Source organism: Rattus norvegicus, chromosome 11, assembly GCF_036323735.1.
Source record: "Rattus norvegicus strain BN/NHsdMcwi chromosome 11, GRCr8, whole genome shotgun sequence".
Classification (NCBI taxonomy): Eukaryota; Metazoa; Chordata; class Mammalia; order Rodentia; family Muridae; genus Rattus; species Rattus norvegicus.
This window is the reverse complement of record NC_086029.1, coordinates 58886186-59030364: the sequence shown is the minus strand read 5'-3', so window position 1 is coordinate 59030364 and position 144179 is coordinate 58886186. Positions and strand designations below refer to the sequence as shown.

Genomic DNA, 144179 nt, shown 5'->3' with positions numbered 1-144179 from the left:
GCTGAATATTCCTGATGGACAGGTGATTTCATGAAGACAATCTCATCACCACTATGCAGCCTTAGAGATGGTGTTCGTAAATGGACAAGAACACATCAAACTGAGCATAAATGCCAAAGTTTCCAAGAAATATGATAGTGAAAACACAAAGTATTTATATTAAAATAGTCCTTTAGCTTTAAAATTAAAACCTGGGGAAAATTTCAGTGCAGATACTGATTATAAACAAACTTTTAAACAATAATCTCATTTGCTTCTATGATATGTAGTCTAAAAGAGCTCACTGGGCATTGATGGTCTTTAACAAACTGGAGCTATTGAACCATATTATCTAACTTTTAAGCATGATCAACTATACTCAGCAAAAGCAAAACACTATAAGAAGAAACTATGGCACTGCTTCCATAATCAGCTCATGGTATGTAAATGAATGTATCAGATACATTTTTTTCAGTGTAATGATATATAGGGTGATAATGTGAGTTACACAGACTATGGTTAAAAGTGCCAGCAGGAATAACTATGTAAAGTCCCTAATTCACAGCATTAATCTCTTTAAAACATGTAGCCTTCTGCCTCTATATTTTGGGTTGCCTAATATAAAACCTGCCTAATATAAAAGTCATATATGTGGTGATAATTTTCCTCTTTTGTAGTCTGCATAAGATTCATAAAAGATTGTCCTGTGTTACTGTTTTTTAAACTGGTTAAAATGTATTCTTCACAGTGAGAACATTTGATAGCATTCTATTACACTGCTGGCATTTGTTGAGTATCACTTAAAAAGTTTTCTATGTTTCTTCTTACCTGTGTATGCAAAATATTTTTGAATAATGACTTTTGTATGAATTGTGAGAAATAAACTACTTGGATATTATTTGATTCCTTTTTTAAGAAAAATTTATATACATAAAACAAACATGTTCCCAGTTCCTTTTCTGTTTCTGTTTTGTTTGGATTTGTCTTGTTTTGTTTGGTTTAGTGCTAGAAATTGAAACCACACCCCTGTGTATGCTAAACATGTGTTCTACTACTGAGCTATCTCCCCAGTCATCAACTGGTTTTTATTTGGTTTCAAGAACCAGGACAGTCATGAATCCTTTGTGGTACTGCAGTTAAAATCCACCCTTCTCTGTCCTATTATTGTTATTGTTCCTATGTGAGTACATGTCTTTCTCTCAATATAAATGTCAAGCTTGTTGGAAGGTTGCTGGTGTAAATGTTTCCATGTTTCTAAGCACCGATAGACAAATCTTATTTTGGATGTCTCCAAAGGAATTTTGGAAATGCCTTGAAGGTATTTTTCTTCATGCAAACAATCATGGAAAGCAATTACCACTAAAGTAATTTGTCTTACATTGTTTTCTAAGTAAAAGTCTGCATGTTGGGGCTGGAGAAATGGCTCAGTGGTTAAGAGCACTAACTGCTCTTCCAGAGGTCCTGAGTTCAATTCCCAGCAACTACATGGTGGCTCACAACCATCTGTAATGGGATCCAATGTCCTCTTCTGGTGTGTCTGAAGATAGCTACAGTGTGCTCATATTCATTAAATAAATAAATATTTTTAAAAAAGAAAAAAGTCTGCATGTATTATGTCATGATAACAAAATTATGTCTTCAAAATGAATAGTTCTAATTTTGAAATAGAATTTACAAAATAATGAATGCTAAGATTGAAAACTAGAATTATTATTTTAGCAAAGTTAGTGACTGATAACTACATTCTACGTCTTTATGCTTGAGCTGTGCTATTCCAGAGTTAGTGTGCTTCTGTGAAGATATACTGTAATATGAGACAGTGCTGAGCTGATGTTACTATATGTTAATGCTCACAGATTTACTGAGGCCTCACATTGCTAGAGCGATTAGGGTTGCTATACATAATGACTGGTGTCAACAATGTTGATGTTGTCTCAGAAGCCATTCAAATTAGCATTGCTCATGGCATTTTTTTATACAACAAGATGTTACTCATAATGGCAATATTGAAGAAAATACTTCTATAGGTGTCACACAGCACCCCAAACTGTCAATGAAACAGATTAAGCAAAATGTAAAATCAGCTTCTGGAAAACAAGAGGAAGAAGCATTAGGAGTTATGCAATCATTCACAAATGACTGTTCCAAAATGCTTCTGTTTATATATTCACTGTAATTTCTGGATGTGCTTACATTATGAAGACATAACTCCTGTATATGCCTTTGGGTTTTATAGGGTCTTCTTTCTGACATTTGTATTAGAAATTCAATTTTGAAATAAAAATCATTCTTAAATGAGGTTGATGTTGCTTAATAAAATTAAATTCAACTCCAAAGCCTTCAATGGACTTGATGGTAATTACCCAGAATCAAGTACTAGAATAGTGCATTTTTTAGAAACTAAGATGACAATTCTTTTAAGAGGAGACAGTTTACTTACTACAGATAAAAATCATAAGGCACTTACCCAAGCTACCATCATTTTGAGAGCTTTGTCAACAGTTACCTGTATTCCCACGATAAAAAGAACATTAGCACATTTGAAAGCATTTATCAACAATATTTTTCCTATAACATGTACTCAATCACCTCATCTATAAGACATCTTCCTTCCAAAAGCTCATTGCATTTTATATTGTAATCTAACATAGAAACCAAGCCATCTCTATGACACTGGCAAGTGAAAATAGCATTTCCATTTTCCTAATGAGTAAAAATCATAGATTGATAGACAATCAGACAGACAGAAGTCTTTTCTCTATAGTTCCGCAATGAGGAAAGGCCATGAGAGTCAATCAAAGTTCAGAGCTCAAACATCTAGAATTCCTAAAACACATCACATGACCTTCCTGAGATTTTCTTTCCTTAGATATGTGTAAATAAAATCTCATCCTTTCATAGTACTTAAAGTTCACGAGATTTTAACATGTAATAATGACCATAATCCTCATACTCCTGTGGAGGCGAATATATTTTTTGTCCCACTTAGCTTAAAATGAAAATTGGGAACTATCAACAGGACAAAATGGCAACCTACAAATTGAGAAAAGATCGTTACCAACCCTACATCCAATAGAGGGCTAATACCCAATCTATTCAAAGAACTCTAGAAAACCAAATAACCCCATTAAAAATGGGGTACAGAACTAAACAAAGAACTAAGACAAGAATTCACAATAGAGGAATCTCAAATGGCTGAGAGGCACCTAAATAAATGTTCAAAGTCCTAAGTGATCAGAGAAATGCAAATCAAAATGACCCTGAGATTCCACCTCACACCAGTGAGAATGGCTAAGATCAAAACCTCAGGTGACAACACATGTTGATGAGGATGTGGAGAAAGAGGGACACTCCTCCATTGCTGGTGGGATTGCAAACTAGTACAACCACTCTGGAAATCAATTTGGAGGTTCCTCAGAAAATTGAAAATACTTACCAAAAGACCCAGAAATACTGCTCTTGGGAATATAACCCAAAGATGCCCCACAGGGGCACGTGTTCCACTATGATCATAGTATCCTTATTTGTGATAGCCAGAAGCTGGAAACAACCCAGATGTCCCACAACAGAAGAATGGACACAGAACATGTGGTTCGTTTACAATGGAGTCCTACTCAGCTATTAAGAACAAGGGCATTCTGAGATTTGCAGGCAAACAGATGGAACTAGAAAATGTCATCCTGAGTGAGGTAACTCCAACCAGAAGGACATGGATGGTATGTTCTCACTAATAAGTGGATAAAGACTTCCCCCAAAATGTACAGAATACCCAACATACAGTACCACAGAACTCAAAAAGGTCAACAACCTGAAGTGCCCAAGTGAGGACACCTCAGTTTCATTTGGGAGGAAGAAGGAAGCAACCACAAGGGAGGAGGGAGAAATGGGAAGGAAAGGCAATATGGGTGGGGGAAGAGGGGATCATAATCTGGTATTGGGTGGAGGAAAGGACTGAGGGCCAGCAGAAAGAATGAAAGTGGTCAACCATGGGAGGAAGGAGGTTGGGAAGACCCTCTAGAATGTACCAGAGACCTGGGAAGTGAGAGACTCTCAGGACTCAAAGGGGGGACCCTAGATCAAAGGTCCTACAGTGGGGAGAGGGAACTTATTGACTCCACCTCCAGCAGAAAGACAGGGCATCAAGTGAGGGATGGGGTTGCCATCCCACAGCCAAAGTGCTGACCCATAATTCTTCCTGTCTGAAGGAAATGCAGGGATTGAAATGGAGAAGACCCTGAGGAAAAGAAGGTCCCGTAACAGGCCTAAAGTGGGTTCCAGCTCAAGGGAAGGTCCCAAGACCTGACACCATTACTGAAGCTATGGGGTGTTCACAAAAAGGGACCTACCATGACTACTCTCCAAAAGACCCAATAAGCAACTGAAAGACTCAGATGCAGATATGTGCACCCAACCAATGAACAGAAGCTGCTGACCCCACTGGTTGAAGTAGGGAAAAGTTGGTGGAAGCTAAGGAGAAAGACAACCCTGTAGGAAGACCAGCAGTCTCAATTAACCTGAATCCCTGAGATCTCTTAGACACTGAATCACAAACCACGCAGCATTTACCAGTTGAGATGAGGCCTCCAAAACATATACAGCAGAGGACTCCCAGATCTGGGTTCAGTCAGAGAAGATGCACCTAACACTCAAGAGACTGGAGGCCCCAGGAAGTTTAGAGGCCAGGAGGAGTGGTTGGGGTGGAGACATCCTTGTGGAGACAGGGGGTGGTGGGGTAGATATGGGACATGGAACCTTCAGTGGGTAAACCAGGAGGGGAATAAAATCTGAAGTGTGAAATTAATTAATTAATTAATTAAAAAAGAATTCTCACCTGAAGACTATCAAATGCCCGTGAAGCACCTAAAGAAATGTTCAACATCATTAGTCATCAGGAAAATGCAAATCAAAACGACCCTGAGATTCTATCTCACACCAGTCTGAATAGCTGAGTTCATGCTGGCAAGGATATGGAGAAAGAGAAACACTCCTCCACTGCTGGTGGGATTGCAAGCTGGTACAACCACTCTGGAAATCAGTCTGGAGGTTCCTCAGAAAATTGAACATTGTTCTACCTGAGGATCCAGTTATACCACTCCTGGGCATATACCCAAAAGATGTTCCAACATATAACAAGGACACATGCTCCACTATATTCACAGCAGCAGTCTTTATTATAGCCAGAAGATGGAAAGAACCCAGATGTGCCTCAACTAGGAATAAATGTGGTACATTTACACGATGTAGAACTACTCAACTATTAAAAACAATGACTTTATGAAATTAGCAGACAAATGGATGGAACTAGAAAACATCATCCTGAGCGAGGTAACCCAGTCATAAAATAACACACATGGTATGAACTTACTGATAAGCGGACATTAGCTGAAATCTCAGAATACCCATGATACAACTCACAGACAATATAAAGCTCAAGAAGGAAGACTGAAGTGTGGATGCTTCAGTCCTACTTAGAAAAGGGAACAAAATAATCACAGAAGGTAGAGGGATGGAGGGACCTTGGAGGGAGAAGGAGGAAGAGGGGAAAGGGGATACAGGATCAGGTGTGGGAGGAAATGTGATGCAGGAGAGTACAAAGGGTCAGGAGATCGAACAGAGGTATGTAACAGTTGGGGATGGGGAACTCGGGGTTGCTAATGGAAGAGCCAAATGCCAGGACAGCAAGAAGCTCCCACGACCCAACTGGGATGACATTAGCTGAAATATCCAGCAAAGGAGAGAAGAAGAACTGATAGAGACCATGCCAAGAGGTTGGGTACGACCCCTAGTTGACCCACCCATCTCAAAAAATATTAACACAGAATTGTTCCTGTATAAAGGAAATGCATGGACAAAGAATGGATTAGAGACTGAAGGAAAGGCCATGCAGAGACTTCCTCACCTAGGGACCCATCCCATCTACAGACACTTAACCCAGACACTATTGCTGAAGCCAAGAAGTGCTTGCTGACAGGAGCCTAGTATGGCTGTCCCCTGAGAGGCTCTGCCAGAGCCTGACCAATAAAAGTGTGATGCTCACAGCCAACCATTGAACTCCAATGGAGGAGTTAAAGGACTGGCAGAGCTGAAGGGATTTACAAGCCTCCATAGGATGAACAACAATATCAACCAACCAGATCACCCCCAGAGCTCCCAGGGACTAAACCACCAACCAAAGAGTATGTGTGGAGGGACCCATGGCTCCAGCTGCTTCTGTAGCAGAGGATGGCCTTATCTGGCATCAGTGGGAGGGGAGGCCCTTGGTCTTGTGGAGGTTCAATGCCCCGGTGTAGGGGAATGCTAGGGAGGTGAGGTGGGAGTGGGGTTGTGGGTGGGAGATGAGAGATGGAGTTTTCAAAGAGGAAATCAAGAAGTGGATAACATTTGAAATGTAAATAAGTAAAATAGCCAATTAAAATGGTAATAAAGAGACCTTTCCAAAATCACAGCCCTGAACATTGACAAATGCATCATCTTTCCCTCTACCGCACAACCATTGCTTGATCTTATCTGTTTCTGTCTCTAAAATGCACATTTTTTCTTTAAAGATCTATCTGAATACTGCCAGATACACAGGATCCCTGCTGCCTCAAGTTTTCCCAAGTAACTTAGCTTGCAACTGCAATACAAAGCTTATCTGAATTCCTAGGACAAAGCAGTTAAAAGAAACTTCTGGTGATCCCTGCACAGCAATCATTCAACACAGACTGTAGAAAGATGAATTAGTGAATGAATGCGATAACTAAAGGAAATATTTCACATGTGCATAGATACATGTATATAAACATATTTTCCACACTGAAAATTTGTAATACAGTGTTGGTAACTTTTAAATATTATCTTCCTCTCCAGAGTAGAATAGAAAATCTATACATCTGTTTTGGCCAGATCAAAAGGAATGCTATGTCAGTTGTGATTAAGCACAGGGTTAAAAAGATGTTCAATTACAAGTCAGAGTAATCATGTCCAAGAATCCTGGCAAGGTCTCAAAATTCAGGACGAAGGAAGCAGGCAGAGGTAAAACCTAAATCCTATGAAACCTCATACACTCTAGCCATGGCCCAAACCCAGCTTCCAAGATGTTGTTATGAACCCAGAGACGTTTCTTTCTCTTTAGTTACCCTTCTCACAGCATCGCAGTTCATTCTACAAGTAAACTCCGGTAATGACTCCACCCTCAGCCAGGTAGAAGTTATGATGGAAGAGGGTATTCTGTGTTTGTCAATTCACTAGGTGCTAAGCTCTACAAGAGCCAGATAAGCATCTTCACTGGTATTACACTGTCTCTAGTACAAAGCACAGTGTCAGGTACTTTGTGACTCAACACCTTTTTGTAAAATGACCATCCAGAAAGCAGAGTACTGCAGAGGGGAATGGCTCTCATTAACAGGCCAGTTCGTTCTCTTCCCAAGATGCTTTATAAGTTAATATTAGTTCAAATTTTCCAATGATAGTATCTGGACCTTAGCCTTGAAGAGATATAGTTTTGGATGACAGTGTTGAGAGCATGCTGTCTCTGAGATAGATTCATATAAACTAAACTCACAAACTAGAAAATAAAACCTGTTACAGCTGATTAATTTTAGTGTAAAATCTGCCTGATTTAATTTCCTCAATTCTAGCCAGAACATTTCCTCTCTGAAGACAAAATATATGGGAAATCCAACTATCATCCAAAGGTTTCAGGGTGAGAAACAGCTAAAATTTTGGATACTGTATTGACATTTCCATTGCCCTGTAAAGAGGGTCTTGGCAAAGAGATGCACTGGCTATCATGGTTAACAGGTCTCCTTCATTGACCAAACTATACCAGAATAGGTTAGGTCTCTATTTGCCTCCTTAACTCTGCTTTCATATGTCCTTGAGGCTGTTAATGTTCTTTTAATAGATTCATTTGACTTTTGTTTATAAAAATATCTGTTAACACATTTCATTGAGTTGTTATCAAATCTTGCAGACCTGGGAACAACTCTGCCTCTCTGGAAATTTCCTGCTTATCTCTACTCTGTTTACTGACTTTAAAATATAATTCTCAGAGCAGGTAGGGCAATTAGAATTTCTTCATCTCGAAGTTCCTTGGAGAGGCCCTCCTTTATGACAATGTCATAACAACAATTAGATAATAAAACAATTAATAGAAAGAAGACTGTTTACCCAGAGGACTTGGTTGAATAGCAAGTCAAACTCTCTCAATGTCAAGAGAAGTATAATTGCTCTTGGGTCTTATCTAGGTTCACTCCACTCTCCCGATCCCATGAATGACATCATCACTTACCTGCAATAGTCACCCAGCCCAGCTAGGAATGTGTTCATAGACAAATAGTCAAAAAGCCTTTTTCCCCACTGCCAGGGTTGGCAAATCTAGTGTTCTTGTTCAGCTATACAACAGTGTATAACACAGTGAGTTAGTCTATGGAAATGTTGATAAAGTATCTGACATCTAGTGAGAACTTTATGTCTTATCTCTCATTGTTTCTAGCATTACTACAACAACCATAGCCCAATCCATTCAATGTATATCCTGAGATTCACTTTGAACAATTCTGACAGCTAGATTTAGTCTTACCCAAACCCAAACTGGCTTTCTATCATGAGCCCTAGTTTAATAGTAGTGCCTTTGAGATTCCAAATGCTCAAGACTGACTTGCTGCTTTCTTGCTTCCAAGATTCCACACGACTGGGGTCTACTAAACATTATCATATCTGTGCCTTTACAGATAAACACTGCTTCCTTGACTTAGGCTGGATCTGCAGCAATAAGCTTTCTGTGTGTTTTAATGTTCTTGCTATGCAGGTAATAATAGTGGTAGAGACAGGGTTAAACCCTAGATCTGATATTTTTCCAAACCTATTTTATTATTCTCTGTTGTCTGTGGTCAACGTAATCAAATTCCAAGATATGACAAGGACAAGAGGGTTTTTAATGTCCTAGTTTTATTTAGAACCGTATGCATTACCGTAGCATTTAAGAGTGACATTTAGAGAATGAAAGGATGCACCATTAGGAATTATGGTTCTGTATACAAATGAATACAAATGCAGACAGAAAATGCCTTGGCCATTCCCTATTTCCTTCCTGAGTCTATGGTTTATGGGTGAAAGCTTCATTGGCCACAGAAACCATTTTGGAAGGATCATTACCAATTGCATAAAAGTTCGACAGTCAAAACATATTAGATGATTGTTGGCCATAACTTACAGAAAATACAAGTATAAGTGGAGCAGAGCTGAGATGTGGAAATTATTGCAAGTCTCTGAATATCAACAACATATTTAGATTCAGTAATTCCTGTTGCTAGTTTAGTACGACTTCAAAACCCACTTCAAACTCTACTGCAGGATGAAGTAGTCATTGGATGTGTAAAAGGCTTTTGTTATCTTTTCTAAAAAATTGAGGATATTTATTTTTCTTTTGCCATAAAATCCTACTATTCCTCCTTTGTCCACCTACAGAGTTCCACATTCTCTGTCTCATCTGAGCAGTTAGCAAGTAACTGGAAAGAGGTTTTATCTTTACTCTTAAACTATACCCCCCAAATGAAGCTGAAATACTAATTTGTTTTCTCAAGGACCAAAAGTCTAATAGAAAGCTGAATTGTCACAGCGTTGGACTAGTGTGGCCCTGGGAGACCCTATTACATTAGATTCCTTAAAATAGAGAGTATCCAAGTGGATGTCAATTACAGTTCAGTATTCTGCAATCTCACTTAATTTCTTGTATTGCTAATAGTTTGTTTAGTGTGGTGCACTGGCTATATTTCTTATAGAAAATAAAATTATAGCATTGTAAACAAGAGCACATACATCATAATGTCTATATTAATGGAGACTTGGGAGTACATGATTACAGCCATGTGGTAATTCCTGCCTTACAACTGGCACTTAAATATGACCCTCATATTATGTTGAAGTGGAGGGTGGTCATTGTGACTTGAATTACTGCTATAATTAATATTAAGATTAAATCACTTGAAAACTTAAATTGCTTTATGAAATATTTTACGTATTATGTAAACAAAATGAAGGTATAAAAACTGAGTGCTCAAATCTGGGGGAGTGCAGCTGTTTAAGTCATTTGTCAATATCTTGAATGAACTCTGTGGTCTTTCCATGATCTGTTGATTGGTCACCTGAAACATAGGGTAGGCTACCAGAGTGAGGGCAAAAGAGCTGCTTGGAGTGCTTTTGTACAAACATAGAATCTAGGACTGGGGAAATGATTTCTTGGATGCTTAAACTTGCTTCTCATAAAGCAGTGCACAGTAGTGAGCACTGTGAGATGATGGACCACACACTGGTTCGCTTCAGTGCTAAATAAAAGATCTGAAATGCTCGAGAGTTCTACAGAAGATTTTCAACAGAGTGGCAAAGCAGAAGAAGAAGATGAACTCCAATCTCAGTCTCTCTCTCACATAACATTTCTCATTTTAACAATTATGCACTGAGTTTTGGGGGAACAGTTTTCACACCCTAGTTCCTTTGAGAGCTAAAGAGATGTTCTTCCTTGAAAGTGACATTTGGTTCAATTTCAATAAAAATATAAAGCAAGTGCCAATACTACTTTCATAAATGTGTGAAAGCTGCCTGTTCTTGTTTTTTTTTCTTTCTTCTCTTTCTCAGTAGACATCTTTTTTTTAATGTCATTCATCAAACTTCTAAGATTTTCTACACACAGTCCAATGTTCATAAAAGATATAATGGTTTCAAAGATTCAAAGTTAAGTTCCAGTTCATATATGACATTGATTTGGAGCTCTAACACCTGTGTTTCACTTGAAGCATCATTGTATAAGGACCCCAAACCCAACAATGATATACAAAGCCTATGACATATTGACTAAACTTAAATATCTATTTTATGAATGCTTTATACTGGAGCATGTTTATCTGTCCTGATTGTACCCGTTTCTGAGAACTTAAGTAGAAGGTATAAAGTATTCATGTATGCAATAGGAAAGAGAAAATGGGGGTTTGGCTAAAATGAACCATGCCTTTGAATAATTAGAAACCAGGAAATAGCCCAAGATATAAAAAGCAGTAGAAGCAGATGTAGAGAAAAAATTACACCAAGGAAGTAAAATTGATTTCGAAGGAAATTGTAAGGTTGTTGTTATTGGACCACTGGAGCAGTTTGCAGGCCTAGTGACTTCCAGTTCTCCACAAGACCTGGCTGCACAGCTGCTGGAAGTTCTCAAACACTTCCTGACTGCTCTGAATTCTGATCCAAGCCTCATAGTGCCTGAAGAAAGCTGTGTAGCCAATCATTTAATTTGTGGAACTTGAAACTGAAACACATCAATAAAACCTACTTGTTGGTATCTGATCTAAAATGGACTTCGTTCTGACCCCACAAAAAGCCTAGATAGTTCAGTAATTAGGGGAAACCTAACACAGCAACAGATGCCTTTGTCTATTATGCTTCAAATGTAAGTAAAGCAGTCTCAATGTCTACATGAGACAAGTAGTGGTAAATAGTAATTACCCACTCAATCCATTTTCAACATTTGCTGGAAGAACCGGGATTGGGGCATGATATGATTTTTGTGCGAGTAAACTTTTGTTGATGTTTGTTCATAAGTTCTTGGTATCAGCAGAACAGTTTATTGTACCCTGCCAGAGCATGTGAAAAGGGTTGTGTAAATTACATGACAGGATGCTCACGCTGTCTGCTAAGTGTTGAAGTATTTATCAGTGTGCTAATTAGAGTCCTGTTTATGAGGCTGGAAGAGCTGATGGACAATTTCTCACAGAGCTCCTGTTGGTGGTCAGAGTTTACAGAAAAGAATGGTTACATCTGCTGTGCATGTTGTAGCTTGGCATTGATATTTTATTCATTTTATAGCTAGCAGCAGTGTTTCGGGCAGCAGCTGTCTGAAGCAGTGGATGCAGTACAAATACCAACGTGGCTCTGATCTGTGTGCTCCGTTGCATCAAGTGGCAAACTTAAAAAAGGCAAAACCTTAGTAATTTGAATATCCTTGCAAGCCAAACGTAACGCATCTGTAGGCAAAAGTAAATGAGTGAAATCACAGAAACTAAAGCATCCCCTGCACGCTCCTATTTGATTACCTGGAAGATCAGACCGTTAAGAGAATAAAATCATCTTCACAGGGTCCCTTTAGGAAACCAAGGGACCCAACTGGGAGGCAGGGGCTATTAAAATGTTATACCGAACCTTTGTTCCAGCCATGATTCTGCTTTGATTTAGTATGTCAGTCAGGCAATCAGCCAAGAACAGATGCATTTCATTTGCTCAGCATAATTACTAACTTTAGAATGAATACACTCTATTTTTCCTTCAACCTGTCTACTTTCATGATTAAAGCAAGGTTCAAATAAAGAGGGCTTGAGACTACACTTTTCTCACAGTAAAGATGACTAGTTTCCATTGTTTGATGGTATGTGAGAGTTATCGCCATTAGCTATTAGCAAATTTCATTCATTTATTTTTAATATCAGGTGATTTTGGCTGAGTTTTTTACATTTTTAAAATAGCAAACACTATCCCATTAATTATTTTATGAAAGATTTAACTTCCTTTACAATAGTATTGGGTCTATAGCCATCAATGGTATGATCCCTAAATAGAGCTCTGAACTACACATTTCACAGTAAACTGTTGCTTACAGAAAGAATAGATGAAGAGTCCAAACACCTAAAGTAGACCATGCGACACTACCCAGTTGACAGATGTAGAAAACACCAATGATCATGTTTGTGGGGATGCCGAATGCCAGTCATTTTCTACCTTTATTCTCCAGTGTTCAATGTCTCCCCCATCAAGCAATTTACAGCTAAAGAAAGCCATGGAATATTGAGGGGTAGAAACAGGACTCAAACATGAAGAAAATAGTCATGAAAAAATGTCATTTTTATATTACTCTGAATGCCAAACTATCCAAACCAAGTCAATACAGTGTCCTATCAATGGGAGGGAAAAAAATCAAAGCATCATATGGTGATCCTAAGCCACAGCTGGGTTTGGTAAAGGTTTGATAAAATACTTCAGAAGAAAGACTTGAGTCTACCTTGACGCAGAGAAACTTTGTTTCTCCCTCTGTCTTCACTTAAGAGTTTTATATTAGTGGATTCCGGCTAAATATCAAAAGGATGTACTGGCTAAGAGAAGAATATTTAAAAGACGTGGCAAAGCCAACCTCTGCCCACTTTGGATTTGGGGATACTTTGAAAAATCCACCTGCCCTTTATCTTTTGTTCTTCTATTTCCTTCCTGCAACTCAGTTTTACCAAATTCATTACAGAGAAAGGGAGTATTTTTTCTCCTGCATCATACCTTCTTTGTGAATGGTGCACCACACAGTGCTGGGAAGACTGGAGGAGAAAAAATGACTACCCAGCAGCCATCACCCTCTAAGCCTCTCAGAACTTGTTGACAGGGAGATAATACAAATATGTTTTTTCTTTCTTTTTAAAAATTATTTTATTTTTTAAGTATTCACTTTATATTCTGCTCACTGGCCCCTCCCACTCACCTTCTCTCACAATCCCCTCTTTCTCTATCTCCCATTCCCTTCTCCTCCGAGCAGGTGGGGGTCACCCCAGTATCCTTCCCCCAACCCTGGTACCACAAGTCTCTGCAAAGCCAGGCACTTCCTCTCACATGGATATATTTTTAAGAATAGAATACAGGTTAAAAAAGGAATCTGAGTCTGGGAGGCTTAAGAAAGGTGGATAGAGCACCATAACAAAACAAAATTTAAAATTGAATTATAACAGATAGAAATGGCAGAGACACAGGAGATATGGAAAGTTTCTTAGTCAACATTTACTTACCAAAAAAAAAAAAGGCTAACTACTGCTACAAGGCAGAAAATGCTAGACACCATTTAAATGAGGAGCAGGAGAGCTGGAAGATGGTGAGACACGAAGATAATATAGAAAGACTTCTAAAGACACACAGCATTGTTCATATTTTGAGGGTGAAGAAAGGTTGTTTTGTTTTTTGCAGAAGAGTAATATGAAACAATAACTCTAACAGCTAAGTCTGGCAGTGCTATCTAAGATGGACTGACATTCACAAAGCCTAGAGGTAGAGATGCCAATTAATGACTCAAGTTCTGGTACTTTTTAATGAATGCTATAAATAACTAAATTTTATCAAATTTCTATCTGAAAAAGCATCTCAAACATTTTCTCCTTTGAGTAAGACCTGACTTAATAAGGGATAGATATGATCCTTTAGAGCAGCGGTTCTCAATCTGTGTGTCATGCTTGCTTTGGCTATTAAACCCTTTCTCAGGGATCACATATCAGATATCCTGCCTATCAGGTATTTGGATTATGACTAACAAAAGTTTCAACATGACGGTCATAAAGTAGAAATGAAATAATTTGATACTTGGGGGGTCACCAACATGTGGAACTGTATTGAAGGGTCATGGTATTAGGAAGGTTGAAAACCACTGCCACAGAGAGACTAACTTGAATGGCCTGTTTATTATTAGGTAAGAATAATAAATAATGAGGGATTGGTCAGAAATTTCAGCTTGATCACCAATGGCATACCCAGGATATACTGACAGACTGTGTGCTAGGTCTGTCAAATGACCTCAGCAAATCCTCTCCACAACTTCCATGGCATCTCCTCTGTTGTAGGTGAGAAAGCTGAGTGTGGAAAGATATAAAGAACTTTGTCCATAATCACATGCCCGGTAACTGGCAAAATCAAGACCCGGCTAAATCTGAAGCTGGCAGATATCCTCACATGCAGTGTCTTCTATAACCCCAGTAGGTGATGAGCAGCAAAGCCATCTCTTCATGAATATTGTCATTTGTTTATGTATAGACATGTGTGTCTTTGTTTATTTCTTCACGTTCTAATAGGAAATATGCATATCTTCCAAAAATTTTAATCTGACTGCCTCTAAATTATTCATTATTTAGTTCAAGAGAAGCACTGCTTTTCTTTTAACTACAATCAAGGAGCTGTCAGAATTAATAATAATGTCAGTAAGCCCCACCTAAAAAGACATGAAGGTCTCTGGCCACCTTCTATTTCAATTACTGTGGTGGGCATATACCGAGAAGTCTCTTGTCAAGAGGCTAGAGCATTGAGATAGAGTCATTTTCCCTTTCAGAGACTGTTATGTCAAACTTCCCAAGACCTAATTGACAAAAACCACTGTCCTTTTATTAATCATTCACTTGTGGCAATATTTACAGGAAGATCATTAGATATAGTCAAAGAAAAGGTTTCCAATGCGCCTGACTTTTAACTTTGTTGCATAAACCACCATGGGCTAGTGCTCAGATCATTGGGACCATTTAAAAGGTCACTGTGCACCAAGTGGGACAGTGGTGGCATTAACTAATTACTGAAGTGTCCAAATGGCCTGGTAGCAGTCTGAGAATGAGGGGCTCCTTTGTCCTCTTCTCCACACTGTGCTTTTGTGTGGATACAAGTGTGCATCTTGCCAACAACCTCTGTATCATATCCGTCTGTACTACAACTGAGACTACAGCATAGCTACTGAAGATTCTTTTCTTTTATTTCATTATTATCACTGCCTTTGGTTTCAGAATAATAAGAGTTTCAAGAAAGGATATATCTAGAATGGCTCTAAGAAAATACTGAATGGTCTTCAGTCAAGCTTTTGAGAATGAATGCTCCTAATTCAAATGGAAAGGTCACATAAACACAAACCTTAAACAATGAAGATTTTTTTTGTCTTACAAAATCAGTACCACCATGTTCCTTTTCTCTTGTCTAACCCTTATATGGATGCCACTTTATTTAAATTATTTATCTGTCTAAGAGTTAACAAAGGGACTAAAGGACAGGCCAGTAAAACGGTTTCCCTCCCAAAGAAGCACTAACAGAGGAAATATCTGTTTAAAGCGTATTGTCTCTTTGGTTAAACAAAAAATTAACTTGGTACAAAGGATTGTGGAAGCCCAATCCGATGAAGTTGATGATGATTAAAATCTAATGGTAGAACCCAACCATTTCAATTACAATATAAATTGGTCAAATATGATTGAAAGCACTTGACAACCTCAAAATGGGGCTATGAGAGTTTCACTGTGTGCATGTGGAATGTTTTACTCCTCTCGATTGAAATTAGCCCTGCAGGATGAAATGAAACCATTTCTAAATTTATATGACTTTTCATTAGTAATAAAATGATACTTGTGAAGATGTAAAACTCACAATGTGTAATGATAAAGAAAAACAGGCAGAAAATTAAAAGCTTTAAATAACAAGCAAAGATAATTAGATCTTTTCTCTTTATGAGATTTTGTTATTCCAGATTTTGTTATTATATAGAGCCTAGGAAAAAAGTGTAACTTGGTAATTTAAAAGCTAGTAAGTGACTGTCATCAGCGTGCTTTCTGGTTGTTTGTGGCCCTTCTGGAATTTCTCGTAAGAAATGTCCTCTGTGAAATGTGTGTTGTTGATGAGGGTTATAATAGTAATTCCACAGAGTGTGCAGACTGTATGGGTAAGATCTGGTGAGATAGAGCACCACAAAATGCATTCTTGTGAAGGACCCTAGTTCTTACTGAAGTGTAAGAGCTATTAAGAAGCTTGGCCTGGTAGAAAGTAAGAAGGTTGTGGGATTCCTGTGAAGGACCCTAGGGGCTTTTGCCAGCCTTACACCCACCGCCTTGGGTCAAGGCTAGACCAAGTTCCATTCTCCACCCACAGTTCCTGGGAGGAGCAGGGACATTCTTGAAAAGCCAAAGAATGTACTGACATAGTCACCTGACCCTCTGGTCCCAGACAGAGTTCGAATGCATGTCATATGCTTGCTAGCCAATAGATTCAAAGGTCAATATGCTCAGCCAATAAGTTTAAACTGTGACCTTGCTGACGTAACCTGTACCCCTAAAAAGTATAAAAACTGTTAGAGCCATTTGGGGTCGCCTTCTAGTCACTCGCCACGAGGGACCAAATAAAGGTCAACCCTGATGTGCCAGAAAAATAAACCTCTTGCTTGCATCAAAAAAAAAAAAAAAAAAAAAAAAAAAAGCTAGTAAGTGGTTAGTAAATTACTAAGTTACCTTTCTTGTCTTAGTATAACTTAAGTTCATGTAGGTCAAAATGTAACTCTCAACCCAAGCACAGAAAATTTAGTTACAATATTCATAACCTAGATGTAATTGTACTATTTTATTAAAATTAATATTTTAATATATACTAAAATTGTTTACCAAAATAAGCAGAATAATAATTCATACTTGTACAAAAATTAATAAAGTTCTTAACAAGGTCTCCAGCAGGATTTTGGAAAGATTAAGGCTTGTTAAAGTAAAAGTAGCTGTTTTAACTTTCACTCAATAGTCTTTCTAGTAAATTACTCATTCCAACCATTGAGTACATTATAGAGACCACAAGGTCTTCGATGTCATTGAGGATATGATCCACTAGATATTCCTGTCAACTTCTGTCATGTTCCAGAAGGCCACCCTGATAAGTTTATAGTCCCCATTGTTCAAATAACGTTTATAACTCTGAACCCAGCAATGAATAAACTGCACTGATGGGAGAATAGTTAAAACACCATTAATAAAAGACAAATCCGTGGGGTTTGGTGGTTGAAAGTGTTTTCTGTCTGTTCGGAGAATACAGGTTCTGTTCCTAGCATCACAACTACTTATAACTCCAGCTCCAGTAGAACACACACTACCTCTGGCCTTTGAAGGCAAATTTATGCATGCAAACACACAGGCCCGCGTGTGCACACACACACACACACACACACACACACACACACACACGCTATGCTAAATCTTTGTTCTTTTCTTTATAAAAAAACTATATAAATAAAGATAAATCAAATTTGTATTTTATGTCAACAGCTTTCCTTCTAACTGAAATGATTTACTGAGAATTTTTGAGGAGTTATAATACACTGATATATTGAACACATGCACGCACACACACACACACACACACACACACACACACACACACTCCTTTGAACATCTGTAGTTTCCTAAGGAATTTGATCCTCAGAGAAATGTGTATTCCACTCACATTAAGAGATTCATAATGAGCCAAGGGATGGTGGCACGCATCTTTAATCCCAGCATTCAGGAGGTTGAGGCAGGTGGGTATCTGATTTCCAGGCCACCCTGGTGGACAGAGCAAGTTCCAGGACAGGCAAGAATACACAGAGAAACCCTGTATTTTTGCAAAACAGGAAGGAGGGGGATTCATAATTACAAGAATAATCATTATCCCCCAAAATCTTCACAAGGAAGAAAGGATTGTTAGAAGGAACCCTGTGCTTCTACCCGTCAGCTTCCCTAAAAATTCAGATAAGCAGATGTTCATGAAAGACAACAGATTTATGTATTTTCCCATAGAAGTCATGTTAAATTGAGAGTCCTGTTCTTGACACAAGACTTGGCATAAAAGTAAGCCTAGCTTAGGCCAATGATGCTATAAAAAAAAAAAAACTGTAAAATTCTTCCATATATTTAATAGTAAAATTATGCCTAGAGCCCAATAAAATGAGCATAAATATCTCATACACATGGATTATACAAGAGGGTACTCTGTGCTATAAAGTATACATGCTGCACATAAATAAAGTTGTATTATCCTATAAATTAAACTACTTAAAATTAATATGCTAGCTATAATAAAGATTAAACATTTAATTAACAATATTTTTGCTTGCCCTCTTATACGTTTTATGATTTGAATGGTCAGGGTATCTTAACTTGATGTCTAGAGGAGCTTGAAAGAAAAAAAAAACTCTTTTCAAAAGATTCCCAGTCTCGGTCGTTTAGTTCAAGTAGATAGAAGTTGTGAGCATGTGCATCAGACTGTGTCATAAAGGAAATGGAGATTCAGGCTGTAGAGACCCCCTACACACTGGCGGGATGGTGACACATAAAAAATTTGAAGCCTAACCCTACACAGACTGAGTTGGGAGCTATACTTGCATAAACTCCACGCAAATAGGTGAAAGAGATGACTCAAAGAGCATTGTTGTTACATTAGCGATGTGTTTCACCTGCCCTTCATCATTTCAGCTGGGCAGCGTCTGATAGATACAGAGACGAATGAAAAGGCTAGGCAGGTTGTCATCAAAGTGAATAAACCAGGGGTCAGAAATGAAGCTATGACAGGTGACAGTGAGAATGAGTTCAGCTTGATGGACCAGCAGAGGCCCAGGTAATTCCAAGAGACGCGATGTCAATGGGTCCAGAAAGAGAGCAAGATAAACAAACATAAGCCCCTCTCACTCCCTTTGATAGAGAGAACCCTGAAGCATAATCAAATCTGTTTTCTCACCACTGGCTTTGCAATAACCTTCAGCTAGGCAGCTCAGAGCAGAGGCAGACTGAAAATTGGAGCTCAAATGTCCAAACTTGATGATCAAAACAAGACTGTTATTTTCAGAATCTAGTCTTTATATTAGCTTATTAGGTCTACAGGAACAAAATGAGGCAGTGAGTTGTATATTATATAAACAAAAAGAAATATATGTCTCATTTCTGGAGACTGACCTCAAAGATCTAAGCCCGTGTAGATTCATTGTTGGTGGAGAGCCAATCTGCTTGTCCTTAGCTCTGTCTACCTTAGTTCTCACTGTTGGGAGAGATAAACAAACTCCCTATGAGTATGAAGAACTCATGAGAGAAGATCTTCTGACTTGGAGGCTTGGAATTTAGCTGAGCCATATGCTGCCTGCTAGGAGTGCACAAAGCCCCAGGTTTAATCCTTGGTATAAAACAAAACGAAACAAGACAAAAAGAATCTTCCTGTTCCGGCAACACACTGATAAAGATCAGGGAGTTGCCTCGCAAACCACCTGGTAAAATATTGCCACTCGTATTTAAATTGATTGTTTTTTCTGTTGCTGTGACAGAAACCTTGACAAAACCAAACAAACCCTGTCTCCGGCGCTGTACTTCTTTCTACAAGACTCTACCTCTTAAAGGTCCCAACATCTTCCCGAATAGCATCAGCCTCTGGACACCAACTATTGAAACATAATGAGTCTGGCGGGGGATAGGGGAAGGGGGCGAGGATGGAAACATTGCTCACTCAAACCATAATAATATTAATTTCAAAATTAAACTTCCACACATACGTTTTAAGGGGGACACGAACCTTCAGACCAGAGCAGTCTTGGAGGTTTATAAATGCTCCTTCTAACAAGTAACTTTGGTGATGATTAGCAGCACTTGGAAGTGGCATCTCAAATGTCAGTTTAAGCACTTGAAAACGTTTACACTTTTGTGAGCCTGCTCTTTCCAATTCATCTCCTTGTTTGGGAGGTTATTGTTCTTTCATCTCACCTCACTCCACGAAGAGTGCCAAGGCTGCCAGGCAAACGCAGAAGGCAGAGTGGGTTGCAGATGGGAAGGATGATCCATTCGGCTTCTCTGCAAAGGTGCTGACCGAGCCATCGTGGGTCTGGTTTGAAGCTGGTCACCTCAGCATTTGAAATCATGTTCATTACCTTATCATATTTACTACACCCTAACATAGCCCCTGAAGGAACGATCACCCTACTTTACAGATTAAGAAACTGATTTTGAGCATTTGTAAGTTATAATTGCAAATCTACTTTCAATGAACGAAACAAATGTTTCTTTTCTGTGCCCAAGTTCTCTAACACAGTAGGTCTGCAAAAGTCCTTGTTGAATGAATAAATTATGGGGTGATTTTTTTCCACTAATGAACAGTGTTGTATTAAAATGGCGGCTCACGTCTGGACAGACTACACCAGGCCAGTATAGTTCCACCGGAGAGGTTTATTGTAGGGGGAAAAGGGTAGAGGGGGCACTGGAGATGAAGGGGGAAAGAGAGACGAAGGTCAGGAAGGGTCTGCCTTTCATTTGGGCAGTGACGTAATCTCTCACTGGTAAGGGTGGGAGGTGGGCCTGGTGGATGCTGGAAATGTATGGCGATTGCCATGGCAACAGATGTGCGAGTCCCTGTGGCCTGTGGGTCACATCACTGTCATCACTTGCTTCGGTGGCAACCTGCAACCCGTAAGACCAGTTCCTGATGCCAACAGACAGCGTTAAGGAGCACAAATAAAATAGAGGAGAGAAGTAAAGTAAGAACGGGGTTGAAGAATGAAGCACCAATAGGAACTCGTCTTCATTACACATTTGCAATGTCCGGGTATCTTAATAAATATTACGAAACGTAATATGATACGTAAACGTGTATTACAAAGACCTTGCAAAGTTTAGTAGTCAAAATATTATTGTACCTTTCACTTGGTTTATTCAAGTGAACTATTCAATGTGGCTCAGCGAAAATTTAAACTGCATTAAGCTGACATCACAGGGATAATCTTTGGATTCTTTACAACACCACTAGCATAACATAGTTGACTAAGAGGTGCAATAGTGACACAGAGTGAGTGAAGTAGTAAGAGATCAGGAAGTGTAAGGTTGTTACTGACTGTGTGATAGGTCTTAAATTGAATATCTAGATCATCTTTGGTTTTCATTCTAATCCTAATTGCTGCTATGAAACTTTCATTTCATGATAAGAACATTGATGTTCAAAGAGGAATCAAGACTTCCTCAAGGTTGTATTTTGCTCTCTCTTCTAAGAAGGACTGAAGAATCCACACTTTGGTCTTCCTTCTTCTTGAGCTTCATATGGTCTGTGTATTGTATCTTGGGTATTCTGAGTTTTTAGGCTAATATCCACTTATTAGTGAGTGCATACCATGTGTGTTCTTTTGTGACTGGGTTACCTCACTCAGGATAATATTTTCTAGTTCCATTTGCCTAAGAATTTCATGCAGTCGTTGTTTTTAATAACTGAGCAGTACTCCATTGTGTAAATGTATCACATTTCTGTATCTATTCTTCTGCATAAGGTCACCTGGGTTCTTTCCGGCTTCTGGTTATTATAAATAAGGCTGCTATGAACATAGTGGAACATGTGTCCTTGTTATATGTTAGAGCATCTTTTGCTATATGCCCAGGAGTGGTATAGTGGGGTCCTACAGTAGTACTATGTCCAATTTTCTGAGGAACTGTCAGGCTGATTTCCAGAGTAATTGTACCAGCTTGCAATTCCACCAAAAATGCAAGAATGTTCCTCTTTCTCCACATCCTGGCCAGCATCTGCTGTCACCTGAATTTTTTATCTTAGGCATTCTGTGACTGGTGTGAGGTGAAATCTCAGGGTTGTTTTGATTTGCATTTCCCTGATGACTAAGGATGTTGAACATTTCTTTAGGTGTTTCTCAGCCCTGTTATATTCCTCAGTTGAGAATTCTTTTTTAGCTTTGTACCCCATATTTTTATCTTTATTAACTTGACTATTTCTTATTTACATTTCAATTGTTATTCCCCTTCCTGATTTCCGGGCCAACATCCCCCAACCCCTCCCCCTCTCCTTCTATATAGGCTTCCCCTCCCCATCCTCCCCCCATTACCACCCTCCCCCCAACAATCATGTTCACTGGGAGTTCAGTCTTGGCAGGACCAAGGGCTTTCCCTTCCACTGGTGCTCTTACTAGGCTATTCATTGCTACCTATGAGGTTGGAGCCCAGGGTCAGTCCATGTATAGTCTTTCTGTACCCCATTTTTTTTCTTTTCTTTTTTTCGGAGCTGGGGACCGAACCCAGGGCCTTGTGCTTGCTAGGCAAGTGCCCTACCACTGAGCTAAATCCCCAACCTGTACCCCATTTTTAATAGGGTTATTTGGTTCTCTGGAGTCTAACTTTGTGAGTTCTTTGTATATATTCGATAATACCCCTCTATCAGATGTAGGATTGGTAAAAATCTTTTACCAGTCTGTGAGGTGCCATTTTGTCCTATTGACACAGTGTCCTTTGCCTTATACAAGCTTTGCAACTTTATGAGGTCCTATTTGTTGATTCTTAATCTTAGAGCATAAGCCATTGGTGTTCTGTTCAGAAAAATTTCCTCTGTGCCTATGTGTTCAAGGCTCTTTCCACTTTCTCTTTTATTAGTTCCAGTCAATCTGGTTTTCTGTGGAGGTCTTTGATCCACTTGGACTTGAGCTTTGTACAATGAGATAAGAATGGGTTAATTTGCATTCTTCTACATGCTGACCTCCACTTAAACCAGCACCATTTGTTGAAAATGCTATCTTTTTGTCATTGGATGGTTTTAGCTTCTTTGTCAAAGATCAAGTGACCATAGGTGTATGTGATCATTTCTGGGTCTTCAATTTTATTCCATTGATCTACCTGCCTGTCTCTGTACCAATCCTGATGCAGATTTTATCACTATTGTTCTGTACTACAGCTTAAGGTCAGGGATGGTGATTCCCCCAGAAGTTCTTTTATTGTTGAGGAAAATTTTTGCTATCCTGGGTTTTTTATTATTCCAAATGAATTGCAAATTGCTCTACCTAAGTCTATGAAGACTAAGTTGGAATTTTGATGGGGATTGCATTGAATTTGTATATTGCTTTTGGCAAGATGGCCATTTTTACTATATTAATCCTGCCATTCCATGAACATGAGAGATCCTTAAACAAGTGCTTAATTTCTTGACATCAAGTGTATCAAGGCTCTAGAACTTCCCAAGCATGATTTGTTGAGGCCATGCATTCCATAGTGAGTCCTACATTATTTTTTGGAGCTTAGGAAACACCGATACCAATGTCAATTGAGATGAAAGTTAAGATCAATATTGTTCATAGATTTGTAAATTATACATACATCCTACTAATTTTAAATTCCTGGGGCATATCCTATATAACCAATATAATCTAAGAGTCTTCCCTTCTTCAAGATTACAGAAGTTGTTCATTTACCTGTCAATAATCAGACAGAAATGAAATTTTGCTCATGTTTTGCAAATGGCTTTTTTTAAAAAAATAATAATTTTCATAGCTTCACTGTGAGCTTGAGTCTTTTAAAGCTGTCAGAACTAAGATAGGCAAAGCGATGACTGACTGTTTCACTCTGACAGTTCCTTTGGAACAATTATTTAATGTGAACATTATTTAAATGTGAGAGTCGAATGAATCTGTTCTAGAGTGATTTTTAAATTTTAGTCTCAACATCTTATCCCCCATCTACATTTAAAGCAGCACATCATTCTTTGCTTCCTGCCTTCCATTTAGAGTTAGCACAGAGCTTAGATATTGGGAAAAGTAATTTTGACTAAACAGCCATAGATAAACACATTGCTGTGCTATCCTTGGCTCTGTTATTCTCTTATACCATCAGAAGGGGAAAATGCTGATTTTGAACTGAGGCAAAATGTGATCGATTTTTCGTTCTGTTCAGCTGACAGTTTAGAAAACCATGTTGTCTTCCCAGCTTTACTTTATCCCTGCAGGATATGAATAAAGCTGCTTTCACTAGATGCCATTTTGAGGAAAGATCCCTATCCAAAGAGAACTTAATGAAGAAGCGAATATAATTACCACCTTTCTCTTCAGCTTGGCAAGAATGATGTTTACATTAGTATACAGTGATAGTATAGCTGTGCTTTGCGTGGAGTCCTAGACTGGGTATCTTAGAGAAATGCCTAAGAGGTAGTAGAAAGGATATGGAAAACTGGCAATGCAATTATTATTACTGGTGTGAAGATGAAGTGAGGTGAACTGCATAGGAAATAGTTATGGGTTTACGTCAGGATCTGGATCATGCTGAAGTGAGGTTATATTCTGAAGGATTCTGATATCTTGTTCCTGTGTCATTATTCTCAAAAGACAGTAGGAAATGGTGTTGTATTTTTTCTGGAAATGGCCTTTCATACAAACAATATTCATTACATGTAGCTATTCTCAGCTCTAAAGGATAAAGGGAATAGATTACTTAAAAACAAACAAACAAAAATTACAATCATCTGAATGGATGACGTTGTTGCCTTGTGTGACCATAATGTTGGTGACACAGGGGTAACATGCACAGAGATGAAAAACAGTGAGTCACATAACTCTTACATCTCTGTGCAAAGGAGTCAGAGTTCCCACATCTGTTTAGTATGCTGCCATGCTGTGATCTGAAGCACACTGAAGATCATTTATGTGTTGAGCAAATTACTAAATTGTTCAGGAACGAACAAAGCCATTGAATTTTAACCACCACTCAGAGGAAACAAATGTTCAGAAATTTGATTTCTTGGTTGATACACTTTTTGGTACAAATATTTTGTTTTCTAGTATATAACCCTAAAATGAAGTTAAGAACTGGTATGATTGTGACAATAATGCAGACAGAATACATTTCCCAAGCTTCTAAATTGTATGGCAACTAAACATGGTTTCCAGTTTAAGTGACCTAGATACTTTGTCAAAGAAACATATGAGATGCAGTATTAAAACAATTAATTTTTATTTGATCATAGTTATTTCTATAGGCTTTGTCTTTTTCTATTTGAGCCCATATTGTGCTTATGTCTGTATCCATATATATATATTATATATCTCAGCCTAAGAATTTTCTAGTTTGATTAAAGTCTTCCATAACTAATTTTGTGTTTTTATATTATTATAATATCACATAAAACTGCCATAATTTACTGAAGCTGTAGGTACAGGTAAAAGTTCTGTAGTTGAGAACACATATCATTTCATATTTTTGTTACTAATGCAGTAGCAAACATCATTGCACATAAAGCAGCTTAGCTAACATTTTCAATACACAAGTAAAAGATAGCACATCTAAATTGGGTCCTCTGATAGGCTGGTCCTCTATACAAATTCAATAAGACTACATTTCCCAGATCCCCTTGCTGGTACAATTGACTGCCTGACTAAGTTTGTTCTGTGCATAATGAAAGTGCCCTTCAAGAGCTGCCAAAAACACTTCCTTAAATTATGCAGGCTTCTTTTATTTTAAAACGTTTTTCTGTATTGTATCATAGAACAAGGGCTCTGGACAAAAAGAGGTTCAACCTGAGGGGTATGAAGAGTAGACTGCTGGGCTAGTCCTGGCAGTTACATCATTTTTTTTCTTACTTAACCTACTGTATTTTGTAACTAGTATGTGCAATAGAATGCAATTCTAGACAGTATTAAGTGTACCTGTTATATAACAAAATAAAGCCAGCATAGTCATCCAACACACAGTAGAAGTAGTAGTGCCTAGAAGTAATTATAAGGCCACCACATATGACAGTCAATTTCAGGTAGTTCAATTTGTCATCTATTAATGGTACAATATCTATAAAACCACATTAATCAATAAAATCCCATCCATCTGATCTTTCACAAGTATTGGCATATATAAGAAAGAACATTTGTCCCAAGTCATGAATGAGAATTTGTAAAGGAAATATTTAATCCTTAACTCTGAAAGATGAGTTAACTAGTGAATCAAATCGAGAAGGAAGCGAATCCTTCAAATGTATGCAAATAAAAAAGTACTTTAAATTACTGGCAAACAATATTTGTCATCATTATGAGATACACTATATAGAGGCTTCTGTAAATGATAAATATTCTCTTATGGTTTCTATTCCTCTTTATAACAGATAGGTTTTAAAAAGATGTCACTCATGCAATAGAGAAAGCTAAGTGATTATTTTGTGGTTCATAATTTTCCTAAAATCAAGTATACAAAATGTGAGATCACACTTGCATTTTATGAGGCTATTTCAATGTCATCACCATAGAATACCAAAGATAGTATCCAGGGATTTAGTTTTATTTTTAATTTTATAAACTTTATTGTTAAAAGCTTGAAAATAAATAAAACCTCATATAACAAATTAACCATACATAAACCCTTCCAACTCAATAAATTCTTTACATTTAGAAAGGCATTCAGATCAAAAGCTTATAATTTAATATTAATGTAAAGATTTTATTCTTAGAAAGCATTTTTCAGTTGGAAGATATCTTCTAGTAAGTGTTTAAATTTCAAAATGTTTTTTTGGGCAGGGGTGATCATTTTGTTGTTGTTGTTGTTGTTGTTGTTGTTGTTGTTGTTTGATGTTTTGCTTTGTTTCCAGGCTTCTAAAGACAGGATTGTAACCACCAAGATGAGGCTCTCAAGAACTTAGTGTAACTCATTCACAGTCCCTTTCTCTCTTAAGATCAGAAAGTCATGAGGTTTGAAAATTTCAAGGTAAATGTTTTTTGGCAATCTATAAGAAAGACGACCTAGTTTAAACACCTTATAAATTTTATTTTTCAAGCTGAAAAATGTGGCTAACGTGTAAAACACTACTTTAAGTGCGCATTTGTAAATTTGTTGACAGCCTGGAAACCAGTCAGAATCTCACACTCAGAGTCACCCAAGAGTTACACAATTCAGCTGCTCTTCTGAGAAGGAAAGCAATCTGGACGAGAATGAAGAGATTTTTTCATCACATGATATGGATGTTAGAACTCAAGGCACAAAAGAAATGAGGAAGAATGCACTTTATTTATCCCAATGTAGTAAACAATTATTGATAGGGACAGTCGACAGATTTAAAGAGACTCTTTCTGGGTACCGGATGGAATAATTAGACCAGAAGGGAAAACAAAGTGGACTTGAACTTACACAAAAATACCAGTTTGTACATATTCTATGCAATGAAACCAAAAAATGCATATGTGCTGTTGTAGGATGTTAGATGCTCTTTCTGTAAGTTGACAACTCTTTAAGGAATGTATAAAGGAGCAGCATTGCCTGGGTCGCTCGCTATGCTATGCAGTTAATCTTTGTCCTCCTCTATTTTTCTAACTCAAATTACGTACACATCAAAAACTATACTGACTTTTTTCAACACATTGAATCTTATACAAAGAAAATGGAAACAAGGTTAGGGAGACACCATCTAGACTAGTAGAAATACCAACCTGGAGAGATGAGTCCACAGGTTTAATAGCCATGGGTGGAGTCATGTTTCCTCACAGGCAAAATTGTAAGCGTAACATCAACTGTGTAAACACTGTTTGGGCCAAGGAAAGAATCTTTGCAATGGTTTATTAATTAGATAACCATACCATTCTATACTTAACCATTCTGTTTGTTATCATTTTAAATGAGATTGTGTTAGAACTGTAGAGACAAGAATCATTTATGACAAAATGCAAGTAAGATTAATTTGGAAAATGAAAGAAAGTGTCATATGTATCTATAATACATATCGATAGGCTGCAAACAATTAAAATTTTAAGAACTCTTCAATGAGAGAGAGAGTGTGACTCAAATAACCCCACATTGTGTTCAGAGGCTGAGGCGAGATACCAAAAACCACAGGTTTAATCTCCATAAGCTTTAAACGGGATCAACTTCTTTCAGAAACAACATGCCGTATTATTCTCTGTTTATTACACCTCCATGGTAGCAAATGCTTTTAAATATGTTGATTCCAATTCCAAAGAAGTAAATAATTGCCAAAATTATTTTCCCCAAGGTAACTATTCATGTGAATCAGTTGTTCACACCTTTAAAATCGCAGGTGCAAAGGTACCTGGGAAGGAAGAAATGGCCCCACGACTTACAGGCTCTTGATTCAGAGAAGCAATTGTCAAACCATCATTCTCCAAGAATTTACAGTGTTAAGTTGAATAGCCTAACAAGCAAGTTGACTAAGTAATGAATTCTGTTTTGTGCAAGGCTTTGCCCCTAATGGAATTGAACCCCACTGCTTTTGACGGTAACTAAACGCCACAGCAACACCGCTTTCTTCTTCTCGGAAAATGAAAGGGAAAATTGAGGTAGTTACGTTGCTAATGTAGGTGAAGAAGGGAATATCCAGATTCTGGAAGAAAAGGGGAATTAGAGATAACAATCGTAACTCTCAGTTTCACTTCAGGGGTTTAAAAATGAAGACTGCTGAGTTCTCTGCACCCAAATCCCGTGGGAGGGAGAGCTAAACCTTCAGAGAGGCAGACAAGCCTGGGAAACCAGAAGAGACTGCTCCCTGCACACACATCTCGGACGCCAGAGGAAAAAGCCAAAGACCATCTGGAACCCTGGTGCACTGAAGCTCCCGGAAGGGGCGGCACAGGTCTTCCTGGTTGCTGCCGCTGCAGAGAGCCCCTGGGCAGCACCCCACGAGCGAACCTGAGCCTCGGGACCACAGGTAAGACCAAATTTTCTGCTGCAAGAAAGCTGCCTGGTGAACTCAAGACACAGGCCCACAGGAACAGCTGAAGACCTGTAGAGAGGAAAAACTACACGCCCGAAAGCAGAACACTCTGTCCCCATAACTGACTGAAAGAGAGGAAAACAGGTCTACAGCACTCCTGACACACAGGCTTATAGGACAGTCTAGCCACTGTCAGAAATAGCAGAACAAAGTAACACTACAGATAATCTGATGGCGAGAGGCAAGCGCAGGAACCCAAGCAACAGAAACCAAGACTACATGCCATCATCGGAGCCCAATTCTCCCACCAAAACAAACCTGGAATATTCAAACACACCAGAAAAGCAAGATCTAGTTTCAAAATCATATTTGATCATGATGCTGGAGGACTTCAAGAAAGACATGAACACACTTAGGGAAACACAGGAAAACATTAATAAACAAGTAGAAGCCTACAGAGAGGAATCGCAAAAATCCCTGAAAGAATTCCAGGAAAACACAATCAAACAGTTGAAGGAATTAAAAATGGAAATAGAAGCAATCAAGAAAGAACACATGGAAACAACCCTGGATATAGAAAACCAAAAGAAGAGAGAAGGAGCTGTAGATACAAGCTTCACCAACAGAATACAAGAGATGGAAGAGAGAATCTCAGGAGCAGAAGATTCCATAGAAATCATTGACTCAACTGTCAAAGATAATGTAAAGCGGAAAAAGCTACTGGTCCAAAACATACAGGAAATCCAGGACTCAATGAGAAGATCAAACCTAAGGATAATAGGTATAGAAGAGAGTGAAGACTCCCAGCTCAAAGGACCAGTAAATATCTTCAACAAAATCATAGAAGAAAACTTCCCTAACCTAAAAAAAGAGATACCCATAGAAATACAAGGAGCCTACAGAACTCCAAATAGATTGGACCAGAAAAGAAACACCTCCCGTCACATAATTGTCAAAACACCAAACGCACAAAATAAAGAAAGAATATTAAAAGCAGTAAGGGAAAAAGGTCAAGTAACATATAAAGGGAGACCTATCAGAATCACACCAGACTTCTCGCCAGAAACTATGAAGGCCAGAAGATCCTGGACTGATGTCATACAGACCCTAAGAGAACACAAATGCCAGCCCAGGTTACTGTATCCAGCAAAACTCTCAATTAACATTGATGGAGAAACCAAGATATTCCATGACAAAACCAAATTTACACAATATCTTTCTACAAATACAGCACTACAAAGGATAATAAATGGTAAAGCCCAACATAAGGAGGCAAGCTATACCCTAGAAGAAGCAGGAAACTAATCGTCTTGGCAACAAAACAAAGAGAATGAAAGCACACAAACATAACCTCACATCCAAATATGAATATAAAGGGAAACAATAATCACTATTCCTTAATATCTCTCAATATCAATGGCCTCAACTCCCCAATAAAAAGACATAGATTAACAAACTGGATACGCAACGAGGACCCTGCATTCTGCTGCCTACAGGAAACACACCTCAGAGACAAAGACAGACACTACCTCAGAGTGAAAGGCTGGAAAACAACTTTCCAAGCAAATGGTCAGAAGAAGCAAGCTGGAGTAGCCATTCTAATATCAAATAAAATCAATTTCCAACTAAAAGTCATCAAAAAAGATAAGGAAGGACACTTCATATTCATCAAAGGAAAAATCCACCAAGATGAACTCTCAATCCTAAATATCTATGCCCCAAATACAAGGGCACCTACATACGTAAAAGAAACCTTACTAAAGCTCAAAACACACATTGCACCTCACACAATAATAGTGGGAGATTTCAACACCCCACTCTCATCAATGGACAGATCATGGAAACAGAAATTAAACAGTGATGTCGACAGACTAAGAGAAGTCATGAGCCAAATGGACTTAACAGATATTTATAGAACATTCTATCCTAAAGCAAAAGGATATACCTTCTTTTCAGCTCCTCATGGCACTTTCTCCAAAATTGACCATATAATTGGTCAAAAAACGGGCCTCAACAGGTACAGAAAGATAGAAATAATCCCATGCGTGCTATCGGACCACCACGGCCTAAAACTGGTCTTCAATAACAATAAGGGAAGAATGCCCACATATACGTGGAAATTGAACAATGCTCTACTCAATGATAACCTGGTCAAGGAAGAAATAAAGAAAGAAATTAAAAACTTTTTAGAATTTAATGAAAATGAAGATACAACATACTCAAACTTATGGGACACAATGAAAGCTGTGCTAAGAGGAAAACTCATAGCGCTGAGTGCCTGCAGAAAGAAACAGGAAAGAGCATATGTCAGCAGCTTGACAGCACACCTAAAAGCTCTAGAACAAAAAGAAGCAAATACACCCAGGAGGAGTAGAAGGCAGGAAATAATCAAACTCAGAGCTGAAATCAACCAAGTAGAAACAAAAAGGACCATAGAAAGAATCAACAGAACCAAAAGTTGGTTCTTTGAGAAAATCAACAAGATAGATAAACCCTTAGCCAGACTAACAAGAGGACACAGAGAGTGTGTCCAAATTAACAAAATCAGAAATGAAAAGGGAGACATAACTACAGATTCAGAGGAAATTCAAAAAATCATCAGATCTTACTATAAAAACCTATATTCAACAAAATTTGAAAATCTTCAGGAAATGGACAATTTCCTAGACAGATACCAGGTATCGAAGTTAAATCAGGAACAGATAAACCAGTTAAACAACCCCATAACTCCTAAGGAAATAGAAGCAGTCATTAAAGGTCTCCCAACCAAAAAGAGCCCAGGTCCAGACGGGTTTAGTGCAGAATTCTATCAAACCTTCATAGAAGACCTCGTACCAATATTATCCAAACTATTCCACAAAATTGAAACAGATGGAGCCCTACCGAATTCCTTCTACGAAGCCACAATTACTCTTATACCTAAACCACACAAAGACACAACAAAGAAAGAGAACTTCAGACCAATTTCCCTTATGAATATCGACGCAAAAATACTCAATAAAATTCTGGCAAACCGAATTCAAGAGCACATCAAAACAATCATCCACCATGATCAAGTAGGCTTCATCCCAGGCATGCAGGAATGGTTTAATATACGGAAAACCATCAACGTGATCCATTATATAAACAAACTGAAAGAACAGAACCACATGATCATTTCATTAGATGCTGAGAAAGCATTTGACAAAATTCAACACCCCTTCATGATAAAAGTCCTGGAAAGAATAGGAATTCAAGGCCCATACCTGAACATGGTAAAAGCCATATACAGCAAACCAGTTGCTAACATTAAACTAAATGGAGAGAAACTTGAAGCAATCCCACTAAAATCAGGGACTAGACAAGGCTGCCCACTCTCTCCCTACTTATTCAATATATTTCTTGAAGTTCTAGCCAGAGCAATCAGACAACAAAAGGAGATCAAAGGGATACAGATCGGAAAAGAAGAGGTCAAAATATCACTATTTGCAGATGACATGATAGTATATTTAAGTGATCCCAAAAGTTCCACCAGAGAACTACTAAAGCTGATAAACAACTTCAGCAAAGTGGCTGGGTATAAAATTAACTCAAATAAATCAGTTGCCTTCCTCTATACAAAAGAGAAACAAGCCGAGAAAGAAATTAGGGAAATGACACCCTTCATAATAGACCCAAATAATATAAAGTACCTCGGTGTGACTTTAACCAAGCAAGTAAAAGATCTGTACAATAAGAACTTCAAGACACTGAGGAAGGAAATTGAAGAAGACCTCAGAAGATGGAAAGATCTCCCATGCTCATGGATTGGCAGGATTAATATAGTAAAAATGGCCATTTTACCAAAAGCAATCTACACATTCAATGCAATCCCCATCAAAATACCAATCCAATTCTTCAAAGAGTTAGACAGAACAATTTGCAAATTCATCTGGAATAACAAAAAACCCAGGATAGCTAAAGCTCTCCTCAACAATAAAAGGACTTCAGGGGGAATCACTATCCCTGAACTCAAGCAGTATTACAGAGCAATAGTGATAAAAACTGCATGGTATTGGTACAGAGACAGACAGATAGACCAATGGAATAGAATTGAAGACCCAGAAATGAACCCACACACCTATGGTCACTTGATTTTTGACAAAGGAGCCAAAACCATCCAATGGAAAAAAGATAGCATTTTCAGCAAATGGTGCTGGTTCAACTGGAGGGCAACATGTAGAAGAATGCAGATCGATCCATGCTTATCACCCTGTACAAAGCTTAAGTCCAAGTGGATCAAGGACCTCCACATCAAACCAGACACACTCAAACTAATAGAAGAAAAACTAGGGAAACATCTGGAACACATGGGCACTGGAAAAAATTTCCTGAACAAAACACCAATGGCTTATGCTCTAAGATCAAGAATCGACAAATGGGATCTCATAAAACTGCAAAGCTTCTGTAAGGCAAAGGACACTGTGGTTAGGACAAAACGGCAACCAACAGATTGGGAAAAGATCTTTACCAATCCTACAACAGATAGAGGCCTTATATCCAAAATATACAAAGAACTCAAGAAGTTAGACCGCAGGAAAACAAATAACCCTGTTAAAAAATGGGGTTCAGAGCTAAACAAAGAATTCACAGCTGAGGAATGCCGAATGGCTGAGAAACACCTAAAGAAATGTTCAACATCTTTAGTCATAAGGGAAATGCAAATCAAAACAACCCTGAGATTTCACCTCACTCCAGTGCGATTGGCTAAGATCAAAAACTCAGGTGACAGCAGATGCTGGCGAGGATGTGGAGAAAGAGGAACACTCCTCCATTGTTGGTGGGATTGCAGACTGGTAAAACCATTCTGGAAATCAGTCTGGAGGTTCCTCAGAAATTTGGACATTGAACTGCCTGAGGATCCAGCTATACCTCTCTTGGGCATATACCCAAAAGATGCCTCAACATATAAAAGAGACACGTGCTCCACTATGTTCATCGCAGCCTTATTTATAATAGCCAGAAAATGGAAAGAACCCAGATGCCCTTCAACAGAGGAATGGATACAGAAAATGTGGTACATCTACACAATGGAATATTACTCAGCTATCAAAAACAACGAGTTTATGAAATTCGTAGGCAAATGATTGGAACTGGAAAATATCATCCTGAGTGAGCTAACCCAATCACAGAAAGACATACATGGTATGCACTCATTGATAAGTGGCTATTAGCCCAAATGCTTGAATTACCCTAGATCCCTAGAACAAACGAAACTCAAGACGGATGATCAAAATGTGAATGCTTCACTCCTTCTTTAAATGAGGAAAAAGAATACCCTTGGCAGGGAAGGGAGAGGCAAAGATTAAAACAGAGACTTAAGGAACACCCATTTAGAGCCTGCCCCACATGTGGCCCATACATATACAGCCACCCAATTAGACAAGATGGATGAAGCAAAGAAGTGCAGACCGACAGGAGCCGGATGTAGATTGCTCCTGAGAGACACAGCCAGAATACAGCAAATACAGAGGCAAACCACTGAACTGAGAATAGGTCCCCTATTGAAGGAATCAGAGAAAGAACTGGAAGAGCTTGAAGGGGCTTGAGACCCCAAAAGTACAACAATGCCAAGCTACCAGAGCTTCCAGGGACTAAGCCACTACCTAAAGACTCTACATGGACTGACCCTGGACTCTGACCCCATAGGTAGCAATGAATATCCTAGTAAGAGCACCAGTGGAAGGGGAAGCCCTGGGTCCTGCTAAGACTGAACCCCCAGTGAACTAGTCTATGGGGGGAGGGCGGCAATGGGGGGATGGTTGGGAGGGGAACACCCATAAGGAAGGGGAGGGGGGAGGGGGATGTTTGCCCGGAAACCGGGAAAGGGAATAACACTCGAAATGTATATAAGAAATACTCAAGTTAATAAAAAAAATATGCAAAAAAAAAATGAAGACTGCTTAGCAGAGGTCTCTGTTCTGTCGAATACAAATGAACAAAGCCCTACCCCCTAACCCAAAGCAAGTCTTTCATTGCTGTTTCAGACAAGTGCATGAGTCTAGGCTGTTTTAGTTCTTGTGTGTTGCTTGGAATCGCAGACCAATATGGTTCACACAAAAGCTGTCAGGCAATGCATTCTCACAAACACAAAACACAATGTTTTAACTGGTTGCCCTTCACCCTCAGCCTGTGCAAGAGGGGAGCTGCATCACGTAGCGTAAGGGTAACACCTATCAACTCTTCTAGTTCTGTCTCCTCCAGGAACTGGTTTTGTCTAACACATTGCCTCTCTCCCTTGTTCCCAGTCCTGTTCCGTTACATTTGTCCGCAATTGTGTCTGCTACCATGTATGATGTTCTTTATTGCTCTGACCTACTGCGACCGTGGATGTCATTTCTCTTTTCATACCAGGACTCTTAAAGCCACATGCAACATGGGTCCTGAGTTAATGCTAGGCCATACCTCCTCTATTCTATTTAGCCTCATACCACAGGGATAATGGCATTTTTCACAATTCACCACTGCCCTTCTGGGACAGTCTTCCTTGTATAATTTGATCCATATTAGTCAGTAATCATAAAATGGGATCCTTTGTTTGTAATCCCTTATATGTTGATAATAAATATCTCAAACTAATTTAACAGCACTGTCAAATTTTCTGACATTTTTATGCATCCATTCCCTAATACACCAGACTTAGTAGGGACTTCTGTCAAGCTTTGACATTATTTTTATCTTGCCTTTGACTTGAAGGAAGACATTAGTTCTTCCAGGGTGTGTATTATGCTGTCTGATAGCAGCTATATATACCATCAGTTTCCCCTGAACTCACCTTCCTTACAGCAGGTTTCAGGCTTGTTCAGACTCCACAATCCTGTGAGGCCATTCCTTTTTATGTATTATATTACTTCCCAAAAGATAGATAGATGATAGATAGATAGATAGATAGATAGATAGATAGATAGATAGATAGATAGATAGATAGATGGATAGATAGATGGATAGATAGCATACTACTTTATATTTTCTGTATAAACACTACTCGGGTACATCATTATTTATGTTCCTACATATGCTGGTGGTTTCATATAGAATTCTGAGAAATATTTCAACTTATCCATGCATTTATTTTGTTTAGTAACCAAGTCTTAACGTTTGTTTCCCTGATTATAAAGTGGTGCTATTTGTATTAAAGGTCTCTCCAGTTGCAAATAATTGAATAGTCATGTCATCAAAAGGAATAGGTCTATGTTCAGCTTCCTTTTTTGCTTACAAATACGCAACAGAAATGTGTTCATGGTCTCCATCCTCTCATAATTCTTCAAATGTTTGTTGACAGCAGGTACCATGGACTTCTGCTATAGTCTTGCTTCTAATGTTTGACTGCCTGGGGGTACACAAAGTGATGCTACAGGCTCCGTGGGTCCCCCTCCAAAAACCTCCAGTAAGCTAACTCCCCATACTTGAGGATTCTGTGTCATGCCCAGTAAGACTGCATTCTCACTTAGACCTGAAAAGAAGTTCTTGTCAATGTTGTTTCTTCCCACCTCACCTTCCCTAAGGAGGCAGGATGACATCAGAACCTGTCATATCTGTAACTACACAGAAACCAGCGTCCTTTCCTTTTACTACACCCACCAAAGTATGAAAGTCATCTTAGTCAGAGATCAAGTTCCGAGTAAAGGACCATAAATGAAGACCCCAATCATCCCCATGGCTGGGAAGCTCAGTGTTGCTAGGACAGACTTCATCTGTCTACAGACACAACCCACCTCCCTTGCTGATGTTTACTTTAGAGCATTCATTCTCAGCTTTCCTGAAAAGAATAGGTACATAGAGCAGGAAGAAGAAATACAGTCTTAAATAAACAAGCTAATATTTTCAAAACATTCATTTCAAATTATTTTTTATTAATTTTGTACATGTCATCAGACCTTACCCCTGAAGCACAAAAAAAAACAGTTTGAGGTATTAAAACTGAAAAGACATTTGCACATATTTGTAAGGTCTTCCTACTACAATAACCAAAAAAACTCAGAGTAACTAAAACAGAACCTACAGTTTGAGTATTACAGGGTAAAGCTGACTGAAGCAAACCCGCTTATAGCTTTGCTTCTCTTGCTCATGATAAAAGGGGCAGCCAAAGGACACACTAGGCTTGAGGTGTTTCCAAAATGCTGTATGTTGATTATTTAGTTCTGTGCAATAAAGTGTAGGATTTAATGGACAAAAGAGGAAGCACTAACCATCCAAAGGCGAAGAATTCAAACAGAAAAGTCAGCCTCCGTGATCTACAGTGCTAGTCCCAGAGTTTAAGCTTGAACCACTATTCACCCAAGGAAAACATAGACTTAGATTCGCCACAGTATTTCAGTACTGTCCACATACACAGAGAGTCCTATGGTGTGATGATCAGTTAATCGTGTTACCACAGAAGGAGGTCAGAATGAAAGGGGAGATTGACTTTTTAAGTGGCTTAATTTTTGTTTAATATTGAAGAAATTATCCAGGATTTCTTCCTTCAGGTTCTATTTCACTTCATGCCACCCACCTTGAAATAGAAGAGTTGAGGTAATTAGATAGCTAATTATTGTAATATAAACACTTGCTCCTGAAATATTCAAGCAAATTGGAGAAAGGGTAGTCTTTTAACTTGGTGATTGATTTAATTATTATATTAATTTGCAGTGTACATATTCCACTTGAAGCAGATCTAAAATTGCATATTGATTTACATATGGCATATTAAAATCTGTCCTGAATAGTGGATCACAGTGTCATGACATCAAATTTCTACAGTTAATACAGCACTACCAGGAGCTGCACATACTGAACTTTGGTATACACCATTGGGTTCTTTTACTTGTCCAGTTGTGGAAATAATTTGAATCTATTTTTTTTTTGCTTTTGTGTTGAACATGACTTGTTTAAAAATTGGATTAAATATTATCGTTTTGGAAAGATGATAAAGGATAATTGCTCTCACTGTTTAGTACTGGGTAAATCTATTGTTCATTGTGTAGTGAGTATAGCCTCTAGAAAAATGACATCTTAAAAAAAAGCCCCTTTCAACCATTCATTTCCCCATTTCTCATAAAATGTTTAGGACAAAGGACCATCTTCTTCATGTTGGCTCCTAAAATGTTCTACAAACAACACTTACTCTGCAGTTCCTCTTTGTTCTAGGATATAAAGAATACTGGTCTTCTGGGAAACCCTAATGGGAGCATCATGCTTCTATGGTGCTGTCAGTGTCTGCTTCTCACATAATGACTTGTGAATAACCTTCCCACAGTGGCCTTGATGCTAGATACATGGAAGCTGAATGTTTAACTGCCAGGTGAGTTACCCTGTGCCAATGGTCCCACATGAACCAGGATGAGGCCTCACAGCCATCCCTATTCAAAGAAATAATTTGATAACATACAATGCATCCTTTGGACATTAAAAACCCACTTTTACTATTTGCTATGTGAATAGATTTTTTTCCAAGTGTATTTGTAGTTTTGTTTTTTTTTTAAACAAATGTCATCAGGATTAAACATCAATCCATGACACAAGAGATCAGGAGAAATAGTAGTTAACTCAAAATGTCCCTTTAAAATGTAGCCTTAAGCTGGAATTACCTGGAGTTAAAAAAAACAAAAGGTAACTTTCATTTTTGGACCACATACACAATTTAAAATCACTCATTGGGCTTTACTGCTTGGAAGAAAATGGAACAAATTCTTTTTTTCCTCTGTGGTTAAATTGACCTCTTATACCAACAGTCAACAGAAATTACAAATGAACTGAAAAATGACTGACCTTTTAAGGTCTAAGTCCTGAATATTTTTAGTTATTGTCAATGTGCCCTTTGATGGTAAGAAAATGGGGTTGGCCACTTACATAGGTGGCGTAGCCATACCATCAATAGTCTTTCACTATCTTAGCACTCATGAGCTACAAAAAGAAATCTACCTAACCTAAAAATATCAAGTGTTGCTGTCATTGAACTCAGATGGATGGCTGACCACAGTCGCACAGAGTGATCAGTGACCTTCGTCCTAGAGCAGGAACAGTCACTGTCACTCAAAGACAGGGTTTCTTACACCATTCAAAACCAAGCTGGTGGATCCCTTTCTGTGCAGAAGGGCTAGTGAGCACAGTAGGAGAGAAAAGCACATGACTCCCAGAATGACCATTCCTGATATCAGAGAGCTGGTGACGGCATTCAGCTGAAAGGGAGGCACACTCAAGGAACCTGTAAGAAGCACATATACTGTTATACAGTCTTCAAGATGTACTTTACTCACTGCCTTCCCACTCTGCTCCTATAGAATATCCCTCACCATATTTCACAGCAGCACACTGGAGTATGTTATAAAGTATGACTTACAATTCAACCAAAGACCCAAAATATTGTATAGATCAGAAATTTGATATCCAAAAGACAAAATAAAGCAAAATGAAAGCTAATGGTTTTATAAAAAAATGGATCAACACATGACATATGGGTTTAAAACTCTTCTGTGAACTGTTATTTAAACTTAGCAAATTGGGAGAGCTAGCAAACTGGTCAGCTACAGTTTCACAACAGATCACCAAAACATTTTGAAACATAACACTTTTATTTTATTTATCTTACCAAGCTGTGAATTGTTGGTTGGAGTCTCATCTGAGGAGAGATAACAGAAAAATGGAAGTGAAAATGTCTGTGCAACATTTGTTTTTGTGTATTCTGACTCCATAAGTTCTAAACCCCATCCTTATTAATTTTCTTTACCGATCCCTCTCCTGAGCTCCATGGAGTCATGAATGAGAGTCCATAAACCTTTCTGTTTTCCAGTTTTCTACTCCTCCTGTATGGGATTTCACCCTCAAGTCTACAAATACAGTCGCAAAATATTTTATACTGTATTCTTTCCTGCCAACATTGTCTTGCCATTTTCTCTCTGCCAGATTAGTGAGGGCAGTAATTGTTAACAGCTATTACATTTCTTATGGGCCTATAACCTGCCATTTGTTATTCTGCTACAGAGAAATAGTCATTATTTAGTGTCACTCTATTTTAAGTGTTGTGCGTTTGCCTAACATGATCTCCAAAAACACCATTCTGAGATCCAAGAAGATAAATTCACACTTAATAACTGAACAAAAGGCTAAAAAGACCCCTGAGATTGAGTTGGAGTTCTCTGGGTACCTGCTAAGTGGAAGGTTGGGACTGTTGACTTTCACTTTTCTTTGGTGAACATCTCAGTGGCAATGAGCACATGTACTGATTTCCCCAATCTTACTGCCCAATTTACAATCAGGTTAAAATTAACCTTTCAGCCTGCAACTGGAGTATTGCATGCTCATATCAACATGTACATGTGTGCTTGTTATTGTTACTTAAATCATAAGATATGCATAGTTGATTATTTATGTGTTGAACACTTTTTTTTACAATTAATGCATGTGTAACTATAACATGATTGAGACCATAAAGCGCTATTTCATGTGTTGCCATATTTAGCCCACATGTTAGCTCTGTGGCTTAGATATTATTGCTACAACCATTTTACAGGTGAGGAAATTTCTGCCTGTCATTGCGTCTATGGCAAAGTAAACATATGCGAGCATCATGATTCCAGTTCAGTCTTTATTTTTTCCCTAAAATAACATAAACTGACCAAGTATAGAAAATATTTCATAGTTGGAAATATTAATCTTCATAAACAAAATTATTTTATATATTTGCTCAGGGAATATATTATTTTTGTTCAGACACTTGATTCTCAGCAAAAAAAGTTTAATTATCCCATCCTGAAATACAGATTTTGGCTAATATGTCATTCACTGAGAGAACTCTTTACACTGTGCATGAGCACTCATTTTGGGGATGATTAACCATGTGCACTGGTAACCATTTGGAAGTTGTCTTACAACGTGCACTGCATTATATTAGGACAAAAAAGAAAAATAACACTCACAGGAACATCCCGAACTCCACCTAACATCTCTATATAAAGTTATTTCCTTTCTCATGGAAATAAATGTGATGAATGGACTGTGGTGACTCATCCAAAAGACTTGCACGTCCTGTTTATAGGATACGCTAAAATCCTTTTAATGTGTTCTTTCTGGGCTACATTTAATCCCTTATAGTTTGCTTTGAGTAAATAGCTCCTTCCTATGAAGTGTCCAGAATGAGGCAGAGATGCCTAGACTCCTCCAAAACACACACACACACACACACACACACACACACACACACACACACACAGACACACACACACAGACACACACACAGACACACACACACAGACACACACACACAGACACACACACAGACACACACACAGACACACACACAGACACACACACAGACACAGACACACACACAGACACACACACAGACACAGACACACACACAGACACACACACAGACACACACACACAGACACACACACACAGACACACACACACACAGACACACACACACAGACACACACACAGACACACACACAGACACACACACGACACACACACACACAGACACAGACACACACACACAGACACACACACACACACAGACACACACACAGACACACACACGACACACACACAGACACAGACACACACACACAGACACACACACACAGACACACACACACACAGACACACACACACAGACACACACACACAGAGACACACACACAGACGCACACACAGACACACACACACACAGACACAGACACACACACACAGACACACACACAGACACACACACAGACACACACACAGACACACACACACAGACACAGACACGCACACACACAGACACACACACACACAGACACAGACACGCGCACACACACACACGACACACACACAGACACACACACACAGACACACACACAGACACACACACAGACACACACACAGACACACACACATACACACAGACACACACACAGACACACACACACAGACACACACACAGACACACACACAGACACACACACACACAGACACACACACACAGACACACACACACAGACACACACACAGACACACACACAGACACACACACACAGACACAGACACGCACACACACAGACACACACACACACAGACACAGACACGCGCACACACACACACGACACACACACAGACACACACACACAGACACACACACAGACACACACACAGACACACACACACAGACACACACACACAGACACACACACACAGAGACACACACAGACACACACAGACACACACACACAGACACACACACACAGACACACACACAGACACACACACACAGACACAGACACGCACACACACACACACAGACACAGACACGCGCACACACACACACGACACACACACAGACACACACACAGACACACACACGACACACACACAGACACACACACACAGACACACACACACAGACACAGACACGCACACACACAGACACACACACACAGACACAGACACGCGCACACACACACACGACACACACACAGACACACACACACAGACACACACACAGACACACACACAGACACACACACAGACACACACACAGACACACACACAGACACACACACACAGACACACACACACAGACACACACACAGACACACACACAGACACACACACAGACACACACACACAGACACACATACACACACACACACACACACACACACACATACACACCATTCAGTATTTTCTTCATCCAGAGGCTAAAAGAATATCAAAACTTCTGCATTCACATTACCACCCACTACTGACAAACACAATATCCCGGATACCCCCACTAACACTTTGCACTGGACGAAATGCCCCTGTGTGTTAGGACCAAACCCCTCATGTGAAATGGAAGCACTAGCTCCAGCTTTTAGAGCAGAGAAGATAAAAGCATTGGATCACCATTGCATAGCTGCATTCAAACGATGTACCGTTCCGATGTAGTTTGAAATTTCCTTTGAATAACAGCTTCTGGTAGAGGATTGGTTTCCTGTTTCTTGTTTTTGATATCCTCTAACTTATTGGGTTGTAATAAAAATCATTGTGTAGCCCCAAGGAGGAGGCAGGTATTTTCTGGGAGTGTTAAGTCACCACCCACTTCTGTGTTCCCTCCAGTCCTGTTGGCCTTGCTATGTACACATATGCCAAAAGAAAGGCGTGAAGGCCGAAGGAATTAGTTGAGTTTGAATATTAAACTCAGTGAGATGCACAAAGAATATTCAACTATCGGAGGATTCACAGGGCAGAGGCAATAACAGCAGTACCCCAGCTGTGCAAGCTAGAAATGGCATACACATTGCAATGTGTTCCTTCTCACACCCCATCTAAAAAGCTGTACTAAGTGAAAATATGTAAACAGTACTCACTGGGAAGATATATGCAGAATAAATATTTCCCTTATCTCTGGCAAACTTAAAAAGTGTTTAATTACTTATGTTGACTAATTAGCCCTATATTTTACATTTAGAAAAGCACTAAACTTTAAAAATTTCCCATTGTATAATATGTGTTAATAGTCTAGCTCTGAATTCCACATCCCTTAAGGGGCATCTTCCTGGGTTAGTTTCTAGCAGAGTGCCTGTCCTCTGAAAAGGCTAGTATAAGTGTGCTCTTATAAATTATTAACTACCCCAAAACTTAATGATACTACTTGAAGTTCAAGCTTTGGGTTATTGATAGCAACTTATGTTAGCAAAACAATTAAGTGTTATTGTTTTCCAGAATTTGTACCAGAATTATTCACCACAGCCCATTGTCCACCTCAGAAGCTTTTATAAGAACACCACAGAAATGTAAAATTTAAGAATTTTACATTTCAAAAAATATGGACTTTTTATAAATGAGCTAACAAGTGGGATAATCTTATCATTGGACAAATATAACTAAGACAGATTTGATTTCACTAAAAAAAAAAAAAAAACAAAACAAAAGAGGATTTCTAAGATTTTTTTTCAAGACTTAAGCCAGAAATTTCCCTAGCAAAGATTGGCTTACTTAGTAAATTGAGCAAAACTTCCAAGGATCAGGACTTTGAAGCAGGCAAACCAAGCCTGAAATGAACTTCTCTAAAGAAACCCATCACTGCACCTGGAGGGATAACTTTTAGAAGACTCAAGCAAAACCTTTAGTGAGCCAAGGAAAAAGGATAGCACTGGTCATGAAGCCAAATATTAAGCTTGCATGGGATTTGTCTGAGAGTAGACATGGCTTGACTTCTGGATTCTTGTGGAACCTGAGTGCATGGATCTTGTAGTATTCTAATATTGATAAATTGAACTGTAAGCAATAAGGCCATTGTAAAGATGAACATCATGCTACTAATCAAAAAATAGAGAAATAAAATGAGGTAGAGCAAGACAGAAGGACTCCCAAAATGTCTCAAGGATCTGAAGATGGTCCTTTCAGGCTTTGCCAGTGGAGAAAGCTAAGTTCTCGTGTATCAGATTCTGGACATTCGTGAAGTGGAAACAGTTCACAAAACAAAAAGGAGGAACTCTGAGCACAACAACAGAGGCATTCTGCCAAGTTTCTTGTGCTTCTGGGATATACTTTTATTACTTGGGAGATAGCGTATCAATTAAGAGTCCTTGCTACTCTTCCAGAGTATCTGAGTTCGGTTCCCAGCACTTAAGCCAGGCAGCTCACAACACCTGTGACTCCAAATCCAGTGATATCCATGTCCTCTTCTGGCCTCACACATGTGTGCTACACACAGAAAGATTCTCACTCACAACCAAAACAAGTTTTTTTTTAAAGATGAGCTATTTTAGGGAGCTAAACATGGGACAGCTGAAATCAAGAAATCTGGATAGCTAGCTTCAGTAGAGTTTAAGGGTCTTAATTGTTTTTCTTTTGAAAATTATCTTACACTAACAAAATATTTAAAAAATTTTGAGGAGTCTAGATAAAAAGGAAACAAGGTTACTAATTTATTAAAAGCATCCACTCACAATGGACACACAAGCCTCTTCAAAAGTTCATATCTAATAGGAAATTATTGTATATATATTCCATAAATATAAATGTAGTTTTGTTTTATGTACCCTAAAGCATTGCTAATTTTTGGAAATAGTAGCTCGATTTTCATTCAATGTAATTCCATCAGCATTTTTTTTATGACTAGATAGAGTTAAGACTTGGGCCTTTAACAAACCCCAAAATAGTCATCTTCAAACCATCAGTCAAATCCTCAGAGAGTAGAGACTAGGTTTGAAATTTCACATTTAATAATCTTCTGCGCTGTTTAAAGATCCCGTTGGCTTTTTTCAATAATAGTATGCTTATGCAAACACTAGGAAGTGAATAATTAACTCAATTTCAAGTATTTTTAAGCTAAAAGTATTTTTTAACTTAATTATTTATCTATTTCAGGAAAACTGGGCTTTTTTTCTATTAAATGGGTGACATTGGCAAAAAGGTAAAGACAATTTAATTGAAAGATAATAACAACCTTAAAGCTAATATAAAATTTAGAAAACATTATTAGCATATAAACCAAACCAAAATTATTCTATCTATTTTTAAGGACATTTGCAATACATTATAAAGAATCTTTAAACCTACCTTTAAAAACTCTACATACCAAACACAAAGAATCATATATCTAGAGAAATGCAGTAATTAGTAGTCATGTGGCTTTTTAGAATAAAATCTAGACCTAGAGTAAAGTGTGTGCAGCTTCAGTTTCTACGACATTTACCACATGTCTCTTTTATCCAATCAGTTCTGGAAGCGTCTAGATTCATACAGGATTAAATCCATATCTTTTGTCACACCTGTCTGTTTTTGTACATAAATGTATGAAAAAAATGCTTGTGTCCATACGAATGTATGTGTACTGACAGTGTTCAGATGCTCACATAAACGTGTGCTTGTGACTGCATATCACTTGGCAGAGAAGGAAGCAATGGAGCCAGTGGTCCCAAACCTGGGCAACTCAACCATGTTTAATAGGATGGTTTCCAAGGAGGTAGAGTTCACAAAAGAAAGTACAGTAGATTAGGAAAGGGTTTCCAGAACACAGAGTGTAACTTTAGAAAAAAATGTTGCTTTTGAAAAAATACACACTTTTTATTTGGAAGTGTGTGTGTGTGTGTGTGTGTGTGTGTGTGTGTGTGTGTGTGTGTGTTATGTACACATGTGTGCACAGTAAGTGCTTGTTCCAGCAAAGGATAGAGGTTTCAGATCTCCTGGATCTGAAGTTACAGGAGATGATCAACAACCACCTACATAGAAATTGAGAACCAAACCTGGATCCTCTGTGAGAGCAGCAAGTACTCTCAACTACTGAACCATCTATCTCTTCAGCACCAAGGAAACTATCTTCCAGGAGTAATTTTTACTTCTTTGTGGCTGCCAAGTCTCTGACAGTGCCTCCTCTGGGTCAATGCAAAACCAGATAACAAGGGAACCAGTACACACAGTCCTTAAAGGTGTGCTACAGTGGGAAGAGAATAAGCAGCAAGTGTAGCCTGGAGCCACAGAAGTCATGGAACATTTGGGGTGTGTGTGTGTGTGTGTGTGTGTAACTAGGAAATATACAGAAGATAACACTGTCTCTTGAATAAACACTGGGTAAATGGGAAACTGCTGTGATGTTAAAATTGTTCACGAGTCTCAACGCTAAGTAGTGCTATTTAGAAACATAGCTGCCAAGTAGCCCACCGTTTTTGTCTCCCTCTCTGACTACATACAAAAAGAGGGTCTTCTTACCGCTCCGGGTGATGATCGGTCCCGCAGAGAGGACCGCGTTTCCAGAAGTGCTCTGCGGGGCCCAAGTCGTCCAGCTCTGAGCATCTCTCCTTTTTCTGTTGCCACAAATCTGAGGTGTTAATGAAAACAAATGAAATTCCACCCCAGCATAAAATTGTTTCTTTATGGCCATTTGGAAAGCAGATTCTTTTGGAAGACATACCACATGTTTAATTTTATTCATTTCCTTCTGTGCATTTATTTAATTACTTTGCATATAAATGCTACAGTGTTTCTTCTCCTAGCTTGGACCACATTTCTTATTTCCTCCTCGCTGTAATTGTGCACTGCCTCATTAGTTTACATAGCTCAACGGCTCTCCTGAAAACGAGCTGTGTTTATCAAACTCGGCCACTTTTATTTCTCTCAAGCCTTTAATAAATTCTTCCTTAAAATGTTGGTCAGCACAGACCCAAAATAAAGTGGACTCTGCTTTTGCCTCTATCTGATCCAGTGAGTTAAGACCAAAAAATTCAATGAGTTGAAGAAATAACTTCATATTTGCACATATATTGGGGATAAATATAAACATTAAAGCTAATTTAAATTTGAAAAACTACTCATGTTTGTTCTCTGGTTAATATTAATTTAATTCTGGGGAGCCTGTCTAAATACAAATGTTCTGACTTTCTTAAATTCCCTCCTCACTATATCTGTAGTTTGATGGTGCCTGTATCCCGTTTGATCCAGATCTTTCAGAGACTTTAACTTTTAATTGAAAGTACTCCTGAACCATCTGGCTCTAATTTATCTTCTAGAACCAGCCCAACCCTCCTCATGTTTTCCTAAATCTTCTGCCCCTCCTACCCCATTACATGTGTCTGTAACTTCTGAGCATCCTTGATATGGACTGTCTCTTGATCTTTGCCCTGCTGGGGGTCCATCCATCCTCAAAATCACCAGCCTCTGACTATCCCACCAATTTTCCTCTCCTTTCACTCCTTCTTACTACAATCCACATGCTCATCTGCCTTTGCTACTACTGCTTTTCCTTTGTGTTCTCGATCATTCTTTCATGATCCCGAAAATTAAGCCAACAGAATCCAATTCCATAGTAGTTTCATCACTCCATGTCCAGCTTGGCACAAAATAAACAATTGTAAAATCCTTAATGATTGAACAATCAACTCATCGTTCACCCTGACCTATGACTTCCCTGAGATCTAACAGTCTTTTAGCTTAGATTAATTCAGAGACTTGAAGTAAAATTGCTTATAGACATACCGGCATGAGGAGAGGACAGTCGTCCGCTCTGCAGAGCTTCGTGAGGCAGTGCAGAAAGACAGTGGACATTTTCTGATTCTTGTGTTTCACAAAACGGAAGACTTCAAAGGAAAACCGGCCCCTCTGGCTTCTGCCATTTTCGATGACGGTAGTCTGAGGATCTTTGTCACAGCTATATTTTAGGGGATCAGAAAACAGGGCATCATTGGAAAGGAGTAACTACTTGGGACTTGTGGATTAATTTGAATGGCACGAAGGGTACCCTCATTATGTTTTAATGTGTGGTCACTGATTTTGGTAAGGGCACAAGCAAATCAATGACAAGTGTAAATAGATCGTAAAATGTAAACAGAGCAGTTTCTGACCACAGGGTAATATCAAGTTTAGGAGCACCATACTGTTCCAGGATTCAAAGGACCAAATAATGTAAAACATAAAACAGCCCCTCCCATCACCACACCACACTCACACGTAAACTTTACAGGAAAAAAATTATTGTATATATTTTGTATTATTCCAGGGTATTTTAAAATATCTGATATACGATGTAAGATATATTGATATAAGAAAATGTTATTTTAGTATTTTATATAAACCATGCTTTTATTAAGTTAGTACTTCATTCTACAGATCTTTTTCCATAAATATAACAGAGCCCAATCATTATTTTAAACAACAGTAGAATGCTCCAGTGTACACAAAAGCTAGAATTTATTTAGTCAATTCCTAAAGTACAATTGATTGCTTTGATCATTCATTGTAATAAAAAACTAATGAATATTAAACCTATACAAAATATCATACATATATATTGAAGATAATTTAATACATTTACCACAATACCTATTGCATTATATATACATATATATGTGTGTGTGTATATAATATATGTGTGTATGTGTGTATATATATATATATACATATATAAATATATATTTGGATTGTTTTCTGCTTGATTGACAGTAATAAGAAAATATTCCCATATAATTTTAAGGTATACTGTTCATAATAAAAATGAGTTTGTCTGTCTTTTCATATACACTGTAAACTGTGTACTTCCTTTGTCAAATTCAACTGTGGCCTTCCCCTTTCTGATTCATATAAGATTTTCATGTAGCAGGGGAATTGTTGCTGATTTGCAAAATACGTTGCAAGTGGCCATTGCAAAGTTTTAGAAGTATTTTACATATTTCATTCTGCTACTTCTAAAGCTGAGTTATCTGTATTTTAAATTAATATTCAATTTGGGTTTACTATGCTGTGTTGAGTGAAGTATAGAACTGATATTTTTCTTACAATTATTCATTGTTTAGAGATTTTCTTTTCTTTTCTTTTGAATACCTACTCATCCCCTCTCATTTGGAGCACTGTACTTCCCTGAAATCTCCTGAGATCTAACTTCCCACTCGATACTTTGTTTCTAGTCCACTACCACATCCTTTCCTGACTTTGGAACTATTTCTGTGAGTTCTAATGGACCACGCCTCTGCATCTTACTCTCTACCTCACATTTTGCATTTTCTTTGTATCAGCCAGACATCTTTTCTTTACAACATTAGCCTGTGACTTGCTTTTCAAATAATCTTTCCCCCAATGTATTTTAACTTCTTAGTGTATTTCCTCTTAAACCTAAGTGGTAGTTCTGCATTTTATGAGCATTCAAATGACAAAGACATTCTGTTTATTATTTTATTATGATCTCTATATGTGTGTGTATATAGATATCATATGTACACATGTGTATCTATTTGTGTGTATGTATATGTATGTGCTTGTGTATGTGTGCTTATGTGCTGTGTATGTGTACATATGTGCTTGTGAGTGCATGTACATGTAAGTATGTGTATGGATGTGTGCATGTGCTTATGTGTGTATGTGCTTGCGTGTGCATGCATATGTGTGTAAGTTTGTGTGTGTGTATGTGTTTATGAATATACATGCCCACAGAGTCCAGAGGTTGGGATTAGGTGCCTTCCTCAATCACACTCCAACTTACTATTTGACACATATTCTAATTTTCCAATTTCAGTTAAGTTTCCTGAGGGATAAAATCTCCAACTTTTATTACAATCTTGACTATGTCTTTCTTAGTATTTTCTAGTTTCCACTTTAGGAAACATTAAATTTTATGTAGCTCATATTTTCAGTAAGTCAACGGGATGGTATTTTTTTCAGTTTAGGAAAGTATTCTTAAATCATACTTTTAAACAATGTTCTAATGTTTTAGATTCTTAAGGATGGATTTTGTCATGATATAATTTATATATTTTATATAATATGTACACACAATGAAAATAGACATACACAAATACATGCTTTAATTCATTTACTTACCATTTTGTCTGTCATTTCTTCATCAGTTTCCTCTTTTTTGTCTTTATTCTTGTTTCTTTTTATTTAGATTTTTTATTTTTGTCTTCCATGCTTTGTGTTCTATAACTATATGGCTCTATTCATGTGAATATATTCGAGTCACATCTATTTCCACCTTAAATTTTTTTCCAGTTCCCGTTTCCCATCTTCATTGCTTTTCTATTCTTCTATTTTTATTTTCCCAAGTTCTAATAATTTTTTTTGTTCTTTTTTTCAGAGCTGGGGACCGAACCCAGGGCCTTGCGCTTCCTAGGCAAGCGCTCTACCACTGAGCTAAATCCCCAACCCCGAGTTCTAATAATTTGATCCTTGTTACTGAAGGTTCCTTTTAATAGTTTTAAAATTAGTATTGACATGTTCAATTACAAATGTCTTCTATAATATTTTTGTGATGAATTTATATTTAAAACGATTATTCTGCCATTTTCAATAATTTTTTTTCTTTTAGTGCTTTGCAACATTGCAAAGAAATGGTTTCTTTGAGATGGTTTCTGCCTTAAGTATTGGGATTTAGCTGGACTCGTTACTTTCAGAGGCTTCTAAAGCAAAGTAGAATGGTAAAGACTTTCTTCATGGTTTCTCCAGCTCCAGGGCTCCAGGCTACTGTTTTAGTGACAGAAGTGTTCAACTGCATTGCAATGCTGTAGCTGAATTTCCTCCACCCTGCTGAGCTTTAAGAAATTCAGAGAATTCATTGTCTCTCCTGGACTCCAAGATAAGGAGGGACATTCACTTTTACCTTTTAATGAGTTCCTTTCCTTCCATTTAACAAGATCTACCACTGTGGAGTCTCCAGGAACTCTTGCCAACAACACTTCTCATGTTCTCCAGCCCTGACAACTGTTGGGCCACAGTCCTGCTGCCAGCCTCTCCAATTCAGAGGAGTCTCCTTCTAGCTACATTTCTTAGAGTCACTTCTGTAATTTGCCATCAGCAGCAGCCCTCTTTATCCTCTAAAACTTCCAGTAAGAAACTTGAAAGAATTCGGAAGTTGTCACTATATTTACCCCATAAGTCTCATGACCACATTCCATATGATTAATCTGTGATAATTATAGAAAGGTGGGTAAACCAAGAGCGATCTACAGATTCAACGCAATCCCCATCAAAATACCAATCCAATTCTTCAAAGAGTTAGACAGAACAATTTGCAAATTCATCTGGAATAACAAAAAACCCCGGATAGCTAAAACTATCCTCAACAATAAAAGGACTTCAGAGGGAATCACTATCCCTGAACTCAAGCAGTATTACAGAGCAATAGTGATAAAAACTGCATGGTATTGGTACAGAGACAGACAGATAGACCAATGGAATAGAATTGAAGACCCAGAAATGAACGCACACACCTATGGTCACTTGATTTTTGACAAAGGAGCCAAAACCATCCAATGGAAAAAAGATAGCATTTTCAGCAAATGGTGCTGGTTCAACTGGAGGGCAACATGTAGAAGAATGCAGATCGATCCATGCTTATCACCCTGTACAAAGCTTAAGTCCAAGTGGATCAAGGACCTCCACATCAAACCAGACACACTCAAACTAATAGAAGAAAAACTAGGGAAGCATCTGGAACACATGGGCACTGGAAAAAATTTCCTGAACAAAACACCAATGGCTTATGCTCTAAGATCAAGAATCGACAAATGGGATCTCATAAAACTGCAAAGCTTCTGTAAGGCAAAGGACACTGTGGTTAGGACAAAACAGCAACCAACAGATTGGGAAAAGATCTTTACCAATCCTACAACAGATAGAGGCCTTATTTCCAAAATATACAAAGAACTCAAGAAGTTAGACCACAGGGAGACAAATAACCCTATTAAAAAATGAGGTTCAGACCTAAACAAAGAATTCACAGCTGAGGAATGCCGAATGGCTGAGAAACACCTAAAGAAATGTTCAACATCTTTAGTCATAAGGGAAATGCAAATCAAAACAACCCTGAGATTTCACCTCACACCAGTGCGATTGGCTAAAATCAAAAACTCAGGTGACAGCAAATGCTGGCGAGGATGCGGAGAAAGAGGAACACTCCTCCATTGTTGGTGGGATTGCAGACTGGTAAAACCATTCTGGAAATCAGTCTGGAGGTTCCTCAGAAAATTGGACATTGAACTGCCTGAGGATCCATATACCCAAAAGATGCCCCAACATATAAAAAAGACACGTGCTCCACTATGTTCATCGCAGCGTTATTTATAATAGCCAGAAGCTGGAAAGAACCCAGATGCCCTTCAACAGAGGAATGGATACAGAAAATGTGGTACATCTACACAATGGGATATTACTCAGCTATCAAAAACAATGACTTTATGAAATTCGTAAGCAAATGGTTGGAACTGGAAAATATCATCCTGAGTGAGCTAACCCAATCACAGAAAGACATACATGGTATGCTCTCATTGATAAGTGGCTATTAGCCCAAATGCTTGAATTACCCTAGATGCCTAGAACAAATGAAACTCAAGACGGATGATCAAAATGTGAATGCTTCACTCCTTCTTTAAAAGGGGAACAAGAATACCCTTGGCAGGGAAGAGAGAGGCAAAGATTAAAACAGAGACTGAAGGAACACCCATTCAGAGCCTGCCCCACATGTGGCCCATACATATACAGTCACCCAATTAGACAAGATGGATGAAGCAAAGAAGTGCAGACCGACAGGAGCCGGATGTAGATCGCTCCTGAGAGACACAGCCAGAATACAGCAAATACAGAGGTGAATGCCAGCAGCAAACCACTGAACTGAGAATAGGACCCCCGTTGAAGGAATCAGAGAAAGAACTGGAAGAGCTTGAAGGGGCTCGAGACCCCATATGTACAACAATGCCAAGCAACCAGAGCTTCCAGGGACTAAGCCCCTACCCAAAGACTATACATGGACTGACCCTGGACTCTGACCTCATAGGTAGCAATGAATATCCTAGTAAGAGCACCAGTGGAAGGGGAAGCCCTGGGTCCTGCTAAGGCTGAACCCCCAGTGAACTAGATTGTTGGGGGGAGGGTGGCAAGAGGGGGAGGATGGGGAGGGGAATACCCATAAAGAGGGGGAGGGGGGAGGGGATGTTTGCCTGGAAACCGGGAAAGGGAATAACACTCGAAATGTATATAAGAAATACACAAGTTAATAAAAAAAAAGATTCAATAAAAGTTTGGCTGTAGCAAAAAAAAAAGAAATGTGGGTAAACAAATGTCTGATCAAAATGATACATAATCTTTCCACTTACGAATAACCACAGTGAACCTTTTGGCTTATAGTGGCTTTTGATGTAAGTGAGTCTTACTATATACAAAGTTATGTATGTCAGTTCTTAAGCTTTACTTCTTAATATACTTACATTTTTTAATCTTCAGGAATGAAAGTATCAAGAGGACAAAAGGGCAAAATTATAAAATAATTTCCGTTTAATAACTCACCACACAATAGCTGCACCGATGTGAACTCCTTGACTGACTGATTCTCTGCTATTCACTGGGTCACACTTTTTATTGCTGTGTATGCAATTTTACTCCTGTGCCTTACAATTTTACTAAAACTGAGAGACTACAATATCATAAATACTGAAAAATACACTTCTAAGTTTGGAAGGGTCAAATCAAACAACATGCACTCCTTTAAGTCTTTTCATAGACACTGACATTTTTTTCCTCCAAAACCTAGCTGAGTTTAACATTTCCAACAATCTAATATATTAAAAGTAGTAGTTTGGCCATATCCTCTGAGCACCATCTTAACCTTGATTAGCCAATAAAGCACATTCTTTGGTTTCCCATTATGCTTCAGTCGTCATGTGTCAATAACTGCAGTGATCTGAGCCAAGTGCACTTTGCAAGTGTGATTAGAAGACATTGCTTATCTCTCAGGCCTGTCCTGCTGTCAGATAAAAATGCTGAGAGGAAGCTGGAATGATTGAATGGCTTTATGATCAATGTCTCCTTTCCTTAGACATAGGTTGCATTCACTCTATCACTGTCTATTGGGGAACCAAGTTGAAGTTATTGGTTCTGGTTAAAAAAAGGAGGGAAGTAGCATACTTTCATATTCAATACTGATAAATGAACAAAAGTGCTTTGGGATCTAAATTTTCCAACCATTACTTTAGTTTTACTGTCCTTTTGATGTATGATAAGATGGTATACTGCCAATAAACAATACTGTCCTGTTTCTCTCTTTTATTGAATATGATAATCTTACTGTTTTCAGTACATAAGACCGTGAAATATCCCATATCTCCTAAACATGAATGTAACATTGTTAGTAGATGTAACTTAGTTACAATTCTCCTTCTACAACAGACTTATTTTGTGTTGCAAACTGTTTATAACTTTCATACTGTAGTATACAAGTTCAAATTGTAAAAGTTCCAAGTGAGGTATAAATTGTTTGTCTGACCTTTGTACTACATTTTAATTATCTATAATGGGGTCTTTGGTTTCAGAACAAGACTTAGACACCTACCTAAGGAAGAGATCATAACGAGTCTCATCATTTGGATTCCCAGATGGGGTTGTGTAGCAATAATCCATTAATACATTCCATCTGCAGGCAGAAACAAACATGATCTGATGTCAGAGTCCTCCTAGAGTGTTGGTAATCAATCCAAAGAAAGCATTAGCCAAATTCTTAGCATGTGAATTATATTTTCAATATTTGCTATTTACAAAAGTTTGTTTATTAAACATTTCTCTAAAAACTATGTATTTAGAATTTTGCAACAATTGGCAAGTGGAATGGAGGTGAATGTCTCAAATAACAGGAGAGAAGGCAGGTGGGTGGTCAAAGCAGGAAGGAACAAAACTGCAAAGTGAATTGCACTGCCATACAGCTATGTCTCAGTATAAATCATACTGTTTAAGGAAGTTACCATAAAATTGTAGTCTAATAACATGTAAAATGTGTTTGGTATATGTATTGACTCAGTAGGGATAGCAGTGCGATTTCCTGATAGCATTTTATTAGTAGAATCCATGAGGGTATATAACTGTCTTCCATAGGGTTATAGTAGAGTAAGATTTATGACTTTCATCATCACCAGTGATATATATATATACATATATATATATCCATAGTAAATAAATATAAATGAGAAGAAATTCCTACACTTGGTAAAATGATTGCATGCTACACAACCAATGCTTAGAGGGACAGGAGAATGTGAAGTGACACCACACTCCTACAGTATACAAGTCTCCTGCAGAGTCCCAAATTTAAAACATAGTCTACACCCCCCTCTCAAAAAAAAAAAAACACCATCTGTTTCATAGTTGTAAAGGCTGAAATGGATCTTCAACTTTTAAGTTCTCATGTAAGAGTCATGTTTTGGTTTTTTTTTTTTTTTTGGTTTTTGTTGGTATTTTTTGCTTTGTTTTTGTTTTGTTCTTATTTTAAACAATGTCATGATATGAGAATCCCTTTCAGTTCTGAGAGGTTTCTTTGAGGGTTCTTTTTTTTACTAGAAAGTTAAAGGTGAGTTTTCTAGACAGAATAAAAAATACTGGTGTTGGTTGTTATTTATTTATTTGCAGAGTTCTTTCTGAAAACTGTTTTATATAATTTTAGTACAGATTTCTACCATGACAGTTAAAAAAATCACAGGTGTGTCAAATGTCATTGGACAAGTTAACTTTCGGATGAAGATATATAGAACATTCTGGTATCCCAGTAGACCTCCACATGGCCTCTTTCAGTAACTACTCCTGTGTGTTTATGAGAAGCCTTGCCATTTCCCAATTAAGGACATAAAATGAGTAGGACTCCCTTAGCCCTTATAATTTGTGGTTTATTTTTATCAGTATGACTTAATGGTGTGGCAATGACCATATAGTTCAAGTAAGACTTCAAAACGAATAAGCTAACATTATGACTGGGGAGAGCTAAGAAGTTTAGCTAATCAAGGTAAGAGTGCACAATTACCTGCCATCCAGATTAGTAGCTTGCACAGCTGCAAACACTTTAGTTTTCAAGGGTAATCCTATACTCGGGATAATTAATTGCTCTCTGTAGGTTGAATCCTAATGATGAAATAATAAATAATCCAACATCATTATCTTTCTATCAATAGAAACTTTATTACTTAAACCTGTTAAAGAAACAAAGATCATTCAAATCAACATATATTTACATAATTGACTCCAAAAGGGGTTTATTTCACCCTCATATTGGCAAAAATTCTCCAAATGTAGATGAATACATAAAAGTTGATTTTGGTGCATATATTATCTTGTTTGCAGGACTTAATCACATAGGATGGTTAATTTTCAGTATATGTAAATTATATTCAATAGTTAATGGTTAGTATTAGTTTGTTTAGTATTCAACTACCAATATTGTGTTGATTTAAATTAGGACTCCATTTACTTTTATTGATCTCTAATTAAAATTTTCTCTAATTAGATGTACTTCAACTGAAGCCTTTCACTGCTGGAGTGTCAGGTGCTCATTTTGGGTAATCTTTTATTTATTTAGAATCTCTTCTCATCTGATAATCAAAAGTTACAAAAATTTAACTTAAAGACAGAAGGGGAGAAGAGAGACAGACAGATAGACAGACAGACAGAGATAGAAACACAGAGAGAGAGACAGAAAGACAGAGACAGAGGAAGACCAACATAATCTCTGAATTGTCAAAGTTTCTGTGATAAAAGACTTGTCCAAAATTTCCTTTTCCTCAAAAATTTTATAGCAGTTCTAAACAACATGCCTATCACCCCCCCTCATCACAGTGAAGTTGCAAAGTAGAAATTTAAAAGATGTATCTATAAGCTGATGATAAAGAGAAATAAAGAAAAGTAAAAAATGCCAAAGAAACATTCCTCAAAAATCTAAGTAGCTAAATCATTTAACTTTCAAAACTTTGTTTTCCAAAAATTAATAATTGGCTGTTTTACAGCAAAATCATTTTTCCCATTCACTGTGAAATTTTAGTCTCTAAAGGATATGGAGCATTTATTTGGTTTTGTGGAAACCACATATTTAAATTTTTAACATTACAAAAATAGGGTTTGGATATAGACATTTGAAGGAATTGTATCCATGAGGGCAACATTCCATTTTTGATCCAGATACACGAGAGACTGAATGCCACATTTGGGGAAATGTTAGACCCTTTATTTCTAATTATCATCTACACATATATGATAAATAGTGATGGCTTCTCTAGCCATTGCAGATAGCGAGTATCTTTATTCATATTTCTGGATTTCTCTTTCCGTGTCTTCAAGAAAATTTCAATGCATTACCCATCTTGCTCTCACATCTTATGTTTGCATTGATATTGTCCCAAAGAATCCTGACTCTCTTCACAAGAGAGCTCATAAAACATCTGCAATGACATGCATCCCCTTTGGGGTGTGGTCATGAGTCATCAGATTTTTCTCATCACTGGTCATATGCCCCCATTGGTTCATCCACTCATCAAACACTAATAGTTAGTACTATTTAAATATAAAAGGCATCTTCCTTTCTATGTTACAAGGAAATAAGCAGCTCCTTTTTTTTATTACACAAAGAGAAGGCCACAATTCCAGTTAAAATAAATTTAATGCATAGAAACTTCATCTTCAATAGAAGTTACTTGTTAATTAATATAACTTTTTCAAGTGCATAAACTATGTCCTCTTATACATAAACACGACAGAAGGAAGAAGGCTATATCCAAACAGTGTGCCTATATCCAGACAGTTTCTGTCCTAACATCAAAGCAGAGAAAAGAGTTCAGCATTAGGCATGTAAAATAAGTTGCAAGCATGCCTAGGGAGATATATATATATATATATATATATATATATATATATATATATGAAAAGTATGACTCCTAATGACTGTAAATGACATTAAAATTTAAATACTACAATATAATTACATGTGAATGACTAAATAGTAGTATCCCAAATAAATAATAAATGCGATTTGGAATCAATTAATGAAAGTGTTCCAACATTTACTTTTCTAATATGAATTCCTAATTTTTAATGTATTGTTATATGGCAAAGTAATGTGAGTTTAGATTAATTTGGGGCAATGATATTTACACACGAACACAATTAATGATGTGTGCCCTTCTACGATTTTCTAGATTCGTAAAGCATACAATAATACAGGTGAATTAAATGTAAGGATCACCTTTAGTGTGTGTCTACACTAGGTCATTTTTTAACTAATAAAACACACTAGTAAAAGATATGGTAAGTGATGAAAATGTTTAGGAGGTAGAGATATATGTTGAAATGTTCTCTTTTTTTTAGAGAAAAATTATCTATAAAACTAAATTTGCTCTAAAAAATATTAAGTCTGTTAACTTTAAATAAAATTCAAAACCTTGCCTATGGAGAGGGCTCAGTGGTTCAGTCTTACTGCACAGCATGAGAAACAAGACTCATGCCCTCCAAAGACATAAATGTCAGGTAAACATGGCAGCAGAACTGTAAATTTAGTATTCAAGAAACACAGGCAAGGGATCCCTTGAGCAAGCTAGCTAACCAGACTAACCCCATTGACATACTCTGAGTTTAATTGAGAGATCGTAACTTAGTAAATAAAGTAGAGAAAAAAATGGGGCAAGACTATTGACAATCTGATGATAATGTAGGATTTCCACATTAACTTCTACACACAAAAATGTACCACAAATGAAAAATGAGATGCATATGCTTGCATACACCATACACAGAGACACCCAAAAAGAAAAAGCCCAAATTTTAGAAATGATATAATTTTAAAATGTAATTAGTAAGGGATTTTTTATAGTTTAATTTTTATTTTAATTCAATTATTAATATTTTAGTAAAAAGTAGCAATTAAAATTCAACTTTTGATGGTTTTTCATTTTCAGTATGATAAACATAATTTCCTTCAACTATAGAATTGAAATATGAAGATTATTATTAAATTATTAGCTTTTATTTGGCATCAACAAAAACTCTGTAGGGATATTCCTGGGACATAGGAATGTCATATTATTTCTAGTAATAAAAATATTTTAGAGCAGAAACTGAAGGAATAGCCATTAAGACACTGCCCTATCTGGGGATCCATCCCATATACATACAGCCACCAAACCCAGATATTGCTGATGCCAAGATGTGCAAGCTGACAGAAGTGTCTAATATAGCTGTCCCCTGAGAGGCTCTCCCAGACCATGACAAATACAGAGGCGGATGCTCACAGCCAACCACTGAACTGAGAATGGGGTCCCCAATGGAGGAGTTAGAGAAAGGATTGAAGGAGCTGGAGGGGTTTGCAACCCCATAAGAACAACAATACTAACAAACCAGAGCTTCCAGGGACTAAACTACCATCCAAAGAGTACACATGGACAGACCCATGGCTCCAACTACATATGTAGAAGAGGATGACCTTATTGGGCACCAATGTGAGGAGAAGCCCTTGGTTCTGCCAAGGCTGGAACCACCCTGCCCCCCCCCAGTGTAGGGGAATATTAGGGTAGGGGGGTGGAAAGGGTAGGCAGATGGGTGGGGGAACATCCTCATAGAAGGGGAAGGGGGATGGGATAGGGGGGTTATGGACAGTAAACCAGGAAAGGGGATAATATTTGAAATGTAAATTTTTAAAAAATCCAAGAAAAAAAGAAAAACTATTTTAACATGAAGATTGTCTTCAAATGTTTGATTTTCTGTCTTTCCAATGGAAAAATAGTTTAATTTCACAGAAGAAAAGATATCATTGAGTGGTATATGGATTTTGGTTGGTGGTTGATTGGTTGGTTGATTGGTCAAAGTTTCTCCCTGGCTGACTTGGACTCACTTTGTAGACCAGGCTGGCCTCAAATTTACAGATATTTGCCTCTGCCTCTCTGAGCTGGGATTAAAGGTGTACACCACCACGCCTGACTCATATGGTTGTATTTTTTCATTATGTTAATAATGAAAATCCTCATCTCTGTCTCACTCATTAAGTATTGATGGCTCTAACATGGTCAACCTCAATTCTTCCTCAGAAAATTTACACACAGAACTCAAGAGAGATAATTCTGCCATCCAAAGTTACTGTTCTAAATACTAAACACAAAAATTATAAACATATGGCCAGCTTCTGAATAAAATGTGGGTTCATAGTTACTAAGTATGTAGAACCAAGTTGACTTTCAGGAAAAAAAGTTTACAAATGACAGAAAGGCAATCTTCAGTACCACACATTTTAATGTGTTGTTTAGAACTCTGTGGTGTCAAACTACAAACTTATAAACATGATTTTTTAAATGCCTTTGCAAAATGTCCTACTACAATATTTATAGCTCATTATATTCAATGGATAAAACACTGACTTTTAAATCAGTTGCATGAATTATAACCCAGTGCCATGATGACATGAATAATAATGCAAAAATCAGATTCATAATTTACAAAAATGTTGGTTGATAGATTGAAAAATTGATATTTAAATCAGGCATTTAAAATGTATGAATAAAAATTTTAATCAACATGAAAATATCATTTGGGGGATTAATGTTACACTTATAAATAGAAACCCATGTATTTTTCACGTGTTGCTGCCACTCTCGATATTTACATGACAAAAGTTTAGACAATGCTATGTCATCAGTACAAATTATTTCAGATGTGACAGAACTGTCATCAGCCAGAAACCATGTTTAAAATATTAACACATTCATCACCAATCATGCCTCTGAGAGATGTATCACTTGAGCTGTGTGTATCATTGTATCACAAGCACACTACTCCCCCAAATCGAATGAATACACACACACACAGAGAGAGAAAGAGAGAGAGAGAGAGAGAGAGAGAGAGAGAGAGAGAGAGAGAGAGAGAGAAAGAGAGAGAGAGAGAGAGAGAGAGAGGGAGAGGTGGAAGATGGATTCTTGGAGACTCACATTTATGGTATGAAATTTCAATCACTTATCAACTTTTAGAAAATTTAATGGAGCTTGCAGCACACCTTTATAACTAAGATATATGAAAATGAAAACAAGATGGATAAATGTTACCAAACTGCAGCAGGGATAATGTGACTTTCAGTAGGTTTTTATAGAAATGCCATTCACATAAATGAGTCCTCACAACAGTGAAAGGGAAAAATAATGTCTTTCACCCATCAACTCACGTTATAAAGGAGCAAGTTCAAAGTGCTGACAAATGTCCCATTGTTCTCTCTCACAGAAATAGCAGCTGAGGACCTAAAACCGATTTCAAAGAGGGAAAACCCAAATGAGATTTTAAATTAAAAGTTTTATTTATACCCAGATGTTAGATTTTAGACAATAAACTCGTGAGTTAACTTGACATACTTTTAACTAGGTCTGCACTAGGTATAGTTTTTAAATCATCAATATGGCAAGTTATGGAAAATCCAGGGAAATCAAATAAAGATAGTCTGTCATTTATGATCCCTTTTATTGATAAGGTCATCTTTTTGTCTAGCATTATAGATGTAAGAATTTTTTTGCCAGGAAACAAAGTTCCAAAGAACTTAAATTTGAGGCAAATAGAACTTCATCGATTTTGCAAGTTCAAGGAAGTCAGAGAGTTGCTCAACTTTGTTGGTACTAGAACAAACAGTGTTATGCTAAACAATAGAGGTTTAATAAGCATTGGTTAAATAAGTGAACATATTCCTTAGATATGCCAGGTGAGGATAAAATGAAGAATGGTTCTTCCTACACCTTTATCCTCAAGTCCTTTCCACACTCAAGCTTTGCCTTTGACTGAGGTAGATATGATCAATGTGCTATAAAAAAAAGTCTCTACTTTTAACCCTCAGACAAAAAGTGGTTTCTATATTCTCATGTACTAAGATTAAACAATAACGAGAACCTTCTAATACAGACCATCAAAATAGGGAGGAAAACTTTTCATTCACTTATGACATTTTGTCAAAAATAGTTGACAAATTTAGGTGATTATGTTGTGGACATACTGTATCTTCATGTGTGTATCTTTGGAATTGATAAATAAGGACATGGATATATTCCATAGCTTCAGTCTTTGTCTATAATTCCTTGGGCCTGTGTCTTGCTGTCCTTCTTCTCCCTTCTGCAAAAGTCATAGGAATTCAGAATCTGGAGCTATAGAATCCAACAGTGAAAACAAGTGACAGTTGGGTTAAGCAGGACTCAGCAGTCGGCTGCTCTATGCATTGGAAAGACTACAACACTTCAGAACTACATAAGCACATGGCTTTTGTGCAAAGGAATTAAGAACAATGATAAATAGATCATAAATGCATAGACATATGATTATGATAGATATGATAGATGATACATAGATGATAGATATAGATTGATTGATTTGTTTGTTGATAAATAGAAAATCGATAGAGATAGATAGAGAAATAGAGAGATTATATATTATTTTATAGTGAGATGATAGATAGATAGATAGATAGATGATAAATAGATATAGATATATTGACTGATAGAATATAGATAGGTGCTAAATAGATGATACATAGATAGATAGAGATAGTTTAATGATAGTAGATAGAAGTTAAATAGATGCTAGAGATGATAGACAGTTGAGTCAATGCTGTGCTCCATTGTTTTAGTCTGACTACACGTCCATCAAAAATAAGAAGCAAGCAGAAAGACAACATAAGAAAAAATAAAAATAAACATGGACTCACGAAGCAAGCTGGGTGTTATTAACCAGGTATTCCAATGGATAACTACAACTAAATTTGTAAAGGAGCCCAGGAAGATAACTGATAACTGTTGGCGGGTCTGGAGTATCAATATATCCGGAAATATTTCCTATCTGTACTGAGGTTGCATTTCCAGAAGCACCTACACCAGGAATTGTAGACACCTATTAGAATAAAAGATCAAGTTCAATAATTAAGTATTTATATATGCAAATATATGCACTTTACATGCAAATAACACATTATGACAGCCTATTTCTCATTTTGGTTGTGTTGCAACCTGCTATAGATTTGAAATTATACATATTTTATAAAATATGTAAGTGTCCATGTGTCTTTTAAAGTCAGTGGAACTTTTTGTGTATCGCAGACACTTGACTCCTATTTATTTCACGAGAAAGGAAAAATAACATATACAGAAATTAACAATTCATTTTTAAAGACCTCATTGATAAATTCCAATGTTTTTGTTGACTTAAATGATTTGTTTTGGCTCTGTTTGACACATTAGTTTTGCAGCTCCAGACTTTTTCATGTTGTTGCTGTTGCTATGACTGTTGCTGTTGCTATGACTGTTGCCGTTGCTATGGCTGTTGCTGTTGCTATGGCTGTTGTTGTGTGCATGTGGCATGAAGGCCATGACACTTGTGGGTTCAGGGGACAACCTCATGTAGTTGGATCTTTCCTTCAACCTTTCTGTGGCTCTTTCACTAGATTGAAGATCTCCAGTCTCCACCTGCTGAACCATCTCATCAGCCTGTTTAGACTTCCACACTGGATACAATATGCCTGCACCAAGGCTCTCCTTGCTCAGGCCTTTAAGCATATTCCTTCAGCCCTTTCTCTCTTTTTCACCTCCTCAGTACCTGTTAACAGTTTATAGCATCACATCTTCCTCCCCTAAAAAAAACCCCCAAAACCCCAACTTACTCACATACGTTAATTCTTGCTGTACCACATGGTTGCCCTACTTGCTTTGTATCCCCTCAGCCATCCTCAGAGTGCCTGCTGGACACTCTGGACCCATGTAGGTCTTATCCTTGTATCTTCAATGCAGCACCAAGTTGTGGGTCTTACAAATAATTTTGAACAAGTAAATGTGAGTATCAAATATACTAAGGATTAGACGTTCCAATGTTTTCTTTGGAGGCTCATGGGATTCTCATTCTTAGACAAATTTCTAGGAGACCATGAACTCCCAGAAGTTCTAGGGAAAGTTCCCTACGTTTGTGTTTTCCTAACACTGCTTAGCTTTCCTTGGATTCTCAAGTCCTACTAAAATTGAAAAACCATTATCTTAGGAATAATGTTTATGGTTTCCATGAAACTAAGGACACCATTGTTCTCTCACCATGTCAAATATCACAAAGCACTCGGTGAATATTTTGAGTAGATATGTCTGAGCCCTGTAATATTAGATATTCAGTAATAGGATAAAGTCTATGCATGGGACTAATGGTACACAGGTAGGGCTAAGGCAAATATCTAGCTCATGCATGAGGCAAAATTTGGTAGGAAGAGAACATTTGTTTTAAAAATAACCCAGTGATTCAGTGAAATATTTACTTTCACTCATGTAGGATGTCCTCCAAGGAGGCTCCAAAGCTAGTGACATCCAAAGTAAAATACAAAAATTAAGAAAGTCTTCTCTTCCTTCAACCATTTTTTGACTTACTAGGTGAGGGTGTCAGTTCAGTCACACACACACACACACACACACACACACACACACACATACACACACACACACACACACACGCACATGCACATACACACACACTTTTTTTGTACTAGGTGAGGATGTGGTCTGGGAATTACATACACACACATGTTCACCCATACTTTTCTTACTAGGTTAGGATGTCAGTTCTGTGAAACACACACACACACACACACACACACACACACACACACACACTCAGCTTTTTAATTCTACCAGCTCCCCTCGACCCCCGGGAGTTGAAGACACAACCCAGCGCCTTGGGCTTGCCAGGCAATCACTCTACCAACTGAGCTAAATCCTCAACCCCAACCCACCAGTTTTTTAAATGTGGGAAGCACACATGTGCAGAATAGCATTTCCCCTGCCTTTTCTTCTGGGTTTTAGTCTATCCAGTGAGGCAACAGTGGCTTCAATCTATGAAAGCGAGGCTTTGAAACATGGCAGGAGGAAGGGAGATTCTGCTGGCCCCTACCTGTGCTCTCACCACTAGAAAACAAAACATACAGTAATCAGCTAACCGACTTCTCCCTTAGGCCTGCTTCATAACCTCTGTGAACACAACTCAGAGAGATGAATAAACGTTTTTAATAAAAAGAGTAAACAATACACAGTCTGCAGGCTTAGAAATGGTCATGGGCACAATATTCTAACTGCCCTTTGGGATAAGATAAAGAAGGAGATTCAAATAAATCTCTTTCCTCTCTCCTACCCTCCACCAAACCTTGGAAACCAAGCCCAGAGAATAATCAAACCTTCCTTTTTCATCCACAGAAATAATTTTTAAAGACTGAAAGCCAAGTTTTTCTTCTTTTAATGCATTAAGCAATTGTGTATATTATACCACTTTGGTTAAGATTTATTGATAAGATGATATTTGATCAGCTCAATAAAACATAGTACTAGGTAAAAATTAATATATTTAATGCTCCCACCAGATACTGTTAATTTCAATTAATTTTCATTCCCTTGAGTGTCATTTTTTCTTTACTTCTATTTTTGGTGAGTGAATTCATAAAATGGTGAATGATATTAATTATGAATTCTCGGTCAGAGTAAAAAATGTTCAAAGCACTTCTCTGTTGTCAAAATAACTGCAAAGGGGTACGTCCAGGATGCTATGGGTAAAACTAGGCATACAAAGCATTTTTTTTGTAAATGCAAGGGACAGTTCTGCACCGTGAAGAATTGCACACAAGAAACAGCCTTCCTTTACACAATATCAATGGCAACCAGCCTAGGGTAAGTGTGAAAAAAGAGTTCAGGTTTCCCATTCTATCTTTAATCTTTCTTGCTGAATGAGGTCATAAGATCTAGATCACAGCAAAGGAACAAAAGACATTCTTATGATCTGATGTACCCATAGAAGCATAAAGAATATGGCCCATTGTGAGAAGTGTCCATCAACGTCAATCTAACAGAATGCTGCTTAGAGAACCATAGCCGGCCACACGCATCTCCACAGCCCAGCTCCTCTCAACAGAACCATTATCAGAAGACAGAATTGTGTATTTGGGAGTTCAAACTTCCAACAGGCAAAAGAAAATGATTTGTTTGGCTTTATTGGAATTTTCTTTCCTGAAGATAGATTGGGCTCCTGATTATTTCAGGAAACTGGAGCTTGTTTATTTATGACCTCAAGTATAGCACAGGATTTCATAGTAATCTTACCACTAAATTGTTTCCACAACCCTCCAAGGTGCTGAGATTAATGATGAAAATGACCACTGCTGGAAAGGTGTTGTTATTGATGAAGCCCCTGCAGTGGGAATCCCCATGCCTTCCATTCAGTGCCAGATCTGTTTCAGAATATCCCGAGAAGAGGACCGTGCAAAAATTAATCTTCATCGTAATGGCCTGCACTCCACAGTAGACACTGATGTCTCTTTCAGCTGAAAGAGAAAGCACATAAAAGCAGAAGTAAGTCATAAAAGCACAGTGGAGAGTAGCTGAACGACTTAAGTGTTCTCTTCTTTATTTACCAGCTCCTTTGAGTAACTCATTTCTCGTCTTGATCCAGTGTGCAAGTTATTAAGAGTAGCAATCATTGATTTAGTATGTAACAGGAGAATTTTTGACACATTCTATGTTACCTCTGTTTCCTTGAGCCTGCTGTTCAAAAGATATGCATTCAATGCCAGTCTAGCCCTGCTGAATGACAGGAGAATTGAGTGGGGAAAATCGGGTTACTGAGAAAATTTAGAACTAGAGTAACTGAATTATTCAGATTTCCTGTCTAGAGCCAAGTGGTACAAACGATGTGTTTTCTCAAGAGAAAGGAAGAAGTTAAAACCTGCATTCCACCAAATCATTCAGCACGTTTGGTGTCTCATCCTATCCAGGACGTAGAAATGAAAGCCATCTTGATTAGCATCACTTTACTTAGTGTATAGCAAATCATATTAGAGAAAGAAAATGAAATTGAGTGTGCTGATACTGTGTACAAAATGCATAGCTTGCTTCAAGAAAAAAATGTGCATGCATCAGCTGGGCATAGAAAAACAAAATATGATTTCCAAGGTTCCCCATGCCCCTGTGATTTCTCAGGAAACATTCTAGACATGAGCGTACATATATCAACATACACTTATGCTCATGTGCGCACACGCGCGCATACACACACACACCACACACACACAAAGAGATAGTTTTCATATCTCTAGCCATTTTCCTACAAATAATAACGTGCACAGACAAAGGAGAGTGCTGTGGGTAAGTAACTCCTAGCAGCAGATTTTACTTTTGCTGGGTTGGTTCCCATCCCAGGAAATAATATATATATATGTATAGCAAAGTTCCAACCTCTCTCATGCTCCAGACTTTATTAGAAAATGGGATTGCTACAAATTTAATTAGTTGAGTGACGATGAGGTCACTGCTGTAAAGTGAGCTGCATCTAAAGATGACAGATGCAGTTAGAAGATGGAGGAAGAACATGAGCTGATGGCAGAGTGGACTGGTGAAGAATGCAATGATGCTTCTGGAAGCCACAGCACCCAGACTGTCTGAGCATCATCACCAGGCTAAAGAGGGACTTGAAGAAATGCTCTGCAGACTCCTTACTGGAACCCACCCTGATGTTGAGCCCCTGGCCTTCAGAACTGTGAGATAATCATCCATGGTTTTAATTCATCTTGTGAGACAATATGTGTCCATTGTTTTAAATCATTTTCTGAGCCCTGCTTGGCAATATAAGTACTGGGAAATGAGCACCATACATTCACCACTTTTAACAGAAGACAAAGAATCAAATCAGCCATCAAATTTACAAAATGTAGAAACAAACAAAGCTGATTGTGCCACTTGGATAAATTACCTTGATTTTTTTAAAAAGGAAAAAGTAAGACTAAACAAAATAAAATAGTTGTGACATCTGATAAGGTTCATCAACGAATTATATAAATCTTGTTCAAGATATTTAGCAAGAATTTGCTTGAGTAATTCAATCTTCTTAATAATGTCAATAGCAGATATTATTTGAAATATGATTCTCATTACTAGTAAAATGAACTATATTTTGAGAAGGTGAATAAGCCAATATGGAAGTTTGCATGTTTGATAATAGTTTCAAATTCATTTCGACTTTGTGAAATAACCAAAAAGCTTTATGTGGACAAAAGGAAAATAGTAGGCTAGGTGTATGACAAAATCCTAATAATCCATTCATGGTTGGAAAAATAAAATTAGTGAAGTTATTATGCCTTGCCACCACAGAAGATAATAAACACACTTACATTGGGGAATGGGCTGGAGCAACATCAAACATTTAAATGCAACCATAATTTTTAAATGTTCCTCTTCCTTAGAATAAAATGGTTCATTTTAAAGAAATTTATTAAATATCTATAAACTACTTTTACTCCTCTTCATTTGGTGCACTTTAAATCAACTATACCAACCTCTTATTTTTTCCCTTAAAATGCTGGTTATTTAATTTAGGCCAAAGTTCATATGCCAACTAGGTCTGCAAGATTCTCCATTGTCTTTCACCTCCCTCACTCTGCATTCTCCTCTTGTACCATGCCTGCCCCCCCACATTCATTAAACAAAATGGTGTCCATTTGTTTAAATGGATTATACTGATTGATAGATGCCAGAATGTGTTTACCTCCAAGGACAGAGGTTGCTGTCACAGGAACATAAAGAATGTCTGGAGGAGTTATAATGGGTGATCTAACAGAGTTGTATAAATGTATCCCAGGTCAAAATGCCAAGATCTCAAAGGGCATCCTTAAGACTGGCACATCTTAGTACATATGCTTTAATACTCGACAAGGTACTTTCTTCCCATACCCAAACTTTACTTTACTTGAGTAACCCTGACTCACCCTTCAGATCTCAAATTTATTTCTTTTCTCAACGATTTCCCTGATCCCAAATGAAAAGTATGCCACTTTTCTGTTATACAGCGCTACAATTATGCAGGCATTTGTATATTTGTCCAATAAAATGTATGTCTGAGAAGGCACCAAACCTATTTTATTCACTAAGGCACTCTGGAGAGTATTTAGTTAATTGTTTAAAGCTTTGGAGCAATAGAGTGCATTGAGGCTTTTAAAAGCAGTAGTCCAGTAGTCCTGTTCATATCAATTTATTCAGGAAAGCAGGCATAGTAATGTGACCCACAGAAATATTGGACAGGGTGGGTGAGGGATGACAGAAAGCCAAAGTAACCCAGATGAACCCACTAAGATGGCTTCCTAGAGACAATGGCATTGAGCTTAGTTTTGAAGGAGTTAGCAATGTAAAAGTAAAAGAATGAAACATATAAAGCCAGAGAGATCGTGTGAGTAAAGAAATAAATTCTGAGTATTTGAAATGAGGGCCATTCCATTCTCATCATGATTTTAAAATACAAAGCAAAACAAATATCAGGAAATGAGGCCATATGGTCAACACAATTAAGACCTGGGCAACCTTTACATATAAAATGGTCCATCTCTTTACCACAACAAAATGTCTACCTAGAAGTTAAGTAGAATATTCAACCCTTCATGAGTCCATCCTGAGATTGGTTTGTGCTCAATGCACAAATATGATTACATGACTTTATATAAATAGACTATAAGAAATGCACGTTGATATACGTGTCCCAAGAGGCAGGTTTCCTTTTCCTTGACTTAAGCCAGCCAGAGTCTTCGACTTCAGCACCTCTGTTTGAGGGGATTAATTGCTGCTTAGAATTCACCTTAGCAGATGGAAATGGTGTCTGTGTCCAGATGTAAGCTTGTTTCCATTTTCTGTGCACTGTCAAAGTCTTGTAACCCTGCAGTGGAGCTGAATTCCCGACAAGCTGACTCCACTTCAAGATACGGTAACAAATTAAAGGACTTTTGCAGAGCAAGAAAGGAGATCTGTTCAAATCCATTCTCTCATGGTTTTCTAAAGACTTTCATTGTTCCTCGGAGGAACACATTTTCTCTCCCCCCCCTCCATCTTTTTTTAAAATTCTGATTGTAGATACTAAAGACATCCATTCAGTTCAACTTTACCATCTGGGAAGCTTTGAGACAGGGTTAAAAGGATACTTCAAGTAGCCAAAGGACAGTTGCTATCTAAGGAAAGGTATTTTTCTAGCCAGTGAATAACACTTCAATAACCAAACTCCCTGGAAGCTTTTGCTGCCAGTGACTGGCCTGAATGACATTTATATGCACAATACTTGAATATTAACCCAATGATTGTGAGTTAATGGCAAGAGCAAAACAGTGATTGTCCCTAGGAGATGACTTCCAATGTTTTCTGTTTAAAGATGCCAAGTGCATTTGAGCCACAGACCTGCCTACATAGTCTCTGTGCAGTTGCAGTGTCAACAGGCGACTGTTTTTCATTGAGATCTTAGACAAGCTAAGCTTCTCATTAAAATATTGAACCATATATTAATCAATCACACTAGTAAAAAAACAATGTTGCATATGCTTTTCACCTATTGTGGCCATGCCTTAGCTTCAAACAGATTTATTGAAGTCCTGCAAAGTATGAATGTGTCATCACTCTGCCAACCATCTAACTCCTGTATCCTGATACATCTTATAGACTATACTTACCATATGAATATGGCTGTCCATATCACATTTCTGTCTTTGACAGCTGCCTGAGAATGGCTCTGTCTTTGGTTTCCAGTGAACATCACTTACTTTATTGGGAGCTATTATCTAAATTCACATTGAACAACTTAAATGATATGAAAACAATGGGGTTTTGATATTTGCATGTGTATCATTTATTTTTTAATTTAGTCTTGATAACTTGTTAACTTACCTTCCTTCTAATAATTTTAAAATCATTTTCTTTTCCCATTTGACATATTTGCTGAAACCTGTCATCACTAACAGCAGCTAATGTCAGACAGCCAGTCTTGAAAGGAGATGGCACTCACATGGTGGCTTCCATACATAAAGCCAGAAAGGCCATCATGAGCTCTCTAAGTGTCACCTCTTACACTTTATGGGGGGGGGGGGAAGTACAATATCGTGGAAACTCATTAAAATACAGGTTCTGCTTCATGTAAGTGTAAGTGGGGCCTGCACTTCTCACATCTCTCTCAGGCGCCCAGTGATGCTTATGTGGAGACTCTCAATCAATTCAGTTGCTAAGATACGGCTAATTGTTTTGATTGGGCAGAAGCTCGTAGGATGAATTCATCTGAGAAAACTAAGCATGCCCATGAAACATGTACTGGTAGGATGCACAAGTGTACAAGAGGGAAGATTCAAATATAAAAGGATAACAGGAGTCTCTTCTCTCTCTCTCTCTCTCTCTCTCTCTCTCTCTCTCTCTCTCTCTGTTCTTGTGTATGTGTGTGTGTATTTGTAAAATCCTTTATTATTCTGAAGAAATAGCTCATTTTGAATCTGAATGAAATCAAACAGCAATAACAACCCACATGACAGAATTTTAAAAGGGATCAGTCTCCCTCTCTCAGCTTTATACCTCATTCCACGAAGCACAGCAAAACATCCCACTTCAAAACACGATTGGGCTTAGTGGCGCAGTGTTTTCAAAAGTGATGCTTTTAGCAGAGACGGTGTATTGTGGTCAAGGGATTGAAAAGAAAAGCATCTACTCCCTGCCCACAGGGAACTCTGGGAGGGTTGGAGATGTGCGACAGAGTGGATGGTCAACCGCAAGCAGATAGGGGTACAGTATACTTCAGATGCAAGGATCATATGAACACAATCACGTGTATATTCACAGGCTGGTGTACCTGTGCTAAAAAGAAATATTGCTACAAAGTTGACAGCATAAACAAAAGCCAGTTGCCTGGAGAAAAGGAATATTTTCAGCACAAGGAAGAGTTCATTAAAGTTTTATAGAAAATCTCACCTGGAAATTACAGGCCTCCTGGACTGCAATAACCATTACAATACTAATGTGTGCCATCATCATAGGCTTTAAGAATAATTTATATAATGTTGCTGTTTCTTCTATTCTAAAATAAATGTGGTGGATTTTCATACTCCCCCAGTTTACGAATCCCAGCTCCTTGTCATTACCTAGAGAACAGATGTGTGTTTCTTTAACTCGTTTTTAAAGTTATATTTCCTTTCACAAAGTTTTTATACAAAAATGGGGCTTTGGTACTAAAACAGCAAGAAGTCCTTAAGGGGTATTGATATTTCATCTACGCAAAATACCAGCAGCTGATGAAGAATTTAAAGTGGATTAGGGATTCGAGTTTCCTCTCTATATTGAACAGGTTTCTTGCCACCTTACTTTTTCATGGCAACATCTGTTTCTCGTTAGCAAATACAAGCTGCTGCTTCCTGGCCTTTCAGATATTCATGTGGCGTCTGAGGCAGACTTGAAGACTTATAATCACATTGGCCGCTATACTTTGTAACCAGAGGAGTCTGATAAATGTTTTAAAGAGGAAAGGAGAAAAGGGGGGGGGGGTGATACAAGTTTTAGTTTTACAATGGGAGTGCAATTTTCATGTAGTAAATAATCTTGCTATTGAAGAGGGGTGGGCCCTGAATTATTCAGTTGCTGCTCGTGCTGACTAATTGCTCTCTCCTCCACGATGCTGTATCACTGTCAATTAATAAGAAGGTGACTGGTATCCAATGCCTGGCTCAGTTCTTCAGCCTCATCTGTTTAATAATTATGGTCACAGGTACAAAGCAGGAAGCAGGCACCCTCTTGACATACAGGAGACCAATGCCGTTCCCCAAGCAAGAAAGCAGGAGAATTGGCTTTCTTCATCTTCACAGAGGACCAGATATGGTCCCTGGAAATATGAGTCTACTCCCTAATCCTCAAAAATGGAACATTGCAACAATTAAGCAAAGCCAAACACAAAATGAACTCGCTAATTCTATTCACCAAATAAGTGATTCTCCATTTTATTTCCTGCAGGACACTCGGGTTCATTGAAATATTTGATAGACAGAAAAATGTTTCACTCTCAACCAAATCTTGAAAAGGCTAAACAAATATACACATTAGGTAGCTGTTTTGATTATTTAATGAAGTGACACTATCATGTGTTCTTCATGCTAACATCATCTTTTAAACTTGCTATCAAAAGGTCATGAGCAGCCAGGGGCTTCAACATTTGATGGAGTACCAGCTTTTCTATCACTGTTGACTGTGAACCTGATGTGATGACCCTTTCTGGTTGTCAACTTGACTACACCTGGAATGAACTACAATCCAGAAATGGAGGCCACACCTGTGATCCAGATCTCGAAGCTGAAAGAACACACAGGCTTCTGACCCGGAACTTGACATGGAGATCTTGAGGCATAGTAGCCATGAAAAGCTTAGGCCCAGGCAAGGTAGTATACTCATTTAATCCTAGGAAATTTAAGCAAGCAGATCTCTGGCACAAAGCAAATTACAGGTCCAGGTGTGGTGGTACACACCTTTAATCTTGGCCACACCTTCTGCTGGAGGCCTATATAAGGACATTGGAAAAAGGAAGACTGATTGCATTCACTTACCTCTGTTGGAACCTACTTCTTCAGGATGCCACCTTAGACAGAAGACCGGGTGAAACAACTAGCCTCACGGGACTGAGCAACTATTAGATTTTGGACTTCCAATTCACAGCTGTGCGTTGATGGCTTAGTTGGACCACAGATTGTAAATCAGTACACTAAATTCCCTTAATATATAGAGACATTCCACAAGTCCTATGACTCTAGAGAACCCTAACTAATGTACCTGACAAACATAGACAAAAATCTAATTCTGTTTTTCCACTATTAAATGACATATAAAATTGACTTTACTTGTTTGTTGTGAGAAATAAAAAAGGCATGTACCTAACAATATAGGAAACCTGTTTATTGTTATTAGTGTTATTTTAAATAGAATGTCAAGTTAAGAGTTATGAAGCATCAACTTACCTAGGGTTTAGTTCACCCTATGATAGTGTCAGAGCATAAGTGTTCTAGTCCCCACTGGTCTCTTTGATTATGCCTTTATCATTAAAAACTTCTTCACACGGCTATAAATTTTGTCCAACACTTTCCCTCTACTCTCTTCTCATCAAAGGCTGATTCTGAAAGGTATCCCTCAATCTCCAAGGACTTTGCTTTTATCTGTCTGTAGGCTTAGTCTGTCCAAAAATAGCTTTTAGTATCTAAAAGTCATCTACGAGTTAGTCTGAAAAGTGTGCAAGTGTCATCTCGGTGGCTCATACGTCTGCTAGGGTAGCACAGAGTTCACTACTTTTAAAATTAGGTACTATTCCTTTAAATTTAAACAAATTAAGATCATGGTGGTTATCTCTGCCCAAGAATAAATGCCATGGAAATTAGAGAAAATCACTCCAATGTCCTGAAACACCAGAGGTCAGATAGGGCACGATGATAATTCCCATCTTTATTAACATTGCTTTGCATTTAGATGGTCTCCTCTCTCATCCCAGACTCATTGCCATTCTATCCCAGTGCTTAGGATCAGAGCAGATCCTGGGGCTCCTGATGACCCCAAAAAAGACTCTGATTCAGAAATGAAAGCCAAAGGGCCATGAACAATTAACTTTTAGGCTTTGTTTGCTCACTCCACTCTTTCTGCAAACCGAGAAAAGATATAAAGTAATACTCATAAAAGCCTAAGGCCTCTCTTGAGACGTCTGCTTTATTTGGATTTTAGTAGGTTTTATTCCTTTAATACAAATTTTAAATTTTAACCATGGGTGTGTGTGGATGACTGTATAGAAGTATATACATTTGGAAAGTTCTGGCATCTATCACCCATGACAGTGTTAGCATGACTGAAACAAGAACTTTAATCAGTTCTCTCCGTTGAAAATCTTCCTCCCTCTTTTCAGAGGCTTTACTTTAAATGACTTAGAATCGTATTTTCTGTTCTCCTGGGAAAAAGGAGATAGCATGAGGTTAACCCTTATGACCAGTGATAACTTTATGTAATGAAGGGAGAGAGAGAGAGAGAGAGAGAGAGAGAGAGAGAGAGAGAGAGAGAGAGAGAGAGAGAGCCATCCCTGTCTTCTAGACACTGTGAAAAGAGAGATGTTTACTTTTAGTTCAAAGTTTGCTTCAAATGACAAGGATTCTCCTGTTATAAAAAATATGAGAAGATAAATTTTCCTCTGAATCAACCTTATAAGTTAACACAAGCAGACAATTGCCAGGCAAAGTTAGGATACATGACTAGTGGTACTGTCACAGTCTTATGCAAATGACAGTCATTCTCCTAAAAACATACGCTATGGTTGTTTCACTTGACTAGGTTAAAAGTGCAGAAATTCTTTAGTCTTTGCACTCTGCACGCCTTTGACACGGTACACATGACATGCTGAGATTAACGCTTATTCAATGCCAAAAGTGTTTTCTTCTTTACTATACAGACACATAGGAGTTTTAGACGAGGAGATTCTATTTTCGATAACAATTTCTCAACACATGATTGTCCTTTTAATGGGATAATGGACTCTGGAAGAAAGCAAAATCACGTGGTCAGTTATTCTTAATCATAAACCTACATTAGGTTCATTTGTCTTGCATAAATACAGATTTTGGTGCTTAGGGTGAGGTAATGGCTCTAACCACAACTTGAACTAGTTTTGTTGTCAATTGTCAGTATATGCTATTAACCATTAAGAATGAATGTGTTAACATAGTTCGTCATTTTATAGCATAGAATAAATAAAATCTTTTGCAGTCCTAATTACTTTATGGCCAGTCAACACATTTTATTCCACTTAGATAGAAAGGGTGCAGAGTTGCGTGAGTGGGACTTTGGGAATGATCTGGGAGGAGTTGGGGAAGGAACAACCATGATCAGAATATGATGTATGAATATTACTTCATAAAAAATGAAAAGAGAAAATATATACGCATGGAAGAAGAAATTAGGAGGAGGAGGAGGGAGAGGAAGAACATAGAATTACATCAGTTAGATTAACCCTGCTGAACAATCTATTAAAGAAGTGAGCCTACCCCCTAACCTACCCACATAGGCCTGTCCAGACTACCATACCAAGCCCTCTAGTCTCTTAGGTCTCACAAAGGCTACCTCTCATTGCCTGATTTGGGGAACACAAACTGTGCCTCTCCCCTTCTCTGTTTGTGCCTTTATTTTTCCTTCTCTAATCAATGAATAAATAAAAACAGTTCTTACATTCACAGGATTGCAGCCCCTGTCTGTAACATTCTATATTCTCTTTCCCTGTTGTGTTACCCATTTCCTCCTTAGTATTTCTCTGAGGACTTTTCATTGTGAGAGCTCAGGGCTCAGTATCCAAAAACACTCTTTCTTACATTTCTATCATAGGCTACTCTTCTTTTTCCTTCATCTTAAAGACAATCTTAACAGTAGCCTTAAAAAAAAAAAGCTGTCATATTTATGCTCACCCCCATTTCTTCTTCACACTTGAAGCAAATATTCCGTTATTATATAGCTGCCCACCTTCACTTGTAACTCCCTTCTCAGACCTGGGTCTGAACTTCCTGCTAGGAGACAGACAATGCCACTCCCCATTCTCCAGAAAGTTTCCTAACCCATTATGTCCAAACTGCAACTCTCTTTTCAAATCACACAGTGTTTTTATTTTCCACATTAGTTAACAGTATCAACACCAGTTGCCTGCGGGCAAAACACCATCCAGCCTTCCCTTTCCTTCCCAAATCAAATCAATCTTATGCTCCACTGAGTCCAACACAAACATTTCTCTTAACAAAGATGTCTCCTTCTATTACTCCCACTGCCGGTAGCTTCATAATCTTTCTCTCTGCCCGTAGTCTTTTCTAACTTGACTTTTTCAAACATGTCTTCATGAAACAAAGTAGACCACATTAACACCTATTAAAAAACATATTTAAAAAGATGTAGTGTCCTTTTTCTGCCTACAAAATAAAGTAAGAACATTTCTCTTACATAGTATAACAGAGAACATTCATGCCAAAACAACTGAACATAATTTGCTCAAAGCTGCAGCTTTAATTAGTTCTCAGGGTGTGCAGGAAGAGCATGCTGACAGCACTCTGACTTGCACTCAGCTGAATCCAGAGTGTCAGGATCCTATAGATTCTAAGGTATAGAACAAATGGCCAAATTAGAGGCAGCTTGGCTGGGCATTAAAGCATATCAAGGAATTAATAAGTGTGTTAGTTCTGTGAATGAAGTTTAATGATTTTTAAAGTTATTTCTATTAGCTATGCATACCAGAGCACGAAAAATAAGTTTACTTTTAAATAGTTCAGAAAAGGAGTGGGATAAAAGATGGAGCAAAATTATAAATGTGCAGAGTAAATAAATCTGTATGACCAATTTGAGGATGAATATTTTTTAATTAATCTTACTTATGTGTATGTTTGAAGTGACCCATTCTAAAGGTGATTTTTAAAGGAGAATTTGTTTATGACACTCAATGCTATTAAAGCTTCACCTTCACACACTCTGCAGATTCACCTTTTAGCATTTGCCACAATGATTTTACCTCAGAGAAGAGAAGCCCAGGCAATAGATCTGAGTTTATGAAACCATTTGGCCACACTCCAGTCTTGATTCTGATGCAAAACTACCACTTCAACAAATGAAACCATCTACTGAACGCTCTATTCCAGTTTATTACTCTCATAGCTTCCAAAAATGGGAGTTTGGAAAGTATGAAGAATGCAGAATCTTGCACTTCACATGATGGTCTTGAAAATACATTTTCTGATTCTCTGATCTTAACTTTTTAAATATAGAGTGCAGATCATGCAATTCTAACAAACGGATAATGATACTTGTATTAAGTATAGATTACCTCCTTATTAAGTGCTGGTTTATTAACCTGTGTGATTTAGCCACTAATATGGCTAAAATTTCACAACTGTTATATTGATAGGTTCCTGTGAAATTCTTTCAAAAGTTGACCTGTGCAACTTTGATGGTGACACACATTTCATTGAAACAGTATTTTTGAAGTATCACACTAGATTCCACAATTATTTCATTAAATATGACTCCCACATAAATAAATCCACATGTAAACACAATTTTAAAAGTCTGAATTAATTAAGTTGAAAAAAATAAGTCATCGATTAGGCAAATATTTTGAAAGAAATTAGACTCAAAATCTATTGCCCACTGGCCAATATTGTTTCACCTTTGGGAGCAGTCATTATGATATTATTAACTCTGATGACCATTTTGTATATTGATATATATATAAATTAAAATTCCAGAGAAATATGTTTTGATCTTCCATTTGCTCACTTTCTATATGTATCTAGATGATTGACTATTTGCATATAACTGTCCTTTGCAGAAGTAATTAGACAGAAGACGAAGGTCAGACTCACCAGGAAATCTGCTGTGGAGGTTGGCATCACAGTTGTAACTGTTGAACTGAGCAGACCCTGGAAACACTCTAATTGCTAGAAGGAGAAGCAACCATATTTGTTCCATGGCAACAACCTAAGAAAGAGTAACATTCATGAACACATCAGCAGAATCATTCTTTCTTGCTGAAAAGACTGAGGCAGATCTCAGCCTTTTGTTGGACAAGCAACTTATGGCTGACTATACAGTCAAACCCTGGGGTCCATAAAAAGTCATCACAAAAAGTGAGGACAGATTTTTTGATACAAGATTATTTTATTTTCTTGACCTCAGTTTGATAATGGTAAAATGTTATATCATTGTAATAGGATAACTGATTCTAAGTCATACGAAGCATGAAAAAGAAAATAAGAATGTTGTAAATAGAATTAACTCAACCCAATATCTAACCAGTTCACACAATGCAGCTAAACAAACTGGCAGATTTAGAGGGAGCGGTACATGTGTGATCTCAGTGCACAAACCATCTAGCGTATTCAAGCATTCAGTGCACTACTCAGAGAATATTATCAATGACCAAATAACATCAGAAATTTTCCTTCTTTCAACAAAGCAATTCTAGGCTATGGCATTGTCTCAAGAGTCAATCGTTTGTGTAACACTTTCTTGGGGAAGACAGAAACCAACCAAAGACTAGGAGAGCTGGATGTTTGTAACACTGTAGTTACTCCAATGAATGCCTGCTCCTTAATGGGATATGAAGACTAATAGCTTTGCACAAGAACACTGAAATCCTAGGATAAAGTAAAGGAAGTTGTTCTGTAAGATGCCAATGTGGGTTTGAAAAATAAATGGGCATTGACTGAAAGTTCAATAATGTTTTCTTGGATGAGCTTTTATTGGCCTGATGAAGTTAAAATGGCTTCCAGAAATGTTCAATTTATTCCCACAGTCGAGTTTGTACACTGAAAAGGGTGGGGGTCTGGGGGGAGAAAAAAACATCATTTCAGTTAGTGGTTTGTGACTACACATAAATGGCACGAAAAATAAAAGCATAAATGTTTACTCAATCAAGTGCATTTTAAAAGCTTGGGCTTTAGGGGTAAAAATGATGTTTGAACTGCCTTTAAAGATCTGCCTTGTATGATTTACTAAGTCTTCAATAAAAGGAAGGAAATGTGCCTCTCTTTTGAAATATCATTTTAGAACAAAAAGTTTATGGTGAACAGAGTCACTTTGGTGAGGATGTGGGAAAGGAAGGTATGATTTTATTCTCAAAAATAGACTGAAGAAATAATTCAACAGGAACACCCTTCCTTCCGTGTTACCACGTCTCAGTCACAATGCCTCCTCATGACTTCCCTGAGAACAAGTCTTCTAATTCCTTGCGATACGCCATAAACAAAGGGCTCACAGGAATAGCTACCCCACACCCTGGGTTTTGCTGGCCACACCTACATTACCACAGTCTAGGTTCTCAAGACACCAAAATAGAACAGAACAAGCCTGTTCTTTTATAGGTTCTGGAAGATGGCTACGAAAACGAACAGGGCAGTCTGAGTGGGATGCTGCACTGCCACACCCTTACTAATAGGAATTCTATTAAGCCCCCAAATACTGGAAACTATTAACTCCACAATGTTTTCTATACCACCACCACCACCACCACCACCACCACCACCACCACCACCACCACCACCACCCCCTCAAATAGTGCAGCTGATACGTCCATAACCAGGAGTTGTATCTGGTTAAATTATTTTTATTAGACTGAAACCACATCAACCTTCTGTTTTTCAGAAGCAACACGTAACCTTTCAAGCTTGGCTGATCTGACCTATTCCTTCTCATTCATGTTTCTTTGATGAGTGGGTGAGGTTGGGATCATTACTTTACATATAGAAGAGTAAAATGGAGTCTTGGGGAGTTTAAGTGACATGAAAACCTAGTGAAGAAAATGTAATTCCTATCCCACAGTTCCGTTTCCAGTGTTTTCTGACAGCGAGCCTGCTGCAGGAGCTCCCTAAGTACCAACGAACGGTCACTAAGTGAGTCAGCTGCCATCCTCATTTCCAGTCAGAACCGTTGGCTGTTTCCTTTGTATTTCCAACCTTTGTAATATTTAACATATCTTTTCTTCTGCAAGTAATAAACAAATTTTGTCCTAGTGGCAAATGTTTGAAAACAGATATGGGCTTTTTGAGGGAGGCGCCTACTTCTCATTGTGGAAAAAAAAAAAACTTGAGACCCCCTGTGTTTTCTTTTTTTTTAATTTTCTTTTTCTTGGTTATTTTATGTACTGACATTTCAAATGTTAACCCCTTTCCCCCCTCTCCCATACTCCTTCCTCCCTCCCCCTGCTTCTATGAGGATGCTCCTACTCCTACGAACCCACTCCCACCTCAATACTCTGGCATTCCCCTACAATGGGGAAATGAGTTTTCACAGGACCAAGGGCTTTTCTTCCTATTCCTTCTTAGAATGGAGAACAAAATACTCATGGGAGAAAATACAGAGGCAAAGAATGGAGTGGGGACTGAAGAAAACGTCATTCAGAGACTTCCCCACCTGGGGATCCATTGTCACATATACAGTCACCAAACCCAGACACTATTGGGGATGCCAAGAAGTGCATGCTAACAGGGCTCCTAACAGGCTGTGCCAGAGCCTGACAAATACAAAGGTGGATGCCCACAGCCAACCATTGGACTGAAAAAGGGGACCCCAATGAAGGAGTTAGAGAAAAGATTGGAGGAGCTGGAGGGGTTGCTACACCATTGGAAGAACAACAGTATCAACCAACCAGACCTCACCAAAGCTCCCAGGGACTGACCCACCAACCAAAGAGTATACATGGAGGGACCCATGACTCCTGCCACATATGTAGCAGAGGATGGCATTGTCAGAAAATTGGAAGTAGTACACTACCTCATGACCCAGGTATATGACTCCTGGGAATACACCCAAAAGATGCTCCAACATATAACAAGGACACATGCTCTACTATGTTCGTAGTAGCCAGAAAGTTATTTATGATAGCCAGAAGCTGGAAAGAACCCAGATGTCCTTCAACAGAGGAATGGATACAGAAAATGTAGTACATTTATACAATGGAGTACTACTCTGCTATCGAAAACAATGATTACATGAAATTCTTAAGCAAATCGATGGAACAAGAAAGTATCATCCTGAGTGAGGTAACCCAGTCACAAAAGAACACACATGGTATGCACTCACTGATAAGTGGATATTAGCCCAAAAACTTGGAATACCTAAGAAAAATTTCACAAATCATGTGAAGCCCAAGAAGAAAGCAGACTAAAATGTGAATGTTTCAGTCCTTCTTAGAAGGGAGAACAAAATACTCTGCGGTTTCAAAAATAGATGCAGTTAATTGAACCAGTGTACAGAGGGCAGTAGTAAAATATTTGTCATTTCAAAACCAAGATGGTGATCTTAAGACCTTATGATCCCTAATCTGAACACACAGAGAGCTTTAAGGTTACATTTCAGGGTCATCACACTGCTTATTTTCAGTAGCCAGAAACGGTGGTACTGTACATGTATGATCCTAGAAATCAGGATACTGAAGATCTAAAATTGTCATGAATTCAAGGATGGCCCAGGCCACATAATAAGACTTTGTTTCAAAGAGCCAAGGAAAAGAGAAAGAAGTTGTAACAATCTTACTTAACAAACACACCCTGACATTTGTGACACTACTAATAGGCATTAACAACACAAAGGAAGCCCTATGCCCGGTGAACTGGTTTCCTACATATCAATATTTACCGTATTTCAATTTTCTTTTAAAAAAAAGAAAGTTCTTCATGGGTCTGTTTTCTAATTTGCCAACTTAGGCTTAAATTTGAAATGAAAAATAAAGTAGAATCTTGCTTCTCATTTAACTTTGTATACATTGATACAATTCTTTCATAAACACCATTTTCCAGATTTCATTGCAATACATAGTTTAAAGCTTACTTTTCTTTCAACTTGGTATGTTCTAAACTTAGCGCTGTGCTTAATATTCGACTACTCGTGGAGATTTGATTTTTACCCATGCACGAGACTTTAATTGAGTTATCCAGGGTCACAGACTGAGGAAATGGCAGTTGAGAATTCAGAATTCAGCTTGACCTTTGCGATGTTTACACTACAGTTTGATTTCGTTTGGGCTTGTTCAATAAATATAACTAATGTCCTGCTACTTCACAAAGAGTAAATTATATTAATAATGTATACTTATATATGCCCTGAGCAAAATGAATCTGATGATTGAGGCAAAACATTTCTTAATAATTTCTACATAATTTCCATAACTCTATTTCATTTAGTCAGGGAGAGCATGTAGAATATTATTCTTTTTGCAAATTGACTTAATGAAAGCACAAATGGGATGTAAGGGCAGACTGTGTACCAGAATTCTTTAAGGACTTCATATGTACATTTGGTTTAACCAAATGGGCAATTTATTCTCTTTATTCTGGGGGAAAGAAAATAAAGAATTTGAATTATTATGAAACCAGCTCAGGGCTAAACATCCAGCTTGTAGCAGGATTTATTCTCAAAGACTCTAGAAACTACTGCAGTCCATATGTGACATATTAATCCAAAAGGCGATGCACATGGCACTGAATCAAATGAAAATGTAGTATTCACGAAGGACACTTAATCAGAGACACATTTTTCTTTCATTCATTTATCAAGCAATTATCAAATGTTTTCATGTAACTGGTGCTATAGGAGGAACATCAGACAGCAGTAGGAAAATGCCAGCATAGCACTTATATTTTAGTAAACGAAATAAAAAAAATCAATCTATGAGTACAATATAAAATATGTACATGGGGTTAAAAATAGACGAAGAATGAGGAATGAGGAAGTGGGGAAGGATTGCTGAAAGTGAAGGTGATGTCGTCAGACAAACCATCAATCCACACGAGCAGCTCTGAGTTACAGACAACCAGTTCTTCTAGCTAATACTTCTTTTTCTATTTCAGTAGTACCCAAACTTTAAAAAGAGAAAACTTTTTTAGATCATAAATTATTCTCCAGGAATAACAGACACCTTGAAAAGCTGTATCAGCTTTTTTTAATGAAAATGTGAATACTAAGTAGTGCTGAGAAATATTAATTAATACCATGACCTCTGTGACGTGAGTGGAACAGGTACCACCATGAACACTCCTGACACCTTGAGGAGGTACCATCATCACCATCCCTATGACCTGGTAACTGGAGTAATGGGCAGATGAAGGGATTGAACATGCCTGGAAATACCTTTGTCTACACCTGAGAAATACCTTTGCAGAGACAAGGGGGTACGACAGCTTATCAAAGTCCATGCTTTCTAAATTGTACGGGCTTCATATGTACTAGATTATAATATTGAAAAGTGGAAAATGTAGCTAAACATAATTTCCTCAAATGAATAATCAGTCTAAGTTTGGTGCTTTTACACTAAGCTGGATTTGAGAGTTTGAAATACATACAAACACATACACGCACATGCATACATAAACACACACACACACACACACAAATGATTCACACAATTCTGCAGTGTCTTTTTCAGCACCACTGATGCCCCAGACATTGCTCCTGCCCTACTTTTGAGCTCCACCTTCCCCACACAGGTGCGCAGTCTCCAGCTGGCAGAGGCACCTCCCAAAGTTTCTACAGCATCCAAAAAGGGCTCCTCTGCAGGGAGCATCTTAAACAGCCGAAGCAGCTCTGAGATGGTGGGAAAACAATGTTCCCAGGGAAAGCTAGGAGATGAATGTGTGTATTTCAACTGATGTCAAAGTTTGAGGTGAGGAAATGAAGGGGCTCTCCATTCTCAGAAGAAAGCATCAGTACCTAGGTAAAGAGGCACTGATGCTTTCCAGGGAAGCTACTGTCTCGTTGAGTTATGAATCCTGCTGCTGCAGTCTTCCCACTAGGAAAAAAAATGCCTTGGCTCACTCTCCAAAATCACAGGTTTTAAAGTGCTGGAGTGCTGGGGACCGTAATTTTCTAACAAAGAATGATGGTTTTCTTGACAGAATGTCTAGACTAAAGCTCTGTATTGTTTATTTCTATTATGCTTGGACACTAGAGGCAACATATATATGAAAATGAAAACATAAAACCTTCAACTGAAACATCCATTATCATGCACATATATATCCTTTAACATAAAGTGTCCTTGTCTTGCTAAACAAAGAATAAAACTCGCCATGCAGTTCCAGAATCATGCCTCAAAGAAAAAGGAAAATCTGTGTTGCCATCAAGAGCACATTGCAAAATTTTATGGTTCTGAATCTGCGAATGTATATTCCACAAGGAACTACGAAAGTAAAGGCTACTCCTATGAGACAATCTCTGCCAGTATTCTCCGGCACAGAGCCTCGGGTTCATTTCTTTCCTTTGGCCATCTCTTTCATTTGTCTATCTGCTGAGGGTGTCCTTAAAACATCTAGTGATTAACTGATGCACAGTATTTGCTTTAGAACATTTATTCTGTACCTTAATTCGAGGGGAGTAAGCGAACTGACAGATTGAATTAAATCACTTTAAAAGCTTATTTTTTTTTTAATAATTCATCAAGTTCTTCTGTAGTATATTTGTATATTTTATCATTCTGGATGAGCTTTGAAGCCATGCTAGTACACTGACTTTCTCCCTCTTACATGGAGTATAATCATAACCAACTAATAATAAGATGATAATTTTGGTTTATTAGCATAAATGATCACTTCCCTCTAATTAAAAAATTGACTATTAGTATGACTGCTATAAAACGAAAATATGTCTTTCTTAATAGAGATGATTTAGAAAGTATTTACCAGAGGATACAACAAAGGGGTCAGCCAGTGACAAGGATACTAATATGAGCCATTCCATCTGCCTATAACTAATTTCTCAATAATCAAAAATATATTTATGCCAACAGTTTTAAAAGATTGAAATATAACTACATGCCTTATTCACATATATATTCTTTAACATGAAGTATCCTTGTCTTGCTAAACAAGACTATAAGATTTTTTTTCACTATTTTAAATTTCTATGCCAATCCATTCACTCTTGGTTTATTACAAGTAATTGTTAAACATTTTTGTTTAAGCTTGAGACCCAGAGTTTCTGAGGTCCTATTCGATAAGCAAATAGGCATGGTATATATTCATGGAGTTTATAGACTAAAGAGTGGGTCAATATAATACTAATAATCACACATGTGAGAAGTTGCTTGCAAATACATTTCATAATGCTGGAAAAGAAACACAAAAGATCCTTCAGGAAAGTCTAATGGAATAACGTAGTTTAGCTGGAAACATCAGGAAGGGCTGAGAGTTATTCAGATCAAGACTGGAAGTGCTCACTTTGAAAAAATAACGCGTATCAATGACTGTAATTCTGGAAGTAAATTTAAATTTAAGATCTGGAAGGATAATTTGGAGGATTTATATATTTTCTTAAATATTAATCCTTAAAATTCTCAGAATGTATTTTCTAACACATCAATGTATGCCATGCCTCACACAACATGAATCTTGTTCTGACAAGATGGCTCATCAGGCAAAGTCATTGCCACCAAACTTGACAACCTGAGTTTGATCCCAAGACTACCATGAAATAGAAGGAAACAGAATCTTAAAAAGATTGTCCTCTGACATCGATGTACCTACTGATAGCATGTACATATGTGTACACATGCTCATGTGCATGCATGCACACACGTATACACATAAATAAAAATATTTGTTAAAATTCTATACTAGATGTAATTGTATGTGACACTTACATTGAAATGAAACTCAATAAAAGTGAATCTGCTTGAATTGTGTCTACAGTTACATAGTAATGAACCCAGTACCTAGAATAATAGGAAGACTATGTAGTTTGTGATAATTGTGGTTGAATTTATTGAGGGTAAATGCCAGTATGATGTGACAGGCATTAATGTACACAGTATGTGTTTATGATCTTAAGGAGTTTTAGATCAAAGGGAAAATATTTCAGTTTCACCGTCATGTGTTAATGGTAAAGATTCTAAATATTAACTTAGAGTATATAACCTAGGTGCAATGAGATTCCTTATTTTAAAAAAAAAAGCATCTCACCATCATAAAATGCAGTCTAGGCATCTAATAGCTTTCTCCTAGCTTCCAACAGATATTTCCTGGTACATTATCTATGTCCTAGGATGGGAAAAATATGTTACAATTGCAAAAAAAGTTTTTGTGTAAACCTAACATTGGGTTTGGATTCTACCTCTCTTCTGTACTAATTGTCAGTGTGGTCTAGCAAAGTTACAAGATTAACTTATGTCCATTACCTCAAGTATGATGTATGAGGCTACAGAATGGTGTCGATCTAAATAGAGACTGTAAACCTAGGAAGCTTTAGCAGCTGCAGGAGAAAAATCACCTATGCCCATTGTACAAAGCCAGACTTCACTACATCAGAAGGCTCTGGTAACCTACTTCTTCCTAGCCTGACATTGATGTAGATGGTACATGCAGAAGACTCTATCTGTATGTTTTCATCCTACAACACAGCCTCTCTATAGTGCTAAAGAATGTATTAACACTCTCACTTTGGGACGGTTTGGTTCTTCCTTCCATGTAGTATAGTATAGTATAGTATAGTATAGTATAGTATAGTATAGTATAGTATAGTACAGTATAATATAATATAATGTAACATAACATAACATTATAATATAATATAGTATAATCTGAGTAAAGTTTAAATTATATAAAAAAGTGTATTGCCATTGGCTGCATATGTTTATTTAATATCTCTTTGCTGTGGCAATTTTGGTGTTTTTCCTCAAATGGCTTCAGGAAGCAATATTCACAAAATAAAATAGGCCACTGGTAATTTGTACTAATATTTTATTTTGCCTAAAATGCACATTTAGCCCTATGCTCATTATTGTTCCTGGGTTCTTATATTATTTGTTAAGTTGTTTCAGGGGAAATAATAATAAGTTTTGTGGCCTCCCTTTGAATGATGCCAGCGGGGCAAACAAACCACGTTTACCTGTTAGTCATAGGAATTAATAACAAGTGATTAATGCATGGTTTTATGAGTATTCTGAATAATGAGAAGTAAGAATCAGCTACCAAAGTATTTCTAAAATTCCAAATTGAGTTGTTTGAGGGCAGCACAGTAACACACATGTGATGAAATGATGAGTAGGAAAGAATCTGAGATCCACTGAAGTTAGCTAGTTAGAGCAAGGATCATCTTACACAGAAACTAAAGAGAAGTGTCGAACTCAAAGAGAACTTGAAATTTAATATTTTCATTACATTTATTCAGTGTGTGTGTGTGTGTGTGAGAGAGAGAGAGAGAGAGAGAGAGAGAGAGAGGGAAGAGAGAAACAGAGAGAGAGAAAGACAGAGAGACAGGTGAGGTGGGAATGAGAGTCTTGAGCATATGTTTAAGAGTCAAGCCATATACGGAGGTCAGAGAATAACTTATAGGGGTACATTCTCTCTCACTTCCACATAGGTCTTTGTGATCCAACTCAGGTCATCAAGGTTGACAGTAAGGGCCTTTTCCCACCAAACTTTCTCTCCTGCTCTGCTTAATCTGAGTAAGACCATTTGGTTATATTTTACTATTTTTAAAAATCATTCATTCATGGATGACTAAGGGTGTCAAATCTTTTCTCTAAATTCAATTAAAATTACCATCTCATTACAAAGAAATAATTATTACTTCTGACTTTTAAGTAGCAACTGTGTTTCTATTTTAAGTGGGTCATCAAAAATTAATAGTGTGAATTGTACAAAATATTAACATTAAGTTAGTTCAATGTTACATACCTGACATGCCTCCTATCAAGGCTCAAACGTAAATAATCTCTAAATAACTCACTCTGTAACTTCTCTAGGACATTGCACATTCCTTCATGTCACCCCGTCCATGAAATAAAGACCATATGATTAAGTCAATTAATAGTTTATATAACTATATCACACAAGTTTGCTTAATGGCATTTCATTCATTAACTAGCTGGGTTAGACACAGAGAAAGAAATCAGGCTAACTTATTCACAGGATCAAAGTCAATGCTATCAAGTTTGACATGATAGGTTCTGACAGAGAAGGAAGTATTATAGTATTACAACTTAAGTAATACAAGTTAAAGTGATAGATAGCTTATGAGGTTAGGGTCTGGATGGGATGAATGCAATTCTAATGAACTTACAGTTCAGTAAAAGCCAAAGTTGGGAATATAAAGCATAACTCTAGGCATGACTCAGGGCTCCTGCCCCATTAACAACAGTGACTTTGGAAATCTAAAGGACTGGTCCAGATCTAGATACACCTGTGAACCACAGCATGTGATGGCAAACTCTCTAAACTGAAGAACTCAGCACCAGGCAAAGTGACCATGGAGGACAATGGAAGGAAGTGAGCATGGGACTGAGATCTTTGGCTGTGCATCAAACTACAGATAATGTTGTAATTGTAACTAGGCTACTGGGGCATGAGACAAATTTAAACATAAATTCATACAGACATTGGGATCCCTTCCCCAGGAGGATCAACTTGGCAATATTTTGGGGGATGTTCCACTAAAGACTGTGAAACAAAAGCTCATCATGATGAAAATGTGTCTGTGAGAAGACACGTAAACGATGTCTGGCAATCGGCAATTAGTTGTGAAATAAAGTGCAATGAGTATTTGTTTTACTCCATTCACTGGATGGCTCCCCTCAAAGTTAGCCTACAAGCATGAAAAAGCATAGGGATTGGCTATTAAAATGACTACACCTACTTGCTTCCTGGGTTCATTTGTCTAGAATGCCTTTTTCCATCCTCTTACCCAGAGGCAATGTCTATCTTTGATGGGAAGGTGTTTCTTGGAGATGTGGGTCTGGTTTTCTAATCCAATCTACTAGCCTGTGTTATTTTATTGGGGGATTTAGACCATCAGTTAATATTTTTCACATGGGAGGGAGAAAATACTATGGATAATGTATTAGTCTCTAACCTCTTGAAAATGCAAATTCAGAGAGAAGCGGGGTAGGGAGATGATGTAGCAAGTAAGAGCACTTTCTTTGAAAGAAACAGGCAGGATCCAGAAGCTCAGTGACCAGTCTGTCTATCCAAAATCATAAACTTCAGATTCATTAAGAGGCCCTGTACCAAAAAATAAAGGAGGGGTGGAAGGAGGAGGAGGAGCAGGAGGAGGAGGAGGAAAAGAAGAAGAAGAAGAAGAAGAAGGAGGAGGAGGAGGAGGAGGAGGAGGAGGAGGAGGACGAGGACGAGGACGAGGAGGACGAGGAGGACGAGGAGGACGAGGAGGACGAGGAGGACGAGGAGGACGAGGACGAGGACGAGGACGAGGAGGAGGAGGAGGAGGAGGGGGAGGAAAAGAAGAAGAAGGAGGAGGAGGAGGAGGAGGAGGAGGAAAAGAAGAAGAAGAAGGAGGAGGAGAAGGAGGAGGAGGAGGAGGAAAAGAAGAAGAAGAAGAAGAAGAAGAAGAAGAAGAAGAAGAAGAAGAAGAAGAAGAAGAAGAAGAAGAAGAAGAAGAAGAAGAAGAAGAAGAAGAAGAAGAAGAAGAAGAAAAAGGAGGAGGAGGAGGAGGAGGAGGAGGAGGAGGAAAAGAAGAAGGAGGAGGAGGAGGAGGAGGAGGAAAAGAAGAAGAAGAAGAAACAGGATGGAGGAATGAATGTATTCAGAATGTATTTTATAAATGTAAGAAATTGTTAAAGAATTAACTAGTTAAAAATAAGCTGGAAGGTGATACAAAAACATACTGGACATATGCCTATGGACTCTAAATTTGCATGCTGCATGCACAGGCACACACACACACACACACACACACACCACATTTTTTAAATCCATGGATAATTTTTAGAAATACAGATTTCTGTATCTCTCTCCTAGCAAGCTTCTAGGGTTGAGAACCAATGAAATAGAGGAACAGGTTTCTCTGTAATTGAGATTCTCTTTCTCTATTTTGAATTATTTTAGGGTTTTAAATTTTTCTTTTATTTTATGTATATTAATGTTTTTCCTGTATGTGTGCTGCGTGAGTGCTGATAGGAACTGGGGTTATAGACGACCCTTAACCACCATGTGGGTTCTGGAAAATGAATTCTATAGTTCCGGTTCAGCCTTGCTGCTGGGGGGTGGGAACTCGGAGGAGCTCCCTCAGGGGCTGGGCTTGCAGAAAGCACCAATCAACATTCAGTGGGTAGGTAAACATCTAAAATGTGGGCCTCAGATTGAGTGAGAAATGACATAGGCTGAGGCCGAAGCTGTGGTTCCCTAACTTCCAGGTGTCCGGACAATGCTGGAAACCACATGGAGGAGTTGGGAATGGTGGATGGATGTAGGCCCTGCTAGGACAACCCTGGGGCCAGGGGGAGTAGAAACTCCTGCTTAGCTCATCCACAGTTGTCAGAGAACATGGAGTCTTCTATGGGAGACTCAAGTACCATGGCTCTGTAGACAAAGGCTTCCTCCATGTTCCCCAAGCTGGTTCTTGATAAAAGAGACAGTCCTTGGTTCCAAACTGTTTATTGATTGTTCGTCGTGGAAAATGGGTGCATACAACTTTCTCAGGGTGGGCCAGAGATTCTATACCTTTTGCTGGCAGGAATGTCTAGCAAGGGAAGCTCATTGGCTAAACCCTTAGGGCCCATCTAGATACCTTATTTGCATGGAGAACTCTGTTCTAGGCTATATGACCATTGGTCACATCCCAATGTGGGGAGAGTGGTGATGTGTTCCAGGACAGGAATCTGGTAGGGAGCAGGGAAACTCCTACCATCCTTAGATGGGTATCGGTGTTTCTGAACCTTACAAAGTTTCCTGGCACAGTCCACTACCCAACAGAATACAGGTCCTATGAAAGAGCAGCTCTTAACTGCTGAGTCATCTCTCTAGCCTCTAGTTTTTTTGTTTTGTTTTGTTTCAGTGGTAAATAAGCTTTATTTTTACCCATATAGTTAGACTCTGAAAGCACCAATTTTAAGAAAGGACAGTGCTCTCTATCACCACAACTCCATGGCTCGATCCTGCCAGAATCAGTCAATCAGCAGCAAACACACTAATGAAAATACTAGGAACCAATTTTTATACCTTTGGTGTAATTCTGACAAAAAGTAAAAGCCATTGAAACAAAATCATATTTATAAGGAAACAAGTAGAGAGAATTTTCACCTGGGGTTCGTTTCCAGCATAAATATCAAATGTTTTTGTTTCCTTGAGATCCCCACCAATTCTCACCAAGATTCATAAAACCTATCTATTATTGTCTGCCTGAACAGGTCAAGTCTGTAGCTGACATCCTCCTTTCTAACATTTTTCATAAAAAATAAAATAAAATAAAAACTCCAACTCTGTGATTCTGTGATATGGCTAAATAAGTCGGTTCTTATCTGAGCAAACCCATGTTTCTGTTTCCCCCCACCTATCCTGTCTACTCAAGGATCCTTACTGCTCCCCAAGATAAAAAGTTATTTTGCATATCTTTATCCTGGCTCAGTTTGGTTCTTCTGTATGGAGTATGGAAAACAGATACTACTAGTTCCACCCCACAAGTCTCTCTCTCTCTCTCTCTCTCTCTCTCTCTCTCTCTCTCTCTCTCTCTCTCTCTTCTACTTTTCAAGAGTCTTTTTTTTACAACTAACACTTCTTTCAAGACATTTCTACACCAGTACACCCTCCTCTCATTTCAAAGCTGATCATGTCTTTCTTTGTATTCCTGGCAAAGTTTGCATCCCATTGTATAAGAGTAGTCCTAAAACAACTGTACTGCACTGGACTCAAATCTCCTGAAGTCAATGTTATTGGTAATTCTTTGTTGTGGGATGTTTAACAGAGATGATGGCTTTAAGCTATGGTGAACCAGGTTCACTCCCTTACTCAAGTTGTGACCCTCAAAATCTCTCCAGACATTACCAACCATCTCCTACAGACAGAAGTCACCCTTGTGTGCCAACCTTTGGTTTGACCTCTAATAAATCCATAAGTTCCTTAAGAATAAAAACCTGCTTTCATCTTTTTAGTTAGAATCTAGCAGAGGACAAGATGAGCTATAGACTCCAGAAGAAAAAAAAAGAAAAAGAAAAAACTATGTGTTAATGAATGGTTACCTTTTAACCAAAGAAAATGTGGAAAATTAAATGAATCAACATTTAGTCCTTATCAAGACAGTACTTTAGTGTTTAGTTATTCCATTACTAATGAAATTAAAATTTTCAATTTTGTCTAAACATTAATCAAATTAAAACCCAATCAGCTCACTGGCAACTAGAAATAATTTACATTGGGCTAATATGCCTTTAATACAAAAAAGGAAAGAGAAATAGGATTTGTGGTATGAAAATTGATTTAAAATTATGTCTATTTATGTAAAATTCATGAATTAAAACTACTCAAATTGAGTTGATAAATTAACCTCATTTTAAAAAAATACTCAACTGGTATATTTATGTTCTGTACTTTGATTAATTGATTCACTTAAAAAATTTATTCAACTAGTATTTTTGTCCCTCATAAACAATATCAATATTTATCAGCTGAAAGAACCCTCATATATAAATAGCACAATTCCTGATGAAATCTTTCTTGCTTTTAGTAGTGATGGCATTTATTTTGATGGACTTGATAATCCAAGGATTTCAGAAACTGCAAGCATAATTGCACTGCAATTTCAAAGTTTATTCAAAATGAATTTTTGTTTGGGTTTTTGTGTGTGTGTGTCAGAATTTAAATCCATGAGCACAAATACATGTGAGTTTTAAAGATAAATTTTATAAATGATTTATAAATCCATAAAAGATTAGAATACCTAAAGTTGCAAAATTGTTTTAACTCACCATCTGTAAATTTCCATTACTTGCATTTGAAATAGAAAACTTGGCCATGATTACTTTTGAACACCTTAATATTTTCTATCTAATGAGAGATGATTTATCATGAACGTACATTCTCTGAAGCATAAATATCTCTGTCCTATGGCACACTGACAACGTGCTTAGTTGAGACATGGGAAAGGATATGTCTGGATATGTCTAAGATAAGTACGTTTAACAAACCTTACATCATAAAATAAAATACCATGTGGCAACCATTCTTCTCTGTAAAATGGTGCAATTTTACATTTAATGAGGGTAATGTCAGAGAAAGCTTCATGTCAGCCTTATTTTATAGACTCTTAACTTTGTAAGCAATAAAGCCCCTGATTTTTCTTTTTGCATTTTCTCTCATCTCTCATTTAGAGAAAGCAAAAACAAAATATCTATAAGATACTGAATCTTAGATATTGGAGTCTGGGTAACATTTTACACACATGATGATAGAAATCACTAATCTATCACAGAAATCTAGCATCAGCTTTGGTATCTTTGGGGCTTGGAAGCTTTGGGGTTCTTACATTAGGTTCCATTTTTAGGTGTTATTTTTCTAAACCATTTTGAAGATATCCATGCATAATTTTATATTTTACAATTTATTACATTAGTATATCATTTGTAAGTTCTAGACAATTAATTTTAAGCCAAAGAGTCACTAAACTTTGACCAAAGTTTGCCCTTAATCTACTTTTTCTATGACCTGTGACCTACGTAATTTCCACAGTTTTAAACGTTTCAAAGAAAATAAAACAATAACATTTCATTTTAAAATGTAAAAGCTACATAAAATGCAATGTGTTAAAAAACACACTGTTACTGGAACACAGCTTTCTGCATACACTAGTTTCTATGGCTATTTTTGAGCTACAGTGACTGATAAGAGTAGTAGAAATATGAAACATTTTGTGTGTTTTGGACCTTATGTTTTGGACCTGACTAAGATGATAAAAACAATTAGTATATGACTACAGACACATAAGTTTTAAATTCAGAGTTTAGCATGTAATGCATTTCTAAGAAAATTAATTCAATGAATATATTTTTATTTCTTCGCTATTAATATTTTGAGCCTTGGCGAAAGCCACTGGTCATTAGTCTCGGCATGATTTGCATTCAGCATTTGGAAGAGCCCTGTTGAGCTGGCAGGGTTGACGGGCCACTGCTTAAGGTACCTCTTTTCCTCATCACTGAAGAAATGGAAGTTGGCATGCTATATAATTTCCCACTTGAGATCACCTTAGACAGCTAATAACAATGAAGAATAACCCTAGGTTTGTAAAATTTCAGCTTAAGGCTTTCTTTTGCTGTATCTTGGCAAGGTTACAATAGCTACTTCCCAGCTAAACCATTTTGCAGTCAAAACAAAGCACAACAAACCAATCAACCCTAATTTATAGTTTTGAGCTAGTTTACATCTCAGTTTAAATCCAGAAAAACAATGCATAAATCTGGTAAATTAGCCAACAGCAGGAATTTCTTGCAAGCATTACTTGTGTTTTAGAGATTTCAGATGATAGGAGGTATCATCAGTCTCTCCTAATGCTGTCCAGGCCATTGAAAGAGTTACAGAAACACAAGTCTTCGGAAATTTAAGGTTTGATACCATAACATAATAGATTATAGCCCAAGTGTCATCTGTCCTTGATTCAACTGATTAAAATCTACCTTTAAAATATAAATTTCTAGCGGTAAAATTCAGTTATTACTATCTGATCATAAGCCATCTTTGAGAGGAAAATAATAAGCTTCAAATGTCTTCAAGTGTGTAATTTACTGGAATATCTACTCTCGTCTTGTTACATTATTAGGCAACTATTAAGAATGATGGCTATATTTTAAGGACATTTCTAGAAAACATAATCTCTAAAACAAAGTTACATACAGTATATTTTCAAATTTTTATATTTGCTAAATATTATAATTATAAATAAAAATTACTTAGGGACATGGAAACCTTATACCTAGATACTATGTCTCAAGTAAGAATTTTGAACTATGTCACACTAGGAAAGGCCAGTGGTTGAAAAGAAAATTAATCTGGATTTCCCTGTGTGTATGAAGAGAAATCCTAGAAGTCTAAATAAATTCAACCTCTTCGTTTTCTTTGTAATTAAGAATTGTTTCGCTTTAACCTGTAGACTGAATTATAGGAAACTAATCAAAAGAAGCAAAGAACTAAAAGGATCATCATCAAATATATGGACCCAAAAAGTAAGACCCCACTTTAACCCCAGAAACGAACTAGTTTTGGCAAGTAGAAAATGGAAGGAACCACGGGCAAGGAAGGATCCTCCTAAGAAATGGAAATCAAGGGTCATGGATGGATGGTCATCAGCCATGGATGAGTTCCCACAGGTCATATGAGATTCCAGGTCAATTCTTAACAATGTGAAGCTGGGAGTTAAAATTATTTTTAGCTAGAGGAAAATCAAGTCACAATTATTTTCAATTATCATATCATCTTTGTAACTAGAGAGGATGCCACCCATATCCAGCCAGCTTCTCTGGTGCAATAGAGCCTTGATTAGAAATCTGCAATATAAATTGTCTGTTTGCTTTCACTATCTGATTGTCTCTGGGCTATATCAGGCTGGGAATGAATAGAGACTTGAGTTTATCCCAAAAATATGATAGTACGGAAATCCTACACAACTTAGGACCTCAGGCTTAAAGAAGTTGCTCGAAGAATTGGTCTTTTCTTCAAATCTCATCAAAATAATCACAAAGGACTGCAGTACTCCAAAATCTAATTTTGTATCTATCTTCCTGAAATGAAATGCAGAACAACTTTTTATGTTTCCCAGGCAAACACCTTTACCTATCACCAGAACCAAAAACACTTTCTTGAGTTTTGCAAATGGTTGCCTTGTGCGAGTTACAAAAACATTACTAAATTAAAACAAGTCTTCCAGGCTCACTCTAGGGCAGCCTTAGCAGCTACTTTGAGTGGTTTCAGCGCTGGGCACTTACCCAAGTCCCTGGTTCTGTAGAGTCAGCTGTCCTCCATGTGCCTGGTTCACTGCATGTGACAGTGTTCAAATGCCTACCAAACTTTTTCAGAAAAGAGTCCAACCTTCAAATGAGAGAAGAGTTGCTCATTATGAAAAGTCCTTTCAAAAAAAAAAAAGAAGAAAAAGGCTGGGTTTTTTTTTTTAGACAAGCAAAAATGCTTCCATGGGTCTGAGATTTTGCAAGGCTAATCATCAGCAAATGAAACCTGAGCTTCTTTCAGTGCTCACTTCACTATTTTCCATACCTGCTTTTGATCTTCCATTTTGCGCTGTACAGGAGTCTTGAGTGGTATGTGTGAAGAGAGCTTTGGTCAGCCTGATGAGGGAAAGCCTGCAGGTCTAGAAGGGGGAAAAAATCAGAGTAAGAAGCCTTGGGATTGAATCAGGAACTAATCTGCTCAACTGTCAGTGTCCTGTTGTGCTTTGTGAAAGATGCCTGGTCCTTTCAATGCTACATTTCATGTAGTGATGAAAATGGGATATGGAATATCGTTGTGAAAGCTGGTTTGATGAAGGGTAATAATGACTAAAAGAATGTCAATGCAAACAAATCAAACAGGACCCAATTGTGAAGAAGAAGCCAGACACCCAAGCAGCTGTATAATCTCTGCTTTTGTTTAGGGGCTTCCAACCCCCACAAGCCTTGGGAGCCTTGCACCCGGCTAGAAGTCAAATAAGCAATTCCATTCAAATTGCTCCTATGAGTCGTCATTGGAAAGAAAAGTGGGAAGCTGGGACTCATGATGCCTTGGGTATGCCTTTCAAGGCATTTCAAAGAAGCCACTGCAAAGCTTTACTTTGTGTGCTGTTATTCTTGGGGATAACTGTACAGGAGGAGGCAGCCCATTGTGTTGATTGATAGCATTTCATTTATACTTAGTAATGCCTCTCCTATAAGGCACAGTGTTCAGCCAATCATGCCACTGGCCTATACCTGTATAACACTTCATTTTACTCAATTGACTCAGAGAACATTAGCAACATTTAAGTACTCACTTACCTCCATGTTATGGGCAAGTTGCCTATAGCTATTGTGAATTAGAATTGAAACTCAAGAGTTCAGTCTCTTTAAGATTTCAAGCCAACCCTCGGAATCAAATGCTTTTCCTATATAACAGTAAGTGATTTTTAAATCTAATGTGACCAATGAAAAATAATAGCCCAAGGCTACCCACAATGCCATCTACCTTTTATTTAATATTGAGAGTTTGTTATTTTCCACACCAAGGAAATCCAGGCTCTGTTTTACAAAGGGGTGTCAAATCTCTAAACAAGCTTTATATTCTTCTACATGAGCCAACAAGAGGTATAGAAATCTATTGATTTTTCAAATTCTATTAATATAAACTTCCTTAAAGGGCTGAACATATATCTCAGTTGTAGAGGGCTTGCCTAACACACACCAAGACCTGGGCCCAATGTTTAACACTATATAGCAAACAAATACTACATACATAAGCTTCATTGTAATTTTGTATTTTAGTAAAACCATAGAAATAATAATAGCAGCCCTATTGTATTTGTAATCATATTGACAGGAGACACATCTTTTGTTCATTTTTGAAAGCTCCTGCAGGTCTGTCTGTACAGCGAGGCTTTTGAGTCAGATTCAGGCTTTACTTTGAACCTATACCAGCCATGACCTCTACAATTTTAAGTCTTAAGATGAAAATTCAACAGGTTCAAGTAGCAATTGATAAAAATCCATCATCTCCAGCATGAGAATCGGTTGCTTTAATCCTATGAGAAACAAGCATTTCATAAATATTGAATACTACTACCCACATACTATGCAAGTTGGTTAGCTAAAAAGACAATAATTCCATTAGAGGCTTTCAGCAAGGGAAAGATAAAACAGTTCAGATACAGTAGCTGACATTATTTATTACTTTTTTTCCATTGAAAATGTGGTTCACAACAAATGTCACATATTCTGCAAAACTCTAAGAGAAAAACTTCCAGTTACATATAAACTTTAAGCCATAACTAAAAAAATACCTTGTCCTACAAGTGATATTTTGGGGCTAAATGATTGAGTAATTGTGCTTTCTGATAATATGCATATGCTTCTAGCAGAGAATAATTTTACTCATATCTAATATTCATCAGCATCTGATAGCAATAGAATCAGAAAGCAGTTATTCTGTCCAGAAAAGGACTTAATGATTTATAATCAGAAGGTGTCGGTGCACACCAGTTTTTTCAAGAGGTTGAATTTAGAGCAAGAAGGCGCTCTGGTTAGCAAGACTCTTCAATTAGCTGGCTCTTCTCTAATATTCTTTAAAGGCCATTTAACTACACCCTCAAGGGGTGAGTTACTTCAGCTAGAAAAAGAAAGTGCAAAGCCCTCCCTCCATGGCACAGTCCATGAGAGTAAGCTGGTTATGTAAGTTAGAATTGTGAGGTCATTCTGAGAAGAGATTTGCATCCTTTGTATCATTTAGAACAAATGTCTCTTCAGTATAAAGAATGAGGCTAGATTTTAGCTCTATGATCAACCACTGGATTACAAAGGAAAGTGGCCAACTTGTAGCTTGATTTCTTTGTGCGATGAAATGTTTAGCTTCATGTTCGGAATTCCCCTGTGCTTTAAAATGGGACCAAACTCAATCACATGCAGCAACTTACAAAGACACAAACTTTAGTTTTCATTTAGGATAAAATATTCAGTCCAATAGCCATAAAGTATATTTTTAACTTTATTGCATGTGTTCATTGTTGCATAAGAATATTTTTCATGGCAGTATAGTTTTACATTGAATATACCTTCTACCATTTTTTTGTTTCACTCTCTTCTATTAATCGCCATGATCATCAAAGACCCCACCCCTTCAACCCTTTCAGGTCCAATTCCATTTAATTTTTTATGTTCACCTGGTATACGGATATCTTATGAGCATAACCTAATAGTGTTCCTACTACATGCAGAGTTCAGTACTGTGACGTCTCATGGGTCTCTAAGATACTCACAAAGTTTGTTGTAATGTATGAACTCCTGACTTAGCTCTCATCTCAGGGTTTAGGCTATGCATTATAGACAAATTATAAAGACACATTTAGCTATAGGTTCAATGCACAAAAACCTAAGCATTTCTCAGTTCAACAAACAATCTAAAAATTACTTCTAAATCAAGGAATCCAAAAGCAGAAGTTAGCCTGTATTTGCTGTCTTTGAAGCAGAGTCTCACTATGTAATCCAGGCTAGCCTCGGAACCTGCAGCTATCTCCTGAGTTCTCAGCATACACATGTACCCCTCTCAAACTGCTCTCTCCTTCTAGATCAGCATGAAAGTGCAAACCTGTCAATTAGTTAAGAAGCAAATATGAAACTGAAATCATATTGTATTTACTTTATTCCCAAAGGAGAAAATGTTATCTAAAAACTGCTTAGTTCATAGCTTTAAAGCAGCAGTGGGGAGACTGATGTGTTGTGGCTCTTTGTCGGCATGACACTTCAGCTACTGTTCACTCTTTAGGGCATTTTTAGACACTGCCCTTACATGAATGACTTGATACGTGCTAGACACTTTCTATGAAGAGTCTGTGGTGACTGCAATATTTTCAGTACTATTATTTCTTGGCAGTTTATTTACATGTGGTCAATTCCAGGAACTAGCTTGACTAGGTAACTGATATTGAATAATTTTAAGAAAGCTTTTAAATCACTCTCATATTTGCAAGGCATTTCCTTGTTTCTTGGATTACTTCAGCGTACTTATTTCTGGAAATGCCTGATCAAAACCATTAGACTTAAAAAAAATTGTAAATTGAAGTGCTGATGGCTATTATAAAGCAATTACTGTATCCACTCACCAATATTGCCCTATTTGCCAATAAAAGCACTGGAATTGTGGTTTGTATTTCCAGTGACTCTTTGTTGAAAGCCACAAACTAGATTATGTTAGGAAAAAAATGCTCTAATCACATTTCTGTTGTCATAATAAGGCAACAATATTCCTTTTAAACCAAGGAGTCTAAGCAACTTCTAAGCTTAAAACAGAATCTTATCATATTTTAGTACTTGTGATAGAAGTGTGGACATTTATCCTAAACCTTATAGCCAAACTGGGTGTCATCTCCTCCTTAGAAGAGGAATCATCAAGTACGACAAGGACTGGAAGGTAATGTACATTCTCAAAGTTTGCTACCCAGTTAACCTAGATATGCACCCATCTCAAAGGGAGTAAGAAACATGTCCCAAGGGAGAATGCAGAGTTCCACTAAGGGAAGAAAGCTTGCCTGAGAGCTGCGGTAGCTACACTCACTCCTGCCCAAGGTTTTTATGAAAGAATGCATCGCCCAACATTTCCACAAATCCAATTATCCAAGAAATGTAGCCTTGTGTTGGGAACCATCAGATTTTATACTCCTACCTTGTGATGTTTAGTCATCTGCACGCCGTCAGCCTAGAGGAGGTTTTTGAGTTTCTATTTTCTAAAGTCTGACAAGACCGTATTCTCATCTCACCAGGAAAAAAAAAAAACAGAATCATTTCTTGCTTAAAAAAATGTCTATGTTTTTTTTAGAAGAGTACTACCCTATTAGCTCACTGTGGTTCTCTCTTCAGCTGAAACCTGGATCTTGGTGTCATCTATACAATCATTATTCTGAATATCCATTGGCCCAACATCAAACTTTCATGTACTTCATTGAATCATGTCAAATATGTGACAATTTGAAGAGAAAATAAGTCAAAATATGACATTTTTGATTCAGTTATCTAATGGGTTGGTCATAATATTATAGATTTTTTATACATTTAGAAGAATAGTAAATTGAAACTAGTAGCAGAGTAGACGATAAAAGATAAAGAGCAAAATTAATCAGCTTAGAGTTTCTAGATTTTGAAGCATTATTTGACCTACAGAACATATAGATTGAAATACAAAGTACATGGGAAAGAACTCAATCTCCGACACTTATTTCATGAATGGAATAAAGCATTCAATTGTCTGTCATCTTTTCAATTGTTCTCTTTAGCGCCCTTCCATGAAGTCAGGTTTATAGCAATGAGAGTAATGTTTTTGTGTGTTTGTGTCTATGTATGTGTATTCATATATGAAAATGCTGCTTAATTTTTGTTTTATGTTAGTTATTTATTTAAAACATTTCACAAGACCTTGTAAAAGGCCTTTCTTACAACACGCTTGTTGAAGATATTTTAGCAATGATAAGCCATTATACATCTATAAGTTGCAATGAAGCAATCAAATGTATAAAATGTACCTCAGAACAACAAATTATTATTTTTTTCAAATTGATTTACTTAAAGCGAGAGTCTGAATCATAAGCTTACAAATAAACACATTCAGACATTTTACTGTTAAAAAATGGAAAAACAATGCCTACCTGTCTTTTCATTTCAATTTTGTTGCTTATAGTAAACTCTATATCAAGAATATTCTATTTATTGACTCACTGTTTATTCACTTATCCTTTTACTCTTGCTAAAATCTAAATGTACAGGACAGATATCTTTGCTGTTACTTTAGCAAAAGTCATGCATGTTTCTACTCAACACTATATTACATCCCGTTAGCTAAATAATACTTATTTACATTACCTTCAAATTCTTTAGTTGTAAAAGTCATAGGATCTCTTTGAAAACAAAATTTAATAACAGTATATCCCATCTCGTTATGTCAGTCTCCCCTGAGCATAACCCTGACACACACACACACACACACACACACACACACACACACACACACACACACACATTCTATATGCATGGAATAGTATGATACACTCTATAAATCAACATGGCAAATTAAATACACTCATTGCCCTCATCAGTCCTTCTTATGCTAAGCTCAACTTCTCTTCAGTGTCATTTCACAACTGGTGAGGATATAGTAGACATAGAGTCCAGAGTCAGAGAGTGTCTCTTCTAAAATCATTGTCTCTCTAAGAAGACTTGTAAAACAAGTGTGATGGTTAATTTTAAGTGTTAATTTGGCTAGATTACAAGATTAGAGTTCTTGGCTTTGAATTTCCTGTTCTTCACAGTTGAATGAGCCATTTTTCTTTTAATTCACTGATAGCAGTGAAATATAGATAATAGATAGATTGAATGTACAGTTAGTTATAATATCCTATTGGATCTGTCTTCATAACTATACTTATTGAGCAAGTTAATTTTATAAATGCTGTTACTACCTTCTTGCCTATAATTTTAAAGACAATTTCTAATTTTCAATTTTCTGTGCCCAAAGTGGAGGAATTATTTTATTTGAGACAAATCATTATTTGGGCTAAAAATCTTTGGAATTCTTATACAGTCATCCATAAATTCCCTGTCTGTTTTGCTTCCGCTCCAGGACAGAGCATAAATTCATGCTTGTTTCACAAGGCCCAGTTTAGAAATTAAATCTGGGTAAGTATTCACTTTAGAGCAATAGTCAAATGTGAATGTGGTTAACTGCATTGTCCAAGCATAAATAATTATTTTGAATCATACTAGATAAATTCCAATGCTCAAATTGAATGACACAGTTTATTGTTACACCGTGTATTAAATAATCAGAAGAGGCCAACCTCTTTGAATAAGTAACTCTGGGTCAGTATTAAATTGAGCCTGTGTATTCCAAAGGGAATTAGACCATCTGCTAATCTTGACATGCAAAAGCTTTCTTCTAGATTCCCACAGCTTTGAAGGCATTCAGTGCTATTTGCCTCTAGCCCCCAATTTTTCAGCCTAGAGTTACTTTGTCTACATTAAACAATTGTTATACACTGTTGTTTGGAACTCAAAGTTTTAGTTTTATTTATGGTGGTTATAAACAGAAATGGTAAGTGCTTTGAAAAAGGCTTTGAAAGCATCCAGAAATCTCAGGAACTAAAGTCCTTTGAAAAATTACATTCTGAAGGGTGCTTTTCAAGATTCATATAAACAATTCTTATCATAATACATTGGTATTACATAGTCTAATAAATATTGTGGAATTTTGACGTTATTATATTTAAAATATGATGGAATTCTGTTGGGCCTTGTATGACCAGTCTTCCCATCCCAGCCCCTCTTTTTGAACAATAGAAATCTTTTAATGAACAAAGACTCTATTCAGGGCTAAAGTCCCTGGGCCAATTTCCAGTCAACAGGTTTCTCGAATGCTTTTAGGTGCCAAGAAGCAATTTTGTTTTTTCAAAAGAATTCTTAATAAAGAGGGAATTAAACTTTAAGTGGCTTCCTGACTTCACCATTTCTGTATCCCAGTGTTAGGTTGCTGAAAGACCATTTCACTTGTACCATCAGCAGCCTAAGGGCTTTAGAAAGTAAGGGAGTGATGTAACTTTCCTGGGGTTTTAGTAGATATGTGATAGGAGTAGCTAGAATTCTCTTAAAGACATATGCATGCATTTTTAGCATCTCTTAAATTTCTTTGAGAAATGATGTTTTGGTGGAATTACACATTTCGAGCTTTGACGAGAAATGTAAAATTATGGCTATAGAATATTTAATAATGCTACATAGAAAGAAAGGCCGTGGCAAATCAATACATACATTTGCCCAGCACATATGCTCAACTCCACGCTAAGCAATTAAATAAGTATCTGCGTATAAAATATAAACTATCACTCTGGTAAGGAAGGCAGATACTTGCATGGCTTCTTCCCCTCTCCTTCCTCCCCTTCAAATGCAATTCCCAAGTCTTATCCCCAGAAACACGTTTACTGGGACCCACAGTAATCACATCTATCAGGATCCTGGAAGAGTTTTCTACCAAGCAACACACAGCCGCCACAAACTTCCCAAGATCCAAAGAAGGCAAGAGAAACCGAGGAACAGAAAACCCACCAAACAAAGACAGGAGTATATATCAACACCTAGAAATAGAGTATTTTCAAAGCTAGATGCCTACACACCAGGATAACAAGTCCCTACTAGAGCCCAGCAACCGTTCTAAAGTACTCCTGAACACAGCAACATAGCTAAAGCATGAAACAAAAACCTTAAAATACCATTTATGAATGTGTTAGAGATCCTTAAAGGGGAAATTAATGGCTCTGCGGGCAAGACCCATGCAAAGTTTGCAACTCTCGGGCCCGGTATCCTGGTTCCCCGTGCCCAGCGAGCAACCGCAGCTTTGCGAGCACTGGCTGCCAGTGGAGCTCTTTTCACTGTTGAAAGAAGGCAGTGAACAAAACAAAAAGCTCCCACATTGCCTCCAGAACCAGCTGGAGCAGGGAAGTACAGAGGATTGGTGCTATCTCAGTCTGAATCAGTGCCCTGAGAAGACCATGGGCACTGGCTCCACACCTACTCTCATAACACCCAGAGGAAGCCCAACTCCCAGGTGCTCTAACAAGTCAAGCATCACAGGTGTTCTGAAACTCCCAGAATCACAGGATCACAGGATCACACAGGAAGCTCGACTCCAAGGAGATCAGACACAACCAGGATCTCGGGATCCCAGAATTCCAGAATCATAGGATCACAGAGACAGCTAGACTCTGAGGAGTTCTGACATAACCAGAATCACAGGAGGGGCAAGCTACAGTCAGAGACAGCAAGAGCAGGCAGGTAATACTAGAGATAACCAGATGGCAAGAGGCAAAAACAAGAACATATGCAGCAGAAACCAATTCTGCTTGGAAACATCAAAACCCAGGTCTCAGACTACTGTAAGTCCTGGATACCACATCACACCAGAAAAGCAAGATTTGAATTTAAAATCATATCTCATGATGATGATAGAGGACTTTAGGAAGGACATAAATAACTCCCTTAAAGAAATACTGGATAACAGGGGTAAACAGGTAGAAGCCCTTAAAGAGGAAACACAAAAATCCCTTAAAGAATTAGAGGAAAATACAACCAAACAGGTGAAGGAATTGACAAAAGCATCCAGGATCTAAAAATGGAAATAGAAACAATAAAGAAATCACAAAGGGAGACAACCTTGGAGATAGTAAACCTAGGAAAGAGAACAAATGTCATAGATGCAAGCATCACCAACAGAATACACGAGATAGACGAGAGAATCTTGGGAGTAGAAGATAACATACAGAATACTGATACAACACAAAATGCAAAATACAAAAATCTCCTAACCCAAAACATCCAGAAAATCCAGGACGCAATGAGAAGACCAAACCTAAGGATAATAGGTATAGAAGAGAGTGAAGATTCCCAAATTAAGGGTCAGTAAATATCTTCAATGAAGTTATAGAAGAAAACTTCCCTAACCTAAAGAAAGAGATGCTCATGAACATAGAAGCCAACAGAACTTCAAATAGACTGGACCGGAAAAGAAAATCCTTCTGTCACATATAATCAAAACACAAATGCACAAAGAAAGAATATTAAATGCAGTAAGCAAAAAAGTTCAAGTAACATATAAAGACAGGAATATCAGAATCACACCAGATTTCTCACCATAGACTATGAAAGCTAGAAGATCCTGGGAAGATGTCATACAGATCCTAAGGGAACACGAATGCCAGCCCAGGCTACCATAACCAGCAAAACACTCGATTAATGTAGATGGAGAAACCAAGATATTCTGTGGCAAAACCAAATTTACATATTATCTTCACACAAATCCAGTCCCACAAAGGAAAAGAGATGGAAAACTCCAACACAAGACAGAAAACTATACCCTAGAAAAAGCAAGAAGCTAAAAGAAGAGAAACACACAAACATAATTCCACCTCTAACAACAAAAATAACAGAAAGCAACAATCATTTTTCCTTAATATCTCTAAACATCAATGGACTCAATTCCACAATAATAAAGAAATAGACTAACTGACTAGAAAAAAAAAAAACACGACCCAGCATTTTTCTGTATACAGGAAACATACTTCAGTGCTAAAGACTGACACTACCTCAGAGCAAAAGGCTGGGAAAACTTTTTCCAAGCAAATGGTCCCAAGAAACAAGCTGGAGTAGCAATTCTAATATCAAATAAAATCACCTTTCAACCAAAAGTTATCAAAAAAGATGAAGAACATTTGATACTCATCAAAGGAAATTCTACCGAGATGAACTTTCAATTCCGGGTATCTGTGCTACAAATGTAGGGCACCCACATTCATAAAAGAAACTTTACTAAAGATCAAAGCACACATTGCACCTCAAAAAAATAATAGTGGGAGAATTCAACACCCCACTCTCATTAATGGACAGATCATGGAAACAGATACACAGTGAAACTAACAGAAGTTATGAACCAAACAGACTTAACAAAACATTTAATCCCAAAACAAAAGATTATACACCTCATGGTACCTTCTCCAAAATCGAGCATATAATTGCTCACAAAACAGGTCTCAACATATACAAGAACATTGGAATAATCCCTTACATTCTATCAAATCACAACAGATTGAAGCTGGTCTTCAATAAAAACAAAAACAACAGAAAGCCCACATAAACATGGAAACTGAATAGTACTCTACTCAATGATAACTTGGTCAAGGAAGAAATAAAGAAATTAGAGACTTTTTAGAATTTAATGAAATTGAAGGCACAACATAACCAAACTTATAGAATACAATGAAAGCAGTGCTAAGAGGAAAACTCACAGCACTGAGTAGCTCCAAAAGGAAACTGGAAAGAGCATACACTAGCAACTTAACCGTATATCTGAAAGCTCTAGAAGAAAAAGAAGCAAATACACCCAAGAGGAGTAGACAGCAGGAAATAATCAAACTCAGGGATGAAATCAATGAAGTAGAAGCAAAAAGAACTCTACAAAAAAATCAACAAAACCAGGAGCTGGTTCCTTGAGAAACAAGATAGATAAACCCTAAGCCAGATTAACCAGATTAACCAGAGGGCAGAGACATTATCCAAATTAACAAAATCAGAAATGAAAAGAGAGACATAACAACCAAAACTGAAGAAATTTAAAAAAATAAATAGATCCTACTACAAAAGCCTATACTCAACAAAACTGGAAAATCAGGAGAAAATGGACAATTTTCTAGACACATATCAGGTACAAAAGTTAAATCAGTATAAGATAAACCAACTAAACAGTACATAACCCCTAAAAAAATAGAGCAGTCATTAAGTCTCACAACAACAACAACAACAACAAAAAAGCCCAGATGGGTTTAGTACAGAATTCTATCAGACCTTCACAGAAGTCCTCTTACCAATACTGTCAAAACTATTCCACAGAATAGAAACAGAGGGAATTTTTGCAATTTGTTTTATGAAGCCACAATTATGCTTATACCTAAGCCACACAAAGACCCAACAAGAAAAGAGAACTTCAGACTAATTTCCCTTATGAATATTGATCCAAAATTATGCAATAAAATTCTCTCAAACTGAATCCAAGAAGACTTCAAAATAACCATCCATCATGATTGAGTGGTCTTCATCCCAGGGATGCAGGGATGGTTCAATATACAGAAATCCATCTCATTAGATGCTGAGAAAGCATTTAACAAAATTCAACATCCCTTCATAATACAAGTCTTAGAAAGATCATGAATTCAAGGTCCATACTTAAGCATAGTAAAAGCAATATAGCAAACCAGTAGCCAACATCAAACCAAGTGCAGAGAAATCTGAAGCAATCCCACTAAAATCAGGGACTAGACAAGTCTGATCACTCTTTCCCTACTTATTCAATATAGTATTTGAAATCCTAGCCAGAGCAATTAGACAAAAAAAGGAGGTAAAAAGGATACAAATTGGAAAGGAAGAAGTCAAAATGTCACTATTTGCAGATGATATGATAGTATACTTAAGTAACGCCCAAAATTCCACCAGAGAACTACTAAAACTGATACAGAACTTGAGCAAAGTGGACTGGATATAAAATTAACTCAAACAAATCAGTAGCCTTCCTCTGCTCAAATGGTAAACAGACCGAGAAAGAAATTAGGGAAATGAAACCCTTCACAAGAGTCACAAATAATATAAAATACCTTGGTGTGACTTGCTAGATCCTTGACCCACTTGGACTGGAGCTTTGTATAAGGCGATAAGAATGGATTTGCATGCATCTACACCAGTTGAACCAGCACCATTTGTTGTGCTGGTTCTAGAAGTGAAACATCTTTACAACAAAAACTTCAAGTCTCTGAAGAAAGTTATCGAAGAAGATCTCAGAAGATGGAAAGACTTCCCATGCTCATAGATTGGCAGGATTAATATAGTAAAAATGGCCATCTTGCCGAAAGCAATCTACAGATTCAATGCAATCCCCATCAAAATTCCAACTCAATTCTTCATAGAGTTAAAAAGAGCAATTTGCAAATTCATTCAGAATAACAAAAAATCCAGGATAGCAAAAACTATTCTCAACAATAAAAGAACTTCTGGGGGAATCACCATCCCTTACCCCAAGCAATATTATAGATCAACAATGATAAAAAAAACTGTATGATATTGGTACCAAGACAGACAGGTAGATATCTGGAATAGAATTGAAGAGTCAGAAATGAACCCACACATCTACGGTTACTTCATCTTTGACAAAGGAGCTTAAAGCAGCCAGTGGGAAAAAGACAGCATTTTCAACAAATGGTGCTGGTTAGCCCACAAAAAAAAGAAGTCACAACGAAAAGGAATATGTAACAAGAAATAATAAAATTCAGTCCTGACATCAATGAAATAGAAACAATGAACAAAAATACAAAGAATCGATAAAACAAAGGATTGGTTCATTGAAAAATCAGTAAGATTGACAAACTCTTCTTAAAAATTAACTAAAAAATGGAGAAATAATATTCAAATTAACAATATTAGAGATTAAAAGAGATATAACCACAGACACCAAGGAAATCCAGAGGAACCTAAGATAGTTTAAAAAACCTGTACTTCAAATTGTAAAATCTAAAAAAATTGAAAATTTTCTAAATAAATACCACTTGCCAAATTAAATTGAGATCAGATAAGCAACATAAATGGACCTATAACCCCCAGCGAAATAGAAGCAGTAATTAAAAGTCTCTCAACAAAAGGTTCATAGTCAGCTCATGTTAGCACAGAAATTTTATTATTGCTATTATTGTTATTATTGATATTATTAATATTATCGTTATTATTAATCTTTTAACATTCCAGGTTTTATTCCCCTCTTGGTCCACCCTCTGACTGTTCCACATGCCATACATCCTCCCTGCCACCCCTGTCTCCATGAGGATGTCGCCACCCCAACCAGGCCACCAGACCTCTAAACTCCCTGGAGCCTCCAGTCTCCTGAGGGTTAGGTGCATCTTCTCTGAACCCAGACCCAGGACTCCTCTGCTGTACATGAGTTGGGGGCCTCATCTCAGCTGCTGTATGCTGCCTGGTACCAGTGTCTTCAGGTTAATTGAAACTCTTTGTCCTTTTACAGCAGCATTTATTTAGAAAATTTTCTTTTTTTTTTTTTTAGATTTTACAATGTGAAATACAGGTTTTTAAACTATCTTAGGTTCCTCTGGGTTTCTTTGGTGTCTGTTGTTATGTCCTCCTCCTCAGCTTTTTACAGCATTTCCCTAATTCAATCACAGGGGTCAACAGCTTCTGTTCATTGGTTGGGTGCAAATATCTGCATTTGACTCCCTTCAGCTGCTTTTTGGGTCTTTTAGAGGGCAGTCATGATGGGTTCCTTTTTGAGAGCATTTCATAGCCTCAGTAATAGTGTCAGGCCTTGGGGGCCTCCCCGTGAGGTGGATCACACTTTGGGCCTGTCACTAGACTTCTTTTTTTTCCCTCAGGCTCTTCTCCATTTCCATCCCTGCATTTATTTCAGACAGGAAGAATTATGGGTCAGAGTTATGACTGTGGGATAGCAAGCCCATTCCTCCCTTGATGCCCTGTCTTTCTGCTGGAGTTGGGCTCTGCAATTTCCCTCTCTCCACTGTAGGGCATTTTATCTAGGGTCCCTACCTTTGAGTCCTGAGGGTCTCTCGCTTCCCAGGTCTCTGGTATATTCTAGAGGGTCCTCCCAACCTCCTACCTCCCAAGGTTGCCTGTTTCCATTCTTTCTGCTGGCCCTCAGGGCTTCAGTCCTTTTCCCCCATCCAGTATGAGATCATGTTCCCTTCTCCCCCAAGCCCTGTCCTTTTTCCCTCCCAGGTCCCTCCCTCCCTTCTTGTGGTTGCTTTCTTCTCCCTCCCAAGTGGGACTGAGGGGTTCTCACTTGGGACTGTCATATTGTTGAACTTTTTGAGTTCTGTGGACTATATCTTGGGTATTCTGTACTTCGTTTTGTTTTGGTTTTGTTTTGGTTTTTTTTTTAACTAGTGAGTACATACCTTGCCTTTCCTTTTGGGTCTGAGTTATCTCATTCAAGATATTTTTTAGTTCCATTCATTTGCCTGCAAACTTCAGGATGTCCTTATTCTTTTTTTTTTTTTTTTTTTTGGTTCTTTTTTTCGGAGCTGGGTACCGAACCCAGGGCCTTGCGCTTCCTAGGTAAGCGCTCTACCACTGAGCTAAATCCCCAGCCCCAGGATGTCCTTATTCTTAATAGCTGAGTAGTCTTCCATTGTGTAAATGAAGCACATTTTCTGTATCCATTCTCCTGTTGTGGGATATCTGGGTTGTTTCCAGCTTCGGGCAGTCACAAATAAGGCTGCTATGAACATAGTGGAACACATGCCCCGGTGTCATGGTGGGGCATCTTTTGGGTATATTCCCAAGAGTGGTATTGCTGGGTCTTCAGGTAGATCTGTTTCCAATTTTCTAAGGAACCTCCAAAATGATTTCTAGAGTGGTTGTACCAGTTTGCAATCCCACCAGCAATGGAGAATGTTCCTCTTTCTCCACATCCTCACCAACAGGTGTTGTCACCTGAGGTTTTGCTCTTAGCGGTGCTGATTGGTGTGAGGTGGAATCTCAGGGTCATTTTGATTTGCATTTCTCTGATCACTAAGGACTTTGAACATTTCTTTAGGTGCTTCTCAGCCATTCAAGATCCCTCTGTTGTGAATTCTTGTTGCTAGTTCTCTACGTTTTTTGATCTGGGTTGTTTGGATAATTGGTGGCTAGCTTCTTGAATTTGATTTTGGATATTAGCCCTCTATCAGATGTGGGGTTAGTGAAGTTTTTTTTCCCAATCCATAGGTTGTTGATTAGTCTTATTGACTGAGTCCTTTGCCTTACAAAAGCTTTCCAGTTTTGTGAGGTCCCACTTAATCAATTCTTGATCTTAGAGTGTGAGCCATTGAGGTTCTGTTTATGAAATTAGCCCCTGTACCAATGAGTCTAGGCTCTTTCCCACATTCCATTCTATTAGATTGAGTGTATCTGGTTCTATGTTGAGATCCTGGATTCACTTGGAATTGAGCTTTGTGCAAGATGACAAATAGGGGTCTATTTTCATTTTTCTACATACTGACAGCCAGTTAGATCAGCACCATTTATTGAAGATGTTTCTCCCTTGTATATTTTTGGCTTCTTTGTCAAAGATCCAGTGTGTGTAAGGGTGTGGTTTTATTTCTAGGTCTTCAGTCCTATTTCACTGACCAACCTGTCTGTCTCTGTACCAACGCCATGCAGTTTCTATCACTTTTGCTCTGTAGTAGAGCTTGATGTCAGGGATGGTGATTCCCCAGCTGTTCTTTTACTGTTAAGAATTGTTTTCACTATTCTGGGCTTTTTCCCTTCCAGATGAATTTGAAATTGCTTTTCCAATGTCCTTGAAGAAGTGTGTTGGGATTTTGATGAGAATTGCATTGAATCTGTAGATTGCCTTTGGTCGGATGATCATTTCTACTATTTTAATTCTGCTACTCCATGAGGATAGGAGATCTCTCCATTTTCTTAGATCATCTTCCATTTCTTTCTTGAGAGACTTGAAGTTATTATCATACAGATCTTTCACTTGTTTGGTTAGAGTTACCCCAAGATATTTTGTATTATTTGTGGCTGTTGTGAAGGGAGTCGTTCCCTAATTTCTTTCTCAGCCTGTTTATCATTTGTATGAAGAAAGGCTACTGATTTATTTGAGTTAATTTTATATCCATCCACTTTGCTGAAGTTGTTTATCAGCTGGAGAAATTTTCTGGTAGAATTTTTGGGGTCGATTTTATACTATCATATCATCCGCAAATAGTGGTACCCTTATTTCTTCTTTGCCAATCTGTAGTTCCTTGATCTCTTTTTGTTGTCTTATTGTTCTAGCTAGCACTGTGAGTGCTATATTGAATAGATATAGGGAGAACGGGCATCCTTCTCTTGTCCCCGTTTAGTAGAATTATTTCAAGTATCTCTCCATTTAATTTGATATTTGCCGTTGGTTTGCAGTAAATTGCTTTTATTATGTTTAGGTACAGGCCATGAATTCCTGATCTCCTCCAATGCCTTTAACATGAAGAAGTGTTGCATTTTGCAAATGCTTTTTCTGCATCTAAGGAGATAATCATGTGATTTTATTCTTTGAGTTTGTTTATATAGTGGATTGCATTAATGGATTTTCATTCATTGAACCATCCTTGCATCCCTAGAATGAAGCCTACTTGGTTGTGGTGATAATGCTTTTGATGTGTTCTTGAATTCATTTTGCAAGAATTTTATAGAGTGTTTTTGCATCGATATTCATATTTGAGATTGATCTAAAGTTCTCTTTTTTGGTTGGTTCCTCATGTGGTTTAGGTATCAGAGTAATTGTGGTTTCATAGAATGAATTAAGTAGTGTTACTTCTGTTTCTATCTTATGGAATAGTTTGAGGAATTTTGGTATCAGGTCTTCTTTGAAGGGCTGGTAAAATTCTGCACTAAATCTCTCTCTGGTCCTGTTTTTTTATTTTATTTTATTTGTTTATTTATTTTTTATTTTTTTATTTTTTTGTTGGGAGGTGTATTTTGTTGTTGTTGTTGGGAGGTTTTTAAAAACCTTTACTTTCGGGTTGGGGATTTAGCTCAGTGGTAGAGCGCTTGCCTAGGAAGCGCAAGGCCCTGGGTTCGGTCCCCAGCTCCAAAAAAAAGAACCAAAAAAAAAAAAAACAAAAAACTTTCTTAGGGAATATGGGCCTGTTTAGATAGTTTATCTGCTCTTCATTTAACTTGGGTATGTGGTATCTGTCTAGAAACCATCCACTTCATCTTGCTTTTCCAGTTTTGCTGAGTATTGGCTTTTGTAGTAAGATCTAATGATTTTTGTTTAATTTCTTCCTTTCTGTTGTTATATTTCCCTTTTCATTTCTGATTTGGTAATTTGAATACTGCCTCTGGGACCTTTAGTTAGTTTGGCTAGGGGTTTATCTATCTTGTTGATTCTCCCAAAGAACCAGCTTTTGGTTTTGTTGATTCTTTATTAATCTCTTTATTTCTATTTGGTTAACTTCAGTCCTGTGCTTGACTATATCCTGGCCTTTACTGATCTTCAGTGAGTTTGCTTCTTTTGGTTCTAGAGCTCTCAAGTGTGCTGTAAATTCCTAGTGTGAGAAATCTCCAGTTTCTTTACCAGGGCACTTCATACTATGAATTTTCCTCTTAGCACTGCTTTCATCATGTCCCATGAGTTTGGATGTGATATTTCTATATTTCCATTAAATTCCAGGAAGTCTTTTATTTCTTTATTTCTTCCTTGACCAAGTTATCATTGAGTAGAGCATTGTTCAGTTTCCACGTGTCTGTGGACTTTCTGCTATTTTTCTTGTTATTGAAGACTAGCCTTAGGCCATGGTGGTTTAATAGGATGCATGGAACTATTTTTATAATCTTGAATCTGTTGAGGACTCTTTTGTGATCAATTATATGGCCAATTTTGGAAAAGGTACCAAGAAGTGCTGAGAAGAAGGTGTATTCTTCTGTTTTAGGGTGAAATGTTATGTAGATAGATATCTGTTAAATCCATTTGGTTTATAACTTCTGTTAGTTTCACTGTGTCTCTGTTTAGTTTCTGTTTCAATTACCTGTCCATTCGTGAGAGTGGGGTGTTGAAGTCTCCCACTATTATTGTATGGTGTTCAATGTGTGTTTTGAACTTTAGTAAAGTTTCTTTTATGAATGTGGGTGCCCTTGCATTTGGGGAATAGATGGTCAGACTTGAGGCTTTCTCTTGGTGTATTTTCCCTTTGATGAATATGAAGTATCCTTCCTCATCACACTTGAAAACTTTTGGTTGAAAGTCTATTTTATTAGATATTAGGATGGCAACTCCAGCTTGTTTGGGGGGAACATTTGCTTGGAAGATCATTTTCCATCCTTTTACTCTGAGATAATGTCTGTCTTTGTTATTGAGGTGTGTTTCTTGTATGCAACAAAGTGCTGGATCTTGTTTGCATATCCAGTCTGTTAGCATGTCTTTTATAGGTGAGTCGAATCCATTAATATCTATAGTTATTAAAAACAGATCACTGTTAGTTCCTGTTATACTTTTGTAGGTGGCTTTAGGTTCTTGTGGTTCTCTCCTTTTGGTTTTTTTGTGAGATACTTAATATCTTGTCTTTTCTTTGGTGTAGCCACCCTCCTTGTATTGGAGTTTTCCTTCTAGGGCCCTCTGTAGGACTGGATTGGTAGATAGATATTGCTTGAATTTGGTTTTATCCTGGAATACTTTGGACTCTCCGTCTATGTTGATTGAGTGTTTTTCTGGGTATTGTAACCTGGATTGATATTTGTGTTCTCTTAGAGTCTGCATGACCTCTGACCAAACTCTTCTGGCTTTTAGTGTCTCTGTTGAGAAATCTGATGTAATTCTGATAGGTCTACCTTTGTATGTTACTTGGCCCTTTTCCCAGGTAGCTTTTAATATTCATTCTTTGTTCTGTGCATTTAGTGTTCTGATTACTATGTGATGAGAGGATTTTCTTTTCTGGTCCCATTTATTTGGTGTTCTACAGGTTTCTTATACCTTTATTGCCATCTTTCTTTAGGTTGGGGATGTTTTCTTCTATGATTTTGTTAAAGATGTTTTCAGGTCCTATGAGCTGAGAATCTTCATTCTCTATTTCAATTATTCTTAGATTTGGTCTTTTCATAGTGTCTTGAATTTCCTAGATGTTTTGGGTTAGGAGTTTTTTATGTTTTGATTTTTTTTGACATTTGTGTCCATCTCTTCTAAGGTATCTTTTACATCTTCTATCTCTTGTATTCTGTTGTTGATACTTAAATCTGTAATTCCTGACCTCTTTCCTAGATTTTTCCATTTCTAAGTTTGCCTCCATCTGGGTTTTCTTTATTGTTTCTACTTTCACTTTTAGGTCTTGGACTACTTTATGCAATTCCTTCACCTGTTTGATTATGTTTTCCTGTATTTCTTCAAGGGATTTATTTGTTTCCTCTTTAAGGGCTTCTACCTGTTTACTTGTGGTTTCCTGTATTTCTTCCAGTGAGTTATTTATATCTTCCTTAAAGTTTCTATTACCTTCATGAGATAGGATTTTAGGTCAGTTCCCTAGTGTTCAGGTATGTTGGTGTATTCAGGCCTTGCTGTGGTGGGAGAACTGGATTCTGATGATGCCCACATATATTGGCTTCTGTTTCTTATGGTATTGTGCTTGCCTCTTGACATCTGGTTATCTGTGGTGTTTGCTGGTCTGGGTGACTCTGTCTGAAGTCTGCCTCTTTTGTCCCGGGGTTGCTTCATGTCTCCTGGTAGGTCTGTGGTCCTGGCTATAGCAGACTGCCTATGGGACCATCCAACTGGAGGGTCTGCAGAGGGGCAAAGAAGCTGCTGATCTGTTGCCCAGGCTGCAGGAGATCTATCTCCTGGGAGGCCTTCAGACTGTTGGGTCTTCAGAGGAGCAGTCAAACTGCTGTGCTGTGTGAGGCTGTTCTCCAGGGTTAGCTAGGGACTTTGTTTTCTGTTTCCCTTTGTGCAGCAGAACTCCAGGGAGGCTTTCAGTCTTTTGGGTCAGGTGCCCTGAATGCCACAGAGCCACCAGGAGGTCTTTAGACTATAGTGTTGGTTGTCCAGTTGCCCTGTGTACAGAGGAACTCCTGGGATGCTGTGGAGTCCTGGGTGCAGCAGATCTCCTGGGATGCCTCAGGATGTCATATCAAATGCTCTGAGTGCAGCAGACCTTCTGGGTTGCCTCAGGATATGGTGTCTTCAGGGGAGCAAACTAGTTAGCAGTCCATCCCAGCAGAAAGGACTGGGCAGGATCAGAGTAGTATTTCAGCAGACTGAGGTTTTGGGGGATGGTGGGTCCCTGAGTCAACTGGGCTCCCAGTGGCAGCTGTGGGATTTCAAGAGGGTAATTACCAAATGCTCTGAGGTTATCACAAATATTTAACAAGTTTTCAAAGAAGAGTTCACTCCAATAATCTTCATATTATACCATGAAATAGAAAGAGAAGAAATATTGCCCAATTTATTTTATGACATGGCAATTACCCTGACACCCAAGTCATATAAAGAGCCAACAAAAATAGGAGAATTACATACTAATTTCCCTCATGACCATAGGTGCAAAAAGTCTCACTGCATTATATAAATAAAAGAAACATTGAAAACATAAATAATCGATAAATGCTATTCCTAAAGATCCCACTAAGATAGGTTCTGATTGTGGTCATGAGATAGAGAACAGCTAGAGTAAGTAGCCATACTTTTAAATGTTATTTTCAATAATGCTGAAGATACAAAAATCATTTACATGTAAGAATGAGTGAATAGTAGACAGTTTTAAAGATTATATCATTTTTTAAAAATCTAAATTACATGGAATATAAGGGTAAAGTAAAGAATATATAAACTTCTAAAAGTAACGTAATCAAAACCAACATACTTGTGTTTAAGTCATCATCCACCCTAAATGTTTTATATATATATATATATATATATATATATATATATATATATATATATATTGCTGTTGAAGAAAACAGAGTGTGGATTGAGACTTATGGAAAGAGGAGAATGTAAATGTGGCACAGAAAAGATACAACATGGCCCTGGTAAGGCCACAATACCCACTCATGTTTTCAGAAGTCCAAAACCTGGACATTAAAAAAAATGAGAGAAAAAAAAAAGGGAGAAGAATAGATAATCACATGTTATACTTGCCCACTAGATTAAAAATGATGAATTGTGTCGTATCTTTAACATACTCAACAGAACAGGTTGCCCTACTTAACATGAAAGGTCTTTTACTCTTATATGTTGGGAAATTCACATCAGAAAGAGCACAGAATAGTCTATTAGCATTGTTCTTAAAGGTCAGCTAAATTCAGAAAAAACCTGAGTTTATCTTTAAAAGTCATTGAATTTCCCAAATATCTCATATTTGAAGAAAATGCACTGATCTCCAACTATCAGTACTATCAACCAGTTGTCAATTCAGACTATAGACTCAAAGTTCATGGATCTGGGCCTGAGGACATGGCTTATTGGACAGAGTGCTTATTGTGGAAGTAAAAAGGACTTGAGTTTGGATGCCCTGAACCCATGTCAAAGCATGGCCCAGTGGTACAAGTCTATAACCCCAGTATTGAGGTGAAGGGGTGGGGCATGAGGGGAAGATAGACATATTCTACAGGCTCACCAGACAGCCATTCTAGCAAAAATAGCATGAACTAGGTTTATTGAGATATCCTCAGTCGATAAATGTGGTGAACAATTAAGGAAAGTGCCTGATGTCAGTCTCTGACCTCTATACTTACATGCATAGGTTAATGCCCCCCCAAAACACATGTGTGCACAGAGAATATCACACACACACACACACACACACACACACACACACGGGGGGGCAGAGACAGAGAGAGACAGAGAGACAGAGACAGAGAGACAGAGAGAGACTCCATAGAATCTAAAGGTTGCACATATACTCTTGAAATTTACCTGCAAATATAAATTTTGTGATATTCAGATTCCAACTTGCTATAAATTCCCTGGCATGTCAGTTAAGTCCTCTGGGGAAAAGATGGTGACATGCAGTAGAGAGTGCTAAAGGATTGGTGGTGGGACAAGTCTCTCTTTGGACAGAAGAGGCCAGACTTACAGGTGGCATACAGAAAGGTCAATGGCCTCAAGTTGAGAAGAGAATTATTTCTGGCTAAAGGTGACTATCCGGCTTCATTATTTGCCTATAATCACGAAGTTCATTCTCAAAGGCCAATCCCTGGGGATGTGCTCCAATTACTTTCACATCTGACCATGTTAATTACAAAGGTAACGTATGACCAGTGAGGACCTAAGCATTTGCAGACAACAACTTCCTTCTACTGATCCATGGAAAGTTGAATAGAAAATAGCAGCAATGGAATACTGCTGAAGAGTTAGAAAAACCGACCCAAACATGGCTCTGACCAACCGCCACAGCTTAGACTTAGATCAACTGATTTTTTCCTTATACTGTTAGGGAGACTGTCTCCCTCTCAGTCTGCATTGAAACTTAATTTATATATATATATATATATATATATATATATATATATATATATATATATATATATGTATATGTATATGTATATGTATATGTATATATTTGTATATATATATAAATATATATTTGTGTATATATGTATATATATATATATATACACACACACACACACAAAGGCAAAGAAGATTAGCAGGTTCACACACAGCCACAGCCACTGTAATTATCCTCTGGGACAGTTCCCACACCTGCTAGAGTTTTAAAACTGCTAAACGAATGCACAGGTGAGGGCAGAATACCCAAACATTTGCACACGAAAAGGCTCAAAATGAACAAGGCACAGTAAAATAAATCAGTTGGAGTACTTAGTGGCAAATGCCTCATTTTCCTGTGGTGTTTACCCTTCTGACCCAACAGAACAGTAATGCAGATCCTCTCTCTGCATTCTTGATAAGGTTATTTACACTGCATACCCAATGAGTTTCTGGCCTGTGCAATAAATTCTCAGCCCTGAAATGTGTGTGAGGGTATAGATGCGGTTATTGGAGGAATTAACCTTGTAAATGAGGAGCACACTTACTGAAGCTCTGGATTCTGATTATTCAAGAACAACACAGGAATGCAGACAATTTTCTGCAGAATTATAATGATCATCCTCACAAATTACCACTGACTATGAATAAGTAATAATATACTGGCACCAGTAAAGAGCTTTAGCTTCATTTTTTATATATGTGCTTGCTGGTTTGTAATTTCCCATGCCATCATTGGAAAGAAATCTTGTGACTTAAGGTTTTGTTACTCAGTAGTAATCTGTATTAGCAACTGCTTGGGCTGAGGAAAACCGATATAAAGACACATAGAAAAGACATTCTGTCTTTAAGCCATGCAGTCTGCTGCTCACAGCCAACAATGTGCCTCAGAGAGTCTTCCAAGGTATCCAACCATTGCCCCACCAAAGTATCTTCAACAATAACCTCCAAAGATTGTCAGGATAGGCTAGATAGATTACCACATGTTTATCATAAGGAAGCTAGCAAGACGATAATAGTATTAATAAGACCCTAAATTAAAGCTCAAAACTTAATTACTTGAGATCACAAGATAGGCATGTTTCCTCACTTAGGGAAAATCCTGACATACAGCATTTCACCTCATTTCCGACAGGTTTTCAGCACAGGAAAGGCCCCAAGTGTTGGCAAGGAATTTTCTATTCTTCTGCTTCCCCCTCCTCCAACTCATAATGAACTATGTCTCTTTTTTAATACCTGGAAGAAACACCAAAAACAGATTTTTCACAGAAGTTTTAGCTGAGATGAATATTACAATCTTTGCTAATAGCTTGAAACCAAAAGCGCTTCCATTTGATGCCCTTTTGAATCGCTATATGAGCCCCAGTAACCTGAGCATTAGGAAGAGTCCTACCCTTTCTCCTAAATAGGTACTTACAGAAAACATGCTATGTAAAACCATACAAATTCCACTACATATCATAGCCTAGCTGCTGTTGAAATCTATTAAAATTATAGTTAAGATTTGTGTCTCCCAGTAAATTATATCTTAAAATTGAAATGTAAACATCAGTGATAAAATGGGAGAGGGAGTTGGGAGATTCAAAGCTGGAACAATTATGTCAGAATCATGATCATTTTGAAGCTGGATAACAAGCATGTAGAGAGTTTACTATACTATTTTATTTACATGTTATATGTTTTTCAGCTTTTCATAACAAAAGATTTTTAAAAGGCCAATTGTTTTGGTGGTATGATCATCCCACAGTCACAGTTCTGATTACAGTGAGACTCATTAAAATCCACTCATATCTTTGACATTTAACAGTGCAGACTGAGGACATGTCATTCATATACCTTTCCTAGAGGGACGGATTGACATTGTTTAACCTCTGGATCCTTATTTGCATAGAGAAGGAAAATTAAAGAAGCCCACCCTGTCATCAAATATTAAACAACTGCCTCAAAAAAAAAAAAAAGTCAGTGAAACCTCTGCATGGAGAGTTTTGTTTACCTCACACTAACTAAAGAAGGGCGTGGTCCACCTCATTACTGATGTAACATTGGCATAATCTACTTTTCCAGGACTCCTAGATTAAGAATATTCCATTTACTCTTGCAAATATTCCAGCAAGATACTACTGTGTCAAATGTAAGGTCTAAGAATGCTTGAAACATGAAATATTTGCTTCCAATACATTTGAAAATAGAATATTTTTATAAAAAGAAATGTTTCATATTGCATGACAGAGTGTTAGTGCTCAATAAATATCTAGTGAATCTGTGAATGAAAGAGGTAGTTAAAGAATCAGAAGAACTCTCTAATACACAAATAGAAAATAAGAATATTTTAAAGGTAGTAAATGCTTACAAAACAGGAGTATCATCAAATACTTTGTACTTATAAAGGTACTGATTAAACTTCAATACATTCTTTTTCTATTGGATATTTTTTATTTACATTTCAATTGTTATTTCCTTTCCCGGTTTCCCAGACATAAGCCCCCATCCCATACCCCTTCCCTTCTTCTATAAGGGTGTTCCCATCCCCAACCAAGCCCCCTCCCACCGAGAACCGACAGTCCCCTACACTGGAGGGTCCAGTCTTGGCAGAACCAAGGGCTTTTCTTTCCATTAGTGCCCAAATGGCCATCTGCTGCAAATGAACCTGGAGACATGGGTCAGTCCATGTATAGTCTTTGGGTAGTGCTTTAGTCCCTGGGACTGGCATTGTGCTTATGGGGTTACAAGCCTCTTCAGCTCTTTCAGTCATTTCTCTAATTCCTCCAATGAGGACCCCTTTCTCAGTTTAATGGTTTGCTGCTAGCATTCGCCTCTGTATTTGACATGCTCTGGCTGTGCCTCTCAGGAGACAGCTATATCCGGTCCCTGTAAAATCCACTTTTTTTAATTGGATATTTCTTTATTTACATTTCAAATGTTATTCCATCTCCTGGTTTCCTGTCCATAAGCCTCCTATACCCTCACCTTCCCCTTATTCTATAAGGGTGTTCCCCTGCCTATCCACCCCACTTTCCTGCCCCTTCCCCCATTCCCTTACACTGGAGGTCCAACTTTGGCAGAACCAAGGGCTTCTCCTTCCTTTGATGCCCATCAAGGCCATCATCTGATACATATGCAGCTGGAGCCATGAGTCTGTCCATGTATAGTCTTTGGGTAGTGGCTTAGTCCCTGGAAGCTCTGGTTGGTTGGCATTGTTGTTCATATGGGGTCTCGAGCCCCTCCTTCAGCTATTTCAATCCTTTCTCTATCTCCTCCAACGGGGATCCTGTTCTCTGTTCAATGGTTTGCTACTTGCATACACCTCTGTATTTGACATAATCTGGCTGTGTCCTCAGGAGACTCCTATATCTGGGTCCTACCAGCATGCACTTCTTAGCTTCAACAATCTTATCTAGTTTTGGTGGATGTGCATATGTGTGTGTGTGTGCGTGTGTGTGTGTATATATATATATATATATATATATATATATATATATATGTATATATATATATATATATATATATATATATATATCACAAGTAGGGCAGGCTCTGAATGGATGTTCCTTCAGATTCTGCTCCAAACTTTGCCTTCATATCCCCTCCTATGAATACTTTTGTTCCCCCTTTCAAGGAGGAGTGAAGTATTGCACTGTGATCATCCTTCTTCTTGAGCTTCATGTGGTCTATGGATTGTATCTTGGATAATTTGAGCATTGGGGCTAATATCCACTTATCAATGAGTGCATACCATGTGTGTTTTTCTGTGGTTTGGTTACCTCACTCTGGATGATATTGTTTGGTTAAATCCATTTGCCTATGAATTTCATCGGGTCATTTTTTTTGATAGCTGAGTAATATTCCATTGTGTAGATGTACCACATTTTCTGTATCCATTCCTCTGTTGAAGGGCATCTGGGTTCTTTCCAGCTTCTGGCTATTATAAATAAGGCTGCGATGAACATAGTGGAGCACGGGTCTTTTTTATATGTTGGGGCATCTTTTGGGTATATGCCCAGGAGAGATATAGCTGGGTCCTCAGGTAGTGCAATGTCCAATTTTCTGAGGAAACTCCAGACTGATTTACAGAGTGGTTGCAGCAGTTTGCAATCCCACCAAAAATGGAGGAGTGTTCCTCTTTCTCCACATCCTCTACAGCTTCTGTTGTTACCCGAGTTTTGATCTTGAAGTGGAATCTCAGGGTTGTTTTGATTTGCATTTCCCTGATGACTACGAATGTTGAGCATTTCTTTAGGTACTTCTCAGCCATTTGATTTTCCTCAGCTGAGAATTCTTTGTTTAGCTCGGTATCGCATTTTTAATAGTTATTTGGCTCTCTGGAGTCTAACTTCTTGAGTTCTTTGTAAATTTTGGACATTAGCCCACTATCCGATGTAGGATTAGAAAAGGTCTTTTCCCAATCTGTTGGTTGCCGTTTTGTCCTAACAACAGTGCCCTTTGCCTTAGAGAAGCTTTGCAGTTTTATGAGGTCTCATTTGTTGATTCTTGATCTTAGAGAATAAGCCACTGGTGTTTTGTTCAGGAAATTTTCCCCAGTGCCCATGTGGAGATTCTCCCCACTTTTTATTCTACTAGTTTAAGTGTATCTGGTTTGATGTGGAGGTTCTTGATACATGTGGACTTAAACTTTGTACAGGGTGATAAGAATGGGTCAATTTGCATTCTTCTACATGCTGACCAACAGTTGAATCAGCACCATTTGCTGAAAATGCTGTCATTTTCCACCGGATGGTATTAGCTCCTTTGCCAAAGATCACATGACTGTAAGGGTGTGGGTTCATTTCTGGGTCTTCAGTTCTATTCCACTGGTCCATCTGCCTGTCTCTGTACCAATACCATACACTTTTTATCATTAATTGCTGTGTAATACTGCTTGAGGTCAGGGTTGGTGATTCCCCCAGTAGGTTCTTTTATTGTGTAGGATAGTTTGTTCTCTCCTAGGTTTTTTTTTATTCCAAATGAATTTGAAAATTGCTCTATCTAATTCTATGAACAATTGAGTTGGAATTTTGATGGGGATTGCATTGAATCTGTAGATTGCTTTTGGCAAAATGGCCATCTTTACTATATTAATCCTGCCAATCCATGAGCATGGGAGGTCTTTCCATCTTCTGAGATCTTTAATTTCTTTCTTCAGAGACTTGAATTTCTTGTCATACTGATCTTTCACTTGCTTGGTTAGAGGCACACCAAGGTATTTTATGTTATTTGGGACTATTATGAAGGGTGTCGTTTCCCTAATTTCTTTCTCTGCCTGCTTATCCTTTGAGTAGAAGAAGGCTAATGATTTTTTTTAGTTAATTTTATACCTAGCCACTTTGCTCAAGTTATTTTTATCAGGTTTAGTAGTTCTCTGGTTGAAACTTTTGGAGTCATTTAAGTACACTATCATATCATCTGCAAATAGTGATATTTTGACTTCTTCCTTTCCAATTTGTATCTCTTTGACCTCCTTTTGTTGTCTGAGTGCTCTAGCTAGGACTTCAAGTACAATACTGAATAAGTAGGGAGAGACTGGGCAGCACTGTCTAGTCCCTGATTTATAGTGGCAGTGCTTCAAGTTTCTCTCCATTTCATTTAATGTTGGCTACTGGTTTGCTGTATATTGCTTTTATTATATTTAAGTATGGGCCTTCAATTTCTGATCTTTCCAGGACTTTTACCATGAAGTGGTATTGAATTTTGTCAAATGCTTTCTCAGCATCTAATGAAATGATCATGTGGTTTTTCTTCATTGAGTTTGTTTATATAGTGGATTACTTCGATGGATTTCCATATATTAAACCATCCCTGCATCCTTGGGATGAAGTTTACTTGATCATGACGGATGATCATTTTGATGTGTTCTTGGATTTGGCTTGCAAGAATATTATTGAGTATTTTGTATCAATATTCATAAGAAAAAATGATCTGAAGTTCTTTTTCTTTGTTGGGTCTTTGTGTGGTTTCAGTATAAGCATAATTGTGGCTTCATAGAAAAAAAATTGGGTAAAGTTCTTTCTGTTTCTATTTTGTGAAAGAGTTTGGACAGTTTTGGTATGAGGTCTTCTTTGAAGGTCTGATAGAATTCTGCACTAAAACCATCTGGTCCTGGGTTCTTTTTGGTTTGGAGACTTTTAATAACTGCTTCTATTTCTTTAGGAGTTATTGGATTATTTAGATGGTTTCGCTGATCCTGATTTAATTTTGGAACTTGTTACTTGTCTAGAAAATTATCCAATTCCTCCAGATTTTACAGTTTTGTTCAATATAGGCTTTTGTAGTAGAATCTGATGATTTTTTTTTATATTTCTCAGATTCTGTTGTTATGTCTCCCATTTCATTTCTGACTTTGTTAATTTGGACACACTCTCTGTGACCTCTGGTTAGTCTGGCTAAGGGTTTATCTAGTTAATTTTTTGAAAGAACCAGCTCCTGGTTTTGTTGATTCTTTGAATAGTCCTTTTTATTTCTACTTGGTTGATTTCAGACCTGAGTTTGATTATTTCCTGCCTCCTATTCCTCTTGGGTGTATTTGCTTCTTTTTGTTCTAGAGTTTTGAGGTTGCTGTCATCTCCTAATGTATGCTCTCTCCTGTTTCTTTTTGGAGGCACTAAGTGCTGAGTTTTCCTCTTGGCACTGCTTTCACTGTGTCCCACAACTTTGGGTATGTTGTGCCTTTATTTCATTACATTCTAAGAAGTATTTAATTTATTTTTTTATTTCTTCCTTGACCAGGTTATCATCGAGTAGAGCATTGTTCATCTTCCATGTATATATGAGCTTTCTGTCATTTTTGTTGTTATTGAAGACCAACTTTAATCCGTGGTAATCTGATAGGATGCATGAGATTGTTTCAATCTTTTTATATCTGTTGAGACCTACTTTGTGACCAATTATATGTTCAATTTTGGAGAAGGTACCATGAGGTGCTGAGAAGAAGGTGTATTCTTTTGTTTTATGATGAAATGTTCTATAAATATCTGTTAAATCCATTTGTTTCATAACTTATCTTAGTTTCTCCATGTATTTGTTTAATTTCTGTTTTCATGATCTGTCCATTGATGAGAGTGGGGTGTTGAAATCTCCTGCTATTACTGTGTGAAGTGCAATGTGTGTTTTGACCTTTAGTAAGGTTTCAAATGTAGGTGCCCTTGCATTTGGAGCATAGATATTTAGGATTGAGAGATCATTTTGGGGGATTTTTCCTTTGATGAATATGAAGTGTTCTTCCTTATCTTTTTTGATAACTTTTGGTTGAAAGTCGATTTTATTCAATATTAGAATGGCTATTCCAGCTTATTTCTTTGGACAATTTGCTTGTAAAGTTGTTTTCCAGCCATTTACTCTCAGGTAGTGTCTGTCTTTGTCTCCGAGGTATGTTTCCGATACGGAGAAAAATGCTGGGTCCTCTTTATGTATCCATTCTGTTAGTCTATTTCTTTTTATTGGGAAATTGTGTCCACTGATGTTAAGACATATTAAGGAATAGGAATTGTTGTTTCCTGTTACTTTTGCTGTTACAAGTGGAATTATGTTTGTGTGTCTGTCCTCTTTTGGTTTTCTTGCAAGGAAATAACTTTCTTGCTTTTTCTAGGGTGTAGTTTCCCTCCTTGTGTTCGGGGTTTTCCATCTATTATCCTTTGTAGGGCTGGATTTGTGGAAAGATATTGCATAAATTTGGTTTTGTCATGGAATATCTTGGTTTCTCCATCCATGTTAATTGAGAGTTTTTCTGGATATAGTGGCCTGGCCTGTTCTATCAGTGTCTGAATGACATCTGCCCAGGATCTTCTGGCTTTCGTAGTCTCTAGTGAGAAATCTGGTGTAATTCTGATAGGTCTGCCTCCATATGTTGCTTGACCCTTTTCCCTTACTGCTATTAATATTCTTTCTTCGTTTGTGCATTTGCTGTTTTGATTATTATGTGACGGGAGGAGTTTCTTTTCTCCAAACTATTTGGAGTTCTGTAGGCTTCTTGTATGTTTATGGGCATCTCTTTCTTTAGGTTAGGGAAGTTTTCTTCTATGATTTTGTTGAAGATATTTACTGGCCCTTTAAGTTGGGAGTCTTCACTCTCTTTTATACCTATTATCCTCAGGTATGATCTTCTCATCGTGTCCTGAATTTGCTTGGTGTTTTGGACTAGGAGCTTTTTGCATTTTACATTATCTTTGATGGGTTGTGTAGAAATTTTCTATGGTATCCTCTGCCCCTGAGATTCTCTCTTCTATCTCTTGCATTCTGTTGGTGGTGCTTGCATCTATGACTCCTAATCTCTTTCTTAGGTTTTCTAACTCGAGGGTTGTCTCCTTTGTGCTTTCTTTATTGTTTCTATTTCCATTTTTAAATCTTTGATGGTTTTGTTCAATTCCTTCACCTGTTTGCTTGCGTTTGCCTGTAATTCTTTAAGGGATTTTTGTGTTTCTTCTTCAAGGGCTTCTACTTGTTTAACTTGTATTGTCCTTTGTTTCTTTAAGAGAGTTATTTATGTCCTTCTTAAAGTCCTTTATCATCATCATCATGTGATGTGATTTTAAATCCAAATCTTGCTTTTCAGATGTGTTTGGATATCCTGTATTTGCTTTGGTGGGAGAACTGGGCTCTGATGATGCCAAGTAGTCTTGGTTTCTGTTGCTTAATTTCCTGAGCTTGTCTCTTGCCATCAGGTCATCTCTGGTGTTAGCTTGTCTTGCTGTCTCTGACAGTGACTTGACCTTCCTGTAGGCCTATGTGTCAGCACTACTGTAGATTTGTTTTCTTTCAGCTGGGTCTGGGAACAGAGAGCTGCTCCTTGGTTTGTGTAACCTGAAGCCTCCAGGCGAGTTGCTTTGCACACAAAAATTTGTCTTACCTCTGCTCTCGGGTGTGTAGGTGCTCCTGGTGTCTGGTGCAGGCAGCAACCCAAAGGGTCCTGCCTCTGACTGTTCCTAGGTCCCTGTGCCCAGAGGGCACAAATGGCACTGGACAGTTTCTTCTTGGGTTAGGAATGTGGGCACAAAGTAGTTGTCTCCTCTGAGTTCTCAGGATTGTCCTCACTTCTAAGGGTCCAGCTCTCTCCCCCACAGGATTTGGGTCAAATGTCAATAAATTCAATGTTATATTGATTTTTTTTAATTCACTTTATATCCTGATGGCTGCTTATCCTCCTGCCCCCTCTCTTACAGTCACTCCCCATCCTGCAGCCTACAGTCCCTCCCCCTTCTTTTCTCTGAGAGTATGGAGGACCCACATACACACAACCAAGTATCTCTTCATTCTAGCACATCAAGTCTCTGTAAGGCTAGGCCCTCCTTCACCCACTAAGGCCAGACAAAGAAGCCAAGTTAGGGGAGTGAATTCCAAAGACAGGCATTAGGGGTAACTCCCACTCTGTTTGTTAAGGACCTACATGAAGACTGAGATATATATCTCCTACATATGTGTGGGGATGGGAGGATTAGGACCAGCCCATATACCCTATTTAGTTAGTGGTTCAGTCTCTGAGAGCCCCCAAGATTCCATGTTAGCTGACTCTGTTGGTCTTCCTATGGAGTTCCTATCCCATTCAGGGCCCTCAATCCTTCCCCTAACTCTTCAATAAGAGTCCCCAAGCTCCATCCAATATTTGTCTGTGGGTCTGCATATGCCTGAATCACATGAAGAGATAGATGGAACTTCTCAGAGGACAGACATGTTAGGCTCCCTGCCACAAGTAAGAGTGTCACTAATAGTGTCAGGGATTGGTGCTTTCTCATGGGGTGGGTCTCAAGTTGGGCCTCTTATTGATTAGTCACTCCTTCAGTCTCTGTTCCATCCCCATCACTTCATTTCTTGTAGACAGCATAAATTTAGGTTTGAAAGGTTCGTGATTGGTTTGTGTCCCTGTTGCTCCACTGGGGTTCCTGTCTGTCTACAGGAAGTGGCCTTTTCAGGTTCCATATCCCCAATGCTCTGAGACTCAGCTAGGGTCACCCACATATATTCACAGAAGCCTCCCCTATACCAGGTCTCTGGAGTATCCTTCAGATGTCTCCCACCCCTATGTTGTTTCTAGTGTCTGGCTATTATGAGTAAAGCTACTATGCATATAGCTGAGCAAGTGTTCCTGGGTATAGTAGAGCATCTTTTGGATATATGGCCCAGGAGTGGTATAGCTGAGTCTTGAGGTAGAACTATTCCTAGTTTTCTAAGAAAATGGCAAATTGATTTCCAAAGTGGCTATACAAGTTTGTACTCCAACCAGTGCATATGTATGTGTGTGTGTATGTATTCTTAATATGTATAATATATGTATTTACATATATATGCATATATGATATGTGTGTGACTATACATTACAATATATTACTTCTAAAAATAAGATATTAGCTTCAGGGCAGTTCAGAAAACCAATCAGGTCTCTGGAAAAAGACTCCTTTACATACAACCCATCTAAGAGAGTAATGTGACTTCAGTTTGTTACGTTTGACTCTGGAAAGAATTGCTTTTGAAAGGTCTAAACTTCCAAACCTAAAGTGAGACAGAAACAAAAAGGTTGTGAAGCCTAAATTAGCTTAATGCTTGTTTTTAATCTCCCCTTCACTTTTCATCTCTTCTTACCACATCTCCTGTGCCAAATATTAAGTAGTCACAGCTTGAGAATTCAAATAACCTTAACCACTCATAACAACAACATAGCAAGGCCAAATCTGTATTAAGCACATTACATGATAGTTTTCTTTTCATAGCAAAAATAGAAGGCAGCAATTATTAGCATCAAAGGCCAAATCTAATTTAAGATTTAAGCAAAATCAGCTGGATTTTTCTCCTGTCATTTTTCATGATACTTAAGTTTCCAATCTCCCATTTCTAAGACACATTCAGCGTTCTGTTCCCAGAAGCAGAAATAAAAAGTCCACGCAGCCTTCTCAGATGTCTTGTGAAGATAACCTGTCAGTCAAATGAATTACATGCCTATAATATACAAAACATTCAAAAGACATCAGAACAAAAGCCTCCTTCACACAATTGTGCAGGCCTGTCAAATACTGCTATGCAGGACTTGAAAACATCTATAAAGACTGCATCTAGTTTTGAGTTTGAGACATGTATCATAGCTCATTACCGAGGAAGAGCATTGTAGCTTAGATCCCAAAGAAACTTGCCATATAACCTCAATTTTCTCTCACTGGCAATTTTTTGTGTTTTTTTTTTTCCTTGAGGGCTATAGTTTGTTTTCTTCTTAGAGTCAGCTTAGCAATGGATAATAATGAAAAATTTGCCCTAAAAATATTTAGTCATGAGTTCAGTTGGTTAGAAAACATCCAAGGAAGCCAAGGTCACAGGCTCATAGGAGTATGAAATTCATATGGAATAGAAGTCGTCCACACCAGAGATCATCCCCTACTCGGGTCACCCACTCCCTCATGGCAGAATATTGTAGGTAAAGGAGAACAGTTTGAAGAAGATCAACAAGATATCCATATCCTCTCAACGGAAATGGAAACAGTACCATGACAATTTTTACTGTTTGCATTAATTAAGCTGTGAGTTGTTATATTAGGTTAAGAAATGAGAGGAAGAGTGGGAGATAACTACCTTTCACACACATGATCAAATGAGAGCAATCAGACACACGATAGAGGCATATGACAAATGACAAAACATCATATTTTAAGGACCAATAAGTAGTACAGCCCGGAAGTTAAAAAAAGAGACAAAAAAAATGGAAAGATCAGCGTTTGTGGTATATTCAGGAGAAATTTCTAGAAAGAGTGATCTGGGAGTTGACACTCCTAACTGTGGAAAGGACAAAGGGTACTGCTCTATAATATGACACTAAGAACCTTCCGTGCTAGTAAAACTACAACTGAGGCACTCCAGAGTGTGTAGGAGTCAAATGTTGTTTTATTCCTCTTCTGCTAAGCTTGTGGCTTGTCCTTTATTTGCAACAGGAAACGTGAGAGGCTATGTTCAGAATAAAATTTTCTATCTGACATCTGCTGAGAAGAGAGCATCAAGGAGAGCCATTTATGGCAACCACTTCTCAAGGATTGCTAACCTCCATAAAACAACATAATGTGGATACCTTAGCATGGACTGTAAGAAAATTCTTTTAGCAAATTATTCTCCAAATCATTTCTCTCTACGGTGTGGACGAAAGGGTAACCAGAGTGCTTTATACGTGTGGATGGAACTGTTGAATAACAAAATTAATCAATAAAATATTCAGCTCTCTGGCTTAACAATATATATTGAATATAAGTGGTTCCTTGTTCCCTAATCTGGTGATTTCAGTCCACGAAGTCACTACTATACACGATTACTCTTAAGCACATCAATACGTGCTCAATCATTTATGTTGCAAGTTGTTTTCTGTTTGTTTGCTTGCTTGTTGTGAAACATGAAACTCATGAAATTGCAAGAGAATGAGTAAATGCCTAGTTGCAGCATGTTAACTGCATTCTAGCACACCTACATAACAAATACCTTCCAGACATGAAAAAGTGAATAATGAATGATGTGAGTCTATATATACTGGTCTGAAGCCAGCACAGTAACATCTGGTACATAAACTCTAGGAAGTGGCCATGAATATGAAGAGCTCAGGGTAGAAAGCACTCAGTGAAAACAACAGCACATATTCCACACAGTGTGCACTAAAGGAACAAAAGGTCAGCGATGACTGGGACAAAATGGATAAAGAGCTGAGGTGTGAGAAGGAGGACTAGGAACTGTGTTGAGTGTGGAGTTCACTGTAATCGCAGAATTCAGAATGTTAAGATAAGGGAATACTCAGCCCTTCCTACAAAGTGAAACACCATCAAAAACAAACAGAAGGAATGGAAAACTGGACACAGAACCTGTTATATCTATAAGGTCGTGGTGGAGCTTTCCATTTTGTCCTAAATCTAATGAGAGACAGAAGAGTATTGAAAATAGACGTGACAACTTCTACTTTAAATCATCCTTATGGAACAAAAACTACAGATGAGTACCAGTGGACCAGGGATACGAGACCAATGGTCATTGCAGCAAGCCAAAAAATGGATTTAAAATGGTAACTGGAAAGATATCAGGGCTTGGAGGAGCTGGAAGAAGGGAAAATCACAGTCAAGATATATGGAAAGAAGTTAAATACGAAAATAAATGAAAAATGAATGTCAGAGATAGAGAGCTGGCTCAAATGGCTAAGAGTACTGGCTGCTCTTCTAGAAGACTTCAGTTCAGTTCCCAGCACAACATCATGGCTCAAAACCATTGATTACTCCATCTCCAGGGGATCTGATGCCCTTGTCCGGCTTCTGTAGGCACCAGAGACACATGATGCACAGACATGTGTGCAGGCAAACCTCCCATATACATGAATAAAAGAAGAATGGATATTTTTTTTAATGTGGCAAAGTAAATTAATTGGGAAAAACATTCAGGAGATAAAATGCTGGCCTTGTCATACATTCTAGTTTCAATGTCCTGTTACATATTCCTCAGAGAACATAGAGTATAAATATAAAGTTCTAAATTGAACTGTGTGTGTGTATGTGTGTGACAACAGAAAAGGAGAGAGAAACACCAAAAAATATAGACTAGACATCAAATTTGTGTTGAGTATTTTATTTTTGCCATAATTAAAAGCTTGTGATTTCTAGTAGCTATGCTTAGGATGAGAGGAAGATTTAACAGTTCACAGTAAAGATCCACAGGATAGTGTCCAGTATATTGAAGACTTGCCAATGGTTTGAGACTTTCACGAGGAAGATTGAGGGAGTTTACACAAGAAGATAGAGTGTAAAGCTGTGTTTCAGGAAGATGTATCTTTGGAAGTACTTCAGTATGAGACCCTCTCAACCTTCAGGAAACCCTGGGTTCCATCTACAGCACTGAAAACAATTTTAAGCAGATGTATATAGAAGTAACATATGAAGGGGAAAGGCCAGCTTGGAGATTATTGTGTTCTTCACAGTATCTATATTAGAGAGTGAAAGAAGAGATCTCATTATCACCATTGACAGGCAAAGAGGAGAGGGCTCACTTCAGGTCAGACAACAAATCAAAGGGAGAAATGAGGCCAGGCTGCAAATCACACTTCCTAGTCTAAGCAGACTAATTCTCTAGACTTCTGCTGCTTACATTATTCAAATACAATACGTGAATCCAGCTATTCACATGACCTTTTTCAAATATTAAAGCTCACCGAAACCCACTAGCTAAATAATATACCAAAGGTCAGAGAATAGAGAAAATAGTGATTCCCCCAAGTTCTGTTTTTTTCTCTAGCCCCTTTGAGATTTATTTTTACTAATCTTCAACTTTTTTTAAAAAAATCAAAGCTGTTATTTAAATGGCATTAAATGCTGCTGCTGCTGCTGCTGAATCTGCACATGTATGTGTGTATAAAATTCATGTGGGTGTATTCAGATAAACACATCCTTCCTGGCTGTGAATGTGATCTGTTTGCATTAACTCAACAGTGCAAGAAACATTTCTAAAGAGCAATCATCATTCACTTTACCCCATTTTAGGGCGAGTAAACATTTTTACTTGGAAGTATAATACTCAGCCATCATCAGTGGTGACTTAGAGCTCATTCTTTCACCTGCTGTGCTCAGAAAACTTGTCAGGCATAGAAGTAGAGGCTGCAAAAACAGTACCCAGTTAACAGACCATGAAAAGGTGAGTCTAAGTCAGCGATGCGATGCAGTTGTAAGAAGCGTGGAGAGGCTACAGTGATGGAAAGCATGGGGGAGGGCAATCGTGAGAAGCATGCAGAGGATGCAAAGGTGAGAAGTGTGGAGGAGATAGAGTGGTGGGAGGCAGGTAGGGGATGCAGTGATTAGAAGCATGGGGGAAGGTAGCTGTGAGACATACATACTTCAGTCAGCACCACCACCTTGCCACAGTGCTATAGTCCTAGAGGAATGTATTACCTTCTCCCAGTCTCTGTGTTCTCACCTGAACTGTGCTGCATCAGCTTTTATTCTCATTGTTATATTTTCTTCACATCAATGATAAATCCTTTTACCGTTTTTGCCTCTAAAAATCAATATGTCTTTTCATCAATATCAAGCTGTCTTTTAATCTGACAAGCAGAGGAACAAGACACGGTCCAGTTTTATCCTGGTTTGGTTTTTTTGTTGTTATTATTGCTTTGGGCCCATGGGTATAGAATTATTCTGCATAAAATGTGTTTGTTCTCTAGCCCGTTTGAGTTCTTTGCATTGGTAGCATCACATACAATTTAATTTACTCTGAAATATGGATCTCTAATTGTCACTTAAATGTCTCCAAAACACATTACACCGAGGCTTATGAGGGAGGCTGCATATATGGAAGACTGCCGTGTCCAGATAATGCAATTAGCAGCAGAAGACATTGCCAACGTTTCACAATAAATCATCAGACTTTTAAAGGTAGCGAAGCATAGCATAGCTGATTCAGGCATCACGAAAGACTGCCACCGGGCTCCAACAGCTGCCTGACAAATGCCTCTACTAGGTTTTCAAGAGAAGCTATTAAACTTCCAGCAACATGTAATTCAATTAAGAGAAGAATGGAGCTATGAATTAACAAGTAGGAAACACAAACAAAACAACTAGCAATATCTACCTATAAGGAGGTCATGAGCATATATTATGAAAAGAATGTCATGATTCAACTCTAATTTCAGGTCCTCTAAAGAGTATCTGAAGAATCACTGGACTTTGAATGTTAAGGAAGCAGGCTCCTGGTTTGAATACATATTTGAATGAGATGGGTGTATAGAATTGTTTTAATATAAGTTGTTGTTAACTTCTGAAACAAATCTTTCTATTTTGTAAAAAAAAAATACCTTATAAAACTATCTCTTTATCTTACAATAGGCGGTTTCACCTACACAAACAAAATAACGCGGCAGTGTGAGTTGAGCGCACAGGGGTGTCATTCATCCTTACTGCTATTTTAACAAATCATCCCAAATTGTGTGGCTGGGGTCTAACAAAGCTAACGGGAAGGGATCAGCAGAACTGAGCGTTTCAGTAAGCAAGTTTTGTTTTGCAACTCCCACCATGCAAATGAGAGCCATTCTGATTGGTTTGCCTGGGAATGGGTTTCCAGGGCAGCACCCCGATGTATTAAGTTACAGTCAGTTCTAATAGGCTAAACTGTCTTGTCATCCACCATTCACAGTTTGGCAGAAAGCGAACCAAGGCTTTTTGCTTGAGAAATGCTTTCAGGCCTGCTCTGGGAGCTGCTTCTCTTTCCTGTCTATCAATCCCTGTCTTTCTTACTGCACTTACCAAAGCCAATTATTTTAAAGGAAGAATCTGCCCTCCCCGCAATCTTTTTCAACTAAAAATTTATCTCACATGGTCATATCACTACACCATCTACACTTTCAATTTCTACTTTGTAAAATTTAGAAACATAAAGGCCATTTAAAGAGGATAGCACTGTGTTTCAATGAAAAAGTGGAATCACATCAGCAAACCACACTCAGAGACCAAGGTGATTACAGTCTGAGGATCAGGCTGTGATTCAGGCCAATCTTACGAGTCCTGTCTTGAAATAACTTCTCTAGAAAGCTATACAGAGGCCAAGGGAGGTCTCCGGCACTGTTAATAACATCAGTGATCAAGACAAGGCATTTTAGGAAGGAAATAAAAATAAAAGTCTATGTCAATGAAGTTTTTAACGTTACCAATTTAAACAAAAAAGCCAGGGGAATCATAGCTTGTTCATATTTCGTGTACTTCATTCTGAAGTACACTTAACAGTACAATTAGCTATAAATATATTTTATCTTGTGCACCATGACTATTTGATATTGTGAGTTCGGTGATTTTTTTCTCATTTCCTTTCTCCTGTGTTTGGAAGTGTAAACTTAATGTGGCATTATTGTCCTGCCTTGCATCTGTTATTGATGGTCTGTAGATGAAATAAATGCCCTCACAGGTCATTTTCTACCTCTAATTTCCATAGACAGTTTCTGCAGACATACATTGTTATGAACCAACATTACAGAAGCTCTATAAAAACATAATGGGGAACAACACAGTTCTTACAGAATTACGAGAATTCTAAGAGGTTTTGCAATTTTTTAACAATTATGGGGCCTCTTTGAAAGATTGTTACATGTTTTGCTTCTTTATGTCATTACATCTATTCTACCTGGTGCTGAGAACCTATTGCAAAAATTTAATTCCAGGGTGACCTTAGACTTGCTATGGAGTTGAGAAGGATCTCGGGCTTTAGGTTTCCCTTCTTCTGCATCCTGATTCCTGCAACAAGTTTGTCCAGCTTGTCTATTTTATACTACACTGTGATCAAACCAAGGCCTCAGTGCACGCTAGGGAACCATTCTAAACATTTGGGTTACACACTAGGTCCTGAGATGTTACTTTTCTAATGAATTATTGAAAAGCAAAATGTAAACAAGCAACAAAGAATTTTATTGACCTTTTCATGGGTAGAGTTAAGAGGTAAACTGTGGGCAAAGGGTGCTGTTTTCTGCTCTAAAATGATGCTTTCTACAAACCTGCCTTCTCTCAGGAACTTAGTGGGAATTAGAGATTTGTATTAGAAGAAAAGTTAAACAACACTAAGAACTCTTAGAAACCTTTGTTTCTCCCAAGTATTCTGCAAGAAATGTCTTTTTACAAGTAGTTTGCATGTCAGGAAAAGGATGTTTTATTAGCTATGCAATAGTAATTCCAATCTATCAAGGACTTAAATGTAGCTTTACAAAGGCTACACCCTGGACTCTGACCTCATAGGTAGCAATGAATATCCTAGTAAGAGCACCAGTGGAAGGGGAAGCCCTGGGTCCTGCTAAGACTGAACCCCCAGTGAACTAGACTGGTGGGGGGAGGGCGGCAATGGGGGGAGGGTTGGGAGGGGAACACCCATAAGGAAGGGGAGGGGGGAGGGGGATGTTTGCCCGGATACCGGGAAAGGGAATAACACTCGAAATGTATATAAGAAATACTCAAGTTAATAAAAAAAAAAAAGGCTACACCATGTGGTGTGCTCTAAAAGACAAAAAAAAAAAAAATAACGTCACTAAAGAACAGCATGGCACACTGATTATGAAAGTGATTTTTTTCTTTGATATTAATGATTTTTTTTGGTACAAAGTGGAAAAGACATGTCTACTTAAAATTCCTATAGACTCAAAATCTACATATTTTAATTATGTGCAGTTTTATCAAAAGTTTAAAAAATACAACAATTAGGGAAACAGTTCAGCTTGTTCTTACCTCACTAACAGGAAGACCTGGATTTGATTCCAGAACCCAGCTTTTAAAAAGTGAGGCAACTGAATATAGTTGTAATCCCAAAGCTGAGAAGGAAGAGACACCAGACACATATCCCTGAGGATTAGTGGCCGGTTAGCGTAGCCTACTTGTCAAAGTCGAGGCCAGTGAAGGACCTGCTCTTAAAAAAATAAGGTGGATGGCCCCTGAGAAACAGCACCCAAGGTTGTTCTAGGAACTCTACACACAAGTACACACAGTACACGCATGCATGAGCACCCTCATACACATGTGTGTACACCTTCACACAGGTACTTCCCATCCTCATTCAGGCACACAAATCCACAGACTATATATAATAGACACAGCTAAATGACGCTCTCCACTGACAGTGAAGGAAAAGAGACTCCCCGTCTCCTGCTAGCCCTGATGACTCTACTCTAACCTGCCAGTTCACTGTAGAATAATAATCAGGATTCAAACATCCAAATGCCTGTCAACACCCAGCACTATGTTTCAGTGTTTTTATTACACCAGTGAAGTTTGGATATTAGTGAGTGCTGACTCTGAAATTGAAGACACCACAGATAAGATGAAAAGATCTGCTTGCTGGAAAAAAAAAATCTTGGATTTTCAAAGGGATGTTGTGATGTTTATGGCATGGTAAAGTCACGGAGAAGGACTGCTGTTAAGTATACTTCTGGCCTGGCCATTGACTTCAGCATAGTGTCTTACAATTTAATCAGTTCACTCACCTGAGGAAAATGGCGTTAACCTTTTTCGTGCCATTTTAACATTCTCTAGTACTGTTTCAGTCTTAGAAAACTCTAGTTCCTTGGACTGGCTAGATGGCTCAATGGGCATGGGTACCTACAATCAAAATGATAGCCTGATTTTGATCTCCAGGATCTGCATGATAGAAAGTGACAACTGACACACAAGCTGTCTCTAACCTCCACTGACATGCAATGGCATGCAGTGTCTGCCCTATTAGATCAATAGATTATAGATAGATGATAGATAACGAGATAGACAGATGATGGTGATGTTGATGATGGTAGATAGATGATAGATAGATAGATAGATAGATAGATAGATAGATAGATGATAGTAAAATAAAAAGAAACCACAAACATTAACCAGCAATACACAATCATAATATATAATACCACTTTATAGAAAAATATCTAGAAAAAATTCCATAAACCCATGATGTTTTAGCCTTAGATAAGACAGTATCAATGTATGAGGTATATGCGATTTGAAAAAGTGAATGCAGCATTTATATTTCCATCATTTAAAGAGATGTTTTGAGAAAACTGCCTATCATAATTTGTGCTTGAAAGGCATGTGATATTTAAAATACATGTTATTGACCTATGATATAATAAATCCTGACAAAGAAACAAGCACGATCAACTTTCTTGCTTTTGGATAACCAATTAAACATCCTTTTCCTGACATGCAAACTACTTGTAAAAGGACATTTCTTGCAGAATACTTGGGAGAAACAAAGTTTCTAAGAGTACTCAATGTTGTTTAACTTTTTTTCTAGTACAAATCTCTAATTCCCACTAAGGTCCTAAGAGAAGGTATGTTTGTAGAAAGCATCATTTTAGAACAGAAAACAGCACCCATTGCCCATAGTTTACTTATTAACTCTACCCATGAAAAGGCCAAAAAAAAAAAGTCTTTGTTGCTTGTTTACATTTTGCTTTTCAATAATTCATTAGAAAAGTAACATCTCAGGACCTAGTGTGTAACCAAAATGTTTAGAATGGTTCCCTAGCGTGCACTGAGGCCTTGGTTTGATCACAGTGTAGTATAAAATAGACAAGCTGGACAAACTTGTTGCAGGAATCAGGATGCAGAAGAAGGGAAACCTAAATCCCGAGATCCTTCTCAACTCCATAGCAAGCCTAAGGTCACCCTGGAATACATGAGACCCCTTCTCACAAACAAAATGAAACAACCACAACAAGGCAAACACCCATGTTTATGTCTGAGCCCTAGTGAGCAGGTCTTATGGATTTAGCGTGCAGACCACAGTTTCCCTACTCTACTGACAGAGGAAAGAAAGTCACTGTCAAATTCAAACCCCTATTATATTAATGACCCCCTAATACTATTATCTTTTGAAACCTGAAAAAGCTCTCTAACATTTAAAAGTACAAAAGCAATCATGCATTTTGCTCACAAATCTGTGTAACATCCCATTGTTAGTTCATACAGCAATGAGCTGGGGTGGTTTAGCTGAGACTCAAAAGCAGCCTTTCCAGAGGGTTCATTCCCAGCGCACAGGTCTATTGTTCATACCCAGCACTTTTTCTGTGTGCTCAACTTTCCTCTCAACATGTTCTTTAGAATACTACCATGCCTTGAGAATGAGTTTCCATAAGACAGAGGAGAAGCCTCGGCACATTTCATACAAGCCTCAAGTCATGTCACATCAGTCTGGAATCAGATACCAAGAAAAGGAACATAGCCACTCTACATCTTATCTTGGTAGGAGAAGTATCCAAGGGGGTGTAAAAGGTAGATGATATTATTGTGACTGCTTGGATATAGCATAAAAAAGAAAAATTAAAATGAAGACTTGTCCCTCACTACAGATAAATTATTTCTTCTCTGCTTTTGGAGTAAGACAAGTTTTAACAAGGATCAGCGAATAAAATAAACTCATGTAGTATAGACTTAAGAATCTTTTGACATACTTTATAAAGCTTTCTACAAGCATAATCTGTTAATGTGTATAGTTATACGATTTAAAATTTGAAAACAACCCCCATAATCTTAAACACACATCACAGAGATAGAGAGAGACAGAGAAACACAAATACATACATGCAAAGATACAAACTTGGGCATGCATGCATACATATGTACATATATTCATACATACATACTTACATACACACAGAGATATTCACACACACACACACACACACACACACACACACACACACACAACTCTAAGAAAAATTAGAGCTCTTCAGTCTGTCTAAAATGAGCTAAGGAAGTGAATACCCATCCATATGCCAGAAGAAAAGCATGTATTCCATGTATCCTTTCTCTTCAAAAGGGAAAAAAACCTTTTCTTCCAAAATTGTGGGATGGGGTTAGTTTACTGTAGTCCTGGGCTATTACAATATTATCTTATTATCTGAGATGGTTTCCCATTTCAGGAACCTAGACCTTCCTTTCAAATGCTTCAGTTTGCCATATTCCAATAGTCACTTCTGTTCGGGATATAGATCTAGAAATGTGACTGTGGGTGGTCAGTTAAGCAGTGTGTGGCAAGAATGCAAGCTCTGGTGCACTGCCTATTCCTGATATCACTCCAAGCACTACAACCTTATCAAGTGTGCAGAGAACTGAACTCATCATGAAAACCCATAGTAGTTAACTGAAGTGAGGATTTCTGGTTTTGTTGGAGACTCAGTTGTGTCATATGATTTTTTTTTCTGGAAACTGCCTTATGCAAGGATACTTTCTGAGAACAGATACATGTATTTTTCTGGAAGCTGCCTGATGGAAGGGCATGTGATGTTTTGCTGGAGTGGATACTTGAGAGGACACATAATGTTTGGAAAGAGTATAAGGATAACTCAACAGACAGTGGACGATGCTCTGGCATTGGTTCATCCTGCTGGTCTTTTATGATCTCCGCTTGTCATTCCTTGGTAGAGAGAAATTCACTAGAGAACTTCTGGTGTTATTATGGCCACGTCAGCGGACTTGGGATGATTGATGGAGACTTCCTGTTTCTTCTTGATCGAACTGCTGCTGATTATTCATGTTTGGTGTTTTGCTAGTGGACTGAATTGCTGACAACAAAGATTGGAATAGCCCCAAAGAACTACTTCTAAATAGGTCCACTGTCCCTTGTTCCATTAGCTCTCCTGCCCTGTCCTCTCCTGCCTTTGGTTAATGGGCTATAAGGGAGGTTGAAGCATTTAAAAACACTTATTAAAGTGGGTTTGATATAAGCCTACAGCTAACTATACATTTCCTGTCTTCCGAGGTGATTGGTTCTTTTCCTCTTGAAAGGAGAAGCTAGCAGCCTTCTCAGAGGCATCTGCACCATATTGTATTTTTAAATGAAAACCTTCAAATCTTAAAAACCTATTCTTTGCTCTAAAAATCTTAGCACATGTTGTTGGTGATTTTTAAAACCCACATTTCTCAGCAGTTTGTGAGTATAGATATGGGGTAATGCATGATGTTTTTAGATATCCATTGATAACATAATTACACTAACACTCTTTCAAATATGGGAAGCTACTTAGGGATGGAAATTAATGTGGGGGAGAATAAGGTTGAATGCTTTGAAGTTGCTTACCATACGTAAAACTATGTTGTTCTTGGATGGCTTCTTGCTGAGGCTTAAAATTATTGTTGTATAAAGAGCACATGGCCTTATGGGTGATATATTTAGTACACATAGTTGGTGAAAGTTACACTTAAATGTCAGAACCCTAAGTTTCCAGTCTCCATCAAGTCATACTTGAGAAGCAATTCTGAAATCTGATAAACTTCCCAATATAACAAGGACAGTATGACAAGTTAAATATCCCTGCTGACCTGATTGCCAGAGCACACCATCAGTGCCTTTCCCTAGTCTAAAATAGCTTGACCTTTTACCAATGCCCAGTATACTATACTCCATCTGTCATCATTTATTCACAGCAAAGACTTCTTGGTCACCATATCGTCAATCAGCATCAGAAAATGACTACATTGAGGGTCTTATCTGAGATTATATTCATTAACACTCAGTTGCATTATCTAACGGGCTGGCAAGGAAAATAGTATTAAAGTGACCATATAACAATACTCTAACATCTGATCTTTGGGTTATATACTACAACTCCGTCCCATACCTGAATGAAGTTATAGGACCAGAAAGCTATATAAATGAATCACATTAACCTAGAACCACATAGCACCACTTCTTCTGAGTTATGTCTCAATATTCGGCCTTAAATTTATATCTAGGATCCAAATGAGATGAAACATGAAGTATGCTTTCATGGTACTATAAAACAAGGCAGAATGACTGCTTTCTGGATGATTCAGCGATCTTACATTGAAACTTGTTTAAAATAGGGAATATAATGTTTGAATTGTGGTGTGACTTGAGGTTACTGGTGAATAAATATTACATGGCTTAATTTAAAGCCTGTGTTCATTTAAGATTTTCAAAGAGACCAATGTAAGTAATAGGACTAAATTCACAACCACACACAAAAAAAATCTAATTCTCTTATATGTTTAGAACTAGGAAGAGCTCTGGGCTAAATGACAGGTTAACTATATATGCTGACCATCCTTGCCCCAGGAAATTTCACTAAACTACTGACAAAAGAATAACTCATAACAACCGAAACTAAACCTCTCCATTATGATGGTGCTGGGTCAAATTTTCCTTTCCTTCCTTTTTTGAAAACAGGATCTTATCCTAGGTACCTCAGGCTGCCCTGCAGCTCATTAGGCATTAGAGCTCTTTTCTCTACTTTCAAGATACCAGCATTGCAGACATGTTCAATCTTAATTTCCTGCTTAAGTCAACAGGTTGTTCGCGTGTGCAAATTGTGCCCACACAAGTAATGTAAAAGAGTGATGAACAAATGTGATGGGATCTGAAAAAGAACCAACAGGGAAAAGTTAAGTTGAAAATCTATGTGGGGGGGTTGGGGATTTAGCTCAGTGGTAGAGCGTTTGCCTAGGAAGCACAAGGCCCTGGGTTCGATCCCCAGCTCCGAAAAAAAAAAAAAAAGAAAGAAAGAAAATCTATGTGGGAAGGGAAAGCTGGAGTTCTGAATCCCAAAAAAGAAAGACTTTGTATGAATATAGGAAGATTAAGTAAGAGCGTCTAATGTCATTCATCATGTTGGTCTGGAGCTCATTGGTTAGGCTAGATTGACCAGCCTACAAGCCATAGAAACCTGCCTACCACTGATTCCCCAGCACTGGGGTCACAGGCTTGTGTGAGTGTGCTTGGATTTTGAAAGGGAAGCTCAGGAACCCAACTCAGGTCATCACGATCGCATGGCCAGCACATTGCCTACAGAACGATCTCCCTAGTTCCTATTTATTTTATGTATAATCATCAAATGATAATTATACCAATTATAAATAACAATGAGATTTAATTCAGTATATATATATTCTATATATAGAATACATATAGAGAGACATAATCTAGGTAATTAGCATTTCTTCGAATGTCATTTTTGTATGTTGAGAACCTTCAAATTTCTGTCTTCTCATTGTTTTTAGCATATATATATGCTAAATATATATATTAAGTATATATATGTATATATATATATATATATATATATTACTATGAACTACATGCATCTAGTGTGCTGTAGAACTCCAGGACTCATTTCTGTTCCCTAAATCTATTTTGGAATGCATAATCCAACCTTCATCTGCACACCTCCAGCCCCACACATCCTAGTCTTTACTGAACACTCTTCCACTTCGTTCATATCATAAGTTAATTGAACAAAATGATGAGTTTCATCAGAACATCCTCACACTGGCATTTAATGTACTTCTTTCTTGATGCCCACTACTCTCAGTTTCTATAAAATCAACTTTCATGCTGCTTGTTTGTGTTTTTAAATGTACCCTCCCTTATTTTGTTGCTTTATTTTGAAATATGGGTGATCAACAAAGTAAGATTAAATCTCCTAGGAATATCTGAAATATAAAATAGATTAATGAATATTAAACAAAAACATTATTATTCCAGAAGAAATACACAGAGAGTAAGTGAGCAGTTGTATCCTCAGAGAATAAAAAAAGTACAAGAGTCTGAGTGAGAGAGAATCCTACAATATTGTTGGGGGTTTTTATTAATTATTTTATTTGTTTATATTTCAAATGACATTTCCCTTCCTAGTTTCCCCTCCTCAAAGTTCATATCCTATCCCCCATCTCCTTTGCCTCTTTAAGGGTGTGCCTCCACCCACTCATTCACTCCCATCTCATCACCCTAGCAATCCCCTCCTCAGGACCAAGGCCTCCCCTCCCAGGGATGTCAGATAAGACCTTCTTCGGCTGTATATGTATCAGGAGCCACGGATCCCTCCATGTATACTCTTTGGTTGGCAGTTTAGTCTCTGAGAGCTGTGGATGGTACTGTTAATTGATATTGTTCTTCCTGTGTGGTTGCAATCCACTTTACCTCCTTCAGTCCTTCCCCCAGCTCTTCCATTAAGGTCCCTAGGCTCATTCTGATGGTTGACTGTGAGTATCTGCATCTGTATTGGTCAGAGAACCATCATGCCAGGCTCCTATTAGCAAATACTTCTTGAGGTAGTGTTGGCAGATAGGATGGATCCCTAGGTGGGGCAGTCTCTGGATGGCCTTTCCTTCAGTCTCTGTTCCATTTTTTGTAAGGACGCTGTTATTAGGACAAAATGGCAACCCACAGACTGGGAAAAGATCTTACCAACCCTACATCTGATAGAGGGCTAATATCCAAAATATACAAAGAACTC

At 37.8% G+C, this 144179-nt stretch overlaps 1 protein-coding gene and 1 non-coding gene across 2 annotated transcripts; one reads left to right on the top strand and one right to left on the bottom strand.

Moving 5' to 3' along the window:
* Positions 1-36861: 36861 nt before the first annotated feature.
* On the bottom strand, positions 36862-96562 carry Zpld1 (zona pellucida-like domain containing 1). The gene is made up of 12 exons (XM_039088739.2): positions 96473-96562; positions 96187-96289; positions 78359-78473; positions 66270-66490; positions 62861-63042; positions 61343-61415; positions 56177-56274; positions 54722-54802; positions 47887-48058; positions 46624-46732; positions 39533-39562; positions 36862-39148 (listed from the first exon to the last, which is right to left on the bottom strand). The coding sequence occupies exons 3-12, from the start codon at positions 78462-78464 to the stop codon at positions 38973-38975; spliced, it is 1248 nt and encodes a 415-aa protein (XP_038944667.1). The 5' UTR covers positions 78465-78473; positions 96187-96289; positions 96473-96562; the 3' UTR covers positions 36862-38972.
* Positions 96563-142354: 45792 nt separating this feature from the next.
* Positions 142355-142429, top strand: Trnap-agg13 (transfer RNA proline (anticodon AGG) 13). The gene has a single exon. It is a non-coding gene; the product is annotated as a tRNA-Pro (tRNA).
* Positions 142430-144179: the final 1750 nt, after the last annotated feature.

Coding starts and splice junctions, on each gene's coding strand:
- Zpld1 (XM_039088739.2), bottom strand. CDS start 78,464: ATGGAACAAATATGGTTGCTTCTCCTTCTAGCAATTAGAGTGTTTCCA. Junction 63,043..66,269: donor GTTGTGGAAACAATTTAGTG/GTAAGATTACTA, acceptor TTATTCTAATAG/GTGTCTACAATTCCTGGTGT. Junction 46,733..47,886: donor ACTGTCCTCTCCTCATGCCG/GTATGTCTATAA, acceptor TTAACACCTCAG/ATTTGTGGCAACAGAAAAAG.